This window comes from Papilio xuthus, unplaced genomic scaffold, assembly GCF_000836235.2.
Source record: "Papilio xuthus unplaced genomic scaffold, Pxut_1.1 DF828142.1, whole genome shotgun sequence".
Lineage (NCBI taxonomy): Eukaryota > Metazoa > Arthropoda > Insecta > Lepidoptera > Papilionidae > Papilio > Papilio xuthus.
This window is the reverse complement of record NW_013530507.1, coordinates 4300884-4445062: the sequence shown is the minus strand read 5'-3', so window position 1 is coordinate 4445062 and position 144179 is coordinate 4300884. Positions and strand designations below refer to the sequence as shown.

The 144179-nt window shown below is 34.4% G+C and overlaps 4 protein-coding genes across 4 annotated transcripts; 3 read left to right on the top strand and 1 right to left on the bottom strand.

Annotated features, from left to right (window-relative positions):
* The first annotated feature begins 3123 nt into the window (after positions 1 to 3123).
* LOC106114142 (mast cell carboxypeptidase A) lies at positions 3124 to 7593 on the top strand. Its single transcript, XM_013307236.1, has 8 exons — positions 3124 to 3210; positions 3831 to 3858; positions 3932 to 3988; positions 4277 to 4334; positions 4813 to 5145; positions 5476 to 5721; positions 6484 to 6672; positions 6899 to 7593. The coding sequence occupies exons 1-8, from the start codon at positions 3144 to 3146 to the stop codon at positions 7133 to 7135; spliced, it is 1215 nt and encodes a 404-aa protein (XP_013162690.1). The 5' UTR covers positions 3124 to 3143; the 3' UTR covers positions 7136 to 7593.
* A 1243-nt stretch (positions 7594 to 8836) lies between these two features.
* LOC106114100 (carboxypeptidase B) lies at positions 8837 to 16120 on the top strand. Its single transcript, XM_013307190.1, has 7 exons — positions 8837 to 9050; positions 12244 to 12301; positions 12758 to 12970; positions 13408 to 13489; positions 14002 to 14152; positions 14573 to 14736; positions 15491 to 16120. Exons 1-7 carry the CDS (start codon positions 9014 to 9016, stop codon positions 16082 to 16084), a joined length of 1299 nt encoding a protein of 432 aa, XP_013162644.1. The 5' UTR covers positions 8837 to 9013; the 3' UTR covers positions 16085 to 16120.
* Positions 16121 to 16196: 76 nt separating this feature from the next.
* Positions 16197 to 19245, top strand: LOC106114150 (zinc carboxypeptidase). Its single transcript, XM_013307247.1, has 6 exons — positions 16197 to 16281; positions 16477 to 16510; positions 16665 to 16764; positions 17429 to 17524; positions 17811 to 18029; positions 18320 to 19245. Exons 1-6 carry the CDS (start codon positions 16200 to 16202, stop codon positions 18944 to 18946), a joined length of 1158 nt encoding a protein of 385 aa, XP_013162701.1. The 5' UTR covers positions 16197 to 16199; the 3' UTR covers positions 18947 to 19245.
* A 47002-nt stretch (positions 19246 to 66247) lies between these two features.
* LOC106114353 (membralin) lies at positions 66248 to 133730 on the bottom strand. Its single transcript, XM_013307521.1, has 11 exons — positions 133561 to 133730; positions 132694 to 133261; positions 131116 to 131410; positions 130952 to 130991; positions 130323 to 130557; positions 129535 to 129625; positions 124808 to 124865; positions 117237 to 117320; positions 99146 to 99278; positions 72905 to 73004; positions 66248 to 67611 (listed from the first exon to the last, which is right to left on the bottom strand). Exons 2-11 carry the CDS (start codon positions 133176 to 133178, stop codon positions 66877 to 66879), a joined length of 2256 nt encoding a protein of 751 aa, XP_013162975.1. The 5' UTR covers positions 133179 to 133261; positions 133561 to 133730; the 3' UTR covers positions 66248 to 66876.
* Positions 133731 to 144179: the final 10449 nt, after the last annotated feature.

Sequence of the window (144179 nt, the reverse complement as noted above, 5' to 3'; positions counted from 1 at the left end):
CATTTTTCCATGATTTCAAACTTTTTAAACAGTTAGCTAAGACTTGTCTTAAGAACCGCAGCGTGTTCTCATGAGATTTAGTTCGATTCCATCGTATTAGCAGATTGGATGACCAAGCTGACGGTCGCTATAAAATCGGCAGCGTGAAACGTTTCAAGACACTTCATTGAACACCCCTTTATCCTTTTCAATTCTTTCTTTTATTTTTAAATTTATTTTTTAATAATATTAATTTCAAAACTACGACCAAACTTACATGTAACATAAATAACGTCAAAAAATATAGATTTTAAAACATAAAGGTTGAATGAATAGATTGAAATACAAAAATATTATCAGCAATTTGTTCGTATGTTGTATCGTAACGAATAGTAAGATCTTATTTATAATATAGTTCTTTATTAGAGACAATTCATTAAAGATTTAAGCAGAGCTGTTTATTACAACAATGACTTGACATTTATCACCGTTTATTAAAATAAATTTAGTTCAATGGTATAAAAGTGAGAAAAATTAAGGCAGGGAAGTGGAGCGAGATGGGCCATGCTTATTGCTCAATTGTGTAATCCATTTCGAGTTAAAGACGGATGTTAGCTGCAGTTTTATGACAATAGCTTGCGTTAACGACCTCTTTGCCGTTCATTTAGTATAAAAGTACATGTTCCTGTAGTTTGTATAAAATGGAGTAGTACGTTATATCGTAATTTGAGTTTGAAGTGTTCCGGTAGAATGGCAATATGTTTTTATTTCTCAATTAATGTAGCGATATGAGGCTGAGGAAAGTCTGTTTTGTATTTATAGATCAGCATTTTTTTCTAATCCGGTGAGTATAAGTCGAAGTTAATTATGCTAGCTCACTAGCGCCCTGTCGATGTCAAAATAGTGCGAGAAGATTTTTGATAACGGATTAACCGCGATAACAGCGCCTCTCTAACTAGCCCAGATAACCTTTTCATGCTATGTTTACGTTTTTTTGCTGTTCTAATAAATATTTTATACATAAAATATAATCTCATACATATTTAAGCATTTGATATAGTTAGTTTGATTGTGATTTATTTGTTTTTATACATTTTAGTAGAAAATACTTTCATGAAACAGTTTTACAGCTGTACGTTCGAAGTCGGTGGCGTTTCGTGACCGTCTAGCGTTGCAATGGTTTAGCACGTTGTAAATTGTACCGTAAAAAATACAATGTTGCCATCATTTCGGCGGCCCACACAAATCTTGCACTATAATTTATTACACAGGCAACCCCGAAACAATGGCGTAATGCATTATTAAGTATAGGGTTTTATAACTACATATTAGGTTAGTTTATGATTTAAGATACACATCATATCTATAGAATATTTTTTCCGACAAATGTTATATTGCGTGTCATTAAATTAAGTTTGTAACAATTATTCTTTTATTTATAATGCCAATAGACTACATTAATTTTAAGCATTATAGTAACTAACTGTCACGCGCGACTCTGTCCGCACGGTATTTAAAAAAAAACTGAATTAGTAGCCTACGTGTTCTTCCAAATTATGTTCTACATTTTTGTCAAATTGCAGCGTGGTACATCTAGACTTGCTATAGATACCTTCAAACAAACATCCATCCATCCATACATCCAAACATTCGCATTCTGTGTTAAGTATGCTTAAACTAGGGATAAACATTGTACAAAGTATAATAACTTGGGCAAAGATTTATGCAAAAATGTAACAGGCATTCATGAAATAATTACGGTAATTTCGCAATTTCATATATGATTATTTTTTAATTAATATTTTGTCTAAACTAAATAAATAATACTTGATTGGATCTGTGTTTTAATTTGGTATTCCAAAGGTTGATCTTCATATAGTGAGCACTTTATTTATCCCTTGGCGCTGTTTAATGCGTTGTTTTAAAGCCTTAAGGTCCGATTTACCACTTGTGCTTTGGATGAAGATTGAGCCAGGAGCCCTAACAGTTTTTTTGTGTAGGTGTAAATCTTAAAGCGCATTTACGAGCTTCTAAGTTACGGTGCAAGGGATAAAAGGTTGGCGATTGTAATAAGTATTAAGTAAAAAAATAGACACTCGGTAGGGACATAAACGACCTGACAAGGACAATGATTAAAAATAAAATATGGATTTAAGTAGAATGTTCCTGAAATTTTGGCGTTTTTTAAATTAATTTGTTTAAACTTTATAATTACTCCGGTATCGGCACTGATCAGTTTTGAACTCATCGACAGCCTTTCTTCAGGGTCCTAAATACACGTGAGCTTCATATTTAGTTTAGGAATCTGAAAAATTCTGATATTTTAGACATCATATAGCCTCTTTATCCTTATTACAATACTTCTGATTGATCATAAGTTGTATTAATAATTGAATCATGTGAACAATTTGGACCACTAACAATCGCTGGCCGATGCCATAACAGCCATGAACAGTAAAACAACACTTTTAAGGGGATCATGAAAATTTTAACGTCCACACGGTCAAGATTTAAGGGCGCGGTCAAAACGGATGCCTCATTTTTATAATAGCTGTTTCCCTGCTAAGTATTTCCTAATGTATAACACGACATAAATATCATTGTTAATGATATATTCTAATGTGTTTCGATTACTCTTAATATAAAATCTTACTAATATTATAAATGCGAATGTTTAGATGGATTGATGGGTGGAGATGGATATTAAGAACAAATATAGAACAGAGTCTGGAAGAACTCATAGGCTACTTACAAAGTTTTTCTTTAATTTGCACGGAGTCGCGGGCAAAGGCTAGTAATTTATAACTAAGGTAAATTCTACTTAATTAAATTTGTAAAAAAATCTAGGAATACCAAAAATATATTATTTTTAAGATTAAAAACATTAATATTGCATCATTAGGTAGATACAAAAATATTATTCTTGTATAAAAATGTGTTTTTATACATGTCTTTCGAAGCTGGTAATTTTTGATAACGTCAATATTTTGGAACTATTTTATCTATATCTACGTTTAAATTTCTTTTTTGTAACGGTTCTATAAAATGTAATAAAATAAATTGAAAAATAGAACATAAATAGGAAAACAATTTTATGATTAACACAACTCAATATTTGATAAAAAAAATTGTACATTCCATTTACATGGGGAAAAAATAAAGTTATGAAACGAAGGTTTTTTTGTAATGTTTTACTTTTTTTATCAATTTCCTTATTTTCAGCTGTATCAGGTATTATGTTAATTTTATTTAAAAAAATCGTATTACTATAATATTTTTTCTACTTTTATATATTGTTTGATAAATACCACTATCGATGTAATAGATAATAGCTTTATGCCATTTTCTTGTAATTGATATTTACCGTTAATAGTTTCAACTAGCAGTCGCCCGCGACTCCGGCTGTTGGATTAAAAAACCTAATTAGTAGTCTATGTATTCTTGACTATGTCTTACGTCTTTACCAAATTTCAGCCGGATCCGCTCAGTCGTTCTGAAGATACCTTCAAATAAACATCCATCCATCTAAAAATTCGCTTTTATAATATTAGTAAGATAAATATAATAAGATTAAGTTAAACATATATAATTTACAATTATTCGAATGAAAAACAAAATCCAAATGAATTTAATATTTTATTACTTTTTATTCAAGCTCTGAATGTTACATTTATGAGTCAATACGCGTGATACTTTCCGTGTCAAATTAGACTTCCATTAGAAATGACATTTAAAAAAGAGATTCAAAAAGAAAGAAAAGAAAATTAAATCCAATTCAACTTACTAATATTAGAAAAGTATTGTTAAGTTGAAGAATTATATTATTATATAATATGAATTTCATTTTCCAGTTGAATCATTGAAAAATACCAAGTCTATGTATGTTTTTCAAAATTATTTTAGTAATATAATTTGTAAATACCATTTATTTATAACATTTTTCATTATTTAGACTTCGTAAAAATGTTAGAAGGCAAGGCGAAGACGAGCAACCAACAACAGAAGAAAAGTAAGTAAAAAATATTTGTTAAATACAACTTGAAAATTAACTTTTAATACTTATATTTATTTAAATATAAGCTGGAATTAATCATTAAATGTAATATAAATGATAATATAAAAATCTAGAGAATTAGTCTGCGTCGGATCTTATTAACTGGGAACCTAAAATTCATAATTTCTTCGTGCACTTTATTTCGTAGATGTTAAGATTCCGCTAAAAAAGTTTAATTTTACAAAAACAAGGACATTTGTGTTTACTCTGGTATTTATTTCATGAAATATTTTTTTATTAAAGCGAGAAATTTCAAGATGAGGAAGAAGTAGAGCTGCCTTCTACTTTCGACCCTTACAACGTTAGTATACTGCATATCCACATTACGCTCATTGGCAAAATATGAAGATATTAAAGTTAAAATAGATTCGCAATTTTCCAATTTCATTGGAATTTTATTATAGTTGTAAAAGCGCAATTTAATGTAGAAAAACATAAAAGAAATAAAATCATAGATTATATTAATAACTTAAAATGTTCATATTATGCTGACAATCCTGTCAGCATAATATTTACTGTTCTTACTTCTTACTAATAATATAAATGCGAATGTTTAGATGTATGGATGGCTGTTTGTTTGAAGGTATCTCCAAAACGACTGAACACAACTGGATGAAATTTGGCATACATATAGAACATGGTCTGGAAGAACAAATAGGCTAATTATGTTTGTTTTTAATTCCGTGCAGACTGTGTTGCGAGCGACAGCCAGTCTTCCTTACATGTCTATCAGCCGTCATATCTAAATTTAAACATCTATAATTTCTTTGTTATTTTAGATACAAGCGCAATTAAAGAAGGTTGCTACAAAATTTCCGGATGTCAATATAACGATAGAAGTTATCGGTCGTACTGTGGAGTACAACGATATAGTTTTATTAAAAGTAAGCGAATTACAAAATCCCTCTCGTAGAGGAAAGTACGAGGATACTTCGTATGAGAAGAAGATAATTTTCATCGTCCACGGTTTGAGTGTTAAAGGTATAGATTCAATACCCTGCCTCTCTGAAGTGTCGTATTTCCAAACGCTTCTTCATTATTATATCGAGTTTTTGGATAAGTTTGATATATATTTAATACCTATGGCCAATCCTGATGGAATAGCGTATCCGGTAAGTATTTTATTTTAACTTTGGTATCATCAGTTCTGCTAATCATACTTTTTACTAATATTGGAAATGTTTAGATGGATGGATGGATGTTTGTTAGAAGTTATCTCCGGAACGGCTCTACAGATCTTGATGAAATTTAGTACAGATATAGAACATATTCTGGAAGAACACATAGGCTACTAGTAAGTTTTTATTTAATTCCATGCGGACAGAGTTACGGGCGACTGCTAATTAGAAATAATTAATCAAATAAAAGATAGCTATAAATCTGTCGTAAGCTTAACTCGATTGCTTCTATTATATCTTTAACTTACTACGCGTACTTTACAGCGAGCATTTTGGAATAAAAATGTATCTCCACAAAAAGCTTGTCCAGGGGTGGCATTGGATAGAAACTTCGATGTAGCGTGGAATTTTACTAAGCTGATTAGTTCGTGTAGCCAACATTACCCAGGGTTCATGCCCTTTTCTGAACGAGAGACGCAAGCTATAAGACGGATATTCCATTACCATCACCATAAAATAATCGCATATATTAATGTACACGGAAATGGCTTTGATGAGAAAACTTTCAAGGTAAAACAATTGCAACACGTAGATCATTACTTATTTTATAGTTTGTTAAGTATTCTATTGGTGTAGTTGATTCGTCTCACTAAATCTACACTAAAAATCTTCCTTACTGACGAATATCTCCGAGTATTGTAATAATTGGACAGTATGCAGAAGCCATTAAATATTACACCGTTGTTTTGTAAAAAAGTGTACCATTCATGCAGTTAATTCGATTACAGCAAGGTTTGATTGGTTAGTTTGGAATTAATTAAATCGCAAATAATAATATAATGTTAAAAAGTACCTTACGCGTTTGCTGACTTGCTGTAGCTCAGTATACTTCCCCACTGAGGGGCTTAGAGCCTACCCTAAGTTAGGGGTGACTAAGTCATAGTCAACCACGCTGGCCCAGTGCGGGTTGGTTGACTTCACCTATATCTTTGAATCTCTTCTCAGATATGTGCATCACGATGTTTTTCCTCGCCGTAAGAACGTCGAATAAATGTACATATTATATGTCAATCGGAAATCGATAAACACATTGGTAAAAGACGGGATTCGAACCCAGGACCTGCAGATTGCAAGTCAATTGCTTAACTCCTGAACCACCGACGCTTTAGTATTATATTGTTATTGCATAAATTTATCACTATACTTCCAAGTTACGCCTGTAACGAATATCGGTTTAAATTATATATTTTTTAATTTAATTCTGTTCAGACAATAATGTTTGAAAAATCATTTAGTTTTTGATATGTACTTAATTAACCTTTTGAATGCTAGGGTGAAGCAGTATTGTACCCGAAAGGTTATACAGAATTTCAAGAAGATGATGACCAATATATCGACTTGAAGGGAGAGGTTGACGAGGCGATCAGAAATGCTAGCTTTCGTCTGATGGCGGTTACAGTCGACACTCTTTACAGCTGGTACGGCATTATCTGTGGCGCTAGTGTCGACTATGCTTCTACGGTAATACAAACATTAATTTTACATTTACGACTAGTGACATTTTCCCGTTTCCTTTTCGTCACACCCTTATTATCCTTCTTGTTTCTAAAAAAAATGGCAACACATCTCCAGACGTCACTTATTATACAAAAAAACACGTTCCTTGTTACATATTTTATTGTATAAAATGAACTCGCTAGGCGTCCGTGGCACTTAAAGTGTTAATATGAGGCAATGTCTCTTTCAGGTATTTGGTGTACCTTTCTCTTTGGAATTTGTGATGCAGCCTTATTCCGCTGTATTTAACTACAACGCATATCAAAACGAGGTGGCATACGATTCATTGAACGCGATATGGGGTCGTATAATTCGTGCCGTCTTCCAGTATATATGGGATAGCTCTCGATACATAGAAAAGAGACGCCTCTCTAAACTTATTAGGCATCCAAGAAAGTTTCAATTTAGAAAGCATAATAGAGTTTGATTTTAATTACTTACAAATTATTTTAATTAAAATAATACATGGATTAACGCAAATCAAATGTTTATGTGTATCTTTCTCAAGTAATAAAAGAGAATAAAGTGTACTTTAGATTACAAGATGGCGTCCTGTTAGTCTGGCAAAAAACCGAATGTAATGATAGTTAAAAAAATATATTTATTATTAGAAGTCAAAACTGGACTCACGAAATGGAGTTTTGTCACTTTCTCTTCCACTTACACCTTACCTTACTTGGTGCGTCAACGAAACATTTTCCATAAACGTTAGTTAACCTTTTCGCTTTGTTTGCAATACAATACGCGTAATGTAGTATCAAAAATATTATAAGAGTTTATTAAATACGTAATGTGCATTGTACAACTATTTTGTTTCTACAATTAATTCTTTATAGTACAATAAAGTAAGTGTACAAGTGTGTCAGTTTAGCTGCTAATGCTGCATACGAAATAACCCAAAGAAAGTAAAATTTTGTTACCTTAGTAGTCAAATACCATAATGCTTGGAATGTAATCCGGGTCATAGCAGTTTCAATTTAGGACATAATATATAATCAAAATATTTATTATAACTAATGCAATTTTTAACAATAAACTAACAAAGAATCTAATGCCTTAAATATATGATATAAAAGAAATATTAAAAAACGAATAATTTACAAAAATATTATATTAAAAGGAGTCCCTTTAGGCAATATATAATCTAATATATATAATTGACATTTATACTGACTTTACCGTCACAAAACAGTTATGCATTCCGTCAATTTATAGTAGGACTAGGTATACTAACTATCAGAATTGCTACTGAATATGGAACTAAATGTCAGATTTAACTTCGGTCGGATTGTAAACTGGCGAAGTGAACAAACGATCGGTAACTTTACACGTAGATTATACATTGTTGGCGCCATCAAAAGTATATACAGGACCTAAATTGCTTCTTACTAATATTATAAATGCGAATGTGTGTATGTATGGATGGATTTTTATTAGAAGGTGCAAAACAGCTCAACGGATCTCGATGAAATGTATCTTTATGTAGAACAGTCTGTAGGAACACATAAGGTACAAATTAAGATTTATTTAAATCGCGGACGGAGTCGTGGGCGACAGGTAGTAGTATATAATAAGAGATTAAACACAATATTAAAGAGATGGGAACAATGACGCCCGTTAGTGTGTGGGCGACGTGGCGGTGCGGCGCCGATACCATCAGTGTCACTCTAGTTCATTTAACTCGACATGTTCACAATCACAATCGCTTACTTTCACACGCGGTTTCGCTTATGGAATTAAAATTAACACTTATCTGTTTTTTGTAGCTAGTTGTTAAATACTCTCCTGTTTGTACCAATTTAAAACCAAAACTATTAACATACAAATTAAAAGCATAATTAACTAATCACTTAACATAAAAGAATCAATTAACAAATAAAATCTTATAACATTTATTTAAAAAAAATACAAAATTAAAAATGTATAAACATAACATGGCTTTACGTTATAATGAATTTACCGATAAAATTTTAAAAATAAAAAAAGGAAAGTTATTGATTAAGTGAAAAAATTGTCGTAAAACTTTTCACGGTAACCATTTTAATTAAGCTTAAATAATCGTGATGTTATGGCAATCAATGTGGTCCTTAACTGGATATCTGGCTAATTAGGGTGAGAGAACCGTTACGGTAATTTGGAGATTTGAGACTACTTCGTTGTGCGCGTGCGCAGTTAGTGCGCGAGAGGCCGCGCGGATGAACGCTTGCGCGAGCTCTTAAGTTACATCAAAAACATACCTGTATATTTATTTTATTTATTTAAATCAAATTAAATTATTTTAGTCTTTTAAGTGACAGTTTTTAAAATGGCTAACAAAATTAACAGTTTAATTTTCGTATGGGGTAAGTGACTTTTTTAAAAACATTAAAAAGAAAATCACTAAAATATATTAAATTTACTAAGGCAATTAACACGTATACTATTTTAAAAATAATATTTAATTATTTAATGTGACAAATTAATATTATATATATTATAGTTTAATTAAAATTAATCGCATCTGAAAGAATGAAAAAAAAATCTTAACATTTATACACAAATCACCATTCTTTAGTCACAGAACCTAGTTAACAATGTGTGTTCAGTTCCGCTTGTTCCATATAGGACGTCCACTTTCTCTCAAATGATTTTATAATGAACAATATATCGCCTTGGTTATAATATACTATGAATCAAATGATAGAACAAAATTTTAATCATTAAAAATGATTACACTTTCGTTCGAAGTATTTTTTAATGATTTTAAGATCATTAGTCTGTTGCCCATTAAAAATCTTACTAATATTATAAATGCGAATGTTTAGATGGATGGATGGATGTTTGTTTGAAGGTATCTCCGGAACGGCTTAACGGATTACAATGAAATTTGGCACGGATATAGAACATAGTCTGGAAGAACACACATATACATATTAAGTTTTTTTTTATTCCGCGCGGACGAAGTTGCGGGCGACAGCTAGTTATAAACATAAAATCATGTTGGCAATATTATTAGTAAGCATCTAAATATTATTTGTACATTATTTTAAACTATTAAAGATTAAGTAGCATTTTGGGATCGTTTTATACAGCATTTATACAGCCCTAGAAAAATATTTTGTTTATAATTTTATTTTGATAAAAAAACCGGTGAAAAGCAAAATGTTTCCAGTTTTAAAGCTTAGAAGTTAATAATGTTACCAGATTAAGTAAGTCGTTTTCAATCCATGTGTACATTAAACTGTTGTTAATATAAATAGGAAAGTACCTTTTTACGCCGTATTTTTGTTAAGTGTTTTAAAATCTACCAGTTACAATTGTATAGTGTGATAACAGACTAAATTAATAAAAAATCTTTCAAAATTACTTATTAAAATGAATTAAATGACGACCAGACCAGATGCTATTTGAATAAAACGATTGTTTGAAAAAGAAGTATGTCGCAATACTATAACTATAGTGTTATCCTCAGTATTGTCGTTGATGGCTACTAGTTTCACAAAATAAACACGAAACTATAGTTAAAAAAGGGTTTTGACAGACAGACGGACGGACAACGAAGTATTCATATAACGGTTCCCTTTTCTTCCTTTCGATGTAAAATAAAATGTCCATAAAAATTGCAATTACATTAATTATGTTTATTTTTTTAAGAGCAAAAAAATAAGCTATATTTCTGCGATAGTAGGAAATAAAAGCGGTCGCAGTGACCAGGATTACATGAGCGTAACAGAAATATCTAGTTATTGTATTTAATAAACAGCGTGTTAAAAACAATGTTCTATTACTCGTATTTTCCATGACGATGTTATCGCGTGAAATTAATCAGATTTTCTTACTACCATAAGATTTATGCTACATCAAGAATTATTTGTTACTTCAAAGTACAGTTAAAGAATAACAAGCATTCAATGTTTTTTAATTTTTTTATATTAAAAACTATGTCCGAGTGCTCAAATAATACGGAAAATCATAAATTACAAGATAACCAGTGCAGCCGTTCATGAATTTCAATAGAAAAACTGATATATAAACACGGCTAAACAATCACGTGGCGGCACCGACTAGTTTCGAGCCCATCGGGGGCCCTTCATCAGGATGAATGGTACTGGTATTATTTCACGGAAGCGGCCCGTGATTTAGCCGTGCTTATATATCAGTTTAGTATAATGTCTCACGAAAGTTTGAATAATTTAATTTCAATAGAAGATCAAATCGTATTTAAAAAAAACTTGCTGATTGTTTTTTCTAAACTACCATTGGCTAAGCGAGCCAGAGTTTAAGATGTATGAAAAATCATATCAAAGAAGGATTTATAGTTAAGCGCTGTTTTCTCATTTCGTTACTTCCGCAGCGTGAAATAAAAAGATACTTTTTATTTTACTTGTTCTTGTATTCTTTGGTGACCAGCAATACTTAATGGTGAACATATAAAGAAATGTGGTAATAACATAGAGAAATCAAAGCACCAAATAATTACAATAAATTAAACGTAGAACATTGATCGTCTCCGGCCACAGAGGTCAGATTATTTGCGTTGAGCGATTCTTTAATTTATAAGGACATTTATCGTGTTTGGCTTCGGGTAATTGAAGTCTCTTTACATCGGCCGACGCGATTTGGCTTCGCCCGGACCAATTCCGTACCGATTGATGTCAATAGGGCTGCTCTTTGATCGAGCAAATGAATCCCTGATAATTTTAATTTAATAAAAGACGAAGTTTTTCGATTGATATTAGCTGCATAGGCCGGCGAGAGAAAATTAAAGTCAAATTATAAAAGACGTCTCTTTGATGGGATTATTACTTCTTGGTAAATTATAATTTTAGTATAAAAAAAATAATTTTGATACTTGTCAGTATTAATATATAATAATTTTCTGTTCTGTTCATTTTAATATAATTTGATTTTATATGACTTCATCTTAAAATATCATAAAGATTATTTAATTAATTTTAATGAAAGCGCCAATAATTTTGTTATTATACAACGCACAATCCAGAGATATTAAGAGTGCTTATTTTATTGTGGAACAGTAAACTATTTATCTATGCATTTTTATTATGTTTTTTTGTACGTTAGAAATTGTGACAGTTTACATACACGCTTCAATTTTGGTACAAACTAACTTCAAGTCTAACAGTAACCGTCCAAAATTGAGTTGTTATAGTTAAATATGACGTCAATTTGACGATTGTTAAAATAGTGCAACGAATTTTTGCGCAACCGTAGATTTAACTGATGTCAAGGCGCTGGTTAAAGATATAGTTAATTGATGCAACTAACCCGTAGCCTCATATAATCTTAAACAAATAAAAATAAAATAACTAAAACAACGGGCTCGCGACGAATCTTACCTTCTCATAATTTGTAAAAAGCCATTTTTTTATTAAAAAAATCCCAAACATAGTAGGATATTATAGCTTTCTTCGCTCGCCCTGATAAGAGGAACGACTGTATATTACAGATTATATGTACCTCTCAACCTTTAGGTATTATAATATTTTGGAGGCTTGATACTTAGTATCGAAATTTCACGAATGTCTTTTGTTTAAGGAATAATTGGACTATGGACACAAGTAGGCTGTGGAGAGAGTAACGATAAATATGACAAGTAAGTTAAATTAAGTTAATTTGTCATATATATATATATATATATATATATATATATATATGTGTGTCCTTCTCCTGGCTCTAAGCTACCTCCTCACCAATTTTTAACAAGCCGTTCTTGAGTTATAAATAGAGTAACTAACACGACTTTCTTTTATATATATATACTACTATTTATTCATTTTTTCGAATTTATGCCTTGAAGAGCTACTATTTATTTAACTTACTTATATTTTTATTGCTTATTAATTATAAATGCGAATGTTTAGATGGATGTGATGTGGATGGATGGGCTACACTAATTAAGTTTTTTATATATCCACGCGGACGGAGTCGCTGGCGACGGCTAGTATAATATAAACAAAAAAAGTTTAACAAAAATATTTACGTCAACTTTTGGTGAATGTTGCTTTAATTTTTACATTTCTTGTAAAAATATTTTTTATTTAATTTTTAGTTACACTCTCTTTCGGATATACCCTACAGAGGAGTCACAATTTGAAATCATAAAGCTATTACAAACGTCAAATAATAGCATAGAAGTGCTAAAAAAGAGTCGCGGGTACAACGACAGTACTGATGTATTGGTCCCACCAGATCGACTACAAAGTTTTGAAGAATTAGCAAAAGAAAATAATTTTAACTACGACCTGAAAAATCAGTACGGCAGGTATGAAATTTCAAATGTATTAAAGTCAAATAAATGATCTGTGCGATCTTAAAACCTATTGAATTTGCTTAAAGTTGAAATTGCAGTATACCAAAATAATTAACTCAATATTTCACAGATATGGTAAGTTATCGATGTTTCTGTGGCATATCTAAAATTACCGAATACACGTCTATTTCAAAGCAATTTTGTGCAATTGGAAAAATACTGCAGCATTCTTTGACTTATCAATCTCTATTAAGTTTAAAACTATTAAAAGAGGAATTTTGTTTAGTAAAAAAATCTTTTACAATGTCTACATATCATAAGAAATATTATATGTTTGATAATAATTCTAAGATGAAAATAAATATAGTATTATAGGTTTCTACTTAATTTTGATTGTAAACATATAAACAAACAAAAAATGATTAACTGTATTATGTTTTGTATTTAAGGTCATTCGAGTCTCCTGAGAGGGCACCGAGACGGAGAGTTCTCAGAGGCTTCAATATTTACGAATACCATTCGTTTGCTGCCGTTAGTATTACTAATTTTATGATTTAATGCATTAGTTCAAGTGGAACCAATTTTTAATTAGAGCCAATAGTATGAACTAGAAGAAAATTCTCTAAGCCATTGTACAATTTTTTTATGAGAAACAAATTTTATACATCTTTAAAATTGTTGTTGATACCAAGTATGTCATAATCATATTGTTTATTTTTGTGCAATTTATCATCGTCATCAGCTCACTATATGCCAACATTGAGGGGGGTCGACGCTTACACTAAGTTAGTGATGACGAGGCCGTAAACAACCACGCTGGACTAATGCGAGTCGACTTCACACATATCTTTGAATTTCTTCGCATATATGTGTAGGGTGCGCGACGTTTTCCTTCACCGTAAGAACATCAGACAAATGTACATATGTAAATCAAAAATCAAGAAACACATTTGTACACAGCGGGATTCGAAAACTAAGCCACCGAAGCTCTACATGTAAATGCGTGCAATTTGTAATTTTATTAAAATAACATCGTTTTTCAGATCCAAGAGTATATTGAGACCATGGCAAGTAAACACCCGGAACTGATCAAGTTACAAACGTTAGGATCAAGTTATCAGGGGCGAAAAATGAAACTTGTGAAGATATCGCAGAACCCTCACGCGGGGAACCCGATTATATTCGTAGATGCAGGTCCGTACAAGACTTGGAAGTGGCTTTAATTAATTAAATCTTATTTTTGTCCCTTATTCTTTTGTGATTAGCTTTATAATGATCTTATATATTGTACTCTACTGTGATATATTATATTTTGTTCAACGCTTACTAAATGTGGAAGTTCATTGCCAATGGTGAGCAATATTTGGGTAGTGAAAACCGATGGTTATAGCTGATGGATGTAAGAAAGTATCTCCGGAAGGGATTCATGAATCTCGCTAAAACTTTGCATAGATGTAAAACATAGCTTAGAAGAATATATGGGCTACTAATTCAGTGTTCTTAGCTTGGCGTTAAGCGCACATATATAATCTTTGGGTTCACCTAAAGAGTTACTCCGACAATTGTTAAAATGATAAGCATAAAGTGGCAAGTTACAATTGTATGTGGTTACAGGTATCCACGCTCGCGAGTGGGTTGCGCCCGCGATGGCCCTGTACCTCATCCACCGGCTGGTCATGGACCCCGAAGCGAGGAAGCGGGAGTTGCGCGGCGTCGACTGGTACGTCCTGCCGGTCGTCAACCCCGACGGCTACGAGTTCACTCGCTCCAGTAAAACTGTAAGTACATGTTTATGAAATAGAGGAAGTATCAGGAAGTTTATAGAACAAGGACGTAACCTGGCAAGTTGCAACACAGATTGTGTGTTATGTCAAAAATTGCTTTCATTGTTTCAAGCCCGTTTATTTTCGTTTTAATATTATCTTTAAGTATAAACCTTCTCTGGTATCCTAAGAATATTCTACCAAAATGTTATTAAAATCTATACAGTGGTTAACGGTGGCGTGGGAGACAAACATATGTACATCATTGAATTTGTTCTGTCAATTGAGATGCGTGATTTATCGCAGTTATAATTTTTTTTGTATGTTATATAAAATAAAGTCTAAATTATTTCATACTTAAATACAAATGAAAATAAAGATGCAATGAATTCCTTTTATGGTTTGCTCAACTGTTAAAAGACAGTAGGGTACACTTTTTATATCATTTTAGACCTAAAAGTTAGCTAAAAAGTAGATTTATAGTATTAGTTGTAAACTAGTTTTTGTATCTATCTATTTCGGTAGAATAAGACGGGAAAGATAATTTTAGATTATTGGCCGGTAACATGCGACCAGTATAACCAGTTTTAGCGAAATGACCATATAAACAAACTTATGAATCATACTAAAATTATTAAAAACATTGTTTGTCTTGAAGGTAATAAAATGTTCGTTAAGGTTAAATTAAAAGGGTGTTAACGCTTATAATTGTTTTTAAAATTCTAAAGAATGTGAATTTGATTCAATAGAGAAACTTACCTTTTTCTAGAATCGTCTATGGAGAAAAACAAGATCTAAAAGCCCTGTCTCTAATTGTTACGGAGTTGATGGTAACAGGAATTACGGTTACCAATGGGCCGTCAGCGGAGTCTCAAAGAACCCATGCGATATGGAGACGTACGCTGGTCATAAACCGTTTTCGGAGCCTGAGACACAGATGGTACGAGATGTGATGCTGTCAAACGCAGATCGTATAAAGCTTTACGTATCATTACACGCTTATGGTCAGTATTTAGTGTACCCATGGGGTTACACGGCGGAGTTCTTGCCGAAGCAATGGAGGAAATTGGATTCGTTAGCAAGGAAAGTATCACAGGCTGTTCAGAGTGCTGGTGGTCAGCCGTTTAAAGTGATGAGCGCAGGACAATGGTACCCGGCGGCGGGTGGAAGCGATGATTTCGCATTTGGCGCAGCTCATGTACCTTACTCTTATACTATGGAACTTACAGATGGATATGAATTTGTATTCCCTGAGAGCCGGTTAAGAAGTACATTACCACAATTGTATGAAGGATTCAGAGCGTTCGCTTCTGAGATTCGCAACGAGTTCTCTAACAAACGTTTGAGAGACCACGCGTCGTAAAGACTGAATGATTTCTGCAATCTTTGTAATAAAGTGTTGAAACTTATATTGTATTTTATTTATAACTTGAATAAACTTTATAGATTGTGATATAAATGTTTATAACATTTGCTATATGTTTTTGATTGTAACATATTCAATTACATCAGAGATGAAGTCGAAAAATATATACATTATAATATGTTTTTCATTAGCCGGTACGATATTATACAAATATTTTAGTAAACTGTTAGGAAGAAAATCTACACTAGCCTTACTAAAAAGTCGACGTTTTTGTCTCCTCACTATTCATTCTGACACTGGACTTTGTAACGAAACAAATTCTAATTTTAAAAATACATATTTGTAAGCTAATGATAGACATTAATTTACTTGCTATGTTTTTATTATAGGATTTATAGAGTTTGTTGTACTTCAATATTGTGGGTAAGTAAAATTCATTCTGTTACCTTAATAATTATTACACAAAAGATTCTTGTAATTATCAATATTTCCGAATGGAAACCACTGATTAGTCCTTTTTAGTACGCGTGGACTATGGACGTTGTTTAATTAAATTGTGTTTCTTTTTTTATTTCAGATGTAAAGAAATGAATAGTTGCTATTCAAATATGTTAGATGATTTACTAAACGCCAATGAAGTTCCTTGCGTTGAAAATGCAGAAATGGGGAGCACTGCTGTAAGATATTTCATGCGCTGATCGTTTTATTTATGCCCGTTGATGATAATTTCTAAGTATTGTTAGGATGTGGATCCGGATATGAGCCGCTATATTGACTCAACACTATCCTTACTAGGGTGTCTACGTTTGTGTCCCCTCATATTCATTCTGACACTGGACTTTGTAACGAAATCACGTCATTCGCGCCAAAGAATTATAAAAAATAATGTCTAAAAGTATCCCTAACTAATATTACAAATACGAATTTTTGGAATACATCGATGGACGGATGTTTGTCCAAAGGTATCTCTAGAACAGCTGCATGGATGTCGCTGAAATTTGGCATAGATGTAGAACATAGTTTGGAAGAACACTGAGACATTTAAGTTTATTTTTAATGTTGCGCTGACGGAGTCGCGGGCGACAGGTAGTATTTTATAGATAAAAGTTCAATAGTGTGTCCAAGAACTGTCGGTTTAAATTTTAGTATATTATTTAGTTTAAACATTTTCATATGCTCTTATTAGAATTACATTATTACAAGAAATTAAAAAAAGGGTCTTGACAGACGGACGGACGGACAACAAAGTGATCCTATAAGGGTTCCGTTTTTTTTTCTATGAGGTACGGAACCCTAAAAAGTACTTGATTATGATTTACATTTTAATTTATTCGAATGCAGATAACAATCTACTTAAAGGCTATTGAAAAGTATTGCGGTAGATTCGTATCAGTTGATAATCAAACATTAACTTTTCAAAAACGAAATTTATATGAGGTAAGTTGTTGAATTATTTTTTAAGTTCATTAATTTCATATTACTAATATTATAAATGCGAATGTTTGGATGGATGGATGTTTGTTTTAAGGTATCTCTAGAATGGCTGCATGGATCTCGCTGATATTTGGCATAGATATAAAATATAGTCTAGATGAACACATACTTATTAACATTGTTTTTAATACCGCGCGGACGGAGTCGCGTGCGACAGCTAGTATTTAAATAAAATGTATTGTCAATTTAATTATTACGATGATATATTGATAGTTTTATAACCAAACAGGTTTTATTAAAGCATCCTCATGACAATGCGACAGTGAGGAGTGGTAGGCCCGTTATTTTGCTAGAAGCGGGCCAACAAGCAGGTATAGAGCCTGTCAACTTTGCTCTGTTTGTCATTGAACAGCTTGTCGCTTGCAAAGAGAATCTTTACATGTTGAAAAATGCTCGATGGGTTGTACTACCCAGTACTAATCCAGACGGTAGAGAATTCACCAGATACGTAAGTTCATAAGATAACATTACTATGGTTTGGGCTCTAAGCACTGTGATAAAATATGTTTCATATTAGTGTTTCTGCGGTGGATTTTTTTTTAAATTATATTTAGTCTGTACAGTCAAGCAAAAATGACGTTTAGGTACTTGTCGTTTTGGTTTCTTGTAACTTCTTCAATACAAGTTGAACATTGGTACAGGGTGCGCATCAGTTCAGATAATAATAATGGTCTATTAAATAATAATATTTTAATAATATTATTAATAATGTAATCTTACTTTGATTTTCTTTTCTAGACTCCAGGAAATTGGCAAAAGAATTTAAGATTTTCTGAAGATGATCGCAGTGCTGGTGTAGATATAAGTCGTAACTTCGACGAATCTTTCACCGATTGCGGGATAATACTAAACGGCTTCGATCACAATTATCCTGGTAAAAAACCATTCTCTGAAAGCGAGACATCGTTCATACTGGACGTACTGAACAGATATAAAAACAAGTTAAGGGCATACGTGTCCATACGACGCGACGGCCACTCTTTGCTTTATCCTTTCGCTAGTGTCAACAGCAGCGCGATTGAAACTGACAAGTTGAGGGATAAGGCTGCAGAAATCACATCGAAAGTAAACCATAAATACGGTTTTATTGAATACCTGACCAATTCTTCCATAATTGAAATGAACAGAAAGCCCGTCTGCGGACACAGCGTGGACTTTGTCTTTATGAAGTACAACATGCCATACGCGTACGAAATGCGCGTTTTTCTTGAGAGCGATCATAAAATAATGACAAAATTCCAAAGTCTACCCCGAGGCTATGATATCACGCTTAGAAACGGATACTTTTCCGTTATAAAAGAATTGTACAACACAGTCGTCGAGGAGCATAGAAACAGAACTTATCTGCGTACTTCAAACGAATAATCCAAGAAATGTAGCTCAAAGTATTGTACTCTTTCCCTCTCACGGTTCGTACGCTATGTTCGGTTAATGGGCGGTTATTACGGAAGCAGCAGATGAAATTTTATAGAGTATGAGAATAAGAAAATCATAAGGTTCCGGAAAAGCTCGAAGAGAAGAGTCAAATGCTTTAACTGGGTCAAAATTATATACCTACGAATGGCGTCATCTTTTACAATACAATATTTATTTAGTACATAATGGTGTATCTACATTGGAGGAGTCACTTTTCCAGTTTTAGGAGGATGTCGGTCGGCGGGCGGCGGGGCGGGCGGCGGGCGGGCGGGCGCGGGCGGGCGCCGTCAACGCGCCTGCGTCAGGGGTGGGGCCCGGCGCCGATCGGCCCGCTAGCACTCTGCAGTCGGCCGCGCCGTCGGGACCGCGCTCTCCTGATCTTCTCTGATCATTCGCTCCTCAGCCTTCCCGAAAGCCGCTCGTGCAAAACTCGCAACATTAATTTTCCTAAGTTACTTTATGTTCAAATTTTTTAAGTTCGAATCTTAATATTTCTGGTGCCTTCTAATAATTTCAGTTTATTTTTAATATATCTTGTTAAGTATTTTACTGATTTAAATTAAAATTGTTTTACTTTTGGGTTTTGTTATAATTATTTTGTGTTAAAAAAATTTAAAACCGATGACGGGTCCGAAGACATCGAAAGGTAAGTGGTGAATAATTTTTTACTTTTCAGAATTTTTACATCATTTTTGGGAGAAAAATATGTTTTTATGTGGGTATACGGAAATTCTAAGTGCGAAGGGGCGGAAGGCGGTGCCGGCGGCAACAGGTTGCAAGGCAGCGCCGGACACAGCTCGGAAACTCTCCTCCCGCGGCCGCTTTTCTCTTTTCTATTAACAGTTTCCGAGGATATTAAGCGTTTTTTTATAACTACCCGTTGGAGACCTTTTTTGTCTCTTTAACGAGTAGCGCGTGAAGACGATATTCTTGTCGGGTTAATAAATTTATTTTAAAGATTTTTATCAATCGTTACGTTTCGACGTATTTTTCGGTACATTTTTACCGCGTCATATTTTTACATTGCGTAATAATATTTTTTATTATGCAAGTAATACGTTGAATTTGTTTTAAAAATGACAAATTACACTTTTCTTTGTCATATTAATGAATTTAAAATGCTTTAATAAAACTCTAAAAAACAAAAAATTCAATTACCGACTACGTTTTTACGTTGAATAAAAAAATCTCAATTGCATTATTTTAAATTGAGTTTTAATATCAGAGAAGAAAAACTTGCGTTTTAAAATTTTTAAACATCTTTTGAAATATCAATATTTCTAATACTTTTTACTAAATATTATACTTACTGAAATGAAAAAAGTATGTACCAAGCTAAATCAAGTCGTGTTACTAAATTATATAAGAAGATAATTAAATTTCAACAAGATAAAAAATCCTTTATATATTTTTTAATCAAATAAGACGTAACATTTTATTATTGAATAAAACGTCCAAAATCTTTAACCGTAATATTTAATCCGAAAAAAGATACAAGTAAAAGAATAAAAATCATAAGACCGATTTTATTTTCAAGAACCTTATGATTTTTTTAATATTTCGGAATGAAAAATATAACTTAAATTTTTCGCAAATAATCTCTTAAACCGGTCAAATGTTTGGGTAAAGATAAAACTGGATTTCAGTTTTATCAGAGAACATGTAGGTCGGACAATAAAACGGACAGCGTTACTTTCATAACAAAAGTTTGGAGTGTTGATAAGAATAGTGTGGGTATTGATCGTCTCATTAGCCAGTCCGCTTGCGTATCGAGGTGATAAGCGATGCGGGTGTTACCACCGTGTGTCGCCCACATGACACTCAACATTTGCACGACTTATTTTACCAGCGAAGTGAAATAATTAAAATTTGTATGAAATTATTTTCGCGTCTGATTCTATTGATTTAATATTTCGTTGCGTTGAGTTGAGAAAAAAGCTAAAACCTTTATCCGTCAGTTTTTCACTCCAGTTATGAGATTGAAATAAATTGACAAATATTTATGTCACCACTGGCACCATTTGATTTCGGAAAACAAAGATAAAATCGTAGTATTAGTTTATGGTGAGAAATTAGAAAAAAATTGCGTAAGTTTACGGCTCGACGGATTTTAATGAAATTTGGCTCAAATGTAGATATATTGTCTGGTAGAAGACATACGCTACTTATTAAGTTTTTTATTCCTATCGACGGGAATCGCGGGCGACAGCTAGTATTTAAATAAATACAAGACAATTGCGGGGATTTAACATTAAGACTACATTTTATAGTTTTTTTTAATCATCCAATAAAAGTTACGTCGAATAGAAGATACGGTATATTAAATATCGGGCTGGCGGACCCTTTGAAGTATCTTCGTAGTGAAAGGGGTCGACAACTAAAGAGGCGGTATTGTAACTTCTCGAATTAAATTCCGTAGTCAACCAATGCCAGCTAACGCTCGATTCCGCTATATTTAATATACAGCGCCTTTAAATTTGAATTAATTCCATCGAAATATTTAAACAAAATAGTGACATTTCTATCACGGCATTTTGGATTGATGTTTTTTTGAAACTGAAATATTGGGCTGGTGGACCGTTCAATAAATTATTAATAAATTAACTAAAAATGCCAAAGTTTAGATACATTTCAAGACAAAGCACATTATCAAATATTATTTGTCTTCTATTATATTACTTTTTTAACATTAATGATTCTAAATCTCCTAAACATGTTTCGGTATTTCAAAATTAGTCGCATTTTGACGCTGGTTATAAGAATTATTAATTAATACAGCTTTTATGCAACATAGTGATATCCTTGATAGTATTATATATAACACAAATATTTCGCGTTAGAAATCTAGTAAAGTTAACTGAGCCACGTTGCCGTTAAATTCTAAACATTATCTTGGAAATTGTTAATTAAATGAACCGAGAAGTTATTATATTAGTAACAAGAACGTTATGCGATCGCGTACCGTGCATGTCGGTATTATATTCCAACTTACAGGCTCTTTAGCTTGTTAAAATATAATAATATTCCACCTAACTAAGCCATATATAGTAGCAATTATTCTGAAAAGAATATTGTATGCAAGTTTAGAAGTACATGTTCAGATGTAAAGAATCTTACACATTCTTACAGTCAGCACTGTTTAATATTAGCAACGGTTGAAATGGTACCTCAGGCCTTTACAATTAATACGGACAAATATTTCGCAACAGCAAATAATTCTTGCAAATACATTGCAGTTTTTTTCGAACAGGCGCTAGTATTAACTTCGCACACTTTGAGCTTAAGGCTATAAAACTTTGTTCTTCAAAACAAGAAGACGGCGTCGGTGTATGGTTGTATTAAAATTTCGAACCGCTCAAAACTTAGACGCTTTTGGTGTTCATTACATTGGAAAGTTAGTTGAAATTCATACAAGCCCAAGTTCTAATGAACACCGTTCGGGGAAGTTGGCCGCTGTAGCTAGCGATCACTTGTCGTTCTTCCGTGGCGCCTTTTTGTCGGATGAATGCCATAAAGACCGGCTCTATGCCGCTTTGTTCCCGTTTTAATTGGGATATGGGTATACGTATTGATTACGCGCACGGGACGGACGGCCGCCGCAAAGTGACGTTCATATCGAGTGACCGGTTTCATTTGTTTAATTAAAACACAATAGACACCTTTGTTACAAACATTACCAAAAAAAAATTACAATTAATTGACAGTTTGTTAATTATAAATGGGTATAATTTTGTCTTAAAGTTAAGACTTTGGAATCAAACGATGTCGCACTTTGGTTGAAACCGGCAATCTTTTACATGACTTTATTATAACGTACCCACCTACAATAAATTGGTAGGAAATCCCCGAGCCACGAGACAATAAGAAATGGCGAAGTTCTGCGGCAGCAGACATTAGCCCTGTTGTTATTCTAAGTGGATTAAGGCCAACGCATTTCAGATCTGCTTAAGCTCGAATCCAACATTAAGTCTGACAGAGAGCTTTCTTGCGGTTGCACTTTGTCTCCTCTCCCTTCCCCAGATTTTACTTAAATAAACTTTAATATTGGTCAGATTATTCTTTAAAAAAAAAACCTTCGCAAATTTTTATTCTTAACAGTTATAATACATTAGTAAGCACCTCTTTTTTTTTCTTTTTAAATGGCTATTTAAAACATAAATTATTCAGCCATAATTATAACTTTATAATTTTGCGTCGCGGCGGTTAAATTTAGCACATTCGGCTTCCAGTCAATAAAATTATCGACGTCATAAAAATATCGCTGACGCCCCAACAAACACGAGCTTCATAAACACGAAGCGGCGGACAAACTCATTAGATAAATGAAAGAGTTTACAAAACACGATCGGCAACAGGCGGCTCGCGGTCGGTTTGATGGATCGATTCGAGGGAAAACGAGAACGATCCAACTTATACTTAATATAAACCAAGAAATATTGAAGCATGTTGGCATTAAGTTATACTAAAAACCCTTTTCCACTAACACTAGTCAAGCATGATTGCTATCTTTGTGCAATATAGCACAAGCGTTATCGCAACTACCAGGAATAACATTTACGATTAGATTGCCGCTCAGTGGAAAAGGCCTTTAATAACTTTATTTGACGGAATATGTTGTACAAGCATCCGGGGTTATAATGAGATAGAACCCAACATTAATACATTACTACTTACTCCTTTAAAGATAAGTCTTTTTCGAACTTGAGATTTCATTTCGACGTTTAGTTCATAATTTTTTTTAGTTATGGTAGGAATAAATACTTATTTAATATGAATATAATTAAAAAAACAAAGGAACGATAGTATTTGTTATTAATAAACACGCAAGTCAAGAGAGTCGGTGACTCAGACTCAGACTTTACTTGAATTCTGCTGGTCCTGGGTTCTAATCCCGCCATGTACCAATGTGTTTTTCGATTTCTGATTTACATATGTACATTTATCCGAGGTTCTTACGGTGAAGGAAAACATCGTGATGCAACCTGCACATATCTGTGAAAAAATTCAAAGATATGTGTGAAGTCAACCAACCCGCACTGGGCCAATGTGGTTGACTATGGCCTAATCATCCTTAACTTAGGATAGGCTCCGAGCCCCTCGGTGGGGATGTATAGTGAGCAGATGATGAACACGTAAGCTATTAACATTTTGTAATAAAAAATAAGACTATTAGACACAGAAAACTCTAAAAGGGGAAAAATATATATTTTACAAGAACAAACCTTCATTCGTCTGTTTATTTGGGAAACGCAAACAATCACTCACTGCGTAGCATTATCGACAATAGCTCATATTATTTTTTGTCTTATACGAAATTCATATCAATTGAAGATTTATTTATTTACCTGTACTTCTTATTGTTGTTTCGATAAGGGTTCAATAAATACCTCTTAATAGAAACTCAAGTATGGGATGTTCTTGAGGCTAATAACTCAGGCTTTTATTGAAGTTCGACAAGTTTTTATCCTTATAAGTGGGACAAAACTTACGCGCGACCCTTCCTCTTGTCTCACGCACAATAAAACTAGAACTACTTGAGAAAGTCAACAAGTATGTGAGTGATTTATTTTATGCACTCCCCTGAAGTAAATTCAACATAAATTGGATTTATTTTCTTATTCGTCTATTCAAAATCTAATACATTATTTAAAACTGTATTACAATTTATAATAAAACAATTATTTCTTACAAATATGTAACTTATTTAAATTGATATAAGAAAGAATTGATTTTGAAAAAAAAAAATTACTACATCTATAAAATAATTTAGATTAGTTTTCGAAGGACCACTAAATTACAAACTAAGCAACAAGACACAATTGTCAATTTACTGGTGAAACCACGGACCGGATGTGAAACTCGGAAGCCGGATATCATTCAGTCGCCGGAAGTGACGCTATCGACCATGGACGGGAAATAAATAGACAAAGGGAAGTAATAGATACAATATAGTAATAGATTGACTAGTTTAAAAATGAAAGAACTTTTAACAGTTTAATCCTATTTTGGTTTTGAAAAGTAACTTTCCTCATATCATTCTTTTGTTTTTGATGCTACACATAATTTAGATGTATTGAAAACTACAAAGAGAAAATCAGTACATTTATCGAGTGTAGAAGTGTCGAAATAATGCGAGAGTACGCTCGCTAAAATGCCAGCGGTATTCACAAGCCGCGAGCCACTTTATCACCTGAGCTGAGGTTTACGGCGGCATGCGGTAGGGGGCGCGGCGGTATGCGCGCGTGCTATAAACTTGTCTTTAATAATAGCGCACTTTCGCTGACATGGAAAATAGTTTACAAGCAGTCTGTGCTTACAGCTTCTGTTTATCTCCTCTTTATTACCCGATAGCGCCGCCACCTTTCTAATCTCACGAATAAAAAGTTTATACGATTTTTAGGGAGCCTTTTATGGTTTACACTCTGTGTAGACGGAATTAAAGTTTAAATGCTTAATGAGTTGTTTGTGAAGCGCTCGATTAAAAGTTTTTAAGATTGCTCGCAGAGTTTTCGTGGCGTCGCGGTTACTGGCAATGAGTTTGAGAGTTCGACGCCCTATCACTTACGATATTTTAATTGCATTTAAATTTAATGCTATTAAGATACTTCGTTTAATTAAACTGTTATTTACCTTACATAAATATAAAATAGCTAGCTACCTAAATCTTATCTTGTAAAGACGATTTTTAATACATCAAACACTATTACTTTATTTTTTCATGAAGTATTTTTTACGTAATTTTGAGGACTCCTTACAAATAAAATGCAGCAAACAAATGATCAGATTGAAACAATCATATGTAGTGGAAATAATCATTTTAAGATTTATAAAAATATTCCCCATTTTATGTACATGATAAGTTGAAAAAATCAATATAGATAAACCTTTGTTACATAAAAGCAAACGACAAAATATCTAAAACATTGGCAAAATGTGAAAAGTTACGAGTGGTGTGGCTCCAATATCGCGAAATAATAACAGCGGCGAATATCAGGAGTTTATTCGCTTGAAGTCAATAATCGCAGTTTCTAAGTCACTTAACGTAAACGAGTGGAGTGCGACGAAAGCCCCGACCACTCCACTTCGATACCAAACGAATACTCGTATTATATTGTCTACGCCTAGCCGGAACTCTTATTGTACAATAAAAATGTTATGAGCTAACTTTATTCAATGATCGTGGGTTATTGAAATCTTTGAATGTTTTCGAGATATATTAATGATAACATATTGTTTTTTAAAAAATGAATAAGAAAGTTATAGCGACGATTGCTTTCATAATTAGTGTAACAGCCTTAGAAAGTTCTTAACTTAATCGTAAAATAATTATTTAGTTATATTACATAATAATACTACTTTTTTTGAACTACTTCCTGTCTACGCCAGTAAAGACCAATGACCGCGTAGCAGTATCGTAGCATATGCGTAGCGCTTAATATCTGGCATTATTGTTGTTGTTGTTGTTTACAATTCTTGCAAAGAGTCAAGAATTGTAAATTAAATTTTAACATTGAGCAATATAGGCCTGTTACTAAATAAGTCAGGTACATACAGCGTTACACGTAGCCTCATCGTTGCGGATAAGCTTTAAATCCCAAATCAATGTCAAGGATTTAAAGTCTTTGAAACTTCAGGCGTCTGTTTCACTTTAAAGAGCTCCATGATCACGTATACACGGAGAATAACATAAGAGATTATTCAAAATGTTTTCTCTGGCGTTTTGAAGTTGAAAAAGATATTAATAATAAATATTAATAATAATTAAAAAGGTTAATATTATCGCTAAAAATATTAATCTGTTGCCAATCCTTTTAAACTATAAACCACAAAAATTGCGCTAAAAATATTATAATTGTTGTTTAGCTAAGGCAATATTATATTTAATAATATAAGATAAAGCTTCATAGGCCTATTAATAACCATATAAAAATCTAATTACCGGTCAAGAAGCAATAACACTTCACAGACACAAAATAAGCGAAACAAGCTTGTATCGATGCAATTCCCAAAAGGATACGCGCCTCTATTTTCCCGTCGGTGGGCAAAGTCAATATGTCGTCGGATCGGAGATGAGTTATTTTTCCATAATTCTGGCTGGAGCGTCGGCGGGCGGCGTACGGCGTACGGCGCGCCTCGAGAATTCCCAAATAAATAATAAATATGTCAGGTCGCGTGAGCTCAGACATGTGGAGGCATTGCTACCACAGAGTACTGCAAACTCGGTTATGTTTGTTTTCAGATTTAATATTCAACGAGATGGCTTTACTGTTTTAGTTGTGACAAAGTGCTTTGCATGCACGCATCGCGGTTTAATTTGAAGTCGCCAGTTAAACATTCGAAATGATATTTTTGCTTCAAGCTTTGCAAATGAAATGTTATGAAAATTTTTTTAGACATAAAAAATTGGTGCTCTTTGATTCTTGATAATTGAATTCTTGCAAAAATAAAAAGCCACCTGAAATCGCTGAAATAGCGAAGTGACCGTTGCCCATAGACATACGCAATTGCATATGCGTTGTCTACCTGTAATCGACGGAGGAAAGGATGCACAGGGAGAAAATACTTTCCCTTTCCATGCATCCTCTCATCCAGAAAGTCCACTTCTATTTCCCATCCTTTCCTTATTAGAAAAAGGATGGGAAGTGAAAGAGACACACGCACACTCATCAGACGAAACGCGGAATTGCTTCCACTTCACGCCTGTTTTCTGTGTGTTCGTTGTTACCGCATATATTATGTGTTTTAATTTGATTTATCTGAACACTTGGGTTCTCTGCATTCAAGGGTTGCTGTAACGTGAAATAGTTATCCTAATAGTTTGACGGGACGTGGCTGCGGTCTGCGCCTGTAGGGACATAACACCCGCTCAAAAACTTTTACATTTTCACATTTTATATTATTCCTTCAAACGTTCTCGGGATAGCGTTCATTAATAAAATATTGAGAGTAAAAGCGCGTTATAGAAAAAACAAACGGGTAAAGTGATAAGGGTTTTATTTGTTTCCAAAAGTTTTAATATACCTTTTACGTCAGAACTATTCTAAAGCTATCAAAAATAAGTAAAATAAATAAATAAGCCTCATTTGCCTCCATCAATTTACTGCTCGTGTGCTCTTCAGTTACAAAGTTATTTTCCATTTAATATTAAATTAATAAATATTTACAATTACAAAACAGGTTGTATGTTAAGCAGCTTAAAGCATTCCATGAGCTTATGCTTTGCGCATAAATCGCCTTACGCAACGTGACGTCGACGTCACGTGACCGGCGCCTGAATTCTAACTCTCGAATTTACAGAGCGGCCTCCAGTCTGCAAAGCCGCATTTCACTAGTCCCATTCACAGAGGATCGTTCTAAGTCCCCTCAAATCCGTGTTAATGGGTATTGTACCCTTTGAGTTCTATATTCTCTCTACATTTCTCTTATTTGTTATGTTGCATATAACATACGTTACTTCCATAGATTAATATGCGTTTTGCTAATAAATGCAATCGATGCCTTAAGCCCTATTTCTTATAATAAAATATTTCGTTTACACAATACCATTGTAGCTTTTACATATTCCTTATGATTGTTCACAATACTGGTTATAATTAATTTATTCATAAATTCATCAACGACTTTGGATGAATCTGACCAGCTGGCATAATTTTATACCAACAGCATTTTCTTACATATGTCTAGTAAAACTCTTAATTATTATATAATGCTTTACATATTTGTAACGATATTTTCAAATCATACATAAATCAAACATGACATTTTTATACATTTATCTATTGCTCTAAAGCATATTGGATCATTAAAAAAGCAACATCACAAATTTTTGTATTTCTATACAATCACATCTATCTACAAAATGTAAATAAATAAATCGATTCCGTAATTGATACATCGATATATTTTCCAATATTTGTAACATAAATCTACTCCAATCCTTTTTCTTTTTTAACGTCACTGAATAAACGAGTGTTAGTTATTACGACTGTAAAAAAAACTGAATATGTATAAAATGATATCCCTCAGAGCTTTATAAAATACTTGCCGTTTATCTGTAATTCCGATTTAGTCGTGTATCCGGTGCCGTAGGCGCGGGCTACAATTTGCACCGGACGCTGGCGCTACGGCGTAGCGTGTGCGCTTTCATTCGTACATGGACCATGTTGGTAGGTGCACGTGTGTTTAACAGCTGTCTGTGTTTTATACGATCACATTAGGTCGCCGGTCCGCCGGACAATTGCTGCCGTACGTCGCATGCACAAACTATCTGCGATTCCATTACACTAATTCCACTAACGGGACGTTCGTAGCACTTGTAAAATAACATCCACGAGTCGCCACGTTGCTATTGAATTATCGGTGGAAAGTTAAATGTTGACTTGAATTTCATAATTGTAATTACTTTATTCAAATACAACTGACAATTTAACCGGAGCAAACTTATCAATATATATTTTTAAGGACTAGTCCTGAAGTCGATAAGAATAGTTATTGTCAGACTGTTTTCTTAAGTCGCAAAACGCTTTTTGTACTTAATTGTGTCCACTGGATGCGGGCGGCACAGGACCGGGCATTGTGGCAATCCCCATCGATTGCTTACGTAGGCTTACGTCAGCAGTGGACGATGCAGACTGAATATTACGATGATGATATGTTTCCTAAGTAGCGTCTCTTATCTATTTAAAAACTTGCGTATAACACATATTATTCAAAACCTGCTCTATATAAAGTTAAATTACTTAAATAATGATACATTAAAGATAGTGACATAAAGTAGTATTATATATAAACGGAGAGAAACGAAGTGTGTTAGTCATAATACAAAGAATGGATAAAAGCGCTCTCACCCGAGAGCCAACAAGTTAGCTACAGATTAAGGGCTTACATTTTTCACGCTTTGGCTGTGAAAGTGCCTTTTAATACTGCGCCAAGTCTACTTTTAACAGATTTTTGAGTTTTTTAATTCTGGTAGAACAATAGGTTAATAGGTAAAATTGCAAACATTTGTAATGATTTTTCTTATACAAATGTGTATTTTTGGTCGCATGGGAAAAGAATTAAAGGTTGTCAACAGTTTTATAATTTGCTTCGGTGAGTTTGAAGCCTCAGTCCCATGGGACGGGACGACACACAAATTGTATCTTCACTGGTCGAAATGCCCTGAAACATGTCGCCCTCGCCCCAACATAATTACGAGTATTTTAATAGCATTATTTCGATGTTATTTTTTTCTTTCCTATTACAAATTTATGGAATCTACTTATAGTTAAAATGATACGAAATATATTAGTTCTAAATTATAGTTTAGTCAAATATAATATAAAGATCATTTCAGTAATTAAGGGCAGTTATTACTAATCAATTTTTTACAAGCCATTTAAATATAGAGTTTCGTCTTTTGAAATTCAATAATAAAAAAATACTAAAAGAAAGTAAAAGGTATTTGTAATTTGTTTACTTTATAATAATTTTCTTTAAAATTAAGAACGTATATTATATTCGGAAATACAAGGAAACATACGAAAACAATATCGTAGCTTAGCTCTGAATTTCGTCGTTTTGTGGTCGTGTGTACCGCTAATAGGGTATTATGAACTTCGACCAAGAACTCAAGGGCTGAGGGCTCTTGAGGGAACATCTTACGGGGAAGGGGGCTGAGGGAAGGGCAGGGGAGGTAAGCATCGAAGGTATCCCGCGGTAGCGAGGCGAGCGAGATTACAGATGGCAAGATAAGCTTCGAATTAGATACAACGAATTTTGTATGAAGTTTGTACGGATATAAAGTGTCTTGTTACCTGCTTTGAGAATAATATATTAAGTTTATTTCACACACAAGCTTTTAAGCACGCGATACGAAAGCGCGCCCTAATAATAGATAACTGAATATTATATGAGTATTTAGAACGGATTAGATTCAAAATTTAAGTATAGATTATAATTATAAAATGTTATTAATAGATAAAAAGTTTTGGAAACAATTACATCACGACACAGTTCAGAACTTTGTATATTTAAATTAAAATAAAACCTGACTTTAACATCGAAGATCAGATATTCTTGTAAGGACTGAGAAGTCAGAACAAAATTACTGGGTTTGGGGTCTGTATATCAGCGGCTTAGTGGGACACGCGGGGAACGATGCCTGGGGCGAGGGTTGCGGGTTGCGGGGTCTGGGGTGCACAAACACAAAAACATCCCGCCCCCGAGCTGTTCTTAAATCTCAATTAAGGTATAAAACCGTGTCTCGGGCCCGCACGTACACTGAATTAAATTAATGGCTTCACATATTGCAACTGTTGCGGCACGGCCTCAATTAATTGCTTCTTTTTTTCGTTCTTCCCTTATTTTTCGCTAAGGTTAAATGTTTTATTAGTAAGCGAATTTATTTAGGGTACAAGTTTCTTTGTCTAATTATTTGTACCCCACACGTGACATTGATTTATTCTCCTAAAACAAATATATTTAATTGCTTTTTTTAGCTTCTGCACGAATGACGTAATACCACGACCGCACAAAAGACTGGCGTGAATTCCTTGTTTCGTCTGATGAGTATGTGTGCGAAGGCCAAATACTAGTACTATTCCCCTTCCTACCCATTTCCTATAGGGAAAGGATAGATAAATGCATTTGAGTCGCAGAGTTGGAATGTATGGGAAGGGGAATTACACTCTTTATGCATTTCCTTACTCTGTCAATTAAATGTAAGCAATGCATCGACAATTTTTTGGAGATGGCCGCTTATTCACTCTATACTATAAAAAAACCTTAATTACTGGTCGCAAACATACGTTGCGCATCCAGATTGTTTATGATTTACTTAATATTGATTAAATAAATAATAATTTGGTAAAATGAAATACTGCATAGTTGAGCATCAGGTGCAAGTAATAAACCCAATTAGCGAGGCAGCCTCGGTGCGGCGCGGCGCCTTCTCGCTGACTCAATCGAGTTTGGAAGCCGCTTACATTACCCGAAATGACTTTATAATACAATATTGTATAACTCAAGTTTAACAAACTTAAACTATTTACGTAGTCGGCGGTTTCCCTGTTCCGCGCCGCGAGCGTGTTATATACAGTATACAAGATAAGCTACGTTTGAAGCCACCAAATCCGTAGAGCCGTCGCCATGGCAACGGGCCCTACGGTGAACAGTCAAAGCGGAAAGTGAAATAATGATGCAATGAAATATGGCATTTCGCTCGCGTATAGCGTACTAAACACGACACATATTTTTAAGATACAGAAGATGCGTCGACACCTTTTTAAGCGCCCTATGATATTCGCTCTTTCCTTTTTATCTTTGTCGTAGTCTGTTTTTAGGCCTTGAATATTTTATATTCAGAATATATCATGGCATATTTTCATTAAAAAAACGTATTTTTTTTAATGTTTGACAGTATACTAACTTACTATTTGTCTCGCGCGAAACTGTCCACGAGAAATTAAAAAAAAACTTAAATTGGAGCTTATGTGTTCTTTCAATCTATATCCTACATCCATGGTAAATTTCATGGAGATCTATGCAGTCGTTTATAGATATATTTTAGCAAACATCCATCTAAAAATTTGCATTTATAATATTAGTAAGATTTAAATTGTTTTACTGTATAATGTAAGAGACATTAGACGAAGCATGAGTAATAATATTACAACATATATGAGTATATAAGATGAATAGATATAGTATAGTAATGTTAGTAGTCTGTACGTCAGCATGTTGTTAGGTGCATGGTGGTATGCGACCGCATTCCGACCTGCATCTAGATATGGCGGAAATTAAGCGATTCATTACTCTACCTAATTTACAATGACGACACATAATACAACTGCTCTATAGATAAATAGATTGATATGTTATAATTATACTGGACAATTTATATACAAACTAAGAATGTTAGATAATTACATTCGCTATCTTTTGAAATGAGAAACGTAATATTAGGAATCTCGTTTAAAAATTTAATAATTTTTCGTTTTTTTTTTGTACACCAGTCAAATTAAATCTACTCGCATTAATGTAAGAAGTAGTTCTATTTAAATTAAAAACTCTTTAAAGCATTCTGTCGAAACTCAAGTTGTTAGATGTTAAAAATAACAATTCGAAGCATTCAATTAAGGGGTTAAAACGAATTGATTCGATTATTTTTATCTGACATATAAATTCGGGCATTCGTTTACATTTTCATAACGAATGTGCGCATTTAAAAAGCTCATTACGTGACGTCACGAAAGTGACATACGACTGGCCGAAGCCCACGAAAGATAATAACTTATTGATTTTCACATATTCTCACAAAGTCCAAGCTTATAAGTTGCCATGTGACCTGTTTTTGTTATCATATACGATAACTGTTTAGATAAATATTGGGGTTAGTGTTTGTACATAAAATTGTTCATGTTCCCGATTCATTTTACCTTAATTACAAATCAACTAATTTTAAATTTATTTTAATCGAATTCCTTATAACCATACGAACTGACAACCGTGGCGTGAGCTGTGTCCGCGCGAAATTAAAAAAAAACCTAATAAGTAGCCTATCCATACTTACAGACTATGTCTACATTCATGCCGAATTTCAGCGAAATCAGTTAAGCCGTTTCAGAGAAACATCCATCCATTCATTGAATCATACGCATTTATAATAATAGTGAGATAATAAAATATATTTTGGACTTTTAATTTGTTGCGCTACAGTATATGAAGTTACATAGTAACAGTTGATTAAATTTTAAGATTCTTTTATGGCCATAAAAGTATACTTGCATTGAAGAAACTGAATCATTTACACATGTGGAGTATCAGCTGTTGAGTTATTTGAAAATCGTTTTATTTTTACAGCCGATAAAAAAGGCTATAACACTCCATACATCGGTTACGTAGACGAATAGCGCAAGTGAAACGCATTAATTCGCGCACTGATTGTTCGGGTTTATTAGGACGAACTTTATTGCTTCGTGCGTGAGGAGTTTGGAAGCGAGCAGTACCGCTGCACGGATATTGTTCCACGTGACAATAAATAAGACGTAAAATTTTATTTTACAGCGTTAAACGAAAGAACCTAACGAAATTACATTCAATTACGGCGTCCCCGGCCGCGCATTCCGCGGCAGCAATAAAGGCTGCAAGCCGACGTTCCTAGCGTAAATTTTTCGGACATAAAACTCTGTAAAAGTGAAGTTAGTGGGATGTTGAGCTACAATAAATGTTTATAGAGGTGGGACGTGCCGCAGCAGGATTGTCCCGCGCCCACTCAATTAACTTTAGGCGGCGGCCTAAATAAAAAATTCTCTTCCGCAATGCCTCCTCATTCGCAAAGCAAACAGGAATAAGGCAAATTAAGTGAGCAAAATAAGGTTGCATTAAATTAGGTCACGGGACCAGAGTGAGACTTTGAAGGGCTCGTAACTTATGGAATTTAATAATAGCCTAAGTAATTCAGTTTTTTTCATCGCTGCAATAAATATCTGCATAGAATCCTGTAGTTATATTATTATAGTATAAAAAAATCCGCAATATTTTTTTAACTAAAAACTATTTATAATAATGATGCTTTTGGATAAATATGAAGGGAACAATAGATTTAAAACAATACTTTGTTTTCTAATCACCCACTTTGGTAAAACAAAAATGAAATGTTTCATAAACAATGATTAATTTGTACATTTAAAAAATATTTTATACAAAACAACTAATCAAGACCCCAATCGAAATAAAACAACTATAGTGAGTTTTCGATAATTTTCTGTATGTATGAATCTCATTTCACATAGCACAACAAATTATCCACTAACATAACTTTTCTTACCTTTCACAAAATCAGCGCTCCTCTCTTGCTTATTACGTAACATTACCCAAAGGACGTACGCGGAGCGAATACGACCCGCGGACATGTGTCATGTACCATTACATGCATTATGAATCATATATTTAAGCGGTTAAAGTTTATTTTTGCATGATACTCTTGAACGACATCGTAAGGCAAACGTTTCTTAAGGAGGATGGAAAAGGTGCTCTCACGGGGACGACTTTAGGCCTATTAATCCTTACGTGAAAATCTTGTCTAACTGTATTCGCTCGCGGCTCGGAAAGGCGGCGGGCAAATTAGAAAATCTCTTGGAGAATAATTTAAGAAGAGGTAGCGGTTGAAAGGTTAACTTCCTTCTATCTCGGTAGCAGCGTCGCACCGCGGGGCGCATTCGTGTCGTCGCGATCAAAGCGCTCGGCTGCTCATTTTCGGTCGTTTAATTTGTGAATGCAGTGACGTTGCAAATTGCCGGGAATTAGACGAAAGAACTTTGAAGTCGAGTGTTACAAATTAATACTCAATTTGTTTGCTTCAGTCAATCCGTTTATGAACAAAACCGCTTAAAGTTTAACGTTCTTTAGATGCGCAGCAGTTGTTTATAAATATAAAACATATTGATGATTTAAACCAAACAAATTAATGAAATAATTTAAAAATTACCATAGATATTTATAATATTTGTAAAAGTATGCTTAACTGATTATATTATGTAAATAATTAATATGCCAAATATAAGTCTTTATTTGCCAAGAACCAAGTACAAGCTCCATTTATCAAATAATCAGAAACCCTCAAAAGTATGTAGTTCCAACATTACATGTAGATAAGTAATTCAAGCCGCTCAACAGTTGAGCATCTGAGATTGCTCGTAGCGCCGCGCCGCTATCCAAACGTCTCAAACACAAGCGAAACTTCCCCCGCAAAAGTTCCTCCCGCGATCTCATATTTTCGTATTTTTCTTGCGAAGGACGTGGAGCATGAAACGTAAAATGTATTCCATAATTTTCGATACACTTACGAGATTAATTTCGAGTTAGTAAAGTGTAACAAAAATACTTGCTACCAAGTTTGTCGAGAAACTTGAGAACGATTAACAAATGTGCTGCCTTCTGTTAACATTTATGGGGAAGTGGGGGCAAATTAATAAAGTTTTTGATTGTAAGGCGAGATGTAACGGCGTCGCGAGCTTCGGGTATCTACTGTCCTACTAAAATATTGACACAAATCCCTAACTTATAAAATCGTGCTTACATCCCCGGTGTAGGCAATATGGGTTTTCCGTCATTTTGATGTAGGGCCCGGGGCGGCGCGGGAGTGGCCGGGTCCGCGCGGGTTGCGGAGGGACACCTGGCCTGTTGTGCGCCCCGCGTTTGTTTGCTGATCGATATTTGCCGGCTTTGTGACCGGCGGGAGGACCGCACTTATGTTACCTTATAATGCATTTCCGAGGAAACAAGTTTAGGTGATGCCACTCGTGGAAAGTGACTTTGAAGGCAAGATACTTCGCGTCTGATTTAAGTGACTTTCTGCCTACGATAGACGAGTGGGGTGATAGTATTAATACGGAATACGTGTAGTGGTTACCAAGATGAATAATACTTTAACAATAAAAAAAATAGCTCTTAATTTTTGTTTGTCACCTTTATTACGTTAAGTTTTAATAAAAATTAAACGCCACACTATCGAACTAAGTCTGATTCACTAAAATAAAAGATTCCCCGAAATTAATAACCAATAAACTCCGGAAAACATTCGTTGTGCATGAAACAATGCTTAATCCTCCATTTGTAGAGGGTCTGCGTGGAAATGGAAAAATATTTGTCTGGCCCGGGCCGTGCGACGAAGTGCATGTGCCTTATCTAAAAACACACATTGCATTTTATACTCTATCATAAGTGAATACAGTTGACAATTCTTTGAAAAACAAAATATTCTATTTAATATAGCCGTGCACGTACTATTTTATACAAAGGTTAAAACAAGCTTGAACGTGTGAAGTGTTATTTCCTTAAATCTCAGTTCAACTGTTTAGAGCAACATTTAACGGATGATTTTAAGCGTTTAACTTTAAATAAACCAGTTCTTGTATACCAAGATATTCAAATTTTAGAAAGAAAAAAAATATTTTAAATAATAACACGTCTTTAAAAACTAAGAAATTTTTCGAGTCATTGAAGTTTGAATTATAAGTAAGTGTTAGATATTAAGTTGTATTGGCGTGTTTTTTTTTAATATATATCATAAGGTGGCAAACGAGCGAGCGGCCACCTGAAATCGCTGAAATAGCGAAGTGACCGTTGCCCATAGACATACGCAATTGCATATGCGTTGCCTACCTTAAACCGAACTGTTTATATAAAATTTTATTTGTTTAAAACATGCATAAAATGTTGTTGATCGGAATCGATACAATATGCATATTAAGATAGCGACGCTTAAAGTTAGGCTGCCGTTACCGCGGATATGCATTTAGTGGTTCCTTGCAACTTTCCGAATAAACGTACCCACCACCCCGTCTGCGGCCGGCCTTATAAAGACATTATGCAAACATCGAGATCATAATATTATTAGGGTATAATAATAAGTTTTAGCATATGGTCCAAGTGAATTGAATTATTATTTTGAAATTAAATATTATAACAACGTAGCCAGAATATGAACGTTCATATTGTCGACAATTACGTATCATAATGATAAGATCTATCATATCAATTGTGTCTTTGATATTCATCCTCGGTTTCGGAGTTTAAAATGTCACTATAAACATATCGTCATCCCTGTCATTATCGTTGAAAAAAACAGAGATAACAATATATTTTAAAGGGGTCTGGTCTATTTTGGTCTCAGAAACCTACGATAAGTAACACCTTGCTAATAACCCGTACCAAGACGAAATCCCTTTTACAGGTAGATACCGATATTTATGTTATTTGTTTTAGCTAATCATAAAAATTTTCTTAATAAATGTACCCAAATAAGAATCGCTAGCTCCTATACTAAAGACGCAAGGCCCAGACGAGTTTAAATACCACTTTTACGCCGTGTACCCAGATCGAGTCTCCAGTACTATTCCAGTCGGATCGCTTTACACTGCTCAATCCTGTTTTAATGGAGCTGTTAGCTTTTATACGTAATGACCGTGTAAACTGGTAGCCGGATTCGATTGTAAACGCACGTTTAATGTCTATATTAACATTGATAATGTTTTAAATTAATGTTTTATTTTATTTATGTTAAATAAGTTGTCTTTTGTTCCAGTATCTATATATTTAGTGTATCGATTTCAATGATTCGATTCTTAACATCGATCCGATGATCATTTTAATCAGTTTGTTTTGAAATTCTTACAAGAATCAATTACACTCATAACGATATTTAATTTCAAATACTTTGGATAAGCACAAATGGTAATCTGCAAACAAATTTAAAGATATGTTTGAAGTTAACCAACCCACACTGAGCCAGCGTGGTTGGCTATTCCCTTGTCACCCTTGAGTTAAGATGGGCTTCGAGGTCATCATTGAGGACATGTAGTGAGCTGATGATGATGATGATGATGATGATGAAGCACAAGTGGTATTTCCATTAAAAAAAACAACATTAGTAGTAAATAATACTTTAAATTTAATTAATTGTCAGACAAGATTAAACGAAGTCGTATTTTAGTTTTATTAAAACAAACCGTTTAAACATCGCCGGCTCTTTGTTTGCACGAACGGAATATTAAAGTAGAAGAGTCGAATACACTCGAGACAAACCAAAAACGAAAAGTTGAACTTGTTGCGTTCAGAGAAAACTAATAAATGTTTGTCGCGGCGTCGCCGGCAGCGGCACGGTGCAGTGTCACATTAAAGTTGGCCATAAAATGAGCGTGCAATATCGAGTTAGCGACTCCCGCAGACCAACAAGACGCTAGCGGACTCCGCAAACTACTTAAATCTTGACGTTCTCGAAGAAACTTATGGACTACGGATTATAGTGGTGGCTTTCAATAGATAACGTAGGGGTGTGGACTTATAAGCGATCTATTTTGACACTTACAAAACAGTAGTGGATATTTTTGTTTGCAAACCAAGACAATATTTTTAAGTGTCACCTATTTGAAACCAGTACCGCTTGGAAAATAGACTTTAAAATATTGAGCTAATAAACAGGTAATAAGTAAGATGTAGATGAGTTCCCTACAGCTAGAGTAGGAAAAATAATTAAGTAAATTAGAGGACATAAAGAAATGGAAATGGTCACCAGATAACACATGCTAGTATTCCCGTTGTTATATTTATTTACTGGAACTATCATAATCCAATAAATATTGAAAATTTTATTTATTTCGCTTGGTAACTGAAAATAAAACATGTTCAAATTGTTGTAAATTTGTGCAAGATGTGAAGAGCTAGCAAAGCGGTGCCGGGAAACACTATTCACATTCAAATTGCTGGAAAGAAGCCACCTGTTGGCTGTTGCTGCCAGCACGGGCCGCGAATGTTCTCCAAAAAGATTTTATTGGTGGAAAACGGTTGGCTTCCGACGACAGATGTTTTGCGGAGAGATTTGCTCCCGACTCACAGGAAACTTGTTTGTGTCCATTGTCTCGAACTACAATGAATATTGGAACGTATCTCATATATCTTATAGTTTACTATCGCATGTTTCTTTCAGTTAACTTTAACTTTATGGTGAAAATCTTTTGTTGGAAAATATCTACTTAATTTACTTCAGCATGGACACTTAAGTGTAACGATTATTATACTTAGAGATGAGATTGTGGTTGTACTATTACGTGTATTCTCAAGCAATATTATATTTAAGTTATTTTATTAAGTAAGCATATAATACATAAGGGACAATTATCAATACTTCTGTAATTACTTCCGGTCATAACGTACATAGAAAACAAGCATGTTTTATTAAACATAAATGTTTTATAAAAAACCTATGTACTGTATTCTGTACATAGGTTTTTGCAACGTCTTTTTACATATACATAAATGACATCAATGAAAAAAAATTGGGAAAGTAGCCTAACCAAACAATCTGTTTTATGTAACAATATTTTAGTGAGAAATAACATTAAAGTAAAAAGTCCAAAGCAAACGGAAGCGAGCAGTGTAATTGATACGTCCAATGAACACAAAGCTCGACCCCGTAAGCCGCGCCGCGCTCGAGCCTCGCACGGACCAATTACCTAAAACACACAAGCAGTTAACCTCAAATTTCACTAATGAAAATTTTCCATACAAGTTCGAACCGCAAGGGCGCGCCTTATCGTTTATCTGAGGCTTATTGCCTTTCGCCAGTCGGTAATTAACGTACGTGCCTTGGCGAGTTGCTTCCACGAACGAGTCCCGCGACTCACCTATTGTCAACTCAATATGCTCGCCTCGTACTTGCGTGGACATTGTTAAAAGTACGTTTGTTACCCCCAGGGCTGTCAAATAAAAAAGGAAACTCGGACAACAAAACGTTTTATTAGCTACGTTATCACTGAATCTTTATTAGGTTACAATGCGATTGTGTTTATTACATCGAGCTACACCGCTCGCCGCTACGTCGGGAAGCGAACCCACAAACAAATGTGGAGGGAATTTATGTCGGCGTTGCTCGCCGCCGCGCCGGTCGCCTGTATCGATGTCGTTTGCATCTGAAATCTTTCGAGGTACCGTATTAGAGAGGGGAATCGGCCGGGATCTTAATTTATCGAAGTTTTTATGGTTTAATTAACGGAATTCACTTAGGCAAGGGGCGAGGGGCGAGGCGCAAGGGGCGTCGCGCTGTCGCCGGCGCGGTTAGCGCTTTATTTTATACTAATAGATGTCCTCCCGGGCCGCGCTATAATTAGCACCGGAACGCCATTGAAAGTTTTAATTGAAAAAGCCTTTGTGCAGTTTTATAGTCTGTGAACAATTTTAGAGTGTATTTTAGGCGGGTGCGTCGTTCAGGGCCGACACGGCGCGCTTTGTCCCGCCGACAGCGATGACTAGCCGAAATTCTCACTCCATCATTACATTAACCGACAGACACACTTTCCTGCTTCAATGATTTTGAATACGATACTGCTTTAAACTAAACCTAACATTAGGTATGTTAGATAAAAATTTGTAGGCCTTAAATATAAATTATAATTTTTTTTTAAACAAGATTTATTTGCTGATGGTACCGGCACCGAAAAGGTTTATTAAACATAATTGTCATAAAATAATTCATCTTATTTACGCTCTTGTATAATCAATTCTAAATTAATTCACCCTTTCGAAAATTACAAATTCGGAAGTGTGTAGCCTCTTGCCCAATTATTACAACGTTTATTCTTTACGACGTAAACAGATCCCTGTTTATTAGGGTTCATTATTAGAATTAATTTGTTTGTGTTATGTTCGGGTCGCGTTCGGATCGGAGAAGGAATGGATCAAACCGCGCGTGAACCTGTTTTGATATTTAAATGAGGGCTTGATTGTAGCTATTCACTACCGCAGAGGGCAGGCGCGTGCAGACAATACTATATCTCTTTTTAACATTAAGACGGGGCGGATTACATTCATTGTTTTAATATTTTAGCAAAACAAAAAGTATGTATCGTCTTTCTTATTCTGTATTTATATGTTTAATTATATAGTTCACATCTTAATATCTTAACTCATAGACGCCAGACACCTGTTAATAACAATTTTGTGTCGCATGAAATTGTATCTATAACTATAATAAAGTTTCAAATATATCTAAAGTTTGCATGAACCTTCTTTATCTAGTGGGTTCTTAAATACGGCAATATTTATAATATTATCCTCCGTAAAGTAACACAATTACAATTAATTTGTGAATAATGTTATCAACTTACCTGGAAAATCTCAATAAGAAAACTCTCAAATTTGAATTATTAGGGCTGCGAGAAAAGTACACGGGCAATATCGGCGGTGAAACAATGAGACTTTAAGCCAAAATTGGGGCAATGAGGCGGGCAAGAGCATTGTTACAGAATTAACAGGGCCACTTTATTAAGGTCCGCCTCCGTAACAATAGAATCGCTAATTATTAATTAGGGTACCGTAACACGGAGCGGGAGATCGAGCGCGGGTTCCGATTACGAAGCCAATAGCACAAGTGTCGCGGTGTCATGCGATCCCTTTGCCTTCCTAACTCCTACCGTTTTCCTCCCGCGTAGAGGCCTACGCTGCTACGATATCGAGATCATTACAAGGTATTTATTGTAGCGGCACAAGAAAACTTTATTGAATTATTAAGTTTATTTGATTTTCCTATTGTATTTAAATAAAAAAAACATATAGATAATATTATGTTTATTGATTTCAAATTGTTTTGCATGGTTATAAAAACATTTTGCTCAATAGATTTTCTTCTGTCCTAAAAATCAGATATAGTCTTTACGTCACTTAACTTAAGTCACTATAACTAAGGACCCAAACAATTTTATTAATAGAATAAAATCGGGGGAATACATGATACTAAAAAGAGTGCGTAACGCAACGTATCGAGTACAAGTCTTTACAAAAGGCAACCCATCGCACGGCGCCGGCCGTGTTCGCATCTCGACATGTTTTTAATAAAAGCCAGATTAAGGATTCGCCTCGACGCTTACATTATAGAACGGGCAAAGAATGTCATATAAGATGTAACTCGCTTGGATACATTTCACACCTCGCTTCACGCTTTACCTAAATCTGTTGTCATTTCGTCACGATCCCCTGGAAATAGGGGTAGGAATCCCTCGGATAGTCGCGAGATATTTGGAGCTATTTCTCACACGAGTGCCCCCCGCGTCCCGCCCTGCGCCACTCCACTGGCCCTCGCCACTTCCGGCAACTTCATCGCTTTAATATTTCAACATGCAGAAAGAGAAGTTGTGTTTGTTATCCAAGCCGCTTTAAAATTCGAGGAGTCGTCGACAAATAGTCGTTTACCTTTGAAAAATTTACAGTCGGATCAAAACATTTCCTTAAATATGTTTGCGTGAACAAGTCTAGTTGTGAGGTAAACAAATTGTTAAAGTCGCTTGAACGTAATTCTTTACTACATGATTATACAAATAATTGTGTATTATACTAAAAACCTACACACGTACTAGTATTAAGCCTTGTTATCATTGTTTCGTTGGTAAACAAAGGTATTTTATCTTAAATTTACTCATCTGAAATTTGTTTATGAAAATAAAATTGAGGTTGAATATGGTGTAAATAAAGGTAAAAGAAGGTTTGGTGAAGTTGCTCAAAGCATCGGTCAATAAGACGGGTGCGAGCGGGCGACATAGCAGAGAGCTACGCCGCGTAGCTCCACCGACGTACGTTCTATTAACAAAGAGCTGAGCGGCACCGCGCCATTTGTGTTTTTCCGAGCAGACAAATCGCCAACAATAAAACTCGAGCCTCCTCCACAATGGCCGCTCGCATGGCCTGCTTTTAATTTGCCGAACGTATATCGGATCGCGCAACCCGACGGGATCGCTTAAAAACACTCTCCGAGAATACTTTCTGTTTCAATGTCGCGTCATACCAATGTTTGTACAGTTGTTTTTGAACGCAATTAATGTATTTTTACTCTTTATTTTTTTAGAGTATCGACCATCGAATATCAGTAATTAAACAACGATCGATTACTTTAGCAATCTCCAGATTTCGAGAAGGATACCGGAGTAGAGTGGAAAGTAATTAGAAACGCGTCGGCTCTCAGGCGTACGATGTTTTGTTGATAATTCAATAATCCAGCCTCGAGGCGGATCTCTTTTCACGACGTCTTTTCCCCCTTTCCTTCCCCGCTACTGCCTCCACGAGCTTTTTTTTCTCGTTTCCGATAACGTCCCCGTGTAATCGGTTATCATGTTTTTTTTATTTCTTTCACAATATTTAAGGACTTCATAAAACTTTTCATAAACTTATTTAAGTACCGAATTTCGGTTCGATACAAATAAAGTTAAATTGGCAAAGTTGGCAGGAGATGTAATAGGTGCGGGTGCAGGTGATATCCCTAACGATTCTCCAAAACGATTGCGCTATAACAAATTAGGTTATATAAATTTCGGGGAGTATATTTAAGTATTAGGAAGGTATGAAATGATGAACGCTTATGTAGATTTTTCACATTTATGACGAGTAAAAGCCGGCAATAACGCGGCCAATTTGTTATGTGTCGACGTAAGTGAAAAATATCGCCTACGGTTAGTTGCGGGGCGCGTTACAGGGCATGCAGGGGCGTGCGAGGCGGGAGCGGGGAGGGCTGCGTGTTCCCGTATATGGGGAAATGGTACAATTAATTAAATTAGCACTTTAATGTATGCTTACGTGGACCGCGGGCGCGCCGCACCACCGACCCGACGCGCCGTAAGCCACGCGAGCTCTTTTATTAAAACTATTTATCTTTTAAACGATATAGAACGAGGTTGCGAGTTTTTTCTTTCATTTTCTGTAACATAGGTTCATTAAGATAACTGGATAAATTATACAGGCATTCAATGCGATGCGTTTACATTGATATTAGTGTGTTAAAACATTTGTGAAGATTCCGTTATGAAGGTTTAAACTTACAAACTTATCTGATACGGTCAGAAAATCTATTTCTGCCACAAAACGTTCAAACCTAAATGGTCATTTTAATATAAAAGAAAAAAACATGACAAGACAACTACGGTACATCAAAGATCTTATACGTTTTTGACGTCGTTACTGTCGCTAGTAGGCGCGCTAGTTTGACTTATGCCCACCGGGTCAGATGACTTTGTCAGACTATACCTTTGTTGTCATGAAATAATTTTTGTTTTATACAATTAAAGTGTAGTTATGGTCTATAAAGTCCTATTATGTTGACATCAATTAAATAACAATCACACGTAAATATTACTAGGTTATAAGGTCGTATAGCATTTAATAGTAAAAAAGTTAAAAATAAAAACTATCATGCACCTGTATACATAAATGGTATGTAATTTCATGTTACGAATTAATCCACTTAGGTTGAGTTTCGATACGCGGCCGCGCCCGCCCGTTTGTCATAGCGCCGCGGACTGTTTCATTCATTAGTGACCGAGTTCATCGCTGCCCACCCCCCGCCCATTGCAATTTACACCTTATATAGTTGGTAATAAACTCACATTGCTTTAACAACGTCTGTATTAGCACTGCCAGTTCACTAATGCTTAATGGAGCTGCTAGGGTTGGTATTTCAAGGATATAAGTTAAAACAATGGCATTAATTTTCTAGGCAACATGTGTTTGCTATATATACGGCATGTCCCAAAAGTCAACGATAATCTAGTTGTAGTGTATAGCAAGGTCGAAAAATACTAAAAATCTAACTCTTTTTGTTTAAAATTTACGTTATTTTTAGTTTGGCTATACACCAGTACTGGGTTATCGTTGAGTTTTAGGACACGCTGTATATGTGATATTTTTGAAGTAGAGATAAATTAACAAGACAGGCAACTTATTTCTATATTTTCATAGATATTACTTACTCGCTGTAGCCCGCGACTCCATCCGCGCGGAAATAAAATAAACAATTGAATAACAGCCTACGTGTTCTTCCAGACTATGCTCTACATATGAGCCAAATCTATCAAAATCCGTTGAGTTGTTCCGGAGATACCTTCAAACAAACATCCATCCATCTAAATATACCAAAGTATGTTCCTGTGGTTGCGTAACTAACAACTATGCTAACAATAGGATGATAGTTTAACAAAAGACTGACGATAGTCAAATAATATATCTGTCATCTTAATCCTCTCTACTTCGCTTCATTGAAAACAATTGCTAAAACATAATATGTAGTTGTCAGGATAAACAGTTGAAAAGCGTTTTCTGTTCAATAACGATTGAACAAAACCGATCGAAAATATAACTACTTTCTTTTACAACTTATAAAACGTAAATTATGTTTTTGAGTAATCTGTTAAATAAAATACTTTTTTTATTACATTTCACCTCAATCACTACATAAAAAATCCAATTGCAATAAACACTTTCCGTGATTTTGTCCGTCACATTTATATCTCAATTTGTTATATACATATAAAATAGAGGTCACAATTAAGAATCGATACTTACTAAGCTTACTTTCGCCTAAATCACCACTTAACATCAGGTTATCAGGGATCCTGGCCGGGAGCTGTTTCATTCATTGTTAAATAATAAACTGACCAATGTCAGTGTATAAAATTCACCCTAAAGAAGTAAAGGATAACTGAAGGGTATAAATAAATTGATAATAACTATCTCCCAGCCCTAAGTGGTCGAGTAAGCGCTCTTGGTAGGAATGAATTTATAGATTATTCTTCGCGCGACTCATTACTCGATTGCCGTCTGCTGTGTTCTAAATTAAATTCAATGAATTGTTGTTTTTGCGTTTTCATTCATTCGAATTGCATTTTCAACAAGCTCTTTAATAGGTATCTTTTAATAGTAAAGTGCAACAGATGCTTTTGTTTTAATATTAACAATGCGAGTTTTTTAGTTAACTCTATAGTTCTGAATTTATGGTATGTCTTTGCCCTACTCAGATACTTTCATCTTACTTATTATAAACGCGAATGTGTAGATGAATGGATGGATGAATGTTTCATGAAAGAATGTACAGGCTACTAATATAGTTTTTTTTTAACGCTCCGCGCGGACGCAGTCAGATTATCAAGTTAAAAACTTCAACAATATGTAACTCAAAATAGACGGAGCGATTAAGTTTCAAACTTCTGACAAATCGTATAAAGTTTCCAAATAGTTGATATCCGTTCATAGAGACTTAATAAGAAAAGTTTAATCGTAACGTATTCGCATATCTGATTGGAATACAACTTGGGTCAGTATAACCGCTTCGGGCGACCCTTGGCGGTTCCAACAGTAAGTAGTCCTGAGCAAATAGGTGCGGTGGAACAAGGGAGTGCGTTTACGGATTGGGGACCCATTTTCCGGTTCAATCATCCACTCGAGACGGCTCCGTTGTCTGCAGGCCCTAGCCCTTGCAATCGGCGACATCGCGACCGTCAAATCCTAAAAAACAACCGCACAACGATTCCTTACTTGAATTGATTTTTATTTGAATTGTGTCACATTTAGTAAGTTTTGATATAAAATATTTATACGGATAAATAATTACCTTGTTCATAAACATAAGTTGTTTTATAAACTAACAATTAGATTTAGATAGTAAATTAATCCAACTTTCCAGGAATCTCATAACAAGCTCTCCTTCAATATAAATACCTAGGAGAATGAATATTAGATTTCAGTACCGGAACAGAGAAAATTATAGAGTAGACCATTTTTAAATCATTGTTTATTTTCTATTACATCGTTTAATATAATATAATTGGCGGTATAAACAAATACATAGGTTATAATTCAGAAAAATAAAAAATCTGAAATAAATGATTTAATCTGATTATCTGAAATGGAAACCACGGAATAGTCATAAAAGTATTAGCATCTTGCTTTTCAAACACGAACTAATAACATAATTAATTGAGAACTGATAATAAAAATTAAAGAAAATTAAATCTTTGCTGCTCTATGGATGCATTTGTTCTACGATTAAGTGGCGTCGAGTTTCCCCTATTGATTACCTAAAAAGCGGAAAATAAAATTGTGTTCGGCGATTCCGTAGCAAGCACATTGCGGTCGATGGGCTGCCAAAAACATCGCTAAAGAACCCAAACCGCTACAAGACTGTCCCTTAAAAAAGCAACACTTAACTGATTAAATTTCACTCTCATGCCTCAAGGGAGAACCATAGTCAAGCACACTATTCAAGTTTTATTTCTGTAACTTAGTTTCCCTTCGTAATGTTTAAGGAGTTTTCTTTATTCTTGACGCTGAAAGTTTTATGAGTATTTCTTAGAGAAAAGTAACCCTTTTGTAATCTATGAAAAATTAATGTACATAGTTTTATATATTACCGTGTAATTGTGAAAATGTCCGAGTATATTGTATTTTTGTATTTCTTGATAGAGAAAACATGGGATGACAAGATGTCTTTCAAACCCTTAACTTGAATAATACTTATTTCAATTTGAATTTCCACAAATAATTTCTGTTATTATTCACAATATGTAAAGGACTTCACAATAAATAAATAAAGTTCCTTTTTCAAAAATATGTACTTGAAATAAAAGGTGATTTAAACAAGCGTGACTGGAAACGGAAGTTAAAAATGTCGTAGACTCTTCGTCAATATGAGAGTAGTTACGCGAGAGATGGCGGCAAAGTTTCCCCGGCGCCCGGCCTCGGCGCTCTGCAATCTTTATCGAATAAAGCAGTTTAGTAAACCGCAACTGAATTGCCGCCCGCCGCCGCCCGACATTATCTATTTATGAACAAATTTAAATAGAGCGCGGAATTGCCTTCACAGACTCTACTAAAAGGGATTCGTTTAGTTTACAGCCTACTTCATTTTACTTTTATTTTACTTGGCTTCTATGATTTATTAATGATACCTTATGTCCATCGTTAGCTTTTGTGTTGTTTTTTATTTTTTAATCTTATTAATAATACAAATGCGAATATTTAGATGGATGGATGGATGTTTTTTGAAGGTATTTACACCACAGCTGAACGGATCTCGATGAAATTTGGTATACATATAGTATACAGTCTGGAAGATTATATTATAGGCTACTTATTATGCTTTTTTTTATTCCGCGCCGACGGAGTCGCGGGCGATCGCTAGTTATTTAATACTTGAATGTTATAAACTATCTGTACATAAATACTTATTTATTAAAGGAAAATGGAATATAAAAGTAGATATAGAAATAAAGCATATTTTAAGTAAGACAAAATTTCAATGGAAATTTTAACATTAAGATAGCATTCTTACAAGTCAAGTTAAAGTATTAAAAATATAACTTAAATAACTTAGACAATTACTGGTGGTAGACAAATTTACAATTCTAAGATAATAAAGTTAAAAAATATCTGCCATTAGTTTGCGACAGAGGGGGTGGCTAAAGAAGTTTCTGTTTGTGATAATAATAAGAGCGTAGGGGGAGGCCGGAAGTAGGATTTATACAGTTTTATTACTTTTTTACGGGGCCATAGAGGGCGCTGCCGCTAACAGAGATCATGTACCATATAATATCGCATAATAACTTCGATATAAGAACACATGTCTATATTGTAGTCGAGTTTTTTTCCTAGAATCATATTAATGATAATGAAAAATTACAAAAATTAGCTGATTTATTTCAGAAGTTCTATTTCTAAAAGTAATGTTTCAATGGATAGCTTGAACGTGTTTAATTTAATTTCCATAATATTTATCTACGAAGTCATTAAGTTTTGGTGACAATAGAGTGATTTTCAATCACAGTAAAAATAATTATTTAAAACATAGCTTTCGCCCGCGATTCTGTTCGCGCATAATTACTATAACACTAAGTTAGTTTTTTGTAGACTATGTTCTATATCTATTGCAAATTTCAGCAAGATCCATGAAGCCTTTCCAGAGATACCTTCTAACAAACATCCATCCATATATCTAAACATTTGTATTTATAATAATCGACGAATCATCTATTCTTTTTAGAAATAAAGCTATACAAATATAACTTGAAATTCAATATAAAATCGTGAGGCACCCTCTTGTTCTAGGGACGTGTAGAAATAAAAATAAAGGCGATGTTCACGCTCAATGGGCGGAACGAGCGAGTGTTGTCGGTTGATAAGGACGATACTAGCGCCTAGTGAAGGGTTACAAACTGACACAACGCGATGTAGACTATTCTTTAAATGCTTACCATTTATATTCTGCACTTTTCATTATTTAAATACCTAATTATACTTTAGGATATCTTATTATGTACAGTGTTAATATTTTTTTTTACTTTAACATTTGAAGTAGTAGGTAGTAGAAGGCTGTTTTATCAAAGTTTGTTGGTCAAATCATGATCGGATCGGATCGGATTCTTAATGCATATCAAATCAAATTAATAATATATACAAACGGAATCAGAACAAATGTGCATCGCGTTTTAAATGTAAAAAAAATTTAAACGATCAAAAATAAGAATTGCTGTAGACTACTCATGATGGAAAGAGACCGTAAAGAGCAAAGAAATTTTAACGAGCAATATAAAAATGCTTGATAATTTTGATTGAAATACAATGCTATTTACACAAGTTATTAATGCGGGTCGCCGCGGCCGACCAAAGGACCAGCGCACTGCGCAAAAAGACTCAAAACTAAATACAATTTATGAAAGAGAATTCTTAAAGAGCGAAGACGCTCCAGCAAAAAGATAATTCGGTCTCCCTGCGCCCGCGGGCGGGGCTCGCGTTTGTCTTTGCTATTGTGAACTTTTATTTCGTTCACTTTTATGAATTATTTTCAGTTGTTTTTTATCACCGGTGAAATTAAAATGGCAGCGGGGTCGAGGTCTGCTGCAACTCTGTTTGTTCAGGTCGCGAACAAGATGGCGGTTCATTTTAATCTACATGTCAAATAACCGTCGCTAAATGAAACAAAAATTACTATTCAAAAGACATTTAAGCTTGTTATTTCATTTGGAATTTTCCATTTATAATAATTTGACAAAGTTTATTTTTATTGAAATTAGAATAACACATTATCACTCTGGTAGATGACATTTATCTTAATTTACTCTCTTTTAATTAATTTACTTGTCTACTCTAAAGGATGTGGCGATATGTTATAAGAAAGCTGATATTCTAACCAAAATAATTCAACAATTATATATCAATATCAATGTTTTAAGATTGAAATAATTCTTTATTTACGCATCTCACGTCGTCGAGTTGGATGGCATTTGAAATTAAACGTTTGTTTCTGTGGCAGGCAAAGGAGCCTGTTTGGTTCGTATTGTCATGTTAATGATAGTTTGCCTTTGGACTTAAATTAACACTCATACGACGCCCGAGCTCTCTCAATGACATTACTAATTGCAGACATCCTTACGAACTATTAATAGAATAATTATATTATACTTGAATGTTAAGACCCCTGACTGTTCTTAGTATTACATCTGTTTCGACGTATAATTTACAAGAATTCATATCTTGTAATATTACAGAAAAAAACTTAATCAAAAATCAGCTGCTAGGATAATTTTCTATTCGAAATAATATTTTATGGCAGGAATTTTTTTCTCAGATGTTAAAATACACGAAAATAAAAATTCGTATTCCTATTCTATATTGCTTTTGTTGTCGACGATTTAAAAGAACAAGGATGCGCTGACAACGACAAATAACGAGTCTGGCGAACGAGAAACAGACGCGATAAAAAAGACCGAAGGAATGCAAGAAACGGTACTAAAGCTTAAAAATTTACACGCGTAGTGAGCGCGCGGCCGGCTGTGAAGAATTCCCGGCTAAAGCAAAGCAGTCGGAATAACGTCGACAAACAGTAGGAAGCGTTGACGAAACAAATGAAAAAGAATATCCTCTGAGCAGTCTCAAATCCAACGAACGTAAAGAGATTACCTACACCCCAACTGCTTTCGACTTGTATAAACAAAAAAAACGTCTCAATTTTCAATTTGCCTGCTTTAAAACAACGCGAAGTTGCCAGAACACGAGCGGGTAGGAATATTAACGTTTTTAAAACGACAACAAAGAGCGAATGAGTTTCATTTGGATTTTTATTGTGACAGAGACGCGGCGCGGCAATCGATGATGTTGATTCGATTGAACAGAGCATTACATGGTTAATTTCGAATCCTATAACCTCTTAAGGTTTCTTTATAATCTTTCCTATGACCACAACTTAGTTGTGATGTTGTGTGATTTTTAACCAATAAAATAAGATCTTTATGATTTATAAATTTTACAGAACATAAATAATTGACTTAACCATAATGGTGTTAAATTTAAACCATAGATTCTATATATTCTACATGTAATTATTTATGAATTTTTCTATTAAATAAATAAATATTCTGCAAAAATATCAGTGATAAAATAACTATTATAGTACTAAACGTTTGTATACAAATTTCTAAAGATTTTATGTTTCAACCACCATAAAGAGTTGCTTTGCACCGCAATATAAAGCCAGCGGATATATTTTTGCGTTAGGCTCCCTTCCGCTGATTACAAGCAAATTGTTATAAATTGAATTTTAAAGCTGGCCACATTGCGCGCCTCTCCCCGAGACCTCCAACGCTGACTACAAGATGTAACGGGATGACAAGAAGGGGTTATTTGTATATCCTAGGGTTGGCACAAGCATACAATATTCTATCATGACTACATAAATTTACAAAATATCATATTTAAATCCTTATACGTAATGTAATTGATTACGTATTTTTAATTCGTTTTTTTTCTTTTGTTTTTTTTTTATCTACTACTAATGTCAGTAAAAAAACAAAAAAAATAGGCTTTAATTACTTACCATGGTTGAGTTGTTTGAAAAGCTTATAATATTTCCATAGTTTCGTCAAATTAAAAATAATTTTTAAATTTCAAGTAATTAAGATTGTGCCAGCCCTATGTATATTAAAGGTATATAATGATAGCGATGATTTCTCGGCTCTAAGCGAGCGTTTCATAACAACAAACTTTCATCCACCCTCTGTCCTCGTCACTCAGTTAATTTTATTTACATTTAACTCTGAACGTTTTATTAAGGGCTCAGAGTTATTTATGACTTAAGTCATACTTGACGAATTACAACTTAGAAAAAACAATACGTAATCGTATGATTATTATTTAATAAAAAAAATATCAGTTTAAAATAACAAAAGGAATTTTATATATAAAATTTTCGTGTCACAATTTTGGTTCCCATACTCCTCCGAATCGGCTTGACCGATTCTCATGAAATTTTGTGAGCATATTAAGTAGTTCTGAGAATCGGCTACTATCTATTTTTAATACCGCGCGGACGGAGTCGCGGGCTACAGCTAGTATGTATATAGAATGATAATGTAATGTGGAGACACCAACAAAAAAAAAGGCCTGATGTCTTAGACCTATTTGCGTTTAAGGTAGTCCATAGACCGTAATTAATAACCTCCTTCTTTTTGAAGTCAGCTAATAACTTTCTATTGTAAGTGCAGAAGAAATGAATTTTGGTAAATATTTATTTAATTTATTGAAGGTCTGTATAAACTAAAAATTCAAATAATAAAATAAAGATTTATACTTAGAATCGCTTCCATAAACACGAGAGTATGAAAAGTTTCTTTTGACGTAAAAGCTAGAATTAGTGAGTATAGTTTGAACGTCGTCGGACCGCGATTCCGCCGCATTATTGCGGGGAGCCGGCCTTTATTGCTCAATTTGACTTTATTTAACGCAATTCTCAGCCGACGGGGGTAGCGGGGGTGTGCGGGCGTCCGGGGGACGGGGCAGAGGCGCCCCACGTCTCGCAGGCTGACGGCGAACAGATGAGGTCCCACTCCAATCCACTTAGCACGCGCCAAGCTCGTAGGTGATCGCAATCTACGCTAAGACTGGCAACGCTTTGAGTGCTTCTGATGCGATCTGCTAATGGGAATATCCAACGGACTTCTATAGTTGTATCAATTATGAAACAATAGTTTAGTATTGAAATTATTCGTAATTTCCATTATTTCTTAAACTACAGTCCTAACATTTAAATACTCAAAAGAGGAATCTAAATGCTCGTTTTTACGTGAAACTTAGCTAATGCCAACTCCATCTTTCTTATACTAACTCTTTCATCTTCGATTTTTTCGAAATCAGCGTTTCAAGAAATAAGGGTTGCAACTATTATACTAGTGAAGATTTTCAAATCGAAAACTGTTACAAATTAATTAAAGCAATTTTAGTTAATAAAGGCGAGGTCGCGATAAAATCTAATATTAGCAAACATACTTCCCCTGTTTTAGGATATTCGAATTCTTAATAGTTAGAAATGGTTTCCACGTTTCTAAATTAGTCGTACCTGTTGGTACGTAGCTGCATTAGTCTTAATGAAAATGACGTATCCGGCTCGAAGGACCAATGTTTATTGTGGTACACACTAGTGAGCTTGTACTATGAAGTAATCTGGTTAACCGTCATGTTTATTGTGAACGCGAGAGAACGTCAAGTGGGCCTCAGCCGGTGGCTTAGAGTCGCTACGAGGGGGAAGCAGTATGGCGTGGGGGGTAAAGGGTGTCATTTTCACGCCGGCATATTGCCCGCCGTCGGCCTGTAATTGAATAATGAAATTGTAGCGAATTTCCACGCAGGACGCTATGATTTTTTTCGTATACCGTATAGCACTGTGGCGCTCTCTTCACGTGTCTCACCGTGCGAGCTGTACATCTTGGAGTGGCGCTCTCTTCAGGTGTCTCTCCGTGCGAGCTGTACATCTGGCAGTAATCCAATCTTCAGATATCACAATTGTGCCCTCAGAAGATTTGTGCGAGAAGACGAGCTCCATCTACAGTATGTTCGGACAACGGAACTTCATTCGTCGGTGTGAATCGCATCCTTGAGGCCTTGGCAGACTTCTTATCGAGAAGACGAGCTCCATCTACAGTATGTTCGGACAACGGAACTTCATTCGTCGGTGTGAATCGCATCCTTGAGGCCTTGGCAGACTTCTTATCTTCATTGTGCCTGCGGCACCATTTATGAGCGGAGCGTGGGAGCTCCTCGTGCAGTGCAGTCTTTTATTAATCTAATTGTCTCTTATGTCTTTTTTATATTTTTGTTTGTTCCATTTGTCGGCCACCCTTTATTTTATGTTTACATGGTATTCTTTAGTTTTGTTTTGTTTTGTCTTTGACACCAGGGGGCGGGCATGTTGCCGACAGATACGGAACTTTTTACACTTTTTTATTCTTAATTGTTATTTTTGAATTTAGAACTGTATATGTTTTTTCTTCCTTTTTCTTTATTTTTAAAACCATTAGTTGTTGTAAATATATTCTTGTAACAGTGCGTGCTTTTCTCCTTATTTCTCATAATTCTATTTAATATTTTCATTTTATCTTTTTATTATATAACATAATATTCCAAAATTCATCTTAATCCTAACGCTCTTCCATCCTTACATATTCGGTCGTCTTTATTTGGTGATGGAGATTTTTAGCATGTCACGTCAGGAGCAGATGTACTTGTATGTATTAATTAATGTGTAAAAACTGCTGACATTAAACTAAAAAGAAAAAAAATCGAAGCATCAAAATGTAAATTTTTTTCTTTATGTTAAGTAATAATTTAAGAAAGAGCCACTCTAAAAATTTCAATCGATAATCCAGTAACTTACTTCTACTGTTGAACTCCTTTCATTTAAGCTCAAAAATTTATAATTAAATTTATCATGGGCTGGTTATGGTGTGATGTTCTTATGTCGCACTGATCTACAATGCATAGCATATTCTCAACATGTCATCCCTCTTCCTGAATCCAGCGCCACTGAATACTAAACCGAATTTCCATTAACCATTTCTGTTTACAGCAAAATTTCTTTTCTCATCAAATGAGATTTATTTCCCTCGCAAAAATATGTAAAGTTGACGGTGCGCGCGAGACGTCGCGGTGGCGATAGCGCGGTAAGGGGCTGCTGACATTAAAAGGATATCTCGGTAGTCGAGTCACGCGAAACATTAACCTCGCCCCGCAATAAACCGCGCCCTTAAGACCTTCATTCAGAATTAAAATTTGCCGGCTGATCTCTCCGAAGTGACTCTCTCTGATGGATTACGAACTCGAGCGTCGCCTTGTTTAATTCCGGCCGTCGACAGCCGCCGAGCGACGTCAAATTATCCCAAACCTGTCATTTTTAACTTCCCACCGTCAGGGGGCGTAATACTTAATTCTTCAATTAATTTGATACGCTATATAATGTGCAAACAAATCAAATATCAACAAAAACGCCTGCCCGTCTGTATTTGCAAAATTGTGTTTAATTACTTTACTTTCTACTTTGCGATAAATGTAACGAGTTATGTCAAAATTTGTTTAGATGAAGTAAATTCTTTCAGCTTATTAAGTTTAATTATCAAAAGTAAACAGACATGGCTGTCAACAGGTTAATGTCACTCAAAACGGAAACGGATTAAATGTTTTTGAATTACAGACTTTGATTTACATTTTGGGTAAAATGTATTATAAAATAAACATTATTAAAATACATCTATATGACGAATCTCCGTTAACATTCAATGGATACATTCACACCAAACAGCTCTAATTTAAAACCAACTATAAAAAAAATTGAACAAATTCATGAAACAACTAGCTGTCGTCCGCGACGCTGTCCGCGTGTTGTTAAAAAACTTAATTAGTAGCCTACATGTTCTTCTACACTATCTTCTACATCAATACCGAATTGCGGCGAGATCCATACAGCCTAGAGATACCTTAAAACAAACATCCATCCATACGAGCATTTAATATTAGTAAGATAGACAAGTAAGAAACAAATGAATGCCTAAATGCTATTCAGATAACTAGAGCATCGATTATCACTACATTATAGAAGATATGATCAAAATTGCCATAAAATGAGATTGAACTCATCATGATTATAAACTGCGTCGTAAAACGGAACGACAACGTTGAAATAATGAATATAAAATGCAGTAAACGAGTTAACAGTCGGCAGAAGGCGCGGGGGTGCCGGCACGGGGGAGGGACAGTTTTTTCTCAAATCATTTGTCGACGAGCACTTAGTATTCCAACAGCGGCTGCTACGCGACTCACATATTTTATATTTATTACCACTAACATCGTCTATGTTTTAAAATTGCATCTTCCTTTAGTATGCATCTTGTAAATATCAATTTTTATAATGGAATATCATACGCATATAAGCCTTCAAGCTTACGTACTGTTTACTGAGAAGTCATTTTGATAAGATTTAACTTGTGAATAAACTGCGAACGTTACGAACTACTACCGCAAAATAAAATCTTACTAATATTATAAATACGAAGAAAGTATGGATCTGAAGAACGGTGCAAGGATCTTACTAGTATTTGGCGTAATTGTAGAACACAGTCTGGAAGGACAAACAGGCTTTTTAAGTTTTATTTTTATTTTGACTCAAATATGTTTTCATTTGATATTATGAGAAGCGAAAACATCGATGTATCAAAGCAATAGACGTTGATAAAATCAATCAGGCTATAATGAGAGGAACAAACAATGACCCTTCAATAATATCTCGATATCGCGCGCCGGTGTTGGCACAAGAAATTTGCCCGGGCCAATATCGGGGGAATCCCTTGGAGGGAATCGCCAATTTTAGGGTAAATCGAGGGAGATAATTATGTTTGGAGTTAGTTATTGAGCAGAGTCAACACGAGGCGAGATTAGTTCGTCCTGTATCGGTAACGGGACACCGAACATTCTTATTTAATATATCTACTTTAAGATAATAAACAAATATTGAACAAGTACCAGAAGAATTCTCAAACGCTTAACTCAGATTTTCGTGACATTTATGTGCTACGTGTCCGATTATTTAAAGGAGCGTTTTATAAAAGTTCTAAAGTCTATCAGACACACGCATAATAGTTAAATAGTTACTTACACCTACACTAAACATGATCTTTATTTATCAGCCCACTGCTAGGCATTGGTCTTAATACTCTACCGTAGTAATTATTAAATAAGGCTGAATATGTGCAATACTATTATATTAACACAACTAGCGGTCGATCGCATCAGTGCTGAAAGTAGTCTACAATATGCCCGCATGCATCAACTATGTTTCAATCAAAGTCCCGTCCAAATCGGTGCAGCTGGTTCGGAATTTACCCGGAACGAACGCGGATTTGCGAACAGACATACAATTTTTTACATACATACAGACAGTCCTATTTTATTATTATATAAAGATGTTTAAATAAAAAGTTTCCTGTTATTTAATTGAATGTCTTAGGTAGACATAGTTTACTTTCATTTGTAAACACCAAAAGCGTTGTAGAAATAAACATGACAACATAAACATAATGTTGCGGCAATCATTATACGAAACTGAACACTTTGCAAATTAGTGGCGACGTAACGTTGTCGTCTCGACTTCACACAGATCAAACAACTTGCCGCTCACGTCACTGAAATAATCCTATAGCTAGTGATGTCACTTTGCTTAATATTCGATACTAAGTTACGAGTCACTCACTAATACTGAATATTCATTAACAATATTTGATTTTAAAATAACATTTGTTGTAATTTGAAATTTTAAAAATAATAACATGAATTTTTTTTTAAATACATAACTACTTTTAGAATTGACTAGCTGTCGCCTGCGACTCAGTCCGCGCGGAATTTAAAAAAACTATTGGTCGTTGCGTAATGTTATACAGCCTAAAGCCTTCCTCTATAAATGGACTATCCAACTAAAAAAGAATTTTTTAAATCGGACCAGTAGATTGTTAGATTAGCGCATTTAAACAAACAAACAAACTCTTCCGCTTTGTAATATTAGTATAGATTTAGAATTGATATTCGCTGACGTGTATCACAACGTTTCTTTATTAAAATAAATATGTTATAACAGCGAAATATGCTTGAAACATTTCTTCGTAATTATACGGATACCGTTTTAAATAACATTTATCAAACCTATCCTTTCGCATCTCTAAACAAGTGAACGTGAATTCGCTAATCAAGCCGGTGTGTTACAGTGCGTTCTCTGGGGGCGCGAGCTAAACCTATCAATAAATTAAAGTAGATAACGTTTTAGAACTCTGTCACAGTAAACTATGTGAACAAATAGGATAAAAATTTATATCACTTAATAATTAATTTTGTCGTTTTAATTGAAAAAATATACTTTAGTCGAACTGAATATAGAATTTAAAAGAAAATTAAAATGAAAATCTTTATTAATTTTAAAAATATCTTTTATTTTATCTTTAATATTTTCAATTTAAATGAAAAAAAAGTGTTTTTAATTAACAAAAATAAGTTAGCCATTTTATGTGTTCATGTATATTTAAAAATGAAAATAAATTGGTGTGAAGTGGATTTTATTTCTTAAGGAATAAATGTTAATACTATAAATGTGAAAGTTTAGATGGATGGATGGAGTTTTGAGAGTATCTCCAAAACGGGCCAATAGATCCACTAACACCAGGTGTGATCGTGGTTAAGCGTTGTCTTATAAAACGTAAAAAAAAAGATTATGATGTAATTTGCCATGAAAGTAAAACATATCCTGGAAGGCTATACTTCTTAGTAAGTTTTTTTTTATTTGGACGGAGTTGCGGGCGACACCTAATATATCATATCATCTTTTCGGGTTGAAACTGGCGAGATATTTAAACGAATATCTTGTGAGCCTTGATTATAATATTAATAAATTAATTTGGCGCGAGGAAGACTTATAGCTATAATTACAGCGGGAGTGTTTATCTGTTGGGGAATTAACATCTGTAATTAAATGTTAATTTTGGTATTTGATGTATAATTTTAAGGGGTTCGGTAATAATTTAAATTTATATAGACACTTGATATCTTTTAGATCAATTTCTTGTTGATAATAATAGTTGAATACAAAGTAAAGGGTCTCGACAGACAGAATGAACTGTGATCCTATAAGGATTCCGTTTTTTCCCTTTCAAGGTACGGAACCCGAAAAACAAATGAAAGTACATTCGAAATGGTTTGTTACCTCAAATTAAAATCAAAAACTGTGTTTTTGTAAATAGCTAGCTGTCGCCCGCGACTCCGTCCGCGCGGTATTAAAAATAGATATTGGCCGATTCTCAGACCTACTCAATATGCTCACAAGATTTCATGAGAATCGGTCAAGCCGTTTCGGAGTATGGAAACGAAAATTGTGACACGAGAATTTTATATTATATATAAGATTATAAATAGAAATTTTCTTTTAAGAGTCTTAAGTTTTTTTTTATCGAGTTATATTGATAGTTATATTTTACAACCGAGCTATATCTATACTTAATCAGTAAGAACGTGGGATCAAATAAAAAACATTAACTGAAACCAATAAAATACCTTAAATAACTTTCGAAATTCACCAAACTTATTTCCAGCCCTTGAAAAGTCGGTAACTCAATTAAGTCGACCTTCTGTTTACGATTGTAAGGGATATGATTAACTAGGTTTTATGTAACATTTAAAAATGAATTACGAGTAACTTTTATATAGATTTTTCAGAATTTTCAGCTTTTTATTAGAGTAACTAGCACAATGTTTCGTATTTAAGGACTCTACCATATGGACTCTATTTCGGTGCATTGTGTGCAACTTTCTGAGTTTTATGATAAAGAATTTTAAACATTTGCCATATATTACCCAATAAGTTTATAAACTATGTCTGTGTCAGTTAAATAAGTAAACACATAGAAAATGTTTATTAAATATAGCGTATTCTATAAGATATTGTCGCGGCTTCGCTTGTCATTCGCTCGGGCTTCGTTAGCATTTTAATTACCTGTCGCGCTTCCGAGACGCGACCAGCTGAGCCCCGCGCCCTGTCCTTTACCCTATCTTAGTTTATAATGCTAATATGCACGTTTGAAGAATGGTATTAACAATTTTTGAGTACCACAAAAATTTTGTGTTACGTGTTGTAAGTCGTGTTAGTTACACTATTTGTAACTCAAGAACGGCTTTACCAATATGCCTTAAAATTGGAAAGGATGTAGCTAAGAGCTAGGAGACGGACATAGGATACTATTTATTCATTTTTTTTCTTCGAATTGATGCCTTGAAGAGCTGCTTTTTATTTAACTTACTAATGTTATAAATGCGAATGTTTAGATATATGTGATGTGGATGGATGGATGAGTGGGCTACACTAATTAAGTTATTTACATACCAACGCCGACGGAGTCGCGGGCGACTGCTAGTTCTCATATAAAGTTAACAAAACGCGACAAAAAGGAGACAAAGAAAAACTCTATTAAGATACAAGAGGCAATATTAAAATGAACGGCCGAGTTAAATCTATACGCGGGCTGTGGCTGACGGGACTTATTTTATGAAAGTTTCCTATTAGTTCCTCCTGCGCTCGTTGCTCGAAGCTTCTTTGTTCAATGTCGAGATTGGCAGTTCGATTATCCTTGGCTTCTGTAAAAAGGCATATAAAAATTAGTCTGTAATGTCCTAGACTGTTTAAGCGCTCCGCGGGGAGGCGAGACGGGCGACGCGCTTCGGAAAATTAAACCTTCTCAAATGCAAGCACCTGCTTAGCCTCAGGAAAAATGATCGCTTGCTCGCTTCCTCCTAGCAGCCATACAAATTAAATTATAACTTCCAGTTCATTTATCTTTTAAATGTGAGGATTATTTGCTCCCAACTAATTAAAAGATAAAAGATTTAGCACACGTTTATGTTGTTTTGTTAAGTCTTTGTTAGAAATAACTTTGTTTATATGTAATTTACTATAATACTGTTATTTTAAAGACAAAAAGATTTGACGGTTATTTAAATAGATAATGATAGTAAAAATAATATTTTACTGTACTACGAAAATTATTAGATATTTATAGCAATAATAGAATTAATATTTTTAAATTAAAAACACTTAACTACCGTACAACTATTTACCAACGTTTTAATAATATTATGGTTTACGCCAGTAAGGTTTAATAGTATATGTAATTCAAAGCCATAAAAAACATAATTTTTATAACAAGCAATCAGTATTTTAGTCTGGTCTGGTTAAATATCTTCAATTGATAATGATATGTCTACCAACATCCGTGAAAACAAAGTCTCAAGTTTTAAAGAGAAGATGTTTCCCTCCGCAGCGCACGTTTACGTCCTCTTTATTATTTTTAAGTCTATCGAAGTTCCCCCGACGGAAACTTTCACCTCTCTCCGGTCGCGGGATGAAAGTTAATTTCTTTTGGTGTATTTTAAAATTAATTTTGCTTTGTACGACCGCACGCCCGAGGACGAATTGTAAGCGGGCGAATTGTAAAAGCTTTTAGTTACGACGCCGCGGAAAAATCTCGCTTTGAACATTTTAAGGTCTTTCATTCTTTGTTGAGTAATTTACAAGTGATCTTTTAAGCTATAATTTTACGAATGAATATCGATATTAAAAGGTATCGGTTGAAATGAGATACATTTTGCATTTTTAGGTACACTTTTTTTTACTTTAACTTTATGTTATATAAATTTGAATTCAATATTTATCACTAAATCCCTTTGTAACATATTGTTCATCATATTTTGCTTTAAAAACAAAAATGAAAACCTTTAAAAGCTTAGTAAATATCAGGCACGGCGGGCATGGAAGTTGCAATGAAAATGCATCTGGCCATTCGAATGTGTCCCCGTGCTGCTATATTTCATACAGTTTACATACATATTTCAACACAAGCCTATTTTCCACATACGATATATATAAAAAATAGAACATAGAAAAGTATTAGAAACAATTCAGTTTGCCTTAGGTTTACGTTATGTTTAATTACGTATTGTTATTTCTTTTCGCATGTCTTTCACATCCTAAAAGCTTTATTAATATTTCACTTAATAAAGGTTTTAGGATGTAGAACTAAAAACTTAATTCACTTACATGATAAAATAAACTTCTCTTTTAATTGGTTTACAACCTCATTTAACGTTTGCAGGTTCCTGGTCACTGCCAAGTCAAGATACAGTGCTGCGTGAGAGTGGTGTTGCCCTGATACGACCCGTATCGCACCGATTCTCGAAAGCTAGATAATAATACGTAATTGTTGAAATTGGACGTCTTAATGTTTTTAATATGCGAACTAATATTTCGAATCGAAATAACGTTAAAATAGCTATTTTTCCAACCATAATATTTATCAATGTACTTTCCGTCAGTACGAATGTTTTTTTTATTTAAAAAATACCCTATAAATAATGCTTTTTAGATGGACTGTTGTGTTGTTTGAAAATAGTGTCCTCACAGAATATCTTAACCGTCTTCACAGGTCGGGCGGAGAGCAGCACAAAGGGCGCGACTTCAAAGGCCGCCGCATGGATCAAAGGGGCCGCCCCTAGATAACACAGCCGGCTAAAACCTCCACGTAAACGTTTGATATCCGATTGTCGGCTGGAGATCAACGGCCAGATGAAAAGGTGTTAAAAATCGTCTTTATAAGGTGGTAAGAAAGTATTAGTTGCTCTTTGTGGTTCATCTATTTTGTTAAGAGATCAAAAGGACCATTTAGGTTAAAGGAAGCGAAATCCTCTTACATTAAGACGGTAAAGTAACCTACGTTTTATTTCGTTTTGTGATAACTTTATTTACTAATACCTTCATAAAGTGTAAGGAGATTTTTTTCGATCAATATCTTGAAAGTCTAGGAAAAAAGTCAATAGTGTTTAATTTTCTACTCAGCGCTTTCAGGAAAGGGGAACATTATTAAAATAGCCTGTCTCCGAGGTTCACTACTTAACGCTATTCCAGAGTATTATTAAGTTTCTTTAAATTATTTTCTTTGAGAATTTAATTTTGAGCACAAATAGTGTCCGTATCGGAACAATTTAAAAAAATATTTTTAGATATGTTTCAATAATGTAGTAGAAGTCTAAAATAAGCAATTTTTATTTACATTTTAAACGGTTTTTAGGATATTTGCAATCGTAGGAAATCTCATGAAACATCCTGTAGATGAATACAAGGGCTTTACCTCGAGGATCGACGATTTATCTCGACCATCATGCGTTTGTTTCATTTCGCAGTTAAACCCGGACAACGCGTGATGTCCGGGAGTGTATCCGGGTGTGTTCCGGAGACCGGATTACCCGTCTATGCCCGGATGTGCCGACAGCAGTGTTCGTGCCGACGCACTCTATACAGCGATTAGTCCCACTGCCCTTCTTGTTCGATTTCGACCCGGTTAATGCCCGGATAAACTTCAGACACAGATGAGTAAAACCAAATATTATTTGGTACAATATTTCGTATTGACGTTATATGTTTATTAATATGTGTGCTTTGTAAGCCTTTATGATTCAATTAATGTGAAATTAGTTTGAATACAAAAAACTAAAGTCATTATATTTAAATGAATTGATTTTAGGGATTTTCAATTAATATAATTTTCAATTGTGGATAATTTATACAAAAAATATGTTGTACGTAATTTTGTTGTAAAAAAAAATTCTGTCGATATGTCAAAATTGATTAGATTGAATTAACGATACAAAACTTCCATCGTTGGTAAGCTACAAGTATCCAAGGATTCATCGCTGCAGTAACAACAGGACGAATATAAATCATACTTGATGGTCACGCGTATTCTTGGGGAATTAACACACATTTCGAGATGTTATTGCTTGAGAATACACGTAGTTGTCAAGGAGAGAATCAACAGTCCTTGAAGATATATAGAAGATGTTGCAGGAAGCTTAGATGTTGCATTCGTACAAATATCTAATGAACTACATTATAGTACCGGGTTTGAGATATTCGTATTGGCTATAGTATGCGGCTCATTAGTTTCTTGTCCTAATGCAATGCTAAGTCTACTACAAGAAACGGCGTCGTGAAAACAGGATGTTGCGAAGCAATTATGATATAGCCTCACTAATAATATAAAAATCTTGGCACCAAAGCGCCTTAATTGCCTTCTTTATAAGATCTATAATATGTGTAAAGAAATTAGTTTCATATTTTACCGCTATATGGCTACGGTTTTTATATTCTGGTAAAATATACCTACATTATTATAGCATGTGTATGTAATTGTGTGCACGTTGTGTTAATATCTGTATTAATTCCTAATTTATTTTAAACCATTTACAAGAGAAAGGTTGATTTTCATCGGTATGTAAGTTTTTCTGTATGCTTAATATGTATGTAAATTCATTCGAAACGACCTAGAGCCTAAACGACTGGCCGTGGATTTCCAAGATCAAAATCCGTGTTAAAAACATGTTATCTCTTTATATGTTACTCTATGTTTTATCAAAGATAATGACAGAGGTCACGTTATGTTTTATACAGAAATTTTGATCATAAAAACCAACGGTGAATCGATTAAGATTAGTGCGTTGTCATTCGATTCGTATTCTTCCCCGGCGTGTGATATGGGTAATCACTCGGGTTTAATTAATATTTTAAAATTTACAACAAGGAATTCAATTTATGTATAACTTATGTAAATATTATAATATTGTTTGTAATATATAACTGATATGACAATTAATATGTATTTACATTACTACTGTTGCTACTAATATTATGTATGTATTTATGTATTATATTACGTTGTGATTTTATTAAAAGGTTGTTTTTTATTGAAATTATCGTTCATTCTGTCAAATGCACACAAGATTCGGACTTGTTTTTCATATTAATTATTATAATTACTGTAATGTTAATATTTATTAGAAATAATTGAGTACCTCAAACTCTATCTCGTAATCTTTTTTCTTTAAGAATGTAACTAACACTATTTACTTTTCTCAGACGCTGTAGATGCTGGCGATAAAGCAGAGAACGAGGGCGAAATGCAGAGAACGTGGGCGAATGCAGAAAACGCAGGCTACGTCGGGTCATCAGAGCAATATATTTTGTTGACCATTGTGGAAGGCAAGAAATCGTAAGTAAATCAAGTATTAATTTGATAAAAAAAAGTATTCTTTGTTTTCTTTCCAAGCTGAAATAGAGAAAGTTCGAATTTCACATACAGTCATTAAGTATTGTATTAGTTTGACTTTTTAGGTATTTTGTAAAAATTATTAAGTAAAGAAAAGTGGCTATTGTAAAATACGGGTGGGTAATATTGTATAGTTTACAGTGAAATAGTCTTGTACCAAAGATTATTGGAATTTACGAGATTTAACATAAAATGCTGTTTGTCTATGGTTAAAGGTTTGAGTTAGAACGTTTAGGACAAAGTATAGTATATTTTTTAATTTGATTTATTTCAACGATCTCAGCTACCTATTAACTTACAAAACCATAGATTTACCAATTGTAGAACAAATGTCTACTTCTCTATTGTGTAATATGAGTAAGATTATTTATATTTGGTATGAGAATGATAAATATTTAAATAAATTTATGTTTGTTACAGATTATACTGAGAACGCGCAGAAGCTAATGTAACAAACACAGAAGTTTAAATTTAAACAAATATTGTTTTGTAAATAAATTGTAATAAAAGTGCAAATCTAACTCAATATTTAACTAATTACAAAATTAATTTATAATTTTGTAATAATTTTGTAATAATTTTTCAATAATTTTGTAATAACATTGTAATAATTTTACAATAATTTTGTAATAATTTTGTAAATTTATTTTGTAAATACAACACATTTGTAAACAAATATTTCTTTCATTTATTTCTTCCCTTAAAATGTTAAACCGATCGTAATAGAAGTTGATCGACAATTTATTTTTTATCAAGAAAGTACAGAAAAAGCCTATAACTACTATTTATTTATTACTTTCCAAAATAAATGTAACAAAAATTCGTTGGGTACAGACATGAAATAATTTAAAATTCATTTAAAAGCTATAATAAGTGCAAATGTGGACACTAATATATAAAATAAATTATACTATTAGAAGAATAAGTTTAGGAAGAAAATAATAGTCAACTTTTAATGAAATATTTAATGCAATCAACTAAATATCTGTAAGAAAAAACAACGCCGACTTCCAGCTCTTGCAAGCATGTTCCAAAGTAACAAATTACAAACACGTTAAAATCCTAATAAATATAACTTTACCTAAATATTTACATATGATGTAATAATGGCAGCGATGGCTTAAACAATACAATCACCTTTTGTAGAAACGATAGTTCTCCGAGTTGCCACTAAGAAAGAAGTAACACATCACAAAGCTTCAGTTAAAATGTACTGTAGATTAAAATTCCTTTTGAAACTAACGTCTAATGAGCCTAAATACTACAATAGTTTGTTCTCTATATGTAAATATAGTTAATAAATCGGTTCACAAAGAACCAATGTTAAAGATCAACTGTAGCAAAGTTAAACAATGAAAATGGCTTCGCATCGATTAAAAGAAATAAACATTTTATTAATATTTATATATCCATCTTATACTCACTTACCCTCTTAACATTTTTAATAAGTACCGTCTAAGCATCCCATTTAATTATTATAAATAATTTTTGACCAAGAATTTTACACTTTATTCTAAGCTGAAACAGATAAATATAAACTGAATATTCATATTCAAAGCGGTTTATATCAATGTTAGTGTTCTAATCTAAGTCGTCAGCCTCGGGGGAAGCTCTGGGAGCCAGCCTAACCGCAGTCGCCACGTTGCCTGGCGGAGGCTCGTCCGCCACCAACCCCATGTTCTCGTTTCGTCTGCGGTCTAACGTCGCCACATCAGCTTTGGCGACGCTAATGTTGACATTCTCATCTCTAGCGGCGGCAGGCAAAAGTTTTTTAGTGATTTCGAAATCGCCCGCAGCCGAATTATTACTTTTCACCATTCCGATATCACTGTCAGATTTTTTTCTTGCAATCTCCTCAATTTTCATACCGTTGTCACCAACCTGGTTGATAGAAGTATTCTTTTCGGAGTTCCTTATTAGATCATTATGTTGATTAGACACCGGCGAAGGTGTAATTGTATCATTGACAGTGTTTGTTCCCGTTGCTGTGGTTTCCGGGGACAACAATCTTGTTGGCATAACATCACCCGTATGAGTCGTATTAGTCTGCGCGGTGGACACCGACGGCGAAGTTTGAGTTGTAGATTGAGCGGTGTTTTGTACAGTTTGTGTGGTTGACTGTGTGGTGGGCGGAGTGGCTTGCGTGGCAGTTCCCGGCGCGTCGTGATAGGCTGCGCCGCTGGCCAGAGCCGCGATTCCCGCTAGCCCCATCATGCCTCCCATACCATGGTGTGACCGGAGTAGGAGCTGCTGCAGATGAGCCTGTTGTAGTATTACAGGCAACTCGTAGTGATGGAAGAAGTACAACATGGAGTGCTGCAAATAAAATAATAAATTAATCAATGTTGTAATCGTGGGTGACAAAGGGTAAGATAAAAGTTTTAAAGAAATTTGGAGAAGCTGCGCCTCCTCAGGTAAAACGATAGCACACAGTAAAACTTCTGCAGGCAAATAAATGAGCAATTCATGACAGTACTGGCGTCGCGTCTTTATTTATTTATTTCTGGGTCAAAGTTCCCTCCCCTCATGGCACCAGACGTAAGTTTTAATTAAGAAACTTGTGACCGCTCCGACTCAACTTTTATTTGAAATTATATTTCTGATCCCCCTCGTTTTGAGTTTTTTTTTCGAACAGCGAGAAGGTGTAACGGGTTAACGTCGAGGACAAGTTGGGACATCTTTATGATTTATTATTCTTGGCGTGCAGCGCCACGAGATAATTGAAAAAAAAATACGATTTCTACTGAACGAGAAAACTAACAGTAATTTTAAAATTCCTCTTATACTATTAAAGTAAGCCTTGTGATATAAATTTGGTATGTTTATAAAAAGCTACATAACTTTTTGGAAAGGAGAATTGATTCTAAATTAACCGAAAGCCGTCGTCATAGTAGGCTGATATGAATAAAAATGTCAGTTAGGCGATTACAATACTGACGTACAGTACGCGGCAGTGATGCCTTAATTAACGCGATCCGTCCATATCCCAAATCTGGTTGCGAACATCGCTACTGCAAATATAAAAAGGATCAAACGTTTAAAAGGTATTTAATGGACAGAGATGATGTCCTTTTTAACGTCCATTAAAACGGCCGCTTTGAGATTTACCTCAACCCCTATTAAATAGACAGCTGCTGGTAAGTGAATAGGGCACGAATTTTTGTTTATCAATTTTAAATCATTTTTGTTTTGTGTTCATTATGGTTGGGGTGTTTTGAGAAACGACGATCTTACTCATTTAGTTTAAAGTATTTGCTCTTTGTAGCCATGAGTTTTTTCTGTCGATACGTTATATTTGGATTTTTTATATCGGTACCCATAATTGTGAATTATTTTATTTTAAAAAAAATCATTAAACTTGGTCCAAATTTTTGGAATAAACTAAACCGAACCACTCTTATTAAGTTATATTTTTAATTTTTACACAAAAAAAAATCGAAAATTCTTATTAAAAATGTAAAATGCAATATAACTGTCTACAATTCTATCAGTAAACTTATCTAAAGGTTACATATTTATTCATTTAATTTTAAATGAGAGAGAAAATGGCAAAAAATGTTCTTTGAGATAATTTTTTTTACCGACAGTCGCCTCAAATACTTTACGAGCAGCTCGTTGATTATGCCAAGACGGTAGAAAATTCTGACGAAAATAAAGTTATTTAGATTTAAAACGCAAATAAAAAACACAACGGACTGTAAAGAACTTTACTTTGTCAGGTAAAAGATTTTTTCTCTCTGAAATATGCAACGGTTATATTTTTTAATAAAGAATGTCGCTTTAGGAGAAGATAAAAAAGAGAATCGGGTGGTTCATTTAACATCAAATGACCTCTGATACACATAACCATTTCAATAACAATAACCTAAAGTTTGAATTCATAATTTTTGGATTGAACCGAACAAATGAAAATTTTTGATAAAGTTAAGACGAAAGTTATGGAATATAGGACTAGCATATTCTAAAAATTGTTTGAGTTGTAATATCATAGAAGCTTCGAAACGGACACAATAAGCTTTCATTTTGGTGCAGTATGTAGAGTACCCGTACAGTCAGCTGCATAAATAACTATACACTCTAAAAACTTTAGAAACATGTAATGGTCTTGGGTTTCAAAAATACGTAAGGAAAAATTGATGTTGAAGCTATATTAATGTATTAATATTTATGCAGCTCACTGTACACTATCCGTCAAAAGTAATGACATAAATTGTAACCTCCAATTTGAATAATAATTATATTAAGAGATTATTATTAATGAATTACCTCTTTGTTAGGTAAATCACTAAGAGTGTTTACTCTAAGTTTAACCATAATTTGCAAGAGATCTGCACGATTATTACACTAGGGCCATGTTTTGGTAATAGCGGACGAGCCTGTTGATTTAGGACTTTGTAGAAATAGCTGAACTATTATTAGAGATCTACATATATTTAATCATGTTTTAACTCTCATACTAGCTACAAAATTATATACAAAAATAATATTTTAGGTGTTATCTGAGATCAAAGATCCGTCGTCCCACGACGGATCTTTGAGTGTCAAAGGTAAATTTCACTGTAATATTGAACTGTTGATTTAAAAAATTAAATTATTACTAAGCTTATTGATCGTTGATGTTAAAATGAATGAACCGAAAGCGGCGTCAGTAGGAAATGGTATGCCCGTCGCGTAGCCCGGGGCGCGAGGGGTATACGGGGTTCGAAGGGGGAAGGGCACCGACCTCGTGAAATATGATTTTTATTAATAAGTTGACACGCTCGATGATTATAAGATAGGCCCCGACTTTGCATTCCACGGACCCGTCTTGTTTTTTGACTTCGCCTTACAGCCTACTCATTGCTCCTCGCCTCGGGCCCTATCCCTCTTACGCGGAGTGAGTATACTAAATTAATACAACACTGCTGTTATCATTATTACATCATGGAATTTCAATATAAATCTCAAATTCGTATCACTTTTGCATATCGTTATCGATAAAGAATTCACCGATCCTCAAAAAGCACTTTAAATACTTTTTTATTTCAACATAATCGAATCTAACGATAGAGAAACAGAATCTATCTATTATAAAATAATTAAAAAACAAGATGACAATACTTACAAATAGAAACATAACGTTTAAAAATATTAAGGCAAAGCAATCAAAACAAACATGAAATATTGAGATGGGAAAGTAAGAGTTATTTTTTGTCAGTCGCAAACAACGGTCTGGGCAGTGGGCAGTGTGGGCAAAGTGGGCTGTGTGGGCATTGGGCAGTGGACAGTGGACAGAGCTCCGAGTGGTCAGCGCGGCGTGTTATTAACTTCCGTATACGACGCGGCCGGAAATCGAACCGGAACACTCAATCTTTGAAATAAAACTACACTCAGAAGCTGCTTTATTTTGACTTAACTGTAGACAAAGTTATATAAGTGATTTTTCAGTAACTTTTAGGTGGATTGTTTTATTATGAGAAGGAGATGATATAGAAGTAGGCATAGATTATAAATTATAATAAAATATAGCTGTCACCTGCAACTCCGTCCGCGCGGAAATAAAAAAAAAACTTAATTAGTATATGTTCTACCTATCTACATCTATGCCTATTTTCAGCGAGATTCAAGCAGCTCTTTTAAGAATACCTAACATCCATCAATCAAACCAAATATTTAAATTTATAATATTAGTCACTTTTTCAATTTTTTAATGTTTTTTCGTATACTATTAAAAACAAAAAGATCTAAAAACAATTTCACCGAGCGGAAAACGTTATAAAATAATTAGTGAATAGCATTATTATTGTAAACGATATATCTTAATTGGTTCGAGTAACGATACGCAACAACGGACGTATTTATATAAAGATAATTATTTCTTTTTACTAATTACACCCTGTTTCGCGAAACTAACAGGACGTTAATTAACAGGTGGAGATAATATTTCATTCCGAAACATATTCTGAATATATGAAGCGAGAAAAGATAATCTATTTTATTATATTCAAGATATAAAAGAAATGACAATATTATACAAAAACATATTAAGGTAGGTTTCCATTATGCGTTATTATACGGATGAACTTTGAACATTCGACGACCTTAGCATCATCATTTTTATGAAATCAAGCTTCTGGCGAAAGCGGACACAATGAACACTGTTTCGACGATACGTGCGTCGTAGAATCACACACCGTGGAAACGCGTCGTTAATCAATCAAAATGAGATGTTTTTTTGCTAAGTACGTTATGATGAAATTCTTTGAGAAAAAAATATTACACCCACCAAAGCCTACAGGATTTTCTTCGAGCTACGATAGAATATAAACTTCTAAATTTGGAATGTGAGATAATATGGAAGACAAGCAAGCAAGATAAGTTTAAGGGTCAATTTAATTATTCCACTTTACAAAATTAAATTTTTCGTTTTAATAAAATACTAAGCAGTAAGTGACTTTTGACAATAAGAGACAAAGGAAAATATGGAGAACTGATCGCCAACCTTCGCTAATCGGAGAGGCACCTCAAGAAGAAGACGAATAAGTGACTTTGCATTTACGTTTTAATCGTCTACAATTAGTTACAAATAAACAGTTGAGTCTAGTTAAGTCAGAAAAATATAGTCGACAACTGATGTTTTATTTTATAACGTAACAGTAAAGATCCGTGAGGTGATAGACGTCGAGAGCGACGAGCTCACAATAACGGCACGTGATTTGTTGACAAATGCCCACAACTCAGCCGCGCTTTTCCACTCCGGAGCTTTGAAAAATAATAACGATGATGTTCAACTGATGCGAAAATAACACAACGTTCGCATACCTATTAGATTACAAAATAGACTCGGTAAGTGGAGATTTAGTATTATAAATTTTCATTAACGGTCTCCCTTAGTGACCAATTAAGATCTCGTGAGGGTACCCTATTATGTTTTACCAATTAGAATTTGTTATATTACAGTATTCGTTCTGTAACGTTTTTTATAATTGTCTATGAATTCTTCCAGATTATATTCTACATATTTACCAAATAAGAATATTTAAGAAAGATTGCACTTCTCATCCTTTTTTTTTACGTGATAAGAGTGTCTAAACGTTCTAAAGTTTACATTTAAGGAGAGGGTTGTTGTCGAGCGATTTTGAACGGTACAATATTAATAACAGTCACGGAGGAGCAACGGAAAGCTAATAACGTACAGACAACCAGTTTATCTATTAACTGTCCGAGGTGGAGAGGACAGCGGACACCGCCCGCGGCGTTCGCTCGCTGTATCAAACTGCCGCTGACAAATACATGCCGCATATGTTGGATATACGACACGGCTCTCTAAAAACATATTAATCTCGTGCTTGCGATGTTTTCAAATACCTATATACTTTATCTTTCGTCAATGAAAAAAAAATCATTTGCATAACTAAAATACGTCCTTATGTTACTATATACCATAGACTTTAGTAATTATTAAATTTATTAAAGTCACAAGTATCTTTGTTCTCACATTGCCTTCATGTAATAACACAAAAGACTGCAAAAGGTATGCCCTTTAGGCACAGGTTTGCAGTTCACTGGGCCTTTGATTTACGACTCGACCGCGGGTAATAAACAAATGATTCTAACATAGAATACTCACTTGGATGAAGAGCCAGGAGGTCACCAAAGCCAGACTGCTGTACTGTCCATTGAAGCGGTAGTGATATGCGTAGAACGAAAAGTGGTACAGGTAGAAGAATCTGGTGACAAAAGAAAATTCATTTTAGTTATCAACGTCTTTCAAAAAGTCTTTAAGTGTATTTGAGAGTTGGTGGAGTGGGATTGGTATTTTTTGTGGACACGGCCCGTCGGAATAATACCAGTCCCACTCACCCTGATGAAGAGCCCCTGGTGGACTCGAAACTAGTCGGTGCCGGCACCGGACTAATATACGCGAGTGTTTTAGCCGTTTATATATTACTCTGCTTTTATTTATTAAATTAAGTCAGGTCAATGAAAATAACAAAGCATAATATTCAAAAGAAAATCAAATAAAAGTTTTAGCATCTACGATAGAAATCGAAGTGTTGTAGAGAGCTAGAAGGACATGTTATTAGGCAGTACAAACTAAACAATGTGGGTCGACTAAGCAACAAGTGTAGGCGAGGCGACGGCCGGACATCATTAAGACATTATCGTAGTCGCCTTCAATCATATTCTTCGCCATATATTACATTAATTACATTTATATATCGAAAAAAATTAATACAACGGATTTTATATTAACTTGAGAGTCATCATCAGCTCACTACACGTCCCCACCGAGGTGCTCGGAGCCTACCCTCAAATCAAGGGTGACTAGGCCATAGTCAACCAATACGGGTTGGTTGACTTCACACATATCTTTTGAATTTATTTTCAGATACGTGCAGGTTGCATCACATGTTTTTCTTCACCGTAGGAACGTCGGATAAATGTACATATGTAAATCGTAAAATCGAAAAAAAACACATAGGTACATGGCGGGATTCGAACCTAGAACCTGTAGATTGCAAGTCAAGTGCTTCACCCCTGAGTTACTGACGCTCTAACTTGAGAGTAACGTACACAATTATTCGAAAAAATCTCATTTCATGATCTATGTAATTCCATCATCTGTGTAATAATAAACATATTTATTTGCTGCTACATAGCGTTTTCAGATTACTTTGATACTTTATACAAAACCGACGGGTCTTATCCCTAGAAATCGGGATCATATTCACATATAAATAATTGTCGAAGGGAAATATTATTTAGCTCGTGTAAGTGGTTGTACAATTGGCAGCTCGAGCCAATCGTTCCCGTATTTCGTCTCCTCTTAACCATTATGTTCGTTATCTCCTTATTTCGGTGGATAAATTCGCAATGTGCGACGCCGTCGACAAACGGGGCCCGGATAGGGGAAATGTCACCTCGTTATCTGAAAAGGTTGCGATTTTATTTGAAATCGATATTCAACAGGACATACATTCTCTCACCGACCATGTACCGTCTCCTTAAGGTGACTTTTACACGCTTGTTACTGTCGATGCAAGTATTCGAGTTAAACGAGTCACTTATTGTACCTTTTATAATATTTAGACCATAGAGTTACAGAAAAATAGACGTCCCAATAATTAATTCTAATCTAGTAAAAGGAAGAGGAAGAATATAGGAAGTAATAATACATTTTACATCTATCACTTTACGAATACCTCTTACAATTTGTAATACATCAAAATTAATATAAAAATTACATTAAGAAATAAGGTTAGAATAAATTAAATAAATCATAAAGTCGTACGCAGTTCATGTTCTGTATAAAATATCAAAAGTCGAATGCCCATTTACAATTTTCCTTATTACATCAAAATTATTCAGGAGCCAGATAGGAGGGGCGGGGACTGAATCTTGTTCGACTAACTCGGTGAGAAATCACTTTCGCCTCGGCCTTTGATCTCTGCAGCGGCAAAGGAATGTTATTCAGTAAAAACATGCAAATTCGATAAGGTATAACGCAATATTAGCAAGAGCAGCCGCGTCAACAGCCTCGCCTCGCCTTAATACTTTGAGAGCATTATAAATATTTTGAATATTATCAGCTACTTACAACATCTGACACCCATTATCAAATAAACCAATTTACAATATTCTATCGAGAAATAAAGTAATGATATTTTAAATAAACATCATTAAACAATTTTTTTATAGGAGAAGGGGGTAAACGAGCAACGAATCGCCTAATATAATTTGATCCGATGCCCATGGACATCAGCAATGCCAGAGGAACCGAAGATGCGTTGCCGGCCTTTAAGGAAGGTGTACGCTCTTTTCTTGAAGCCCCCTAAGTCGTCGGCTCAACACAAACAAAATCTTTACTAATGTAATTTTATCAAAATCATTGGGCGAAGAGTAACAAAAAGCTAGTTTGGAAAAACGAAAAATTTCAAGGTTTAAAGTAAATATTTAAAGTCATAAGATTATATGAGTACATATAAAAATAGTCGAAGGAACGTTATTTTGTTCAATTTTGCTTTGTTGTTATTTTATGAGTAAAGCGTCCTGTCTAATGGAACGCTCAAATTGAGAAGAATGTATCCAATTAGGATATAAAATGTTTGATATAAACTGTAATAATCTTATCTAGTCTTTGTAGAAGAGCACTTAAATATTTCAGCTTCATAATGTTGCTTTCAACGGTATCAATATTATATGTTATTTTTGTTAAGTAAACCTTACTAATATTATAAATGCTAATGCTTAGATAGATGGATCGATAGATGGATGTTTGTTTAAAAGTAACTTGATAAAATTTGGCACAGATGTAGAACATAGTTTGGAAGAACACAAGTTTTTTTAATGCCGCGCCGGCAGCTAGTAACTTTATTATCTACAGTCTTAGTAATTGAGTGACGTATATCACAATTTTGTTCGATTGCGTACAGTCGAACAAAATCAGCAATGGGCCGAGCGAGCGCCAACCGCAGGAATCCGCAAGCCCGGACGCGAGCTAACGAAATGAAATTCCGCGGACATTCCACTAGGTGGCGTAGTCCGCGACCGCGCTGTTACACACCGACACACACAATACCAAATATTCAATAATACAAGCTTTTGCCATTCAAGTTTATTAATAACAACGATATCGAACGAAATTTAAATTCAAAGTAATAATGAATATAGTGAATGCCAGCTGCAGCGTTTCATAAGCTTTGTTTTAAAATATTTGAAAATTCAACATATTGAGCACATGATGAAAATGAAAATTTCATAATGAACTAGCCGATACCGTCTGTAACTCAAAACAATGATAAAATACCAGATATATGTTACTAATGTTACAATTATAACATCATAATAATTTTTATAGATACGAATGTTTAGATGGATGGATGTTTGTTTGAAGGTATTTCCAGAACGGCTAAAGGATCTTGATGAAATTTGGCATACATATAGAACATAATCTGGAAAAACACATACGCTACTAATTAAGTATTCTTTAATTCCGCGCGGACGGAGTCGCAGGCGACGTGTAGTAATAAAATAAAATGTCATAGCCACATTTTTTTTTAATTTATAAGGCACAAATTTAATAGCCTAGCTCTAATTTATCTAGCCTCCTAAGAATACCTTACGAAAGTTTCAACATGCTTGAGGAATGATAGAAACATCATAAACAACATAATAATAAACTAGAACTTAACTCAAATTGCATCAAACTTTTAGAGTTCAAAAATTAAAGCAACTTTGAACATGTTGAATTATATAATATGTATAAAATCTTCAAGTAAGTCCAAGTTGGTGTCGATGCTAATCGAAACGGGAACTTGCAGTCAACTCTGACAAATGCGGTTCAACACACAAACTTGTTTCAGTGGGCAAGTTTGCTGCAGGAAACTACTCACTTTTGTTGTGAATGTGTAACTCACCACTATTGGGGTCTTCGCTTCGATATTGTTTATTCACAATGTTGTATAAACTGAGCTATAGATAATTCTAATCATGCTAAATCAAACTTAATCGTAACATTCCGAAATAAGAGAATGATAAAAATCTTTTACGGTGGCTTTATCTGCCCTAAATTAAAACAAATAAACCTTTTTTTTTGTGAAAATGAGATGTTTTTATACGCGCCATTCAACCATGTAAACGCACGGTCAAAACCTGTAATTAATATCCATAGTACATACTTAATAATGTGAAATAATAAAATAATTATAACTTATTAACTTTAACGCCGACGAAGAAATCTGAGATGTACGATAATTACCTTCCCGTTGTTTATTCTGTTTTATCATATTGTACTATTGCTCGAAGCGATATCTACCTAATGCAATCTTACTAATAATATAAATGCGAATGTTTGGATGGATGTATGGATGTTTCTTTGAAGGTACCTTCAGAACGGCTGCATGGATCCAAAATTTGATATTTATGTCGAACACATTCTGGAAGAATACATAGACTATAAATTAAGTTTTTTTTATTACGCGCGGACTTATTAGCTAATGAAATTTACATTACTCATATTCATAGTTTGATAAAAGTAATATAAATAATATAAGCATCCTGATTTTGTGTTGTTGAAACTAGTTTCCTCGGGTAGCAAGCAATAAATGCTTTGTATTTTTTATTATTTTTTTAAAACCGGTTGAAGCCACGGCGTGATTGCAAAAAATTTAATGAGGGAAATTAAAAATAACTGGAAAAATGATACTATTTTCTTTATGATTAGATTATATATACTTTTTCTCCAAAGGAGGCATTATCAAACATCTTTTAGAAAATAATCAAACATGTTATCACATCACAAAGAGTTTAAGTATACGAAACATCAAACCTGATAAATCAAATTACTCCTAAAGTAAGATTAAAAAACCTTTTATAACTAAATAATTTCTTCAAGCGACTTTGTTCATATGAGTAACATATTTACTTATAAAATTTATCTTCTAATATCGCGTTCACTTAAAAGTATCTTCATTATGCCCAAATAAAAAATCCCATATCGGAAAGTAGAGTCGGAAAAGGCGGCTTATATCACGAGTGTTTATTTGCAATAAGACGTGTGTCGACGATGTTATTAAATTCCCGTCTTTTTTCCCTAATCTCGTCGACACGGCCCGCGGGTCCTCATCGGAAATAGCATTAGTTCCCGGCAGAGGCCGCCCGGAGCGGACACCGGATATACCACGCTAACACTGCGCCCTCTACACCCCAAACTCTTGTTCGAAAGATTTCACCTATTTCCTCGCCATCCGTTTTACATTCCTTTGACTGCATTGCTAAGTTAAAATTCAATAAAACTTTGCCGACAATGTACGTTTATTTTTGTTAAGCTTTTTAATTACTCAACACCGTATATTGTTTATGATATAATAATAGAAGTAAAGTTGGTACCACGATTTAGGTATCAATTACATAATACCCTATGCGCTACATATGGAATATTTTCGATATATTTATCTTTATATACTTTTCATTAGTGTTCTTTACTGAGGAATTGTGTAAATGAGAAAAAAATATTAATATACAACAATAATAAAAAAAAATAGTTGTCATTCCTACTAACAATTCTTTCCAATTACAAGGCTTCGCTTTTTTCATCTTTCTTTATAAATGTCCTATTCCTATAACAATTTGAAACATCTTTCTATTCTTTCCTTTTCAATCTACATCTAATACAGTTTTCCTAGGAATTGGAAGAGTTAGCACCCACTTGCACTGGCCGCTTTTTAACGTCGCGTTAAAATCCCTCTTGTTCCGTTCGCACAGTGCTCAAAATGCGCGAAAAAACGTTCTGTTTTAAAAGTGCTGCCGTATAGACACATGGAAGTGACTTCGACATATTTGTGCCCGCGATAGAAAAAGCGACCGTGTGAATGAGGAGTAAATTTTTGAAATGCTGAATTAAATGTATTTATTGATTGTCATTTATTTAATGCTAATCTACAAAGCAGCGGTCACTTTGTCGGAATATTATTAATCTGATTGTGGCAGAGTTAATGATGCATCGACGTCAATCATCCGCTAGTGAAACGGAAACGGGGAAGCGTACCTCCCCACCTCAATACTTAAAATCGTATGCTTTAATTAAACCCCAAAACTCCAATGCACTGACACGTGTATTAATCATCATCATCAGCTCACTATACGTCCCCACCGAGGGACTCGGAGCCTACCCTAAGTTAAGGGGGATTAGGCCATAGTCAACCACACTGGCCAAGTGCGGGTTGGTTGACTTCACACATATCTTTGAATTTCTTCGTTATGTGCAGGTTGCATCACGATGTTTTCCTTCACCGTAAGAACGTCGGATAAATGTACATATGTAAATCGGAAATCGAAAAATACATTGTTACATGGCGGGATTCAAACCCAGGACCTGCAAATTGCAAGTCAAGTGCTTGACCCCTGAGCCACCGACGCTCTTAGTGTATTATTAGACCGAACAAAATAAAATGAACTAAACTTAATATAAATTAAACTAAATAAAATAAAAATTGCCGTCCATATCATTGTCTATAAAATAAAGACTTTATACATAGTGAAATTAACAGAATAACTGAAAACTAAACAAAACTGAAAAAAAATGGACAGACAGACGGACAACAAAATGATTCTAGAAGGGTTCCGTTTTTCTTATGAGGTACGGAACCCTAAAAAGCATAACATTTTTTAATTTATAGGGAAAAATTGAGTGAAATAAATCTAATTTTAGTACAAATGTGTAGCTATGAAGTACGTGTTACCTATACAAAGAAAATTCGTATAACAAAAAATCAATTTTTCATTGTATGTTCTACGGGATTAAAGGTATAAAATAATTTAACGTAAATCGAATGAAAAATGAATAAATTGAAATCTGTCGGTTGCCCACAACAGAACGTCAAACATTGCTGTCTACCGCGATGCATGAAATATGTGTACATTCAAAAATTAATCCAAATAAGATTCGTGAACGTTATTTTGCAGTAGTATTAAGTAACAAACCAATAAAAAACCCGTAACGTTTCTATCAAGTGGTATGGTAGAGTTATTCTAATAATATATTTTTTACTACCATAGCCTAAATGTCATATCATTGACAAGTTAATAATTTAAGTAATATTATAAATGCGAATGTTTGGATGGATGGACGTTTGTTTGAAGGTAACTCCGGAACTGCTGCATGGATATCGCTGAAATTTGACATAGATGTAGAACATACTCGTAGTCTGGAAGAACGCATAGACTAATTAGGTTTTTTTAGTTCCACGCGGACGGAGTCAGACAGCTTGTAATAAAGTTAAATTCTACAACTTGTAAATAATTTTTAAATGAAATTATTTAATTCGCATTGGAAGTACAAATTCATTGAGGAACATTCTTTATAAATATACATATTAAAAACCTCTAGGAACTTGGTGGAAGCGTTCGGGTTTTTCATGAATTCGTCGCTAGGCAGCCGCATTGTGTGGAGTTGTGCCACCTGCGAGAGATTATATGCCATTGTTCCGCAACTGCCGTCCGAACTCGCAACTTACGCCCTCGCTTATTGTGTCCCAATCTACTTAAATGTTTTTTTTTCAATCGAAAGAATTTAAAGATGTTATGGACGAATTTATGATACGCATATTTCACTGTGTATATATATTTATAAACTAGCTGTCGCCCGGGAGTCTGTCCGTGGAATTAAAAAAAATTTAAATAGCCTATGTGTTCTTCCAGTCTATGTTCTACATCTATGCCAAATTCCAGCGAGATCCATGCATTCCTTGCAACCTTGAAACAACTTGCCATCCATCCAAACTTTCAAGTTTATAATATTAGTATGATAAACTGAATTTCAAATATTACTACAAACAATTTACGATTTCTTGGCATGATCCTTTATCTTGAATTTTAATTATCATTCATCAGTTTTTCATTCTTGAGATTTTTAAACACAATTTTCTGAATTGTTTAAACTTAGGGAAGCTTGAAATTTATATAATTTCTTTTTGATACCCTTTCGTTGACTATTATTATCAAAAATCAAATAATATATGTAAATTTCTTCATGTTATAAAGATCAAAGTATCTTTATAACGTGTCTCGGGACTCCGCTGGCGCATTTTTCACTCTGGTATAATGTTATGTAGTTGATGCATTGCTTTCTTTGTTCCAGTTTGCCACTATAGTGCTTTTCCGAGCAGAGCATTGTTATTTCTCGGAAGAAAGCTGAAATATTGTGGCGGCGCGGTTCGCCGGAACAAGTCTAGCCCACGGTGCACGAATATGATCTTTAGAGCGTACTGTTTAGGAAGAAGGGAGATGTCCACTTGGGCTTTATTTTCAAAAACAGTAGCGATGAATTGCGAAAAGGAGTATTACTACTTGGTAATAAGAGTTACTATTGAATATAGGTGTTGAGGCGCAGGTGCATGCTATCCCGCGACTGCAAAGCGCGTGAATCACATCTCCGCCGCGCCGCATATATCTTGCCCTACTCAAGGTGTCACATCCACTTCTCTTTCATAGATTTTTAAATCTTAAAGTAATTTTACACCATATGCGTTATGTGTCGACACTGCATACTATTTTAGCAATTGCGCTTTATCTAGGGATAGAAGCTTCTATTTCCACAGTCGGCTGCGGAAAATACTTTGAACTTTGCTATCTTAACCATTTAAAGGCGTCCATTAGACCGCGCCGGACGCACCGTACACACGGCCCGCAACGGATTTTAGTTTGCTTTGTATGATTTGAAATATCGCTGCGTTCATCATCCGCGCGCCCGCTTCGAAATACAAATCAAATCCGTTAAATCTGTGCGTGCGGCGCGTCCAGCAAGGATCAATGGACGCGTACCTTAATGTTCATTCGATTTATAGCCAGTACCTCTTTTGTCTAGTGGATAATATGTTATCATCGCCTTAGTTTTCTAACGGTGTTTTCTTACAATAATGTCAAGTAGAACAAAGGGTACATTATTACGTCAGCATGATGGAAAGGGTGTATTTATTAAAGTAGTATAATGAATGCCGTATTAACGTGTCCGTGGGTTGTGACGGGCATCTCAGGCCACTGAGAGCAGTCCATTAAGTTCTCAGTGTCACACACAATGGCGCACAAAGGAGGCGACAGACGGCCGGACGGCACGGCGCGACAGGTAACCGGATATAGGTTATATGCTCCCAACAAACATTTATGCTACAGGTCAAATAGAATCTTTATTTTACCACTGAAATCGGAAATTAAACATGGAATTAGAATCTACAATAGCTTAATATTTGATACTTGGAAGCTCTATTTATTACTAAATTGTTATCAGGTTTTAAAAATTAATAAAATATTTTAACGTAAAAAAATATTTAAGCATCTCATGCGAGGTGACAAACATCAAACATATCATGTCTCGGACCAGACGACGTTTTCTGACATTTTCGCGGTAGCAAATAAGGGCGGGAAGGGTGGAGTGAAAAAATGGAAGAACGCGGCCCGAATAAACACAAGAGAAATAACGACATCTAACAATAATTGAATTCATAGCTCGCTTGACGCTGGGGAGTGGCTCTAAGGCCACAATCACACTACGAAATTTACTCTTAGCGAAATATCTATTTGTAACAAAGTTGCTTCGTAAATAGTCAAAATAAGGCACAATTTTGCGCTTTGCTTTAATAAGTGTCATCTTCTTTTTAACCACGGCAATTTTTAAGGCAATTTAAATATTAATTTTAACATGATGGTTGAAGATTTATAGTACTATATTTGTTACTTAACGTTTTTGCATCTTGCGAGTTCATAGTGCGAACTAGACCTAATGCGGTGCAGAAGCCATGTGCGTGTACCCCCTAGTCCGCCCCGGCCCCGCACCAAAACAGCCGTAGTCGTCATTCCGTGCTTACCATAAACTTGTCTTTACTTTGGCTTCAGTTATTCGCTCAATTTCTTCAAGAAAACCCTTTCCATACTTGCGAGAAGACGACCTTCTTTTTACAAAACGATTGCAATATGTGGCTATCAATCTCTACACAAATAGAATAAAAGGTAATAGAGATTATGAAAGGAAGGGAAAGAAAAGATTGGCATCATTCTCAATGGGACTGCGATCCCCCGGCAGTCCCGATACTATTATTAGTGAGTTAACTCAATTTGTGACATATTGTTTGAGGAGAGCTTAATAACAGAGGCAAGAGTATCGTCATGACTACCCTTGATGTGCGCCGCCGGAGCGCGGCCGACGCGTGCGGCGGGGCACGAATTACAACGACAGACTAACGACCCTTGAACAAAATATCGTCAACACACGTTATCTTTATCAACATTAATAACATAATTGCCTCATCATAAATGTAATATTTGAAGAAAATAAAAGTATTTTTTACTTTTATTAATTGATTTCAATTATGTATATGAAAATTATAAGAAAATGTGATATATTTAATTGCATTCGTATATCATTTATATAACGTATTACTGTTGTAAAAATTATGTAACGAATTTACACATTTAACCACACTTCCATATTGAACAAGCAATCGAATCTAAGGATTCATAATTTAGTAAACATTACCCAATTATCTATGTGTTATATTATTATCAGGATATAAATAATGTTATTAAAATAATAATGACATGGAGGGTTGTTTATCATAGTGTGAATATGTTTCATAATATCGAATAGACAGCGAGAGGGACGGACCGGATGTCGGGGCGCGCGCGGCGGGGCGCCGGATGTCACGGAAAAATTGCTACTTCCGCAACGACAAGGGGCCAACATAAGATTATTACATATTACAATGTACAGTGACCTCCGCTTCCTGTTTTTAGCCATAAAAAGTATATGAGTGCATAAAATAGTAGAATAATATATAAGTGCAACTTTAAGAACACGAATTTGATATGAGAAGTTACTACGGACTAAGCTTACGTCCTATTATGTCTATTATATTAGTAAATTAAATATAATAGTAAATTAACAAACTGACATTCACAAAGGGTATCTTGCATACAGACTGGTAGATTGTTCGTGGCTTGATACGTTTTCAATTGCAGGCGGGACGCGTTGTCTGCGTGCCAATTTCGCGGCATTCACAACAAATTACGTATTAAAGCGAGTGGAAACGCAAACAAAACGAGCCGTGCTCGTGACGTGAATACAGATGCTTACGTGCAACAGCGACAGGTGCAATGCGCTGCAACTTCGCACCGGAGACAAGCTGACAACTTGTGACTAGCTACATAATCATTGTATTTGTTTAACAACTATAACTTTAACTGTCATTTTCAAATCTACATACCACGAGTACTTGTCCGAAAATGAGGTTAATTGTTTCAATGTATGACCACTTCATTGTTCCTTTACCTAGCCTAACCTAATTTGAAAGCACTTAAATAACGTTTAAAGTTCAAAAAAAGTGTCTCGACAGACAGGCGGACGGACAACAAAGTGATCCTACAAGGGTTCCGTTTTTTTCCTATGAGGTACGGAACCCTAATAACCAAACAAAATATAACATTTCGACTCAATGATTTTTAAATACTTTCCATCCCTAAATAAGCAAGAAATAAACAAATAACCTACAATTAATTAATCCCAGCATACCCTTTCTTTTTATTACCATTAGCGTCTTAAGGCTAATTACAATGGAATTGAGATGTTTGTGTATTTTTTTTCTTATTAATTAGCAAATAAAATAATCCGGTTCGTAATTTTCTAATAGTCTTATCGATAAGAGCTTTTTAATTAATCCTTTTTAAAAAGAAAACAATGTTAGCTATGCTGAAAACGGAAAGAAAAACAAAACATCGGGAAAAGGCAAGACCTTTATGTATTTTGTTATTCCAAGAAAAAAACAATGATCCGGTAATATTCTTATGTCGGCGATTTCTTAAAAATATCAAAAAATATGTTTATACCAGCGCGTGGACACAGTCCTGCCTCCAGATTTAGGAGACTTCACAGCTTAAGAAAAGAGCGTACACCTTCCTTAAAGGCGGGCAACGCATCTGTGGTTCCTCTGGCGTTGCGGATATCCATGGCGTCGGATCAAATAATCTTAGGCGATTCGTTGCACGTTTCCACCCTTCTCCTATTTAAAAAAAAAGCAGTTTTTCAAATAGGAATATGATACCAAACAAAAAATATATCAATGCAGGATTTTCAATTTTATTGGAATCAAATTGTATAGTATGGTTAAGCCTTAATTTTTTATTATGAGTGACAAAATACCAAATCAACGTATGAATAGAGTCCCAATAATCGTATTTTTTATGATATTATTGAGAAAAGGCGGTTTATTAATGCTATATACACAATAATGTAAATCACCAAACAGATTGCTTCCAGACAGAAACGTTGATTGGCTCTTCATGTAGCAACAAATAAATGACATATCGAATATAAATATAAAGCAATTGAATGAAATTAACATGGCGCGTTCAAAGACGCAGACAGCCGGTCTAGCCGGCGACAGGAGCGCAGACAGCCCGCAGCGCAGCTACGAATCATGAATGCCTAATTACAAACGTTCGAGTAAATAACTGTTCTATTTGGCCCGGGTCGGGTCGCGTTCGGTAAAACATTAATCATGATTGAGCTAAGTGGCTTATACTGGAGGGATAATGGCGGGCAATGATCGCCGGCGGGGGGCGGCGCCACACTGCCGCGCGGCTGGACGCCGAGCGCCGCCCGTCGCCCGCCGGCACTCGGGCCGCACCCTATGCTATTGACGTACAACGTGAGACTTGTGTGATTGATAAGAGTTGGTTAAATTACTGTTTGTTTTAATACAAAAGGCTGAGGGGAAATTAAGTAACTATTCAAAAAACCCGCATTGATCAGATATATGTTACTTTTGTATTAGAAATAACATAATTTAGATCCCATTTTTACTGGACATCGTTAGCGAGGATGTTGAAGCTATGTAACCTTAAAATAATGACGCTATAAATACTATCAAAAAACAATTTATACCTTTATAAATAAATATAAATATACAGGTGAATTATGTTTCAGATATAGGTAGTTACTAGTTAACCAGGTATTGTCAGATGCCCTAGAAAATCAAAGGTAATTGACAACGGACACAGAAACACCCAAGTGATACACTAATCGGAAAACTTACGACTATAATAATCCAATCTCATTCGAAGATCGTGATAAATATTGTCCTGTAATATACGTATAACAGTTGGTTTCTGAGACCAAAATTATTATCATCCCTGTCTTTCATTGACAAAACAAAGTTGTATGTTTTAATCAGTAAATGTTTCAGAAACCCACGGTAAATAGTATTCAAGATAATTTAATTGAAAATGTTATATTTAATTTTTCTCTTTTTACTTTTCTTTATTTTTGTTAGAATTTTTAGAAATATCTTGCAATATTATTCATATCAACTTATATATTATATTTTAGCAACAAACTAAGCAATTAAGATCAGAAACACAGTTGTAACAATTAAAAATCACTTTTATCTGCACATAAAATTATTTGTACCTAATTTTAGGCAATTAACACGAAGGTGCCTAAAATAAATTTCTTTCAAAATAAAGTACTCTTACCTATTAAAATACTGTTAAAATTATAATAAGTTTCATAACATCGTTGAATTTGCCTGTTAATTTTATATCAAGTGGCTCAGACGAATCCACTTGTAGCACTAAGCGTTTCCATGAGTTCTTAAGTCATAAGCTATTTACAATATTTGCTGTATATTTCAATATTGAAATAGGAAATCCTTAAATATTTCACAACCGGTCTGACTTTTTGAAATACAAATTGTATTATTCTAAAGAAGGCTATATATTTCATATCATATAAAAATCCAGGTAAATAATAATGTATGACATACATTTGTTCTTTTTTTATCATAAGGTGGCAAAAGAGCGAACGGCCACCTGAAATCGCTGAAATAGCGAAGTGACCGTTGTCCATAGACGTTCACAATTGCATATGCGTTGCCTACCTTTAATCGACGGAGGAGAGGATCCACAGAAATTAAATATTTTCCCTTCCCATGCATCCTCTCATCCGGAAAGTCCACTTCCACTTTCCATCCTTTCCTTATAAGAAAAAGGGTGGGAAGGGAAAGAGGACTAAATTAGTCCTCCGGGACGCACACTCATCAGACGAAACGCGGAATTGCTTTCAATTCACGCCTGTCTTCTGTGTGGTCGTGGTATTTCACCGGGCGAGCCGGGCCAATTCGTGCGAAGATGTTAAAGCGGGCTCTACTACTGTTAGAACTTGTTTTGATTTGTTCTGCAAGTGCATTGCTCCAAATAAGTGTAGTCTTAAATTATATCTAGGTATAATTATAAATAAGAAAAAAAAATGTCTTATATATGAAATAATTACAATATGTTTCCCTGAGCCGTATACTATCTAGAGTTGGTAGGTAACCCTTACAAGTGAATGATTACAAGTCGCTGTGAATCCACAATGGAAAACACAAACATCGGCTCAAAGATCGGCCGCGGGCTGTGCTCTGTTATTGTTTACAGTGAAACTAAACCGAGCGCCGAGAAAACCCCTTATCATGAAACTGGATTCTTGAAAAGACAGTTTCATTTCAAGTATACGTTAAAGGCAATCGACTTTTAAAATCTTGAAGAGACAAAGATAAGAAAACATAACGTAAATAAAACAGACTTGAAACAAAAATAAGCGTGTACATAAATAATGTTTTAACATTCAGTTTACTGTACAGTTTGTAGGAGGATATCAGACGGGAAAGAAAAATTTCATGATTTAATGAAAAGATTATAAAATTACTACCTAAAATTAAATTAGCATAATATATATAGTTAACTTATGTAATATAGATGCCATACTTAAAACATATTTAGTATTTTTATGGGGTCAAGCAAATGTGTTATAATAAACCAATAAATAATAACAATTGGTAATCTGAAAACTATAAATGCATCTAAAGCTTATACAAATATGCGTGTTTTTCAATTTACAATCCTGAAAGAATATTTGAACAACATTTTCGAAGCATTTATTGATTTGATGATTGACGCTAAAACTACCACTAAGTTAGTTGTTAATAAAATAAAAATCTAAATCAAAACAAGTAGCGTTATTATAATGAGAAAGGGCCACATAATACGTAAGAGGTGTACACAAGTGCAGCACTCTGCGGCTCGAAGGGAAGGCAAGGGCCGAAGGGGGGTGCGTCCACCGGAGAGCTTTTCCCTGTCACGAGGCATAACACTAAACGATAATTCCGATACGACGCCGATATTGCGATCGGCTTCCGATCTTTAAACGACAACAATTGTCGTAAGTCGACAGTTAATGGAGTTGGCGCGGTTACCCGATCATTTCAAGCGTGAATATTGTATGCAAATTTTAAAATATTACTTTTGTAAAACCTTTTTAAACTTGAATTTCAATTTTAGAGCCATGTAGTTCTACTTAAAACCTTTTTATGCTCGTTTATTTCTAAAAAAACAAACACTAAAACCCTGGAACTAATCTTAATAATTACATCATCAATAGCGAAATAAATAATTGACGGACTTGACTCGACTTAAAGTCTTATGTCTCCGTAGTGGGGCAGAGGGCGTCCACGGTGCGCCGCCAATTCGCTCTATCTTGGGCTCTGCGTTTGATTTCGGGCCATGTCAGCCCGATTGCCTTCATGTCGGCAGCTACTGAGCGCCGCCAAGTTTAAGACGGCCACGTTTTCTTGTTCTCGGCTGTGAACTCCAAGGCGGTAGACCCGCCAACAGCTTAGGGCACAGTGGGCTAATCACCTGCTTGACCGAATTTTATAGATTCAAGAAACGAACACAGTAGAAAACCGGAACAAGAAATAATTGACGAAAAAATAATAAAATGTTGAAAGGTTCGTGGTACAACAACAGATGTAATTCTTGTCGAGAAATAAAGTTTGTTACTTTACCCTTGCTAAACAAAACGAAAGTGAACAAACTTGAAAACAATCAAGTTTAAATATTCCGTTTACTTGAAACATTTCAGACTATTATTACCCAAGCAAAGAAAATTTTGTAATGATTCTTTAAAGTAGAAAAAGTCTGAACATTTCTTGTAAAAAAAAAAGAGTTGAGCAATTTTAGGGTACAATGGTAAGGGACCAATATAGTACAGAGTTTCCTCGGATGTTTGCCAATTGCGTTTTGGTAAGGATTCTTCTTTTCAAGTTGCACAACTCGTTTCGACATCGATTTCCAACAACTTTGAAATATTCTTTGAGCAAATATGCTAGCGAAATGTTCTCGGAAAGTTTGAAATCTACAATTAAGATGTAAAGTATACCTACACGATTTATATTGTTCTACTAAATTAATTAATATTTATCATAGAGAGAAAAAAATCAATACCTTAAAATATTTAATTTCGAGTGAAAAGAACGTATAAGTTGCTGGTCTCAAACTTTCACACACCACCTACACCAATTTCACGAATTTTGCAGGCGACTTACTAAGAAAGAATATTCCTAATTTCATCCCCTAAAAGTCATAACAAAAATCTTATGTACCAACTTCGTTTTCATTAATTTTAAACCCAGTCAAAGTAGCGAACTTTTATTTTTTTATATAAGAGAATAACGTATTCAGTCGTGTGCGAAGCATCGGCAGGACTAACAAGTCTAACGGCAAGTAGTTGCGCTTCGCTCGTGTAAGAATCACCTCACTCGGTAGTAATTGGTAGCGCGAACTTTCGCTCCACTGGCGCGAACATCCTTCTACTTAATAAGGAACTTGTATTACACGCCGATTGATTAATCAATATATAATAATATCAAATATTGTCGCATGTAGGTATTTAAATACCTAAATGCGACAATATTTGCAGTGGAACAAGACGTATAATAGTTTAATATTGATATGAGTTTGAATGTTAACCAAAGTTTTAACATTGTAATTTTTTGAAACTACTGTATAATTTTAAGTTAAAATAATCATTAAATAAGTAATTATTATAGTAAAGGAAAATTTAATGTAAAACTGAAGTTTTGTTCTAAAATCAAATTACCTTAAAGTTTCATTTATACTACACAAGGTGCTACGAGAACTGCTACAGAGCTACGAATCGTAGCGATTATTACAAAGTATTTTTGGGAAAAACTATTATATAATATGTTAGTTCAAGAGTCACATGTTTATGTCAGACCAAATCCTAAATATTTAAAGATATTTTTAATGTATAAATAATTTCGCAATAACAAGTTATAACTCAGAAATATACAGCTTTAACTTGTACATAAGTTGTATAAATGTTTTCTACGTAAAGAAGCTTATTGGAAAGATGACAGTAATATTAGCGTACTTCGGCTCGCTCGAATGCGTTCAGTCATATGACTTCGTATCACGGCAGAGAAATATTGAGTATGAACTATTTCTATTAAATTTAACGCCTCTTGATACTAACCGTGTATCTAGTATGAAACGTTTTTCATCAGAATATATTTGATAACACGTTTTTCATATACACAAAGTATTGCAAATTTGAGTACTGAATGTACCTAGAGTAACTTTTTTTTTGCAATATACACCGGATTTAATCGCAACAATGTCTATCCAACCTTACTTATTATAACTTAAACTCAATATATTCTTATGAAATTGAACAAAAGAAAAAAATATTCAACACAAATCATTGCCGATTGATCGAGAGAATATCGAAACCAATAAAATCACTTTTATTATTTGTGTATAAAAAGCAGTGAGAAACATAATAGCGTGAAAACCTTCATAACCCAACTACAAACAGCATCCGAAAACGAAACCAAACAAAATTCGAGATCGAAGTGAGCGGCGGCGGGCGCGGGGCGGGATGCGCGGGGCGGAGGACGGGGCAGGCTCACAATGCTGATTGAAAGCAAATAATGAAATCATAGGGAGTGAGCCCGGGCCGCGCCGCAAATACTGTGAAAAATTGCACTCAAGCCCTGAACTACAATGAATGCACGGACAATGAAGCTGAAACAATATCGTACACTATCAAAAACTATTTTTTTTATAAAGCTGAGTGTTGAATAGGCATACACGATAACAAGTGATGTGGACGCCTATTTTTTTTGTTACTTGTGATAGTAATTTTAAACCGAAACGAAAACTACGAAGTTTTCTACGTAAAGTAGACTATTAATTTCGTAAATTGCAAAAGTTTATTTATATTCTGTTTTACACTCTTGCTCTTCAAACCTTTACGGAAATTCATTTATAAAATTTAATATGCTAAAGGTTTCGTAGCATAAAGTAATAATGCTTTATATTTTGAATATTTATCGGTAAAATTAATTAAAAACTGCATCAAAAAATTACAGGAACAAAGAAAACACCTCGGCCCCAAAAAACAAATTATGTCATCTATTTGTAGTATGTATTCAACTGTAGCCTTACGTAATAAGAAATTTAAGTTTGTACAACAAAATATCAAACATTATAATAAACCTTGAAACTGATCCGAGTCACATCAATAAAAAACTTGTATCCATAAAACATTTAATACGTCTAATAGCGATAAAGTAACGCCCTACCTAAGATATCCCACGTCTAAGTCCAATGGCCTGTCACCGTAAAGAAAGCGGCCAAACATACGCCGCAAACACAGGTGTGCCGCGGTGGCCGTACCCACTACAAACAAATGAAAACACCACTTGACCGATGATCCTCGCCGTTCCTTCCTTATGAAATAACTAACAATCGTTGTACAAAAATCGATAACTATATATATATATATATATAATATAAATATCAATTGCTGTTCGTTAGTCTCATTAAAACTCGAGAACGGGTGAATGGATTTATCTTATCTTGGTCTTGAAATGTTCGTGAAGGTTTAGGGAAGGTTTAAAAGGTAAGAAAAAATTCGAATATTTGCCGGGAAAACGGCTGAATGGATCTCTTGGACATTTGATGTAGATAGATGTAGAACATAGTCTGGAAGAACACATAGGCTTATGTTCTCTTTTTGCTTACGCGCAAACGGAGTCACGGGCGACAGCTAGTCTTAAATATTAAATGATGTTTGCGAAAATTGTTATGTTCTATTTTCAGTTGTTCATTGAAGTCGATTATGAAAATGGGATGTCAGAATTTGCCGAGCGCCGAAGAGACGCCGGCGCGGCGCGACATGCCCGACGCCTCCTCAATATACTCGTACCACACAATAAATACTTAACAAAAGTCAAATTATCAAGCGAATTTTATTGTTAATTGATTTTAATTACTAAAACCCGTCCATGACGTTCCTTCACAGGTTAGAATTGGTAATTTTTTTTTGCACGATAAGGTGGCAAAACAGCAAGCGGCCATCTGAATTTGCAGAAATAGTGAAGCGACCGCTACCAAATTCACATTTGCAGATGCATTGCCTACCTTTAATTAACGGAGGAGAGGACTCACAGAAAGATCATCCCTTCTTATGCGTCTTCTCTTCTGTCAAATTCTCTTTCCCTTCCCATTCTTTCCTTATAAGAAAAAGGTAGGAAAAGAGGACTAAAACTAGGCCGCCCGCACGCACAATCGTCAGACGAAACGCGCTATTGCTTCCACTCGCCTGTCTTCTGTGTGCTGCAGCATCTCATAAATTAACTACGATATGACTGTTATGGTCGTCATCTAAGTGAATGAAAAAAAAAACAAAAAATAATTTGAGCAGTGATTCGGTCTTCGTTTAACATTTCTTACAAATTCTTAAAGCCAAACCAATCAATACAAAATTAAAACCGACAGTTGAATTATCTAACAATTTATATTTTTTAATAAAACACTGTGAAAGAAAGCGTAGCTTTATAATATCTGCAGCAAAAACAGCCAATTAGGTAGGATTTAGCATCAGTGAGACTCATCGAATGTTTATAACAGCGCCCAGCGCACTCCATAAATTATAAGCTCTTTAACGGATTAAAACTGGCACAAGCCGGTAAGAAAAATGTATATTAAACAATAACATTATTATTTCAACGCTCACAAATATTATAAGCTTTCATTTAAATAGTTTTATTATAACAATACTAGTAAAAAAAGGTTTTTTGTTTCAGATTATTACACAACTAGAAATAGTAAAATAGAATGAAACTATAACAAAAATTGTATCTTTTTAAAACAATAAAAATATAAGAAAAACATAGTGTAACGTACACGTAATTATAAACCGGCTAAATAACGGAGTCGTCGTATTGATCGAGGATTGTAATTAAGTTGAAACGTTGTCCCCACAGATCGCTCACTACCAAACATCGGTGTGCGAAATTGTTTAACAGAGCAATTACATTAGGCAATGTAATCGTCGGCCGGCGTAATGAAGTTAAGCGTATCTGTCGACGGATCAACGCGACTATACCCTCAATTAAAATCTCATTACCAAAGACTCTCAGGGGAGCCACCATCTAAGAAGACAACGCGCAACAAGTACAACATAACATCCTTGATTACAATACGATGAGATGTAATCTAAGTGTTTGGCATTATGCCAGACAGTCAAGTTTATGTACGTGAGGAAAGACTGTAGACGTGAATTTAAGGTTTATTGAGGCAGAAACAAGGTATATGGCTATAATTAGCCATATAAAAGGTGCTTTTGTTTATAAAATAAGGAAGGAGTCCATTAAAATCTCTAAAATCATGAAAAAAGATTTTGCTATTACTGGACTATGTGGTCGTATATTGCCACTAGCGTACATTTAAGATTTCAAAAGCACAGTGAAGCGTGTAAAGTGAGATGTAAATGAGGCTGCGAGGGGCGTCAGAGCGGGCGCCAGAGCGGCCGCCAGGGCAGGCGCCGCGGCGGCCGGGGCCAGCGACTAATCGCTCCTACGCGGGGATGTCACCTCGATGTTCAGTCATTAATGAAAGCGACCGCACCCGTATGTTTAAGAAATATTACTCATTTATTGAGTCAGCGCCATTTTAACAATCCTATTACATTAATAACCGAATATGCGCCAAGAGCTAAGCGGGGAAAGACAAAGTTACTATCAATAAGCGAAGTCGCTAATTGTTAAATATAGTGTAAAATTATTATAGCAGTGGTGCTGTAACAGAAATAATCTCTTTATAAATAACCAACGGATACCAATGATGTAAAAATGTGGTCAGCTTTGCTATGAAATGATGAAATGTTAAATAATGAAGCTAATAGTCATTTGGAAATGAAAACTATTACGAGTCGATTTCATTCGTGGAATAAATCGCTATTATATGGAAATGCCGTGGACACTCATTATTTTAATGAAAATTATATCCAAAATATGGCGGATTACTTTACCGCATTTGTTTTGCTCCAACAATTTTATGTTCAAATATTATATGTAGTTCAAAGCTGTTCCCGCGACTTCATGGAATTACATATAAATTTTTTTTCTTCAATAGTATTTCATAGTAATGTTATCAGGAAAAGGGCAAAAAAATAACATAAAATGTTCGCTTTTCGATAGCTAGTGAACAAGTATTACTCGTACCTTATAAATGTGCGAATATTTCTCGTAAATTGTTGAGGCGTAATTAACTACAGGTAGCAGCCGTCAGTACGTTCTGCACACGCCTCAGCGAACACAACACTTCGATCGGCGACAAAGTTCACCTTATAAAACCTTATAAGAACATGGGAAGATTTAAACTCATACACTTTTTTTGCTATTTGACATTAAGTTAAATATTGTTTGGATTGATAAAATTTGTGAGAAAAGATAACACCAAAAGCAAATAACAGCATCAGCACTAAACAAACGTTAATAGGTCGGTGATTCTCTGTACGTGCGGCTCTGGAGCAGGGTTGCGGTGCCGACCACACGACAACCGCACGACGACCGGGCCTCCGCATCCGCATAAATCTCCGCGACCGCCAATTAAGGCCGCAACGACAATTTGTTCCCGACACCGCCCGCCTCCACCACTCGACACGCACCGAGCCCAAACTTTATATTAGATCGATAGTTCACTCGACATTGACGATAGCCTATCTGCAGATAACTTTTATTCGATATCACGATTTCGAAGCAGTAAACTAATTACAACTCTTCAGAATAAAGAAAAATTGTACAAAAATTTAGAGAATTGTTTTCGTCATTCTTGGAATAGAAACAAATTTTATTTTCAATAATATCTCTAGGTGTTTACATTGCATTATGTTTAGTAATATAAAACATCATTTTCACCTATCAGAACGACTTTACCTTTCAAATGCAGAAACATCAAAGATAGATAAAGAACTATTCTCATGCATATTAAATATAATCCACGCCAGTGTTTCGATTTATTTATAAGGTTGTTGCGTGCGCTGAGGCGGCGTCGTTAGGAGTCGCGTCTCGTATGTCATTTTAAGGATGTGTCAAATTGAAGGCTCCGGCGGGCGTCATAGCGAGGGGAGACTGATTTATGCTTCGGGGCCCCGGCTTCGATTAGAGTTTTATTCACTCGGCCGAGGTCAGTTTTCTTGGTCCGTAATCTGCTTTTCTTTAGTGTTACGAAAATAGTGTCAAAATACTCATCACGCTCTGTCATCTAACTATATATGTATATAAATCAACTGCTGTTCGTTAGTCTTGCTTAAATCTTATAATATCTTGGTCTTGAAATATTCGTGGAGGTCTAGTGAAGGTTTAAAAGGTGAGAAAAATTCGAATAATTGCCGGGAAAACCCTAAAAACAGCCCTTTTTTTAAATATATAAACGGAAGAATAGATCTCGCTGAAACTTGACATATGTAGAACAGTCTGGAAGAATACATGGGCCAATAATTGTTTTTTTTGTTATTTAATTACGCGCGGACGTATTCGCGGGCTATAGCTAGTATTTTATATATTTTCCTAAGTGGTATACGCCCTTTCAAGTAACATCGACCGCATGATTTAAAATATTTATATTCTTGAACACTTTTTTCTTTTGACTACGTAACTAAGGGAATGTTGCATGACGAGCAGACATAATTGCATCTTCTCGGACGAGCTGTCATTGTAACATAATGTAGTTTATAAACTGTACTCGGCTTGGAGGAGATTCGGTACGATGTTAACGCAATAAGGGTCAGTGACGGGGAGTCTGCGGAGGCAGTAAATGTCCGGGCCTCAAGTTTGGAAGTGGTTAAGCACTTCACGCACATACAGCACAGTTATAATTTTATGTGCTCGCCATCCTTACAATGTAAAACAGTTTTTCTGTTAGACATCTCTGAAAATACTAAGAAATTATTAACACGGTTAAAGGAGAAGAAGCGTCAGTGGTACCAAACATATAAGATTCCATTTTCTTGACCTTAAGTCTGTGTAAAAAATCAAGAATGAAATTTGATGACCTTTCGAGTCGTAAGTTACGATAAGTAACCTTGTAAGACAAACTTTAAAATTCATAATAGAATATCATATTAAGCCTTAAAACAAAGTCACTTACTAAAGTCCTAGTACGAAACCTTGGAAAGATAGAATATTAAATCTTACAAGTAACGATGTTATAACAATATTTTGTACTTTCTATAATATAAACAGCGCTGTAGTAATTTAATTTTGTAGGCAAAGACATAGTGCCCTTGTCTTTGTTCAGTGTACATTATTACTGAGACATGCAGCTCGAGTTATCAAAGACTTCTGTATTGTCGTTGGGACATAATATACCGCCACGTCTTACACATCCTCTTTTTTATTAAAACGCGTAAAAGATTATATTACCATGCAACATGTAGACATTTGTTTTCGTAAAAAGTACATGATAAACAACTGTTCCTTGGATATACCAACCAAAAAAAAACTATTATATAGAAAACGATTGCCCGAATTCTCAGTAAACGTAAAAGCACTTTTTAACTCTTTTTCAAACAATAATAAAAAAAAAAACAATTGATTGAATGTGGTCAAACTTATTTGTGTGTACACAAATTGTGTTACTAATAAATACTAGATTTGATCAATTAAGAAAAATGGATGGAAAAAAAAGATGGAACTACATTTGAAGCTAAGACCCGTGTACTAGGTCCGAGTTGTTTTTGCAGGGCCGGGGACCTGCCTTCGGGGCTAAACTAGCCCCCTCTAGGGGGCGGGGGGTCACGGTGCCGTTTTCAATTTGCTTTATTTGCGCTTGTTTTAATAGCGCTCACTCTCCTTATTGCTTGCGCGGACGACCAACCAAATTGCTTCGTGCCCGGGCGCCTTTTGATTAAGGAGGATCACGCGCTGCGAAGCAAAAGTAAAAACAAAGTGGACGATTGCTTTTCTAGGGAGTTATGAAGGGCAAGATACGGGGAATAGGCACTCCTTAAAAAGGTATAATCGATCAGGCAACTATTTTTGAATTCCGTTTAGACTATTTGACAATCGTGTATTGAACATCTCTGCACCGCATAATTAATTTGTAGTCAGATATGTTGAAGATCTTATCATTCTTTTCTGAGACCAAAATTTCTGTTTAAAATATATCGTCATGCTTTTCATTATTTTTGACAAAACAGAGACTTTTATACAGGGTTTTGTCTCAGGATCCATAGGATTTGCAACGTAACGACTAAAGTCTATATTCAAATTATAATATTATAGTATTTTATTAAATCCAAGAATATATGTTCTAAAAGTAAGAGAAATTATTTTTGCTACCTTTAGAAGCAATGAAAATAAAACGTATATAGTTGCACCCAATTGAACCTGTATCAAAGTAAAAGCTCGGTCGTTAACTTGACAATATTTAAACAGCATTAGTGTCGCTATAAAGAGACTTCAGTGACGTTCGTTCGCAAATAAACGAATGGGACGTAACAAAAAATAACGATCAATAAACATACTGTAGCAAGTACAGTCAGCGTGAGTATAATTTAATGATTGTGCGGTTCATTGGTGCGGCCGTGCGTGTCAACAGGGTGGCGCGACGGTCGCCGCATTCTGTTGTCAACAATCAAATGATGTAAAATTACAATATGGAATGAAGTATCCAATTGTACCTGAATTGTTACATTTAAAAAAAAACAATATGAATGTTGATCTATGGTGATCGATATCTTAGAAATTTTTAAGAAAAACACGATGGTTAGCCAGGTAAAGTATTTTAAAATATGTATATGTAAAAGTCGTTTTAGCTACACTATATATAAGTTAATATCAATAGAACTGATTTTTCGACTCCGTCCGCGTAGATATATAAAAAAACTTAATTAGTGTAGTTTATGTGTTCTTTCAGACTCTGTTCTATACTTATGCGAAATTAAATCAAGATCCGTTCAGCCGTACTACAGATATCTTCAAACACCCATCCATCCATCCACATCACATCCATCTAAACATTCGCATTTATAATATTAGTAAGTTAAATCAAAAGCAGCTCTTCAATGCATAAATTCGAAAAAAAAGAATAAATAGTATCCTGTCCGTCTCCTGGCTCAAAGCTACCTCTCACTAATTTTCAGATATATGGGTAGAGCCGGTAGAGTTATAAGTAGTGTAACTAACACGACTTTCTTTTATATATAAAGATATAGGAAGATTATAAACAAAGCTGTCATCTGAAACATTAATTCAAACTATACCACGTATATGAAAGATTATTATATAAATTCAACTGTACTTACACACATGCACTCATATACACACACGCTCATACACACACACACACACATTCATACAATCAAGAGACCTATACTGCACAAACATTAAGTTACACAAATGTATTTTTCTGTTATTTTCCATAATTTCTGCTAATTTTTACTTTTTAATTTAGTAATTAATAATTAGTTTATTGTCATTTTATTTTTACTTTTTAGTTAACTCTCTGTATTTTGTTTTGTTTGTTAAAAATAATTATTTGTTTTTATATAATATATAGTTTAAGAAGGTACCATTGATATTGTTTATGTGACAAGGAAGAGCGGGACTTCCAATCACAAGCCCGTTATGGTTGCTTAAATGGAAGTCCCGGCACAAATGTTAGTATGTACCATTTTTGTTAAAGTAATAAATCATTTTTCATTTTTCATTTTCATTTTCATGTTAATATAAGTTGCAAACAAAACGATACCAGTATTGATGTAATAATATCAAACACTACCGCATATCCATGGATATTGTAAATGAGCACTGTATGAAACTCTTCAATATACTAATTAATATCGCGCAGTCCACAACCGAGTACTTTTCAATGAACTGACGCGAGCCACAGGCGCTAATTGGATGCACATATTGTTGGTGAAAATGCAACTATATATTAATGACCTAAAAGGCATTTAGTTACGTGACAAATTACGTTGCGGGTACATAATCATTATTCGTAGTGTATAGAAATACTATACCCAAGCTTTTGCTTTTAACGATAAGTAATATTGTAAGTTTGTTTTAATAATGGTAGATGAATTGGTACAAAAAGTAAAATACAGTTCTTAATAGTGTTTATACACACGTATTCTGTAGATTTTATGTTGTCTTCTTGATAGATTCGTTATGTATGTAGTAAGTCTTACCTCAACCAATGCCGCTTGGCAATGGACGTATGGCAGCAAATCGCATCGTACTGATCGGCTATCCACACGATCAAGATGATGTAGAAAGCTGTCGTCGTATCATTGAAGAACTCCGACATTATTGCCTCCATACCTGTTAACAAGAAAATACAAATTATTACCTATTCAATGTAAACAAACTTCAAGGTTTTTCTTAGATAAAGAGAAGTTAATTATGATAAATAAACCTTACTCTTAATAACATTAGATTATAGATACATCTTTAATTCTTGTTCACGGTGATGTTAAAAAGGGTGTCATGCGATTTGGAACCCTTTTATTTGCTGCTTTGAATGTTTCTTTACAAAGGAATATTAATATTACAAAACTAAAACTTCAGTACAACTTTAAACGTCTAGTTCCTTTAATAAGAAGCAGGCAAGACATCCCAAGCCGCAAGTTATATCCAGCATAGCTTAAAGCGACGACAGTGACTATAAATATCGCGGGTCGTGTGTGATACCGACACCGGAGTCGCGTCGTCGGGTGTCGGCATGTCGGCGTGCCGGCGTACCGGGGTGTCGGACTAATTAGGTGTCGGCAATTACCCGCTAACGACCGAAATCCGAGGCCAACACCGCTACTTTATAAACCACATGCAACGAGCCACGTCGACCGATTCATTCACCCGCTTGCTCTTAGACAGTGCATTACGTAAATTTGCGAGTTTCATTGCGGGTGATTCACTTCACGCGACGTCCAATTTGTTACCGTGTCATCCAATTTACTTCATAAAGCAAATCAACTATATGTTCTTTTAAGATCCTTTAAAAGCATGAAAATAGTCATAAGGAAAATATCTTCGCTGTGAAGGCATTAAAGTCAGCTTGGCAGGATATACACACAGATATCGCGTAGTACTTGTACAAAATTGAATATGAAATAGTATGAAACTAGATGCGTTCCTCGGATTTTCCATACGTCTACGAGTGTGTCTGTGTGGCGGAGAAATCCATTGCATTGGAGAGAATAACTCAATATAACACGGACAACTGTCCGGCGACGCCGCGGTCCCGTCCCTATTTGCATTTTGATGAGGCCTGACACTGATACAATAAATAGGTTAGGCTCGTGACGCACCCGCGACACCGTCATTGCAAAATTAATGCCGCACAGTGTAAATAGTGCTTTATCATATTTCATTAGTATGTGTGACAAAATAATATCTCCTACGGTAATTCAACTTCATTATAAAAATACAAAAATCGAGTGTGAGTCGTTGAGGAATTGTTACTTGTGAGTTTGAAAATTTTTAGTCTTCATTATAAATAACTAATCATTAACTTTTGAACATTAAAATCTTAAAACACAAGTTAAGTAAATGCTGTTACTGGCTTTATGTGCAATCCTATTTATTATTTTGAAATAAAAAAATGTATCTAGTATAATAAAGACAGGTCAGTCATATTATTGAATTCTACAAATGTGGCTGCGAAACGTGAAGCTAAAAGTCACGTGCAGTTACCAATTCATGAGAGCGCGCAACGTAATCCTGAACGAGGCGAGTAAACAAATTACCAGAGCCGGGTCGTACCGGGTCGCTCGGGGTCGCAGCGGGTCGCGCTGTCGGCTCGGCCTCAGCGTGCCGCCGCTATTAATTTTAATTCCGACACAAGACGAAGATCGCCCCGGACGGGCGGAAGGCACGCGTCTCAAACACCGAGAGTCGCTCGCAATGCTATGCTAAATCATTGCAGAATCACTGCCAATATGTCTCATACCAAAATTAGACAAAACTAAATGAGTAGAAACATCATACTAAAATATTTAAACAGTCTACATCTTCATTAAACTCAAAACGGATGATTTTCGCAATTCTTTCGGATGGTTTTTACCTGTAAACTATTATTTTCTTTTGTTTAATAATAAATAACAAAGAGTGTCATCAGGGAGATTTGCATAAAAACTGCGCGACAAGAGTCGGGCACAGTCTGGCGGACGTTGATAGGTTTACGCAGGCGAGCGTGTCAGCAGCAGGCAGTGGACTGTGGGAGGTCCGTCATCGCCGCTGCAATGGATACACGTCCCCATCATGGAACCGATCGGACACAGTAAACACAGCCGATATTTAACACATCGCGACCGACAAAATAACATATTTCATCCAGATCGTTTGGTTAGATTTACATATCATAACTAGAAAAGAATTTCGTCATCCGAGCAAGTTGTAACATTTAATTTGATGTACAGACTTAAAACGCTTCTTTGGATTTTTATACATACAAAAAGTTAATAAACGTACATTTATTCATTTTCATAAACACTTTTCATTCACAGTTAATACAAAACGTACCATAACGTTTCTAACATCGGCATTTTCATGTAAATCGTTTCATAATATTTTTACATACAAAATAATTTCACAACAGTTTAATTTTACTGTAAAAAGATACGAGGCGAAATAAAAACAATAATAAAGTTTGTAAGCGTTAGAGCAGTAAGCTGGAGAGCAATCCAGGAGGGGCCTAGCTCCGGAGAAATGCACACAAATTGTTACTTCTTACTTCCCGGGGTTTAATCAAGGGGGACACCCGCCGCGTCCGCCGACGGCCGCGCGCTTCCTTCAACCTGGCGTAAATTGAGAATAATGGATACAGTGTGCTATTTTAGGGTTCCTTACTACAAACGCCATTTGCTTCTTGATTTTTATAAGTAAAAAAATATTTTATTACACATTAAAAATGAAACAACCAAGGTCATACAATGGTATGAGACAGGTTACGTATACAAGTTTTACTTCGGTCAATCTGTAGTTTAAGTTAACCTAATTTTGAAATTATAAACATTTCATTAAAATCTTAAGTTGATGGATGGATTTTAAGGACATGTATTATATTTTAAATTACAGCTTAATTGTGGAATTTATTTCAAGTAAATCGTATATTTTATGTATTAGGAAGCGCTAATTCCTTACGGGTTTTGCTAATAAGATGCGCTTGCGCATCTAAGCTGAGCCGGGCGTCCGGGTCGTGCCTTGTATATCCGTTTTACGAGCTCGTTAGTGCCAGTAATCGCGACGTTGCACGATCCGGATTACGCCTGTGCATTATTAGTGTTTTTATTGATTCACTCGGCTGCCGTCGTAAACTGAGATTATTATTCGCACACCCCCTCTCCCAGAATAACCCCGCCCTCACCCCTCGTTCTCCTCAGTCATCCAGCCGAGTTGTTTTGTCACTTAATCGCCGGCGATAACAACATTTAACGACGGCTAGGTGACTGGCAAAATTCCGCTCCGATGTTTAGTGCTCATTCTATTTTCATTAACCATTTACCCACTTAATGATCCAGATCGTAAGGGATTGATACAATGACTTGAAGCAGTAAAATTAAACCGTAGCGTGACCTGAACGATATAATCAAAAGGTTATCAAGTGTAGTTCAGTAAACCGGCTACTTCAGAAGACACACAACAGACATACTTCAGAAGAAACAATGGAAACTAGTCAACAGTTACATGAAAAAAAAAAACACAGAAAAAAAAACAAGTTTACTTTTTCCAAATAGTTCAAATGTATTCGAGTTCATAACTCAGAATACATAATGTTATTTTTTATATAATATAAAAAATAAAATAGTAGAAAGATAAATAAATAAAGCAACATGAAATATGGTAGAAAGCAGCAATTTGAAAAGGGGAATTTGGAAGCTAGGAAGAGGGAGTTAGGAATTTTGTTCAAATACTCGGAAAACTAGTTAGGCACTCAAAGCGTTCCCGTGTTTATGAAGCCAAATATAATAAGTTAAATTTACGTTGAGATTGATTATGCACTAATGAGTTTGGCTCTAACCGATGTTGATACTAAAATTAAACATATATAAGTAATAATGTTTGCTATTTTCTTAGTATACTATTTTCAAAGTAATAATATTAGATTTACCTTATAACTTATTTTGATAATATTAAAACAACATTTTATTAAATTTTAATGGAAAATGATGTTTGAACTAAAATCATATAATACATCATTAATATTATTCCATTTTTATTATTAAAATACTTCAATAATTTATGTTTTAACAAGTGTTTGATGAGCGGAAATCGATAATGTTCTTGGACCTTTAACTTTACTCCGATGTTGCATGAAATTGAAAGACTAAAGCGATGTCTACGTCGGGTAAGTCATTACAGCTACGGCGTAGAGCCTGTAGCTGCCACAAATACGGCGACTCATCGCCAATTTGTATCGGACGGGGCGCATACATGCTAATAAAGCCCATTGTGCACCGCCCCTCTTCATCAGATTAACTCTAAACCTGTTTGTTATCAATGATCCACGGAAGCAGACATTGACTCAAGCTAGTTTACGTACTGACAAATGCTACATATCAATTGAAATAACCCAAAATCTTAGTAATCTTACCAACATTATAAATCCGAATGTTTCGATGTATGGATGGATGCATGGATGTTTGTTAGAATGTATCTCCAGATCAGATTCAACGGACATGAAATTTGGCATAGATGTAGAACATACCCTTTAACAACACATGGGCAACTAATTATTATTTTTTTCAATACCATGCGGGCGGTGTCGCGGGCGACAAATAGTAGTTATTTAAAAATATACTTCAGGTGTCTTTTACCATCAGTAATACCTTACTCAGGTTATAAGAAATAAAAATCTTCGAACAAAGCATAAATAAGTCCACTTGTAAAATTATCATTATAACAAAAATCCGATAAAATTCCGTTAAACATGCTTCAGTGTCAGATCCGCCCCTGGCAATCGAATGGAAAAGTCAATGATTATACCCGTTGAAGAGGTTAATTTCGATAATCCGTTTGACGCTTGTCGAATCTGCCTCCGATTCGAAAGCCGAGTCAACCGGATTACTGTCAAGTAGCCAGTTCAACCGTTTCCCGAATACGATCAGTGTTACAAAGTCTATAATAATAATTTAGTAATAGATTAATAATTTAATATTACTTTATATTTAATTAATATTTTTCTTACACAGTGAGTTTCCATTGTCCAATACATGTATTAAAACACTTTTGAAAAACACAGTGATATAATTTATTGTCAGTGGTGTGACGTAATTTAAAAATCACGGATAGAGACTATTATAATACCTAAAGATCACATTGCTATTAGCGAACTCAAGTGGCCGCTTTCTCGTTTGCCACCTCATACTATGAAAAAGCCTTCATGCATAGACATAACCATGACTATGAATCACTAAACTTACGTTTGGTATCTTAAGGAGCTCAAAAGATTCTATATTGTTTTAAATGTATAATTATTAATTAAATTGGTGCAATGATAAATCTGCTAAAGGTTCGTGTTCGAACTGGGCGCATGACCAGTAGTGCCTTCAGTCGAATCAACATTTACTAACAGATAGAATTACCGTCACACCACGCGACGCGTCAACCTAACGTAATTGGTTCACCGACCGACGGACGCCAGCATCAGCTTTTTGCCTTGCCACCGGAAAAAAAAGTAAAATCCGCCACTAATTCAATAACCTCCAACACTTCTAGCGTCCGTAGCGAAAGAAATACAGATTTTCGAATATTTTAAAAATAAAAAGAGTACATTTTTATTGAATTTACAACATATCCCTATCCAGGAGCAACACCTAATGTCTCCAAATATTGCAGTAACATTTATAGTAGTGTAGACGTTCTGCTTAAATTAATGATAGAAATATTATATATATATATATATATATATTTTAACCATAGACAATTACATTAAAAACAAAAGATCATCGCATCAAAAAGCACTTGTAATGAATAATGTAAAAATTACAATTTCATAGATATGAACAATCCATTTGATGCCTAACACAAATTTAAGGTATGTTACGATTAAATTGATGACATACCGTTAACATCGGAATGTTTACATCCATTCAACTCAATAAGCATTTCATCTATTTTATCAAAGTAATAATTAGAGAGCAATGCTACTGTATTTTGCACTAGCGGTCAAACTGGAATTCGTCGGTGCATTTAAAAAAAATAGTCTATAATATGCCCGCGTGCATCGTCCAGCCGTTCCAAAGATTACTCGTAACAAACGCGGCATTTCGGACAGACAGACAGACGAGAGAGAGACAGACAATTTTTTTTTGTTATCAAGAACGCAAATACATCGTGTGTATTAAATTTGCTTTTTTTCCCTTTACATTAAATACAGATACACCAATTTTATTAAAATGTACTGTAATGTGATTTACTGTATTGGAAAAATATTGTGAAGACCCAGGCAACCCAGCAAGATATGTATATTATATTTGAAACGTCAAGTACATTACATGGCGAGGTGAGTGTTGTGTGGATAGGGGATAGGGGACAGGAGAGGGGGAAGAGCGAGGCCATTCTCGAGAGTGTGCACTCCGGCCACGTGCAATTGAACGCCATCCGACGTGGAAATAGATATGCGACAAACGTACAGAGAAACGTATATGCATATATCGTTAGAGAAGAGAGACGCCTTGTGAAATGGAGACATATCGGAACACAGTCTAGTCTCATTGATAAAATATACTTTAGTTAAAGCAACAATACATATGCATATATGGTTTAATCCTTCTATAATACACATAGAACCAAAGAATATAATCTCTTATATGTACGAGTAAAACTTTTTGATGTCTTTCATAAACACTTACAAAACATCTTTACTTAAATGTAAAAAATCCTTCCTTTTCAATCGTAGAAACCTGATCATTTCTAAAAATAGATAGGACGTACTACGATTTACTATGTTTATTATTTTATATATTCATAACATCATTAAAATATTTGTCATCGACATCGAAATCCCAACAGACTAAGAATTGAAGTTAAAAAATAAATTATATGACAGAGTCAAAGTTCATTAGGCATTTGAAAATGAAATACAACTCCAGTGTCCGCTGGGGAGGCGAGTGCAAGCAATATCGCACGAATCGATTTAAAGCCACGATACACCGCCGTCTCATTACTCTGTTCAATGAGAAATAAAAAATATTAAATAATATTAAAATGTATCCACAAAATTATTTTGAATCACCATGTTATTAAACATGTGAAATTAAGCATAAAGTAACGCTACTGTAACAACCATATTTCTCACAAATGGGACAAATTTAGAAGAATTCAATCTTTGAAAAATAACCTAGATAATATTCTTATCACTTATAGACACTCTTTTTGTAATTAAATTAACGAAGGCATTTTTATAAAGTAAAAACAATTTTTCTTTTGTTTTTTTTATATTATAAGCTGACAAACAAGCAATTGGCCTGTTGAATACATCGCTAAAGCGCATTGACAGTCGATCATAGACAACTTCATTAACAGATGCGTTGCCTACCTTTAATCCACAGTGGACACACAGAAAGAGGATATTTCAAGTACCTATCACCATCACTATCACCATCATTATTTTATCCATATCAGAATAGACCGTAATTTTAACCCGCGGTTACATGACAACATCAATATGAACACACCTTGATACAATCAAAACTTGTGCGGACGAGATGCGGGAGGTGTGCGTGGCCCCGGACGCCGGATGTTGACAATTTACACAATCTGATTTAATTCTTCGATATCTCAATTACTCTTTGAACGATAAATGACGTTCGAAGGGAGTAACGAAATATTAACAAGGCAACCGAGGGAAGAAATAATGCAATTATAATCTCGCATCCGGCACTATAAACATGTTACCGGTTACCGACTAAACCAGTTATTAGTTTGCAAGACCAATCACATTATTACGAAGCTCTATATTTTATACCTAAACATATGAAATAAATAATTAGTTAACTATATTGAAAATTGACCGCCAACCTTCGCTTGTAAGAGACGCACTTCAAGAAGAGAAAAAGTTAAGTGCTTTATCACTTTATAAAATCGAACAAAAAAAACTTGACTAAGTCTGAACTAATTTTTATATTATGGAGACTGATAGAGATTAGTAATTTCGAACTAATCTTCACCCAACATTTTTTAAAGAATTGTATTTTAACGATCCACTCAAAACGAAGTGATGTTAAACATTGTGGGGAACATATGATAGTCGGACAAGAATCCGTTGCACCGGCGTCGGCAACGTATACGTGGGGAACAGCGTCCGCTCTTGTGTTTGACTTGCCGCCGGACGCCGCGCGATCGCGAACTAATTAGACCTCGAGGCGAACACCGCCCAGCGTCCGCTCTTCGCAAACTTCGAAATTAATCATTAAACTCGTATGTGGGATGTCCTGAGGTATCGGATCTAGCTCGATGTCAGACCACTTTCCCTTGTTAATATGTTTATTGAAGAGGATGTTAACTGTTGAAATTGAGTAACAAAAAGTGTAATATTTTTGTAGTTTCTGCCGTGTTCAAATGTAACCAAATATTTTATTTACTGCTACCTCGATCCGTTTTCGCCTAACTAATAACACGCATCAATAAATACTGTATATTGGTTGCGATCAAAATATTGGATTTAAATGTATTTTACCATTGCCTGTTTTAAAACGAAAAAAAAAATGTTTTTAAATGTAACTAAAATTATAGTTATATAAAAATAGTTACTTTAATATATATTATATTTTTATCAAAATCATACAGTCAGAGCGCCGGTTCCTATCAGATTAAAATATTGACATTTAGTTGATTGTTATAAACTTGTTTTCAAGCTATGTAAACACATTAAATGAATGTATAGAATCAGTTATGAACAAATTGTATTATTGAAAACAAACTTCAAAGTAGAAGCAAAGTTGGCGAGGAAATAATAAAAGTACCAGCGGCACTCAGTGCACTTTCAAAGTATCAGCAGGCGATAGATGAATCAAACGAGAGTTCACAAAGCTTCGGTAAATTGTTGCACTCCAGACACAAACATTATTACAAACTCAAGTCTCCAACATTAACTTATAACAAGCTGACTATATTATTATGTAATCGTTCTTAAAAGTTTCTAAGTGTATCCAAATGGTTTAAATTATACAGAGTGATTAATTTTTGGTGTGACTTTACACAGACGAATGGAATGATACCACACTTATCCAAATCAGTTCTGTCAGTCAGTCTTATAGACTCTACGCCATCACAATATCATATACGTACATACAAAACCACAAACATAAAATAAACTAACATCATCAACCTGCCCCTATCCCTACAAAGAGTCAGCACCGAATGTACTTCTTCTACATACATCTCTATTAGGCAGCCGTATTATTTGTATTCTTACGAAAATCCCCTTTCACACAATCCATCCATACTTTCTTTGGTCGTCCTCTACTTGTGTAGCCATACATATTCAAACTCATTACTTTTTTGTTTTTAAAAACAAATTTACATACGCGCGAAAAACATTAGCCTTTTGTCAGTCAGATAACAAATGGTTAATCCCAGTATTGAATACCTAACTTTCTAAAAACAATAAAGCAAATCCTTGAAAGGAAAATAACGGAACACTCGCAAAGCGTGGAGTCACTCGAAATTATGTTTCAGAGTTTGAAATAAGAAAAAATCCAGCTAATTTTCTAGCTTTTATATAACGCTTCGGGGAAGACACTGCAAATACAATGCAGGGCTGCCACAAGGCGCACGCTTCCTTTGAGGTAAATTATTGAAATATAATTATATCCTACTACACAGCGCTACAAAAATATTATATTCTGTGAAGCAATTTCAACATCTTCGTTGTAAACTCGAGCTTATATCTTGGAAATTGCCGACAAAGTAAACTATGTAATTATTAAATTATTTCCGACTTTCTTGTACCTTATTACATTTTCCTACCTTATCCGGAGATAATGGTTTTTCGCTGCGTATAACTTCCTAAACGTAACGTCATCTTTGTACAATTGTGCGTTGGCAGAAACTTATGCCCATACCCAAAGACTTTGATGACATATCATGCGATTCCTATTCTTACCTAGAGTGTCAAGTAGGGTTTAAAAGATTTATTAAATAAACCATTGCTTGTCACTATTATAATCGTCAGATTACGTATTATAGTAGTATACAACTAACTACTGAGGTAAATCGGTGGCGCATGTGTCTCTGTCGGTCAGCTTGGATAGACAAATGAACTTAACTCGGGTGAAACATTGACAACATATCGGCGGCTGAAGAATTATAACAATATTATGTAGAAGGATGCAACCCAATTCACAAATAATCTTGATGAAAATACCGACAATTTAACTACTAAATTTTAAAGTTTAATAACACTGCTCGATTCAGACTCAGTAATAATGTTACCCGACCGAATAAGAGAGTTACATTTTAAATTGAGAACACATAAGAGATGGTACTTTTTTCGTCGGGACTTACTAAATGGTTATTTACGAATTGGGAAACATTCAAAGAGCTCACTTAGTGACTAACGAGAGCGGCTGTTCGTCGTCTATTAACTAAATATACTGTAATTTTTAACTATGGTATTCCAAAAGCGAAAAACTAAATAATGAAACTGTGTGTGGGCATGATGACAGTAAATTGAATGGGCCGGGCGTGGCGGTGTTTGCTACTCTCATCAATCACCCCAGTATGGATTTCATTTTAATGCGGCGTCATCGGCGTCTCGTGTGCCGGTTGACGTCCCATCTATTGTTTTACTTACACGAGAATCGGTGCCACTAAGAGGAAAATAAAAAACGATAAGTTTCCACATCTTTTATGTCAATATCGATGTTCAAATAGAGGTCAATAAAAGCATGATTGGTTTGACATTTCTTTAGTCACGTTTTATATAAACTTGACATAGAATTAACACGATAATGTATATTTGATTGGTGGTACAAATACTTCAAAATATAAAGGTGTTTTTGTGCTAAGTTGGTGAAAATGATATATCAAGCATAATATCGCTAGTCAAAGCGAAGCTTCATAAAGGACTAACAATGAAAAAAGTAGGCTTAACTGGAGAAGTCTCGTTTATAGGATGAATAATGAAAAAAATAATAGTAGTTTTTTTTTTTTGGTAAAAAGTAATTTGCAAAACCTGCGACCATGTACGCTCTATATAAAGGTAGAAGCAAGATATTTACCAAGAGCTAACTAAATAACCGCTACACTTTAGATTATAGTTGTGTGTCTTTATGTATATATTACTGTAAGCATACCAAATCAAAAGTTTAAAAATGTTAAAATTGAAGCTTTGAAAACAGACATGAAAACACGAAAGGTACATTTGAATAGATCTGTATGAAATAAACGAAATAGGATTGCGAGTCGCCAAAATGAATACGTGAAATATTGTACCATATTCACTTAAAGCAGTAAACTGAAAAGTGTGGTTATTAAAAGCTTTGACCCTCCATCGCGGCGACAGAGGCGGCGAGGCGAGAGCAGCCTCCACCTCCTCTCTACAAACGAATTTTCGCCTATCGTATTTACGGATACGGCAAATTAAATCCCCATTTGTAAAGGAGGAACACCTGAGGGGGCAGTAATCCACGGACGCTCGCCCCCATTGTCGCTCGGCCTTCGCTTGTCGGGCTTAAGAGCTTCGCCACGATACTACAATCTACAGATATTTTGCAAATTAATAACCAATCACCACAATATGGCGAATGTTTTTATCAAAAAAATAATTATTACAAAACAGATTTTATGAATTAAGTAAGTAAATGTTGTAAATAAAACATCAGTGAATTGTAAGATCTTCAAATAGGTTACTTCTTTCAAAATCGTGTAAGGACGTATTGATATAAAGGTGTAACGCTTTAAATTGGGTCGCTTCACCGCTGGCTAATACCAATGGCCGAGCAACGTGCGATGCATAGCACAAACACGGCCGATTCATGCCGCGCGCCGCTGCGTCGGGATTACTAGCCCCGATGGATTATAATTCGTCACGCGCGTCCGAGATACCTTATTATACAGTACAAGCTGAATCCGGCGCATCCAAATAATACCGTGATGCAGTCAACGTTACACGAGGTTAAGTTAACTATTGAAGATTTCGGCCCGTCGCGTTCAATATGCGCATTATGTACTGCTGAAATAGAAAGATTTTAAACCGATGTTAAAGTTTGGTAAACAGTTTAAATTCGCATAGTCCCTCAAAATCGCACTGGAATGTTGCTACGAATATTACTACGTATACTGCTACGTATGTTGCTACGTATATTGCTACGTACAATTCATCAATGCAGCAGTGTTGCATTCAAGCCTGATGAACGTTTAGACAGGTATTAATAGTTATTTATAGTCTCAATTTACATGATTTCATAAGGTTAAAAACTAAAATTCAGTAACTCTATTGTGTAATTTTCAACAGCAAAGCAAATCTGACCGGAAACAATGAAAAAAAAACAATTAGGATCCGTTTGTATGAATCGAATTTAGTGCGGGGCGCACTCCGTTTGATTGGGCATTGTTTCAACGTTAATACGGCGCGCGCTGTGTGCGATGCGAATCCAATTTTCGGACGCGACTCCAGCGGCGCCTAGCCTCCACTATCTATTAGTATTCAGAGTACGCGGCCTACGTGCTCGTAGAACGTGATGCTACGCGACGCCAAACAAAAACATGACGACCGAAATAGGTCCGACTCCGATGTGCTTTTATATCTCCGGTAACGTTTTCATTTGGAAAATTTCCGACCCTGATCCGAAAGCGTGGAGATTTTAAAAATCATGCCGAGTCCTAACAAGATTTCAACACTTGATTCTCGGGAGTAAATCAGTGTAATTTCGATATCGTTTTGAAATAATAGAATAGAATGCTACGAGTATATTTATCATGCAATAGTTATTTCTCATTCCGAGTGAGATTTAGGAAAACAAAGATATAGTTTGTTTTTTAGAACTTTTTGTGGAATTATTAGAGCGACCATTGTATGATTTCCATTATAAAAAATCTTAGAGAAAGATTTTTATTTCAAACATTGAATGGGAACTTTTAATCTGATGGTATAATTAAATGTCTACCAGTCTGACGTAGACCGAGATGTAGATAATAGAAGTTATTAAACATGCCGAACTTCTCGCAGACTGCGGTGAACGGATTGAAAGTAATCTCTCTTGTAGACATTTTTCAGAATGAGTGGCGGGAAATCATGATAACATCGTTTGTGAGTTGGAAAATAAAAAATCGTAATCCTCTACCAAAATAGAAAAAAGATAGAAACTTATCTAAAATTCTGAATCTAAAATAAAAATTGTATCAAGCTTTTTATTCTTTTTGTTGGACTCTTTTCGTCAACTATTTTTGTACTTTGACTGTAAAATATTCCGTTAACAAAAAAAATGCTTCGACCTTTAATAGAAAACTAATTAGATAATTAATAGATTTACCAAATCAAATTATTTTAAATCGTTGAATGTTTTATTACAATTATGTTTTTGCTCCATCGACCCTATGCATATTAACTAGACATTATTATTTACCTAAAAATTACGCTACTAAAAATTTCATAAACCAAAATACGTAAAACGTTTGGAAAACGTTGAGAGCAATACACAAAATACAGCGCAAATTTGAATTGGAAAGTTGTCGGAAGCCGTAGAAAGCGTCGCGACTCCGGCGATATTAATCAGACGATATGCAATGCGGGCACACACGTGCCCAACTTCAAGATTAGAATTTCCGAGCCGGCTCGTAACAATAATTGAGTCAGGCGAACTGCAATTTGTACTGCGAGTTTACTGCTGAACTAGATGACTTCGTCACAAACTACCGCTGCAAATTGATCGCCAACTTACTTACATATACCACAAATGTTTGAAACCATGCATAAATAACTGTTTACATAACAACAAACTTTAATTTTCTATGTCAAATATCAACTAAAAATATTTTTATTGTAACGATTATTAACGAAGTTTCCATTCAGATATATGAAAGAGATAAAGACAGATCTATGTAACCTTCTACACAGTACTTCTCATCTAAAAGTCTATGATAATATTTAATACTATAATAATTCAGATGTGAAGTAGTAAATAAAAACGCTTCACTTTTGTTTTATCCTCTCTCCTCCTATTAATTAATGAAATCAATACCAAATGAGCTTTAATGAATCCTAACGGGAAAGATCTCCACTTAAGTATCAATATCAACTCACTGTACGTCCCTACTGAGAGTCGCGAAGCGTACTAGCTAAGGCATTGGTCACTATAACATAGGTTTCCCAGAGCGGGTTAACTTCACACATATCTTCGCAGACATCTGTAGATTTCATCATAATTGTTTTTATTCACCGTAAAAACGTCGGATGAATGTGTACATTATATGTATATGTAAATCTAAAATCGACATGTAGTGATTCAAACCCAGGAACTGCTGATTGCATGTCAAGTACTTATTACTAAACATTATTACCTACACAGGTTACCTCCGTGTATTTACATACATAGGTAGAGTAGTAGTAGGAGTAGAATGAATATACATAATCCTACTGATACCATACTAGACATATTAATATTATAATCATAATCAAACTATTATAATAAATGGGAATGTTTTTATGGATGGATGGATAGATGTTTGTTTAAAGGTATCTCCTGAACGGCTCATCAGAACTTGATGAAATTTGGCACAGATGTAGAACATAATCTGGAAGAACACATAGGCTACTTTTACTACTACTAGTTTTTTTTTTTAATTCTGCGCAGACGGAGTCGCGGGCGACAGATAAAATAAAATTAAAAAAAAAATCTAATCGCAAAACAACTTTTTATACTAATAAAGACTAATTGCGCACACTTCAGAGAAATAACAACGATGCTATAAGCTCCTTGTAAATTCAAAAAGGTTGAGTATCTCTGAGAAAAATAACAGCAATAAAATCAAACGCCTTGAACATCGCGAAATACACGTGTAACCTCTAATAAACTCCTACGTATTGACGTCACCGATCTCCCTTCATAGAAAATATACAAAATTGTCGATGGGTAAAATTGGAAATTATCAGTACCGAAAATGAGTAAACATCTCTCCAATTAGTTACGACTTCAGAAAAATATCATTTCATTTGACTTTTTTGATACTATTGTCAAAATATTTCTTGTAGACGTAACGCTTTCAATTAGAGAAAACTGCACGAAAATTGCCCTTTGAGGTTTTACGATGCTATTATTGGAATATAACCGAATACATAAATTATTTTTTACGTAGTGATTTTCGTAAAGATTTTCAAAAACACTGAGAATTTATTTTAAATAATCAGATAGATGTTACTGCTCCAGCAATTGATGTAGCAAGCAGTAGTTTCCAGACATGAGTAAATTACCGAAATTTACTAGAAACCGACGTTCTTATGGTGAACGTAAACAACTCCAACCAGCCCGTACTGGACCAGCGTGGTTGGCTAAGGCGTAGTCGCCATTAGCTTTGAGTAGGCTCTGAGGCCCTTGGCAGGGAAGGAATCGTAATTGCTGCCTTAAAACTGCAAACGACAATTTGGCATAATTATAAGTAATTCTCAAGCATAAAGTAGTACATAATAATTTTAAAACCATATAAAGCTTCCTTCGACAGTGTACCAGGAAGCTTTCACGTTTAGCGAGCAGAAAAGGACTGGCTCGTGCTATCGAACCGAACGAATTTTATCTGGGTCGAAAGTATTTGTTGAACATGAGCGCAAGAAGGAGTGCTTGGTAGAGTGGGCGCCGTCGGCGTCTGCTCGGCGCAACAGGCTCCCCTCCCCCAATTACCCATACCACTATCCCCCAACGAGCAACAGGCGCCGCACCCGACTTACTTGTTGAATCGACCGACCTACTAACGTTTCAATGAAGACGCTCGACGCGCCAAATTATCGCTATAGAAATAAGTATCGCCACAAATAAGTCTGACGAATAACATTTGATACGTTAGTAGCTCCCTAAGTGAGGCGAAACATCGGCATTATATACTATATGCCAAAATTAAGTAGAACGCTATTAACATTCCATTTTGTCCCAAACTTGGAAAGCTTAAGTTATGTAATAAAAACGTTTTATAGCAAATTTAATCAGCTGCCTTTTTTCTGATCATCTTTTTATTTTTCCTTTGTAACAGCGTTACTAATATTTAATAAACTACAACGGATAGAAAGCTTTTATATATATGGAGAAAATGGAATTTTGATTATGACTGAAGGTGTACTACTTATTTTGACGTTGAGTATATTTAATATGCTTATACAACAACTTTATTATTTAGCATCATTATATTATCTTTGCTTTGTAACATTTGCAAGGAAATCACAAAAAAAGGAACACAATCTATGAATCAGTTACACTCAACGTAATATTTGCACAATGTAAAGAAACTAAACATCATATTATTGCTATACAATAACTTCGCATATAAAATAATCGAATTTTGTTCAAATATTGTTTTCCTCATATAACATAAGATAAATGTTGCTGCTTAAAGCTTACTCTATATGAAATTATTGTAAAAAGGGATCATGTCATCACAAAGGTAAAATCAATAGATTTAGTTGTTATCCTTTCTTAGTATAATATGAGTTCATACATTTACTATGTTAGTTTCTTTTCATTTTTAGTTTTCTCTGCTTGTAATGTTTTTTTTTAAATGTAAGCAGATTTTTTTTGTAAATTTACTAATATTTCTTTTACCATTCCAACTAAGCTCTAGGCTTGTGCTAGGATATGGTTTACGACAATAGTCGAATGGCGGGATTAGAACCCCCGACATCGTGATAGGAAATCCGCACTCGTAACCATTACGCTATTGACCATATTTTGTTTGATGAATATTTTGTTAAAATATAAAAAAGCATAACCGATTAACTATCTATAGACACAAGAAACGGACGAGCTGTTAGGGAAAAGTTTGAAAAGGGGAAAAGAATGAAAATAATTAATAAACAGGAGAAAAGAAAAGATTAGCCCACACTATGAGGGAAATATTTGTACAACTAACATTTTATCGTTATAAAAAAGAAGAAAAAACATATAACATTCTAAATTTAAAAATATAAAAATAATGAGTAAAAAAATCTAAAGAGGTCTCGTATGCAACGGCAACTCTATCACAGATTTTTTATTGCATAAAGATTTTCAATTAAACTTAAAAAAAATGTATTGACGAATACCAATTTCAAATATCAAGAGATTAGCAAAGTTATAACGTATCGCATTACACGGTCGTTGCGTCTGTAAAGCCACGAGAGCACTTTAACGCGAGAAGCTTCTCCGTCACTTCGGCGTGTTTGAGTGTTGCGCATTCAGACTTAGCTCAAAGACGTTAGGATATGTCGGTAGCAGCCACGTTTGTTAATAATGGAAGTGCATTACACTGAATCTTGTTCTGTCAATAATGTTACGAGTGTAACATTTTAGCAAAGGTATTGCACATAATTTTAGTAAAGTATTAAGTGGGTGCCTTCAAAAGTAGGCATTTACTAAACTAACGCATACCATCTTTCGGGCTAATCGCCACTTAACGCCAAGGGGTTGGAAGTCAAGATCTATATATAATAAAATCGGACTGTATGTATATGTAATATTCATATTGTTTGCGTGGCTGATAGTGAAAAATAAATTTTTTAATTAAAAAAATCCTTGTTTGTTCCGGGTAATCCACAGGTTCGTCCCCTTTGACAGGACTTAATATTCTAAAATAAAGTCGCAGGTGACCGCTATTTCATTAAAGAAAAAGATCATCATCATCATCATCATCAGCTCACTATACGTCCCCACCGAGGGGCTCGGAGCCTACGCTAAGTTAAGGGTGATTAGGCCATAGTCAACCACGCTGGCCAAGTGCGGGTTGGTTGACTTCACACATATCTTTGAATTTCTTATCAGATATGTCCAGGTTGCATCACGATGTTTTCCTTCACGGTAAGAACGTCGGATAAATGTACATATGTAAATCGGAAATCGAAAAACACAGTGGTACATGGCGGGATTCGAAACCACGACCTGCAGATTGCAAGTCAAGTGCTTGACACCTGAGCCACCGACGCTCTCTGACAAACTCCACAGACTATCCATTATTAATTTTAAATACGAATCTACATATGTTTCACAACAATAACAAGATATAGTACTGAGCACTTTGTGGAATGTTAATTAATTAATTGTTGAGTTAATTGAAGCTTGATGAGCTTAACGGATTAACAAGGATTTACTATTGACTTACCGACTAATGCCAATATGACTGTTAGCAGGGGAGCTGCCGGGAAGGAGACTGCCACATTAAACTCCAGCATTTGCAGCAGATCCACTGGAACAAATGTACACAATCAATATACTAATAGCCTTAAAGTTAAGAGTATGGACAGGCGAAATGTGGTCGTGGATTCTACCGCATGTTCTTAAGTCTAGTGGTATAATATAGTAACATAAAAAATAAAGAAAAGTTAATAAATAAGTAGCCTATTTGTACTTCTAGATTATTTACATCTGTGCCTTTTATCAATATCCGTTAAGCAATTTTGGAGATACTTTGTAACATCTATACATTTATTCGTCCAAACTTTCGGATTTATAATATTATATTAAAATGATAGTATGGAGTATGTTCTAAAGCAAATAACGAATGAATCGACATTAGATATGACGTCATACAAATGAAGCAAAAAGACTATCAAGTAACACAAGCAGACATGTATACGATGTTCCAGAATGCCATAAGCCGTTCTTCGCGGCCCCCTAGAGTCGTGCGCGCGCGTTCTCAGAGCTTTAACGCGATCTTACTGCTGTTATATGAATTTTTCATGCGACACAAGGAGTAATGGTGTCGCACGAGACGTCGGATCATTCTTTACGATCCGACAACGGATACTTTTAACATATAGTTTATCCGTAACATTGCATCGCTATACATAACTAAACTATAAAAAAATGTTATACAAATTAATCTTTTTGTCTGTTTTCACTCTTTCTGTTTTCAATAGGACACAAGTCGAACAATTTTGTAACCTTAAAACTTCAACTGTACTAACGATTAAAACTAAAGTATTTAAAGGAAAAATTTCCTTATATTCAATAACTATTTAATTTGAATCTCTTTGATTCTAACTGAAGTTTGCAGGCATAAAACTCTAAACGTATTTCAGTCACACACTGATGCTGTTTGCAACTGAATCAAAAAAGGGTGTATAAAAATGAGTTAAATCGGATCGCAAAAGTCGTCAGAGGGTTTCTATCAGCGTGTGTTCGGAAGCAGAGTATTCGTAATAAGATAAAGGTTTTATCGTCTTATCGTTAGCACAGTTCACGAGCGCGGTGTGCCGGCCAGCAGGCTTTTCGGGCGTGTGTTTGCTTACGCCAGGATTATCCCTCGCATTTTAGTTTCGTATCCACTATGTTTTAGACCACTCTGTCTATCAAGGTTTTGATGCCGCCTACCTGAATAAATAGTTTTCGATAGAACAGATACATAGCGGGATAGATTTTTATAGCATATCAATGTACGGCTGTACAGAATTTCCAAAAAAACATATCTAGTGGACAGTATGTATTTGCAATTATTTGGATTTGCGTTACATATGACGAAGAAAAGGACAAATTTAAAAAAAATTCTGTCTGTCTGTCCGGTAGTGTTTGTTCTAAATAATCTATGGAACGGCTGGCCCGACTGTTGTAGCTTTGACGGGAAGGTAGTCAATGCATGCGGACATATTATATGATACATTTCTAAGCTAATTTTGGTAATTTTGCATAAACGTGGTCTTTCTTAATTTAACATTAAATTTCCTGTTAACTTCTATTGGTTTAATAATTACGTATTTCTACTCAGAATCATATTTGAAGTAATGTTAACAAACTTATTTTTTAATACTAAACTAACGTTTCTGACCATATGTTAATTATGACCTAACGCAAAAATAAAATCTATGATTACGTATCAGTGAAACAGATAAACGTGAAAAATTGTAAATTGCAACGTCATCGTTCATCATTCGAAATTAATTCCAGAGTCGCTTTTCCCCGTCGCCGTTTCGCTGCGTTCTTTCTACGATTTACAGCGCGAATTCATATCACTGTAAAATATCGGCGCATCTACGATATTAAACATCATGCAATAAGATTTTAACAAAAAAACGTATACATCGACTATATCTATGTCACCGTAAAATTGTGAATATCTTTACTTTCAAATCTCAATTACCGTTAAATTTACAATTTAAGACATAAAAATCTTAAATTGTCCTGTTTATTTTTATAATGGTAGCAAAGTGAGGAAATTACTATTGAAACAAGCGAGCACTCTTAACGCTGGGAACAATAGAGTGAGCAGGTAAGTGGCATCCCGAGAAGAGGTTGTTAGACTGTGACCTGGCAGCCGGGCCCTAATTAGATAGAAACACGATACTTGACAAGAAAAATTAACCTCTTCCGTACTGTTTATGCAGAACCTGCTTTATAAAAGAAATATTCACAAATTGTCCATTCCTTACGTAAAACATAACGAAGCTAGCAGGTTTAAATGTAAAAATAATACATAAAAAACAAGCTATCGCCCGCGACTCGGTCTGTGCGGAATTAAAAAAACATAATTAGTAGCCCATGCTTTCTTCCAGACTACTTCCTATATGTATGCTAAATTTCATCGAGATCTGTTCAGCCGTTTTGGAGATACCTTTAAACAAACATTCATCCATCCATCCATCCATCTAACCATTGGCATTTATAATATTAGTAAGATTATAGAAGAAACCATTTGAACTGGTTTTGACTAATTTATTTTTGATTTTCAATTTCATTTTTATATTAATGACCAAATAACACACCATTTCCAAAGTATAAATGTGATCTGTACAATTTACCTAAAAAACCTATATACAGCACTATATCTTAAGTCATCAAGATCTAAATTTTAATTCCATAAAAATATCAAGAGAAAATAAGAAAAATACTCCTCCACATATATGAAACATTTAATATAACGTTGGAAAATTACCCAAGGTAAGGTAACATGAAAATAAGCAACAATAGAAACACCTACATAATAGACGCGCCCTCAGCTTCTTAAAGTATTACTTCGCGATTATTTGCTACTTAATACGGCAATAACAAACTCTGATTTCATATTGTAGCAAGAAACACGTTATATTTCTTTGAATACCAAGTCATTATTTTCCCCTTCGCTTTGATACCTTCTTATACCATTTTATATCAAAAATACTGTAGAATTGAGGCAGAAAATAAAATAAAATATGAGACAGAAAATAAAAAAGAACATACGTTATAGAAAACGGTATATTGTGCATTTTTTAAGTGATACATAACGATAAATTGGATGTTTTTTCTGTTTTAAGAAACGATTAGTACCTACCTACCTAAATCGTACCCTACCTAAGTCGTAGCAAGCCGCTACGACCCTAAATCGTACCGTCTTGCTACGACGTAGCTCTTTCAAGTACAAACATTTAAAGCCAGTTCAAAAGTTCAGTATGACATTTATCCAGTTAATTTCAAAATATATGTCCACCTTTACAGTAAGAAACATGTTTTACAAAGTCAAAACTGCTTTACGTTTTTGCGCGTTTTATTTTCATCTACTTATTTTCCTTTTCGCCTCCATACCTTCCAATACTTCCGCTATGAAAGATTACGCTCTATTTGAGAGCGAAATAATTGAACAAATTACATCGCAAATCGCCTTAACGGAGCGAAATTTTGCAAATTACATACTTAAAGGACTTTTGAAACCCACGCTCAATAAATTCCCCCATGTATTTTAGGCGTTTTCAAACGCATTGAGTTGTGATTTCAAGATTTCAGATGTTTTGTTAGTAGAAATATCAACTAGACATTTGTACTCGTACTTTACTTCATCATACATTAGCAAATACGAAAATTCTTATTTAATTATTTCATTTGCATTTGGATTTCTTAGTTCAAGATCTTTGTATAAAACATATCTTCATCCCTGTCATTACCTTTGACAACACAGAGATAACAATATTTTTAAACTGAGATTTTAGGCTTAGAAACCCACATTTAATACCATATTTCATAACTTATACTATTATGTAAAATGTATGTGAAGACATATTATTTAAATATTATGTTAGGCAAATATTCTTTGAACAAAACCGCCCTTTACGAGTAATAGACATATCAATTAACCTTCCTATTAAATAAAATGAACAAGTAATATTGTAAAATAATATACATTTCAAGTTGGAAATTTCCCATAATATTCCTGTAATACGTATAAGCTCACCGCAATGAGACGGTATGTTAAAAGGCAAAGGAAAGGAACGCAATTTGCTCAAAGAAGCGTTTGCGAAGGCGAAGCCTTGCAACCGAACCGACGACAAATAAACCTGGATTGGAAATTACCCGCCTCCGTTCCGCCCAGGTATACCTCCGACTATATATTGCATAAAGAATTAAGTAAATAACTACATTAATTTTCCCTACTCTTTTGGATCAACTGCAGATGTTTGCTAGTACTATGCAGTTAAATATGTACTTACTTTTTTTAGACGTTATTAGTTAGAATCGATTGGAGCGAATGTTGCGCTTTCGTTACAAGTCAAGTGTCAGAACGATTAGTGAGGGGACATAAACGTCGACATTTTAGTAAGGCTAGTGTTGCGCTGATACACCGGCACAATGTCGTATTTTCTCCCTAACACTTTATGTAAATAGCGAGTATAATCATTTGAGCAAAAATGCTCCAGGACTTATAAACTAATGATTTCACTAATTAAAAACCTTTCAAGATTTGTTTACTTAAGAAATGATCAGATTAAAAACATCGTTAGAACAAGCCGTTAGCTAATTAGGAATGTTTTTCTTGTCGTCCATTAGCGACATAAAAAAATGGCAGAAAATGTTTAAGATTTTAAGAATGAAAAACATTTGCAATAAATTCTTTTCGAGGATTCGTATAAAAAATACCTTGAAACCCCTTTGTCGAACACTTCATTATCCCTTCGGATATTTAACTCTGATATTTTATTACTCAAGTGATGAGGTATATTTTAGAATCTTTACTCAGGAACCAATAAGTAAGGCGTGTTTAATGCTTCGGAAATGCCGACAATATTTCAAATTAAGTAATAAACGTTAAACAATTTTTTTGATGCTTTTTATACATATGCTTATGTTGTCGAATATATAAATAAGTAGCTGTCCCATCCCCGTGGTATTAAAAAAATCTTAGTTGGTAGCCCATGTGTTCTTCCAGACTATGTTCTACATGTATGCCAAATTTTATTGAGATCCGTTAATCTGTTTCGGAGATACCTTCAAACAAACATCCATCCAACTATCCAAACATTCGCATTTATAATATTAGTAAGATTAGGATTTTATTTTAATAAGCACACTAATCTGACTGTATTATTTTTGTAGAGTTCGCTGTTAATTAAATGTTTAATTAAATATATATTGTCAGTAATGACGCATATAAATCACTTCGAGGTCAGCGATTCGTTTGTCATGAGCCCGTTGCGGTCCTTTTGTACGCACACGCAGCCATCGATGTGGAAATACAGTCGTTCAATTGAAGCTTTTATTATAATAAAGCAATCCCTAATATCAACCTCAACAATAATAAAACAAAAGTAATAACTATTTTTATACTTTGGTTATGTCTAAATATAATGAAATTTCTGATAAATGTGTTCTATTAGATCTTTTATAGACTGTCGTCATCAGCTCACTACACGTCGTACATACGCGCCGTGATGTGCTCGGAGCAAGGTCTAAATAAGGGCTGACTAGGCCATACTGAACCACGCTGGCCCAGTGCGGGTGGAGTTAACACATATCTTTGAATTTCTTCGCCGATATGTGCAGATTTCATCACGATGCCTTCACCGTAAGAACGTTGGATAAATATACATATGTTAATCGAAAAACACATAGATACATAGTGGAATTCGAACCTGCAGATTACAAGTGCTTAACCGACCACCGAAACTCTATGGACCATGGTTGCACAGAAAATACAAAATAAATGCGAACATATATTAATATAAAGGATAATATCTACTACAAAATCATACACAAATGAGATTAAAGCTTGGTCTGATACATAAGCGCCCTATATCGAAGTTCAATACGATATCGCGACATTTGGTAATCCGATAAACGGTCTTAGGTCTGTACACAGCTGGCTCAAAGAGGACACATATAAAGCTTTGTAAACTCCCGTCCTAGAGTTTATCGGATCACAGGTAATAAGAAATAAAAGCGTATGAATATACAAAATATTAAGGTGTGTTTCTACGATGTGAAACACATTGTGGAATATATGTACTAACCAATTAAAAAAACTATTTATTCTAGTAGTATCAAACCTATTTAATTTACTGGTTATTTTAATCGTTATTCTATAACTATCTGTCTCCCGCCTATGTCCACGCGGAAAGAAAAAAAAACTTAATAAATAGTCTTTGTGTTCTTCCAGGCTATGTTCTACAACTATGCCATATTTCCTGATACCTTCAAACATTCGTCTATCCATCCTAAACGTTCTCATTTATAATAGTAAAATTTAAATATTATACTTATCATGTAAAAAATAATTGAATTAATAAATCACAAGGAACAAAGTAAAAATTAGAGCAAGCGAGAAACTCTGTTTGTTAAAACATTTTTCAATATTTCCGGGAAGGGGATGTGTTGTCATAGAGACCGAATGGATCCCATTGAACAGATTTTCTCTCATCCGATATTGTGAGTTTGAATAGTTCATTCTGCAAAATCGAATATCAGATACTTTGAAGTGATATCACCGTATATTTTTACAAGGTTTATATACAACATAATCTACTTCAAATCTTACTAATATAATCTTTCTAATATCTTACTTCTGAGTAATCTTACTAACTTACTAATATTATTAATGCGAATGTTTAGACGGCTGAACGAATCTCGATAAAATTTGACATACATACAGTGTGGAAGAATACGTAAGCTACTAATTATATTTTTTTAATACCGCGCGGACGGAGTCGCGGGCAACAGCTAGTGTATTAATAAACTTTAGAATTGTGAATATAGAAGTAAAAGAAATACAATAAGGTTAAAAGAACAAAGATTTTTTTTAAAGAAAAACACAGATTATAAAATTGAAAGTACTTATTGAAATTGTAAGTAGCGGACACGGTGCAAATAGGGAAGGAAACAAATTATCTTTATCTGGCTAATTGTCTACGGATCAGGGAGGCCGCGCTAGGCAAATCCGACCTGCGTTTTGTATTTTTTTTATTCATTTTTTAGCAACAAACAGAGGGTGGGGGTGTTGTGGGGGGGGATAGCTACGGGCGCTATTCGCAATTATTGTTATTACAAAGAGATTGCCGCTGAGCCGGCTCAGAACTGGAGAGTTTTTCACAGAAATTCATTTCAACAACCCATATTTACAAAATAAATCATTTTATAACTGCGAAAAATTACATTTTTCAATAAACATTGTAATAAACAGAGAATTAGTTAATAATTAAATTTATGCTTTTATTAATTAAACTACGGTCATCCCTTTCATTATTGGCAAAACACAGATAACAATAAGTTGTTTGGTTGACTATGATAAGGTATATTTGACTAGGGTTTTTTTTTTTTTTTATAGTCAGGAAATGCATTTAGGCACGCCTACGCCGGGCGGTGCAATTACCTAGTCATTACCTAGTCACTTAGTCACTTAGGGCAGGCTCCATGCCCCTCAGTGAGAACGAAATATGACATCATATATAGAACTAAGTAAACTTAAATGTAAATAAAACATTCTAAAAAGAAACTTACCAATAAAGACGAAGATCTGGTGGTGGGCGTACCGCAGCAGCATTGAAATCGACACCGTCTGCAAAAAAACAACGACTTTATAATAACACAACTTTTAATAAGGAAAACAATAAATAAATTTTACGAATGGTCCAAATAACATATAGTAGACAAGGCAACATTTAGCGACACACATCGTAGTTACTTAAATGGATTCAATCTGCACTAAGCGTTTCATTAATGAAATTCAATCGCAGCGAGGCGTTGGAGGGAGCAAATGATGTGGCGAAAAGATTGATAGCGGCCTTCGTGAGGAAGGAAACACCCCACCTTTTTGCACATGCCACTCGTACTTTGATATGCAGTCAATATTAAAACTATTGATCGAAAGAAAATAGGTATTAAGATATTAAACTAATTTGTAAGATCATAAATATTTACTTAAATTTAAGTACTCATATCTTATATCTTTAAATGAGCAATTCTTGTATATATATATAAACTCTGAATCGGCTCCAACGATTTTCATAAAATTTTGTATATAGGGGGTTTCGGGGGCGATAAATCGATCTAGCTAGGATACATTTTAAGAAAATGTCATTTTATTCGTGTTTTATCGATAATCAACTTAAACATAAACTTGACTTTTTCTATCGGTAAGATCGAAAAATATTATTCATATTTCATCATTTTATTACTAATTCGTACTTAAATATAATTTCCGAAAAACAAAATTTAAAAAAAATACCATCCAGATTTTTGCATTTTAAATAACCAAGAAACCTCGATCTTCGAAGAATCTTAACCCAATGACATTCAAAAGAAGAATTGTAGCCTAGCTGTTTGGGTTACAGACTATCTGAATGGAACCGACATATGTTCAAAAAACACCAAACATTTTAAACACATATAGTTTAAGTTAAAATAAAAAATGTAAAAATTTATGCAATTTTATAATCGGATTATCCAAGTTTTCCGATGAACTATCTTGCCTGTGTAATAAACATTCACTGCAGCGTGTAAGCGAAGAATTATTTTCGTCGATGCACGTCAGGATTATGGGCGAAAAAAGTGAGTTAGCAAGCGAACCGTGGCGAAGCGCGCATCGAGCAATGGGCCGTGTTTAATTCGGCCACCGGGAAACTGTTAGTTTTTACAGTGGACGTAAAATAAGGCTGCAGGCGATCGACAACCTCAGTTCATATTAAAAGCTATCGAGGCTAATATATTCACTAACTCGAACCGATATAAATCGATCAAATCTTATTGTTTTATTTTTCATATATAAAAACGTTCTCACATTAGCCCAAGTATTAAGCAACTTTGGTTCAATACATTTGAATATTAGTTTAACGAGATTTGACCTACTTGAAGCCATCTCTTCTAATTCGTTCCGGCACTTTTTTTTTTATATAACAGAAGGGGGGCAAACGAGCAGCGGGAACACCGAGGTGTTCAACGACGCCCATGGACATCAGCAATACCAGAGGAACCGCAGATGCATTGATTTGTTTTTATTTTACCCAAGGTACTGGTTTAGAATAAATCAAAACATTATAAGTGATTACATCAAAGTATATTGAAAACCGTATAAAGATATTTCTCTCGCTTATAGAGGTTTCTTTCAAACCGGAGTTTCTCGCTTATGGATATCGCCCATTATCATTATATATATAGATAATGGGCTGATAGAGATTCCTCGCTTGTTCAAGTTCGTCTACACGTTACCATCCATTATTTATCCATATTTTTAATAAAGAGAAAACATTCAATAAATAAAAATGTTTTTATTAAAAAAAAAATTAACAAACAACGGAAACAAAGCAAATGTAACCGAATCGAAATGTACATTCTTCGAAAACACAAAGCGCACTGCGATAAAACCTATTTGTAAAATTCCACAATTTACTTTGTGCTTTGACAACGCGATTCATATGAAACCGTATATGATAGGCAATATGTTCACCGCTTGACAATTGATTAATGCAATTTCTCTACGTCCTGACGTCGGAATATAGGATTAGCGTAACTGGTATCTGGTTTAGTATAAATCTATCAGTCGCATCGAATATAATGTTACTTTATGAATAACATTAATACCACTTCAACAGTAAATACAATTGAATTTTCAATTGCGAATAATAAATATGCTTACTATCTATTAATATAACTGTTTTCAGTGTAAATCTTTACTAATATTATAAATGCGAATGTTTAGATGGATGAATGGAACTATGTTTGTTGGCATCTCCAGAACGTCTCCATGGCTTACAATGAAATTCGGCATAGTTGTGGAATATAGTCGGGAAGAACACTTAGAATAGTCGCGGGCGATAGCTAGTCTAACAATAAACTCGAAAGAAGACCAGGGAAATAGGATAACATTGTTCTAAAGCTTGTTTAAGAATCGTCGTGTTTAAAAATTATAATATGCAAGTAAAATTTGACTTAAAAACGTTGTGTAAGAACTTTATGAATTGATGTTTATCCAAGTATTTTGGGAGAGCAAACATAAGACGTGTTAGGTAGATATAGACGGTGCGCTCTAAAGGTGGAATTCGGAACCGTAATAAACTTTGAAAGGGCTGTAAAAGAGCAATAACTGTAACTCGGGAAGAGTCCTGATTTTAGTGGCAAGGAGGGACCGCGCCTTAACTTACCTATTAATTGATCAATAACACAATAGCGTATTACACCCAGATATATCGTAACATCTTATTAATATTATTAACTAGCGACTGCACGCAACTTTTACATCGCCGAATTTAAAAGTAACCTATAATATTCCCGCGTGTTTCAAGTACCTTCCCGTCCTAGTACCATCAAAATCGGTCCAGCCGTTCCTGAGATTATCCGGAACAAACGCGGGTTTGTGCACAGACATGGCGAGAAACATTTTTATCGGCTAATCAAATAAATGATGGGTAAGAAATAAGTTTTTTTTTTCGATATAACATACAGACACTTCAATTTTATTAACACAGTGCAACCTCAATATAACGTACCTCGATATAACGACTTCCTCGATTTAACAAATTTTTCGTAATCCCCTTGAATTGTCCATAAGAGTCAATATAAAATATACCTCTACATTGCGAACATTTTTTGCGAACAACCTCTTTATAACGAATTTTCAACCATCGAGAAAAAGTATAAATACCTCTATTTAACGAATTTTGTCAACCCAAAACCTCTATATAAAGTTGCAGTGTCACTAATGTATGACTTTTAATCTCATAATATGTGATTCATGTTGCGACATGTTTCGACACGCTTTTGTTTGTAAATCAATCTTCGACACGCTTTTGTTCGTAAATCAATCATTGTTGTTTGATGGAAAGTAATGTTAACACTTATTCTCGTCACAATTGTCAAAGATTTAAGTTAAAATGGCTCAGAAACCTTCAAAAAAATTTTGTTACTTGCCTAATTGTTTTTAAATAGAAAACACATACAGTAATTTGATAAAAAAGAGTTATCATTTATTAGTAGAAGTTGTTCGCTATAACAAGATGCGTACGTAATGTTGAGGTGAATAAAACTATTTTTTTTACCTCTTTATAACGAATTTTATCCTCAGTTTAACGAATTACTCGATATAACGAATATTTACTTGTTTCCCTCCGATTCGTTATATTGAGGTTGCACTGTATGTAAACATCCAAAAGTTTTTATTAATGTATGAATGTTATCACGCAACTCCAGAACAGTTGATCGGATCTGAATGAAATTTGAAACAGAAATAACTCTCAATCTAGTTTGACAAATACAAAAAAAATGATGTATATACAGCGTAAAAACACGATTTTTTTATTTAAACAAATAATTGATTAATTAACTTTTAGCAGATGTTTTTACTTGGGGGAAAAACGCCATCTATTATCAATACTAACAAATTCACATATAACCGTTTTTAAGAGAAAGTAAAAACAACTTTTATCGACAGATGGCGTGCTTACAAAAACTAATTCAAAATTGTTTCACTTCACTCATATTTCACAGAACAGGTTTGTAGAGCTATATAATTACTAGATGTCGCCTGCGACTTCGTCCGCGCGGAATTAAAAATAAACATAATTAGTAGTCTATGTGTTACAGTCTATATGTATGCCCAATTTCATCGAGATCCGTTCAGCCGTTCTGCAGATACTTTTAAACAAATATCCATCCATCTATCCATCGTTCGCATTTATAATATTAGTATGTTATGATATAAGCAATATTCTTAATTATATTGTCAGTCTAACCAATTGTATTGTAACAATTCTATTCAACAATGATCACTTGACGTACAGCCAATAACCAATATTTAATGATGTTAAGATATTTATTGTATAGTAATCTTAATCAATTTAAAATCAATTAACTACTTTCCTTAATCATTCTACTCTATAATCTATTATCGATGATTTTATTTTTATTAAAATGTAGACTAAAAATTCCAAAGGACCTATTATAACATTTTTGTGACTAAAACGGCCAATAACACAGAAACAATAACCAACAGGACGCTTTCAAATGTGTTTGTGCGAAAAAGGATAAGTCAGTGGTATAAGAGTAATAGGTTTTTACTATTATGACGTCGTTTGCGCAACTTATTGGTTCCTAGTTGGCCATTTTGTATGAAGGGGTAGAATTTATGTCGGTGCAAGGAACAAGGCAATTTTTCTATAAGTGGAGCACCGCAAGTTTCCCTGACTGTACATTAAAGCTTAGCCGAGTTAAAATTTTATAATAACAATACTTACAAAGACTAGCATAATAAAGAAGGCTGCGATATATGAGGTGCGTGACGTCAGCATTGAGACAAAGCGGTAGTGCTCCCCCGTTATCACGTTCCTGCAACAAACACACTAAGGTAAGTCTCCACTGTTGTAACGCGGTCGCCTGCCACTATATCTACGCAGGGTTAAAAAAATAGCCTATCATATGCCCGCATACATCGACCAGTTGTTCCGGAGATTACCCGGATCAAACTAGGTCTTGCATACAGACATACAGACAAATAGACAACTGATAAAAAATTTTCTGTATCATCTACTTAAATAAATCTTTTGTACGAAATACATTTATTTTTAGACACTTCTAATTATATTTATATGTATAGATATAGATTGCCGTCCCTCTCAATGTCTTTGAGAAAAACAGAGATAAATATAATGGTCTTATAAGTTGCAACAGTGCAAATTCAAGGTAATAACATGCATTTAAATTGTATTTCTAATTACGTGTGCAAGCATTTTCAACATAAGTTATTGCAAAAGGTCACTCTTAATGAATAAATTAATTTAGTAATTTTTGGTATACAGAGTCAATGTTACTAAATTATTTATTTGATACTAGCTATTGCCCGCGATTCTGTCCATGAGGAATTAAAAAAAACTTAATTAGTAGCCTATGTGTTCTTTCAAACTTTGTTCTACTTTCATAACATATCTTATTGAGATCCATGTAGCCCTTTTAACAAACATACATAAAAACATTCGCATTTATAATATTAGTAAGAATAAATCTGGTATTACTATGGCTTGCTTACCTTAAATAACCTTTGTTATCCTCTTGCTCGGCCAATGTCTTTATGGAGGCCATAAGAAGGTCATCATATCCTAGGAACTCGTCAAGGACGAAGCGAGAGAAGGAATCACCGAAACAGACGTCTTTCTGAGGATCCAATGTTACTATTTTTACAGGAATCTTGAAGTGCAAACGAGCACTCGGAGTAAGTCTTAGAAAACCATATTCTAATGAATACTCGAGTATGTAATCTTCATCTGAAATTAAAAAATATATATTTAAATTATGTTATTACTCAGTTACCATTGGTTTCTGAGACCAAAATATAAGTTTAAAACATATTGTTGTCCATCACTATCTTTGACAAAACAGACATAATAATATGTTTTAAGCGAGGATTTTGATCTCATAAACCCACAGTTAGAGTCGTTTGTGACTAAGGGCGCCCTTTAGTTGTATACTTTGTATGATGAATGTACATTGAAATACAATATAAGCCTTGGACGCTTAAGGTTCATTATTTTGCCAATAAAATATGTTAGTAATTCAATTTTTAAATTCATTATCGCTAACTATGCATCTGGATTATGGCAGATCTTTTTTATCATACATTTTTCTCGCAAATATTTATTAAAAACAATAATGTCTTACCTCTTGAAGTATCATTTGCAGCTGCCGCATCAAGAGATTCCTGGAAAAGGAACATTGGAGAATATTATTACTTTTAGCGCCATCTATTAAAATGAAATGTCATATCAACAATGTGTTAAAACACACGAGAAGTGCATGCAATATTACATTTACAGTATACATACTTCAGTTATTTTTGAATCTCCATCCAACTCATCTACAAGTCCCATAATTCCTTGCCATATTGATGTTGTAGGTTCCATATCTATGGGTACTATAGTCGTATTAAGATCCGGCTCTGGATTATCAGGCAATGTATCCTTGCTTTCAACAAAATATGCAGTCTCCATAACTTGATCTGGTGGTACTTCATCTACATTCTCATCTAGGACTCGGGTTATATTTCCATAATCAGTTCCATCGCGCAGATATCCATCTTCCTTTATATCTTCATTGGATGACGATTCTATATTGATGAATCTGTAAACATGGTATCAAATTGTTAGATTCTTAAACTCCGGTATTAAGACCTTTTCCGTTATTAAAATTATTAAGTGCAAAAAAATGGAAATACTGATATTGTTAAAGATTTGTTTGTCTGTTTAACATCTATAAATGATTTGTGATCAATGACCTTGGTTTTTTTAATTATTATTACATTTAATTGTTTTTTAGACATTTTTTTCAGCATATACTTAACACATATAAAATAATCAAGGTCACATCTCACAATAAATACATATAATATAAAAAAAAACATATAGCAGTGATTTTTTTCATAAACTGATAAATTTAATTATAAACACATTATGCTGAGATAAAGTCAATCAATTACTATTAAACCTATCTTACTATTATTATAAATGTGAATGCATAGATAGATGGATGTTTTTGTAGGTAACTATGAACGGCTCAACAGATCTTGCTAAAATATGGCATGGATGTAGAACATAATCTGGTAGAACAGATAGACTACTAATTAAGTTTTTTTTTCAAAGACAGAGTCGCGGGCGACAGCTAGTATATCTTATATCAGTCAATGCTGCAAGACTTGGGAAACTTATAAGAAAGAATTTTGTCATAATTATATGAATTATCATCCACATATGTACTATCAATAATTTTTATATAATCATGACATATGTAATAAAATAAATATCAATATGAGTCAGCATAATATTTTTTTATGCTGAGTTAAAATGCATGTGTATTGTACATCAGTAACATTTTTAAGGATAAAAAAAGGGTGAGAATTAAAAACATTAATATCTGTCACATTTCAATCCATATAACAAAAAGAGTAATAATATAGTCTATTTGGAGAAGTCATAAATCTATTCCTAAGATAGGTCAATTTGTTTATAGGAATAGGGGACAATACAGAAATTGTATGCTATACCACTTTTAGACAGTATTAGTTAGAATCACTTGGCGCGAATGACATGCTTTCATTGCAATGTCCAGTGTTAGAATGAATAGTGAGGGCACATAAACATCAACATTTTAGTAATGCTAGTGTTGCGTCAGTACACTGGCACATTTTCGGATTTTCTGTAACTTAAACATTAAGTCAATGTTTAATTTACAAGTACAAATATTAAATCTATAAATGATTATAACTTTCCGACCAATGATAATATTTTGGACCATTATACTTTTATGCTACTTAATCAATGCCACAACTTACCAGGCAAGTTGGTGGCCCTGAATATGTTCAACTATATGTTAATAAAATTGTCAAATTAATTACAAAATCTACTCACCCTTCGGTAGCTAAAATTCCAAGCATAGAATTGAATTCCTCTTTATCCCTTTTCAGTTTTCTCTCTTTTGCATAACTTTGTTCAATAGTATAATCATGAGCTGGATTTTTCAGTATTTCCACACGAAGGATGCCATGTCGTGGCCATGAATCCTTCACATGATTCAAGCAAGTAGTTGGTGTTCTTGAGAATGCTATATGGATATATGCAAGAACAAAAAATGCAACAAGAGCTTTTAATAGCACAAGGAATTCAAAAAATCTTCTCACAGGCCTTGGAAATGTTCTAGCATATGCAACTGCAAATTTGAAGAACAGGGCATGGAATAGCCTCTCTCTGACATTGAAAAGCGGGTTTTGATTGTTGTTTCGGTTATTACGATTCATCATTTGATTTACCAATGGACCTCCAGGCAAAATATTATTTTCAGGATTAACGCCAGGTGGAAAATTATTCATTGCGTTAGGCCGACCACCGTTACTCATTTCTGTGCGAATTGCACAGTTATGCAAAACTTGTTAAAGATTTACTCTTTTTATTGTTAAGATATCCACATTTTACAGAAGACCTAGAAAAAAAGTATTATGAAAGTTAATGACTTTAAAACTTATCTTAGTTCGATGTTAAACGTCAAAGTTTATCTTTTAGTTCAAAATTATTAGTTTTCGAAGATTGATATGTCTAAATCGAACTAAATTTGGCATTGACCCTAGATTAGGAAATCATGGCGCATTTGAGCACTGGCTGGAACAGAATTCATTAACGCGCAATAACAAATACTGTGCAAATTGCAATGAAGGGAACAGCTATGCAGATGATCATGAAATTACCTACAAAAGTAAAAGTTATCAACAATCAAAATAGTACCTAAATGTCAAATACACTTTCACAACACAATTACATAAGACATTCAAAATGAATTCTTCTGCTTAACTTGTGATGATATAATACAGGAGGATCTGTTAAACCAATTATATGAGAAAAATAAATATATTATGCCACTGTTTTAATCAACACATGAATTAATACAAGACCTGTCAAATTCTTGACATGTCATTCCATATGTTCCTGTGTTCATTGTTGTCATGTTGTCAACGGTGCGTTCAAGTTAGCCACAATCATTTAGAAATGCAAGATAAAAAATGCTTCAGGAAATTATTTCATTAACGAAGAAGTCAAATCAATGTGTTTTGTAAATAGTGTCTTATAAAAAGTCTCTTCCAAGGCATAGTCGTCACTTTTCATCGTGTTTTCCTAATGTTTAATTTTTGTGTACATGGCAGTACGTTCTATTACAATATACAAATTTATTGTCAAATGACCAATTCAATATAATCTAGGTTTTAATATAACATAAAATTCACACAGTTGTAGCCCCTAATCAACCGCCGTCAACGACAAAAATCTAACAAATGGAAGGCAAATACTAAACAAATGCATAACATTACCTTTGATTTGTAGTTTTCGGTAAAATTATAGATAAAAATAACCTATAATCTGCTAGTGTAGGTATATCAGAGGTGACAACGTTGATGTTATTCTTTAAGATTACAAAATTACTATCTTTCACCTGTGACATCTTGTCATTATTTTGTACAGAATTATAAATGGGTGTTTTAAAGTAGTTTAAATTAACGTGGATGGATAGTGTGAAAGAGGATATGCGTAAGAACAAAGCGAATTTAGGTATGACAGCTGATAGAGATGCGTGAAGGCGTAGTACATATTTTGCCTACCCTCCGTAGGGACTAGGGCAGGTCGATAATGATGATGAATATTAGTTAAATTAAAATTAGTAAAATGGTAAGATAACGTTCATAGATATATTATTACATTTATAGATGAATCTAAAGACGTACAAGTTAGTACACATTTAAAGAACCGTCAGCTGTTTGGAGTATTTTTCTATTTGTTAACTTTAAAATTTTACAACAGTAGCCATAATTTTTCGAATCATTATCTGTACAATACTGGCATTTATTTTGAATGGTTCACGTTTCTAAAAGAGCAGCGCGTGTTCACACAATACCCATGGAAACGGAACAAAGATACGTCCCAGTCCCAAAGTCTGAGTGATGTCTCAATTGTGAGCGTTATGACTTTTGTAAAGAATTTTATAGAACTCATCCATTGAAAGTAATTATTACGATTCACAGCATGACGTATGTTTGAAAAGATTTGGAAAGGAAAAAAAACCTGTCTCGGAACACTTTTCGTATGGTGTACGTACAGTCGTGGAAATCTGCAGTGTTCCACTTACTATACATCCCTTTTTATAAATAACCAATTATGAAGCAATGAGTTGCAATTACAATTAGTCGTGTACCTATGGCACCGGCCCTTTTATGGTTATTATTTGCCCGTCTCAATGCATACGTAACGTTCAAATGTCTTTGCTTTTAAGATGGAATACCGCCAGTTTTGCTGACTGTACCTACCAATTATGATATACATATATACTTATATATAGTATACCAAATACTATCGCAGATTGAATTGGCATTAATTGCAGGCAATGATATTCTAGCCTTTTAATTCTTCGCAATTATTTTATTTAATAAGACAAAAGTAATATTTGTGAAACATATGATTAAAGTGGTCATACAATGTCCGCATATTCGGACTGTGGCCATGCAGCTATGTAGCGACCGTAAAGGCGACAATACATAGCACCAGCGATAGCGGTTGATCTAAAGCATAAAATCGTGTCTGTGAGAGATTGCTATCTCTGTTTTTTTGAAAAGAATAAGGGAGACGACAATATGTGACTTGTGTTTCGGCTTGATAAGAGTTCCCTTAATTCAGTACCCGGTAAACGTATTACGCATTTTTAAAGAAAAAAAACTGAGTAAAACAAAACAGTATCACTCCCTTTCTGTTTAATAGAACATGTCGGCATCCACGTTAATATTATCTATTCGAGAAAAACAGAAAGAGATGAAACCTCGGAGATAACGAGAAGTAAACTTAAATTACGTACCGCTCACGTTATAAATATTGAAGAAAGAGAGAACGTAGAGCAACCATAATATTGGAAAATAATTAACGGACATGTAAAATGTATTAAATGAATTTAAATATTTACACGTAGCGGACGCTATAGTGTTAGCGCAATCCTTTCCTGATAAGAAAAGGGTGGGATGGGGAGGAGGATGAAAATTATGCCTCTGTCATTGCGGAATTACTTCCACTACACGCCTGACTTCTGTGTGGCTAAAACCTAAGGCTAAATGAGTATCTGACAATTGTGAGACAAAATAAGAGACGAAAAAGTGAATCTTCCAGATGTTTCACTGTCCCATTGACACATAGTATATTGTGCTTTCTTTCATTCTGTTTGAAAAAATAGAGACAACAATATTATGTGTCTATACTATTGTCACGGCATTCGAAATAAATGAAATAATATTAACAATAATCTCGTATGTAATGATGGTTACCCTAATGTGTAGGCGAGGCTTGAAAAAATTGATGTCTCAATTATTGTACGGGCGCGGGGGGACTGCGAGGTGCAGGGTACGCGGGGCACGTTGAATTTATATCATTCTCACGTTTCTTATATCCTGTACTTAACTCATCTTGTTTAAATATTTTATTGATCATATTTCTTTGAAATTTTTAATTAGTTACATATTCACGCTTCATCTACCTATACAATAATGGTGACTTTTTTTATCATGTTTTTTGATACATTGAAGAAAAAATACATTTAAAACAATGACTAATATAATATAGCGACTATGAACCTGGACATGTTAATTTTCAAATATCAAATATATATTCAGTATTGCATCGGAGTTTCAAAAACTATTTAAATACTAGTAGTCGCCGTAGACACCGTCCACGCGAAATTAAAAAGAAAAACATACTTAGTAGCCTATGAGTTCTTCCAGACTATTTTCTATGTTCTGGAGATACCTTCAAACAAACATCTATCCATCCATCCATCTAAATATTCACATTTATAATATTAGTAAGAAGTTAGATTAAAAAAACCGGTTTTAATCTAAGAAGTCTAAATCTAGTTAGATATTCTATTCTTTTTAGCTACCTTTTTAATCCAAAAACATAAATAAACGATCCGTAGTGTACTTAAAACTATAGATAGAAGAACATAGTCTATTTATCACCGCTCAATGTCAATAAAAACATTTCCTCTATCAAAGATTCGTTCCGCCTTAATCAAATATTCTTATCTTCATTTTCGACGCAGCTCTCAAAGCGTAACTATCTCTAAAGTAACATACCAATTAAAAAGTAATAATTTAAGAGGTCCCAAACACATATCTTACAGAGATAGGATCAAGAGCCTATGATTAATCGCCATACCAATAAATGCCTTTGTTACTTTATTTTTTAGGTTTTTAAAATAAATGACGCCGCGGAAAAATATCTCGTTGTAGTGTAACATAATTAGCTTCTTGTTTTTTAAATGTACAACAATTTGATTTACTGCGATTATTTTCTTTTATTTCTCTTATTTTTTACTTTTTTCGTATTTGTATCTACTATCTGTCTCCAACGGTGAAGGAACACATCGTGATGCAACCTGCACATATCTGTGAAGAAATTCAAAGATATGTGTGAAGTCAACCAACCCGCACTTGGCCAGCGTGGTTGACTATGGCCTAATCCCTCTAACTTAGGGTAGGCTCCGAGCCCCTCGGTGGGGACGTAGAGTGAGCTGATGATGATGATCTGTCTCCTTGGAACTGCGTATGTATTTAATCTTCTCAACATATAATTTAGTGTACATTTATAATATTTTTAAGTTATAAATTAAATTGTAGCTTTTAAGCTTAACAATAGCTTTTACGCTTTATTAGTTAACTACAAATAAAAGCAAATTTTGTAAAGTCTTTGTGTAGCTTTGCGAGATATTTAAGTAACTAATATATAATACTTTAATTTTCAGTACATTAACTTGTACAAGATAATCCGATATAAAACGTTAGACTACGACACTATTTGGTTCTGTGCTTTTATAAATATTTGCTTAGTGCTGTGTAAACTAAACCAACAGTATAGCAACGATATGTATACAGTTGTAAATATTGTTGCATTCAAACAAAATTAACATCTAAGTAAATGAAATAAGTATTATAATCCTTTGTTTATGACGTGATCTGGTCATTGTCGGACTACTTTTTTAATTTCGTTCTACCTGACTCTGACAGCTCCTGTATTGAGAGTACCTCTTTGTTTTTCTTAGTCGTTTATCTTTATTTGTTATTATAATGTGTATTTGTAAGCTCTAAGGAGCTTTATTTTTCTTCCTACTTGACGTCTCTTTCTTTTTATATAGTAGAATATACGATATAACCAAGTATTTGGAGAATCATAAGAAAATTAAAACATTAATAACTATCCCATCTAGTAATTAAATTTAATTATTAAAACAAGTCCTCCAAATTAAAGAAATACCTAAATCAGTTCTTGTTCTTAGTTTCAGCACTAGAAGAATAAACTACTTAAAGCTTTTTAAGCTTTTGATAGGAATTAATAAGCTGACTACTTGATGTCAACTTTTGAATCTATCCATAGGCTTTATAACACACGAGTATGATGAAATTCTTTCATCTTCGATAATTTTGAACTTTCAAGAAAAAGTATAATTTAAAAAATATTGAGATTATTAATATGTAAGTTACATTTAAAAATAACCAGTTTTAAAGAGGCTTCCGTTTTTGAAACGAGTGTATTCGATTTAAGCGCTCCACGGCGGAGCTACGCTGCCGCTCTGGTACCATTGTAACCTTTGTAGTTATTTGGATCTTGAAATAGCATGGGTGACAAACCTTCGGTATTTTGCTTAATTTCTAAAATTTGTATCGTACAGGATAGGAAATGAGTAAGCGCCCATCTGATATTGATTTATTTACATGTTTAAAGGTATTTTTAATATTTATCTGTTGCGTATTTCTGCTTAAATCCCAACTGTTTCAGTAAATTACAAAGTTATACACAATCAAACAACATTGATTTTACTTATCTGTATTATTATGACATTTATTACCACTACTACAAACATGTCAGCGATTAAAAATTATTTATCAATTTAATTTAGATTAACTTAAATAATTTGCTCAAAATTTTACGTATAAAACTAACTGTTCTCCACAACTTCGTCATGGTTAAATAAAAAAAAACAATAACCTATGTTGTAAACAGAAAAGACAATATCTATAAGTCATTGTAAGTATGTCGTGTTATAAAAATGATTTTTTTATTAACATTAAATAAAGTGAAAATGTTGTGCACCTCTGTTAATGCAGTCGTTCGCATCCAGCTGCGATATCTTCATTTGGCGGTCGGCAGGTGTCACGTGGCTTTACATCTTCTCTCTCCCTTGATCTCATAGCTATAACTACATCTGTCCCGCTCTCTTTTGTGCTCCAACTCAGTAAGAAAGCTTAGCGGGGTTTGTAAGCCATAAGTTTTTTTTTTAGTTTTCTTCGAAGTTTTGTTTATTTCTTTAGCTATCTGCTCGATGTAAATACATTTAATATATCTATGAGAATGGGAAGTAAAATTATTTTTTTAGAATACTTCAATTTAAGTATATTTAAATATCTTCGAAATACGATAGTTGAAAGCAATTTCTTCTCTATAATATTGGAATACTGTTACGTAAAAACATCTCAGAAAATACTTTATTATATTAACGAGTAATTCGTTATAATCTTATCATTATACTGTCTTCAATTTCGTAATAAAACAATAACGTAGTGAGACAAAGTTAATGTTGAGAGGAGCATCAATCACTCACCGATCGGTTATCAGTCAATAAAATCCCGTCGTGTCTTCCGGGAATCGAACCGCGCTGCTGTCGGCTGTCGACTGTCGCTACCTGATTCTGACATGACAGCTTTTATGCCACTCTGAGTATTCTATCATTGTCACTGCTTACTTAAGCTAGTACTTATCGATGGTTTCTGAGACCAAAATCCATGTACATGATTTAATAAAAATAATAATATGTTTTAAACTGTGGTTTTGGTCTCAGAAACTAACAATTAGTAACTTTACGTATCGAAAACGAATAGAAATTTATCTTTTTATAATTTACAGAAAGTAGAAACGGTGTTGCATCAAGATTAATAACTACATTTTAAAGGGATTTTAATTTTGTTTAACGCAAAAAGTATTTTTAGTAATTAACAAATTCGTTGTATAGAACGAAAGACATCAACGCGTTCGTAGGGACAGGTTGTATACATGTACAAATTATAACTGAAAACAATTTAAATATAACCTGCAAAAATAGTTTAACTAATATTCATTTTTTTAAATTAACATTGTTGTAAAATTTGACAGTAAATAATGATTATAACAGTACTTAAAAGTTTTATAAACAAATGAGGTGAAAGAATGGGTATAAAATTAAAATCTTAAAAAATCTCTCGATTCATTCTACTATCTTAGTCATTGTTTAATGTTTAATGTGGTAAAATTCTTGAGAAACAATCGTTAAATTTAAAGCTCAAGGATCAGCTGACTAACTAGCTATGTCGCTACGACAAAATGTCAACATCGCTGATTATTACAAAACTTTCTTGTTTCAATAATACCTGACAATATATCGTTAGTCTAATGTTATGTAAGAAAACTAGTTCTCAGTTACAATATTAAGATTGTATAATTTTAAACGGAATATGTATAGTATAGATATAATAATGTTTAATTGACTAATAAAATAAAAAAAAATCTCATCACTACGAAAAAAGGAATTCGAAATCGAAGCGTACAATTTCCGGGCAATTTAAAGCTATATATTATTACTTGTTTTTTTTTTCGTGGCAGTTTCGGTGTCGGCGTTAATGTCCCGTCCCCGGAACAGGTTTGCCGTGATCGCTCGTTAGTGCCGATGAAGTTGTTAAACGCGACGGCTCTCGCCTGCTTTTTGTTATTGCATTGCCTTTTATTCCACCGGCGAAGTGACGCGAAGCTTTGCCAAAGATGTATAAGATAATTTTTTATAAACGTCGCTTAAATCATGATTGGCATTTGTTATTTCGTTATGAATTAAGTTTTTATTTTATTAATTCTACATACATAGCTGTCGCTCATGACTCTTTCTGACGCACTTGGCGAGCGTGGTTGACTATGGCCTAGTCACCGCTAACTTGGGATAGGCTCCGAACCGAGGCGGTGGGAATGTATAGTGAGCTGACGATGATGAGACTATAACAAGAAAATTGTAACAATTTTAAATAAGTTGAGTCGGATTATCATTTATATTATTGATTTTATTTAAAGAAAAAAATTGTTATATTTTACCCTTTTAGACGCTTGCTAGCATATTGAAATGAAACATCATCACAACTTTTATTAATATTATATGAAAATGACATTTAAATTAAACATGAAAGCCAACTATCATTTCCTGTCAATTTAGAGATGTTCATTTAAAAATTCAAATTACTTTTTTAATTACTGACATCACCTGTACTTTAACAATGGATGGTGCCCGCCTCAGACATCTTTGTACACCATGTGGGTGTACGTACTTTACTCCACACCCACTTACCAACAATTTATAACATCACAAAGCCACTCTCGGTATTGTATTTTAATGCTAAGACTGTGGAGAGCATTTGGTACAGCATGAATTGGAATATACATAAAGTTTCACTTCAAAATTGAAGGAAATAGCTCTGTCTCGCGACTACATCGACATAAAATAAATTATAATTTTCTTCATAATTTCTGAAAGTCGTCGCCCTATTTTCGTTTTTGGTTTATCACTTTCTATTAATGATACTCTGTTACTACTGTTATTTAATTAATATACTAATTATAATTCTTAAACAGTAAATGAGATGAATGGGCAGAAGGTGCAGGACAGACGACTTTGGCGATCAACGCCCACTTTAAGTCGCTGTGTCAGCGTAAGTAAGTAAGTATACGTGATAGGAAAATGTGGTGGTAAAAGACATAAGCGAGTGCCAGGTCGCAGACGAAGATGTCGAGGACAGAAAGTTGAACCCACCAACTTTTGGGATATAAGCTAGACAGAGAGAGAGAGTAAACCGGAAAACCTACATACATTTGTATAAAGGTAGGTATAACTAGCGGCAATGTACAAGAAAATAAAGAACACGATATATATTAGTGTCCAGAGCCGTGTTCCCCGAACTCCGCGCCCCGCGGGCCTCGGGCGCGGCGCTCCGGCCGCTCTCGACGAGTTAATCAGACATCTCAAGTATGTGGTTCTCAAACGTTTTCTATTTCTTTTCATGTAGGTAATAAAATATATGTTTATCCTAATGAAGACTGCGCGCAGTATCAATAGATAATTTTTATATAACACCTTGTGTTATCTTTTTGAATTCTTTCGAAAATATCGATGTCATAAAATTCCACAGAATATCTTTCTCTTTTCCTTCCCTTCCTTCTAATTTTATTATTTTTCCAACTTTTTCAAATATTTATGAGTAGCGGTACCACCATAACATCTAAGAAACCGCTTACTTGCATTTATATGTAGGTTTAAGAAATAGTGTATACAACAGTTTCAATAACGTGTTTGACAAACATGATAAAAAATTATAAAGTTTGGGAGCAAAGATCGAATAATGGGTACATAATGACTCTATCGGCGGCATAGCGGCAACGCTCGAGTCGGGCCTCACTCCGCACTGCCCGCCTGCCCGCGTCTATCCAGTGCCCGGTGCCCGACTGTCGGCAGCAAGTTCCTTTCCAAGAACATTACGCTCATTTACATTATCATGCCTGGATTAACAGCTAGCAATATTTTATCTTCAACATGATTGTAAATCACTTCATTTACACTTTGCGTGATTGACTATATTTTAGTACTTTGTAACGGTGAAATGCACAATATATTTATACAAACTAATTCTTTGATTTAATAAGTATATTAGCGGGAATAAAATATGCTCCAATTATTTAAAGTAAAAGTTGTCCAAACTAATAAAGCACTAATGTTATTATTTTTGTTTTATACTTGTACTTTGTCTGTAATTAATTTCCCAACTTGTTTTAGAATCTCACTTCTACAAGTAATGAAGTCCTCATAGAGCGCGGGCGGCACCACAAAGTTCACCCGCCTTTGAAGCTGCCGACGATAGCGCGGAGGCGATGATTCCTTTATAAAAACTCAATGATTTATTCCATGTTCATTCGCCGTCGAACATTGAGGTCTCTATCTCTGATAGGGCTGTCTCAAACTTGATACAAATTTCTTACAACTTCATTTAATTGGTAACAATAACCAAGTTTTTTATAGAATATTTCCAAGGGGTTTTTGCAATCAGTTACATCCTAAAATGCCAATGTAAAGTGTACCTACAATACCAACTAAATACACCAATATTAATTACATTAAAAATGAGCAAGACTTCGTATGATATTTGATTGATACAAAACCTTATAATGAAATAAATTCGTTAGTCGCAGAACTGAGTTTGTAAAGAATAAAATATAAGAGAAAGCCACGAGATGCTTTGAAAAGATTCTACTTGAATTACTTTACTTTATAGTTCCAATTTTAGTTTCTTTACAATTTAAACCTTCAAAGCTTACACATAAACATAATAAATCGTATAATTTAATGTAAAATGATAATTAACGTATATTTTATTTAGGTATACTTCACAACAGCTTTATTTCGGCTGAGTTTCTATGTCGATCTTACAAAAGTAGATTTCTTATAACCGCTCGATCTTTGTAAGAAAAAATCCATACCATTGTTCCTTCTCTGGTGTTAAAGCTCACGTTTTCGTGATGTTTTTGTGTCGAACGACATTAAAACTTTGGTTTCGTGACCCAACGGTTTATGCTCGTCTTAATTTATAACACTATACCCTTCGAACAAAGCATTTACTAGATTGTAAAAAATTTACTATTATTCTTATACAGCCAAACTTTAAAGCTAGAGATTTATTTTAAATTAGATTTTAATTAAAACAAGTTTTTGTGACACCATACGTCATAAGTATCAGCTTGATTACCAAGTTGTGTGACAGGTTATTTTGACCATTAAAATTGCCTTTCGAACAATGTTCTTCTTCTTCTCCTAATGCCTCTCCATTACTGGAGGTTGGCCGTCAGCTAAGCGAACCCTTTACTGTCCTGTGCCAAGCGAAAAAGTTGTTCAACGCTGGCAAACAATGTTAAAAGTAATCTATTACTTTTAAATTTCCCAAAACACTTATACGTCCTCCAATACTCGAAAAGTGTTCTACTGATTGTTTATATTTCGTGGAATTGTAAGCAACTTCACAACAATAAACAATCACTTCAGTCTACTTAGAGGATAATCTGAGATAAGTATTGTGAAGGTCTTCACTTAATATAACTTAAGCAGGAAGGGATACAAAACTAATTTGTTTTCATAACAATAGAAGTAACGCCGGTAGTCTACCACTTGAGTTATAATACATTGGACGTAAGAAATATTAATGCTGTCGATGTTGATGATTTCTTCAATAGCAAAGAAAGAAAAGAAAAAAAATGTTGTC

Excerpts from the sequence above, each read along its gene's own strand:
- LOC106114142 (XM_013307236.1), top strand. The coding sequence starts at position 3,144 with ATGAAACGAAGGTTTTTTTGTAATGTTTTACTTTTTTTATCAATTTCC. Across the intron at positions 3,211-3,830 it reads CTTATTTTCAGCTGTATCAG|TTGAATCATTGAAAAATACC; the intron begins GTATTATGTTAA and ends TTCATTTTCCAG. Across the intron at positions 4,335-4,812 it reads CTACTTTCGACCCTTACAAC|ATACAAGCGCAATTAAAGAA; the intron begins GTTAGTATACTG and ends TTGTTATTTTAG.
- LOC106114100 (XM_013307190.1), top strand. The coding sequence starts at position 9,014 with ATGGCTAACAAAATTAACAGTTTAATTTTCGTATGGG. Across the intron at positions 12,302-12,757 it reads AGTAACGATAAATATGACAA|TTACACTCTCTTTCGGATAT; the intron begins GTAAGTTAAATT and ends TTTAATTTTTAG. Across the intron at positions 13,490-14,001 it reads AATACCATTCGTTTGCTGCC|ATCCAAGAGTATATTGAGAC; the intron begins GTTAGTATTACT and ends ATCGTTTTTCAG.
- LOC106114150 (XM_013307247.1), top strand. The coding sequence starts at position 16,200 with ATGTTTTTGATTGTAACATATTCAATTACATCAGAGATGAAGTCGAAA. Across the intron at positions 16,282-16,476 it reads AATATGTTTTTCATTAGCCG|GATTTATAGAGTTTGTTGTA; the intron begins GTACGATATTAT and ends TTTTTATTATAG. Across the intron at positions 18,030-18,319 it reads GTAGAGAATTCACCAGATAC|ACTCCAGGAAATTGGCAAAA; the intron begins GTAAGTTCATAA and ends TTTCTTTTCTAG.
- LOC106114353 (XM_013307521.1), bottom strand. The coding sequence starts at position 133,178 with ATGAGTAACGGTGGTCGGCCTAACGCAATGAATAATTTTCCACCTGGC. Across the intron at positions 131,411-132,693 it reads GGAATTTTAGCTACCGAAGG|ATTCATCAATATAGAATCGT; the intron begins GTGAGTAGATTT and ends CCATGTTTACAG. Across the intron at positions 124,866-129,534 it reads TCTTTATTATGCTAGTCTTT|ACGGTGTCGATTTCAATGCT; the intron begins GTAAGTATTGTT and ends GTTTTTTTGCAG.